Here is a 119,105-nt window from a genome sequence, read left to right as displayed (position 1 = left end):
AGAGGGAGAGATAAATAAAATATGTAATTACAATGTAAGTGATGTACAGTGGAATTGTCACCATCCACCCACTGATGCCCAGCTAGTCCCCAAGTAGCAGCAGCCCCCTCGTCCAACTCCTTTCAGTTTTGTAGTTTTTTCACGTGATGTCTGTCATATGGTATGGAATATCTCTTTGAACTGTTTAGGTCAGCTGCCCTGCTTCTGTCCTCTCCCAGCTCCATGTGCCCCCAGCCCCTTTGCTGGCAGGACAGTACGAGAGGCTGAAAAATTGAAACATTCTTGTCTCTGTACAGAACTGCCCAGCAACAACTGAAGCATCAGTATGTTGTTTTTTTCTCCTAAATCCAAAACACAACATCATATAAAACCTTGAAGAAAATCAAGTCTGTCCCAGCCAGGACAACAACATAGCCTTCAAGACTGGCATATCAACATAAATTTATATTAATAGATGCTTGGAGATGTCCAGCCTCACATTTATAAATTAAAGTTGTTAAGAAAAAGCATTCTGATATGCCTAATTTCTAACTTGATATGGAAATGTTTACCTCTTCATTCTAGATTTGGTATGTTATTTAGATTAGCAATTATCTTAATGCAGCTACATGCGTGGGAAAATTTTCTCTCCACACTGTTGAACAGTGGAGTTAATCCAGGATTATCCCACTAGATGGTGCACTAATGAGAGGGTAATGCACTTCCTTTCTGTATTAAGGCCTTGCCTTGATTTTTACGTCCAAGATGTGATTATAAAATCTTTGACTGAGCATAGCCACTCCTACTTTTAGGAGCCTCAGCTAGGCTCACTGTCAGTTTTCCCTCAGAAAACAATGATTTGAAATAAGTACTTCCAATTTAAAAATAAAAGAAAAAAGAAGTGCCTTGTTATTCTTCCCATTATTGCCCCCCGAATACTTTATCTGCAGATTGCCACTTCTTTTTCAGCTTGCAGATAACACGCTCATTGATCAATGTTCATTCTCACTCTATGGAAATAGGTTAGCTGAATGATTGCCTAGAGACACTGGGTGTTTTATGGACAAAATGCTTGTTCTCACATGCTGTTAGCTCATTTAGCATCTACCTTTCATTTTTGAATAACTAGAAAAGCTTGTGATAATATTCTTTAATGTAACTGGTTCCTACAAATATCTTACAGGCTGGGAAGGAAGCTGGATTATTAAACAAGCTTTTTATTAAAATGTTGCCCTTACTATGAAAATATTTAAATAGCCTCTTTAATATAGTAATCTAAAGTAAGATGCAGTTAAGACAGCAGCCAGAAAGTCCATTTTATTGATTAGGTTCTCCTAAGAGCACAAAATATCCTTAAAACAGCACTAGGAAAATGTGCTTTGTTTTACAGTTAAAACAGCAGTATTATTTTAGTTTTTTCATTATTTCCTTTGCTAATAAATAACAGTGTTTTCAATCATTTGTAATATATGGACAGGAGCTTTAAAGAAGCTACCTCTAAGTGTAATATTTAGAGATGCTGGAAAGGAATGCTGCTGGAGAATTTTATCTATAAACTCATGACATCAGCATATTTCTAGACCTCATTTGTGTTATGTAGGAATTGAGCTCTGAACCATATGTTCATCCAATTGCAGACTACATTTCCTATTGCTTTTGGAGCATGATAATTGATTAGACAAAATGGGGAAAGCTCTGGAAGAAGAAAAGGAGAAATATTGAGACTGTGGTATGTGTAGATTTGGCAGAGAAGGTACTCTGGATATTCAGCAGATATCACTTAAGATATTCTGGATATCCATTGACTCTGAAAATCAGCATTTCATATCTCTGCTATTGTATGTAGAATTGAACTAATGGGGCGTCACTTCAAAAACATTCTGTTTATATTCCATATGGTATCTGATATTTGAAAGAGTTTGAAATTAGACCAAGACCAACACTGTGTGATTTGGAAGTGACATTCCTTCCTGCTCTCCCAGTGCCTGAGCCAATGATCTGTTCCAACTTCCTGACTCCTTCCTGGAGTCCTCTTGCTTCTGCAGGCCCCACCTGCGAGCACATGTAGCCAGCAAGGCGTTGTCACTGAGTGTGGGTGATGAGTACATTGGAGTTGCTGGTGAAACTGGGGCTGGGCACTCACTCCTAACCAGCTCTGCATGCCTGTGTGATGCATAACAGCACAATAATGCAGAAATCCATCCCTATCCTCATACTCCTGACAAGTGTCTTCTCTCTCCCAGGCATGAGCGGTGCATAATTTACCTTATGGGCAAATCTCATTCTTGGCTATTGCATTTCACTTGTGCAGCACTGACATTAGATATGGAGAGCCATGCTGCCCGTATTTGCTACAAATGGCAAATTGTCTAGAAAGGCTTCCCAGCCAGTGTTTGATGCATTCCACAGAATGAAGAATTGGATTTACTGTTGTTATTGCTATTTGCAGATTTAATTCAGCTATCAACTCCAAAACCTGAAATAGGATTAGGTTCCTATTACACCAGATGCTGATCCAAGTTATGGCAGATGACTATTTCAAGCCTTAACAAGCTAGTGGGTGTATTACTTTGCAGAATGGCTAAAAAAATGGTTTAAAAAGCTGTATTGAACATTTGCAGATTAATTAGATTGGTACTCACTCGCCAGCAGCAGTAATTGTCATATAGTATATATTTTAAATAACGAGAAAAATTCTATTCCCAACATGGATGTTTCCTAAAAGAATAAAAGAAAATGAGGCTTTCTAGCAACTTATTTAAATCTTTCTTTGCCTTTCTATTAAATTCTCCAAAATCACAATATGCTTTATCTGCACAAGAGAAGTGAGCTGAAATTATTCTTGCAAATCCTGGTCTTTAATCAAGAGGTTCTTGGAAATAAAAAGTCCTTCTCCCCTCAGGCAGACCACTTTAACATGATGAAGATTTATGCAGGGCATAAAATTAAATATCAGTATTCTGTTCAGATAAAGAAATACAAATCTATGGAAGAACATATGTTAAAAAGAATAAAATCTATGGAATTTGAGACCAGCAACTAGATCTGATAGAATTAATATCTTTTTGTTTTGAAAATGACTTAATTGTTGAGCAACTGATCTCCACCATTTTACAGCTCATCATTGCCATTATCATTTTACAATTCATAATTACTTTCACTGATTTTTGAAACCATGGAGAAAAATGCACAAAGGAGTTATGACAGAATTTGTCTACATAAGCATCAAAGGTAAGGAGTAAGAGGAGGGGTTATAAAGATGATGAAAGCATGAGTTACAATTGCTACAAAATGCAGTGACAGAAGAACAGGAAAGCAATTATGGCTGTTTCCAGACCTGTCTCACCTGTTTGCCCTAGCATTGTATGTGCCTCTCTCCATTGTCCCAACCTGTTTAACCAACAGAAAGAACTAGCAGCAGTTACCTAAGGTGATGTGCTAATCCCTCTACTGTAACCTAGAAAGTGATAATCCATCAGGTGAACAGTTCTCATCCTCTTCCATAGAAGAAAACTATAAAGACAGATTATGCAATGGGACGCCAAAAAAAAGTGGCCAATTGAATATGCTTATGATGTGTACTCTCTTGAATCCATTGAGGATTGGTAGAAAATACCTCAAATAACAACTGGAAACTCAGTGGAAGCTCCCTTTCTCTATTGCTTTGGCTGCAGTGAGTTCAAGAGAAAAAGGAGTCAATGAGAGGTGTTTTTAAGATATCCATATGACACAATTCAGTTTGAGGCTTGCAGTTTTTTACATAACTAAATGTCTAAACTTCTGTAAGATGCCATTGCTTATGCTAAGTTCCCAAACAGGGACATCTAGTGCTGTTTTAGATACCCAGGTATGTCCCACCTGGCTCTATGCCTCCGCTTCCTCTGAGCTGCATGCTAGTCCTTTGTAGTCATATCAGGTTCTCTAAGTATCTTTGGTGCCACCAGGCAACTGATTCATATTCTAGATATTTACTGACTGCAGACAGAGCTTAAACAGCCATTGTGGTTATAACTATAATCAGTTTAGACACTTACTATAATCATAGACACCTATGCACATTAAACTTAAGAGCCTTCATCTTGAAACTCAAGCCACGATCTAAGACTTTAAATATATATATTGACTTCATACATATTTCTGTGGTATTCTGTCACCTGTATTTCCCTAAGAATCTGATTCTGCTTTTCTTTCTTTAGCCTGGTCACTGGCTTTGGTGTACTAACTGTACGAAGTCTACAGATGTAGGCAGTAAAGTGCGAGGCTTTTACCTTTTCCTACAGAATGAGTAGACAGAAGAACAGTAGAAAAGTCTTTGTATTCCATCCTAAGAAACAATGAAGATTAATGCAACAAACGGGGAGAGTATCAGACACTGAGAGGAGGACGCAATATAGAATGACACTCTAACTACAGACATAGGGCTTCATAAATGTCTTAGCTTAGAAACATTGACAGTTTATTGTCACTCTCCAGGACAACCCCGAGAAGAAACCTTAGGTACTCTTCTCCTTCCTCCGTAAAGCTTGAGCTTTGCTTATTTTGAATACCAATATATATATATTTTTTCTGACAGGTGTTATGAGTATAGACAAACAGTAAAAAGCTTTGAAATAATCAGATGTCAGAACAGATTACAAAATCCTAAAGCAATAACTCATTTTTGCCAGTTGAGGAAACTGTTGCCATGCAGAAATCTTAACAGTGTGATAAAAAAAGAGCAAAAAGAGTTTTGCCATTTAGTTTATCACATACGTAGTTAAAATATATAGCTGCTACAACAATCACTTTATTGCCCTGATTTCCTACAGAGTATCAGTTGTGAAATTCCTCTCTTTTGTTCTTACACATGTGCCCATGTGGGATTGATTCAATTGCCTACTGAATTTAGTAAAAAATTAATCACTCTTTTCAGAAAATTGTTGGCTCTCTGCTGGTCTCTTGCTATTAGTTATATCCTTTCTGTAGCTGTCTCTTCTTTTCTACTTTCACTGTTTGTCATATAGAAAATATGCAGCTGAATATAAGATGAAATGACATTCTTTAGAAGACAATAATAATTCAAACAACATTAAAACCTAATAATAGTTTCACATGCCATTAACAGAATAAAATGATGAATTATTACAGTTATTATTTGGATGCCTATTAATTCTTTATAAAATATTTACTATTTCTTGCTACACTTTTTTTCCATGATAAAATGGTCGTAACATTGAGGTAGAAAATAATTCCATACAAAATTTTACCATTCAGCTTGCTGCTTTCTAAACAGAGATCACAGCTGTCTACAGATCTAAAACTGGCCTATGAAATCACATAAACATAAACATAACTGAAGAAAACTAAGAAATTGCACTGACACTTTATGTGCAGCTCAAGTATGTAAGCATATGTTATGTCTGTAAGCAGACCCACTTCTTTGGGGTCAATCAATCAAACACAAAAGCACGAGGAATCTTAGGGAAAAGAACAACAGCAAAGAAGAAAAAAAACACTAAAATTATTAACAGTTTGAATACTCCATGCAACTCCTTTCCTTCCTCTGTCCCCTTCTTCTACTCCCTTTACACATTAGGAATGCAAAAGATACTAAGAAGGACAATAAGGATCAAAGGTATGGAGCAGTCACTTTGCATATTCTGATTAAACAGGCATTTTCATTCCATGGGTTTGAAGAGATTCTACCAAGGAATTTAGGATGCATTTCCCATACGTAACATCTGGCTCAGTAGCAGGCTAGGAAAATTAAGTTAAAAGTATCAGATTGATGTTTCTGTTCCTCTGCTATTGTCCACTACCATAGTTAAGGATTTTGTCTTACCTGTAGTTGCATCCTTATAATTTTTGTACTTAAAAATTAGCATACACTCTTTGTCACTTACTAAATCAACATCACCTACTTCTGTTTATTAAAAAAATGAACAACTGTCTGTTAAAAAGGTATCTTCAGAGACAGGCAGCAATTTTTTCAGTAACAGTATAGGCGGGTCCTATTTTGCAGCTGACTATAGACAAGTTTCAAACACTTGTCACATCACATAGCAAAGACAAGACTAATGAGGCATGTGTGCTGAGAAAAATTTGTGGACAGTTATTCACAGAACAGCGTGCCTATTTAAACCTGAGATTTGCCCAAGCCAGTTGTTTTAGGAAAAATAAAAAACTAGCTAACTGGATGATCCATAATATTCATGAGGAATGCCTAAACATAGCCTAAAATATTTTCTGTGGTGCATGAGAAGGCTCTGGTCATTATTGGTACAAGTCTACTCTTGATGTTCTGGAACAAAAGATCCCCTGAGTTAAGACTAGTTTCACAGCTTTCCTGAACCAATGATAGGAAAATACATAGATCAAGGGATTGCAGGCAGAATTAAAATATGCAAACCAAATGAGGATGTCAAATAGGACTGGAGGAGTGATGAAATTCAGAAGGCTGTCTACCATGGTGTCAATAGTAAAGGGCAGCCAGCACAGGAGATAGATTCCTACAGCTACTCCAAGAGTCTTTGCTGCTCTCCTTTCACTAATGGATGCTCCTCTGTGTAGGTGAGCTCCAAAACTTTTATTCATATTGTTTATCAATCTGGCTTGCTTGTTAGCAACAGTAAATATTTTTACATATAAAGCTATCATTATGAGGCAAGGGAAGAAGAATAGTGGGAAATTCAACCACCCCCAGAGCTTATTGAACAGCAGCTGACAGCTACCAACACAGGGTACATCTTGCAAAAAATGGCCCAGCCCTTCTGCAATCTCTTTAGTGTACAGGAAGACAGAGGTGTAGACCATGGGGACTGTCCACCCCACCCCAATGCACATGCAGGCCACTCTTAGAGTAAACTTGGTGGGGTAGAGCAAAGGGTCACAGATCGCACAGTGCCGATCTATGGAAATGAAACACAGGTGAAATATAGAGGTCAGGCAAAAGAGTGTGTCCAGAAAGGTGTGCAGTTTACAGAAATCATCTCCAAAATACCAGCAACTCTCTACAGACCGGATGGTGCTGAAGGGCAGCACGGTCAATCCCAGGAGCATGTCAGCCAAGGCAAGGGAGAGGAGCAGAAAGTTGGTGGGAGTATGCAGGGCTTGGAAATAGGAAACAACGATGACAATGAGTAGGTTCCCCAGCACTGTAATCAGCATGCCTAAGGCACAGGCCAGGTAAATGGCCAGCTGCACCCCGAAGGGATGCAGGGTTCTGTGACAGGAGCCATTGACCTCATAGCACAAGGCGATGAGCATCCCCTTCTCCGCACTTCGGCCCTGGGCTGAGCCCATGGCAGGTCCTGTACCTGTTCGGGTTAGCCACAAGCCTGGAAAAGAATTCAGCTTCCAGTGGAGCTGCCAAATGACCTGCAAAAAGTGTTTAAAAGGCAGATTAAAGGGAGAGATGCCTTTTAATCAAATACTTTTATTAAAACTATTGAACAGTTTGCATATTTCAAGTGAAAAAGATGAGCCTATAACTTCACTTTTGTATCTCCTGAAGCTTCAGATCAGCATGTTCAATTTTAGTTGCAACAATTTTCCTGCATTTTTGACTTGATTTTCTGTCATCCAATACTGTGAGTAGCATAGGAAATGCAGCAAATCTGTGTAAGTAATAAACAAAGTGAAGGTCTGCCATAGAAGGAAAAATACTGCTGAGTAACAGGCATTGTGAGCCAAAGCTCGTGAAATATTTTAAAGCTGACTCTAATATCATAGCACACTGATTCCTGTGAATTTCCCTGGAAAAGAAGTTCCAATTTAGTTGCGAATCTTTTTATTAAATAGAAACTGAGAAGTGATTTTTATAAAGTAACATCTCACTGCAAAAGTAAAACCTGCATGGCACATTTCTCAGGCTACAGTCTCCTAGCTATGGGCATATACATGGATATCTGATGAGGTGATGGCAAATATTAAGCAAAAAAACACAAATATTGGTATGTGTCCTAAAGATTGCCACTGTTTTGTAACTGTGACATTGCTATTTAAGTTTTACGTTTAAGTTATTTAAGTTTTAAATTGAGCTGTACCAAACATAAGATATTAGTGGATTATAATGGGTTGTTTCAGTAATCTGGAATTACTAAATCAGGTAATTGAATGGCATAGTTTTCAAGAGCTACAGTTAAAAACATGATATTTTTCTCAGTGTATTCTTTTTTCCTTGAAATGACTGCAGTAATAGCTAGATAATATCGTCACCTTTCCCAAACTTCCTAGCATCAACAAAGCTCTTAAATTGGGAATACTTACAGTGAAATAGCTCTTTCCATGTTACGGGAGCCGTACTGTGGTGTATTGAAATCCTTTTTCAGGTACATCCATTGTCTGAGTGGAAAATGTGAGATCAGTCAACGCCTTATATAAACCAGATGGAGTGTCCCTGTAGGTGGCTATTATACCTTAGGGGCATAGAGGGACTGCTGTGTATTTGGCAAAAATTGCCATTTTCTGAAAAGCTGTTCAAACACACAAATGCTCAGCTGCTGTTGAATCTCTGAGGATTTATCTCAAGGTTAGTATCTGTATTTTCTTTCTTAGGATGCTTCTGAAAGAAGATGCAGCTAATGCTAGCTCATCCTGGGGTGTCACTGACCTTCGCCCCATGGAGGCCTCCATGACTTTTATTAGGCATAGTTCAGTGAAGGACTGCACTAACGTCGACATGTTTCAAAGAGATATGTTTCTCCTTTTTCTATGTCCATGTTTTAATAAACAACCATTTATGTTTAGATTGTTAGAAGCTTTTGGATAGCTTTAATATTACCAATAGCTTTTTTGTACTCTGTGCTCTAGTATTCCCATTAATTTTCATTCTTCCTATATTTTATATGTAATAAAATACCATTCTTACTCAATCCCTTTGTCATTCAAATTCTAAGTGAATTTGAATCATGAACTTGTCAAAATACCTGTCAGCTGTCTAACTATCATGGTGCTTTGGAAGTGATTATTACCACCTTAAAAGAGACTGGTGTGTAACAAAACAATCTCAGTTTGCCCTTCCTGCACACACAATTTGCCTGACATCTGCCTGCATGAAAGAGCTCATGATTAAGAAAAGGCTCAGACAGTGGCAATGTATGCCTTTATAGCTTGAAACAGAAAGATATTATTAACATGTATCGACTCTGAAGGTAAGAATGCTATCATAAAATGAAAAATGCCAATCATTCTCAAAATGTTCCTTCCCTTTCCTCTTCCTCTTTCAGACAAAATTGCTGGATATAATCTCAAAATGAGTTTTTGTTGAACGTACTACATAGCCTAGTTGTCAGCAGAAAAAAAGCCCATAAAAAATATAGGAGGAAAAGTGTACTATCTGCGTAGTTCAAACTCCTGCAGTGAAGACATGCATAGACCAAGATCTTTTTTATTGAAACTGCTGTACATGGGCTATAAGTTTTTATAGGTAACGTCTAAGTCTAAACTCCTTAAAATAGAACAAGGCAGTTTCAATAGATTATGGAGTAGGACAGCCATCATCATTGCCTCTGTGCTGTGAATTTTCTCCTTGCAGTTTCAAAAAGAATGAGTTTGGTATCCTTAAATAGAAAATAAAGAATGAGAAGGTGAAAGGCTTGCTAAAATGGCCTACATTGCACTGTTGAACCTAAAACTCCAATCTTCTGTCTATAATGGAACCTATTCTCCTTTGTAACGGTGAGAAGTGGTTGTCTCTGAAGAAGTCTGCATACCATATACGAGTGTTTCATCATTACTGCAGACTTGTTGAAATGTACGTTGTGTAAATTCTCACCCAATGCAGTCTAAAATCATACTAAGGTGCCATTCACTGCAGACAGGAGTCTCCACTGGGTACCACATATATCTCCTCTCTCCTGGACTGAGGACTTCACATTTGGATGCAGTACTCCAGGTGAGTTCTCACCACTGGTGAGAGGGGAAGGATCACCTCCCTCAATCTGCTGGCCATGCTTCTCTTAAAGCAGCCCAGGATGTGGTTGGCTTTCTGGGCTGCAAGGACACATCACTGGCTCATGTCCAGGTTTACATCCACTGTTACCCCCAGGTCTTTTTTCAGCAGGGCTGCTCTCAATCCTTTCATCTCTCAGTTTGTATTGGTACTAGGTGTTGCCTTGACCAAGGTGCAAGACCTTGCACTTGGATTTTTTGAACTTCATGAGATTCACCTGGGCTCACTGAATGGCATCCCATCCCTCTGGTGTGTTGGCCACACCCCACTGCTTGGTGCCATCAGCAAATTTGCTAAGGGTGCACTCAAGCCCACTGTCAGTGTCACTGATGAAGGTATTAAAGAGTATCAGCCCCAGCACCAGCCCCTGTGGGAAACTCATCTCCATCCAGACATTGAGCCCTTGTCCACTACTCTCAAGATCAACCCAGTTCTTCATCCTTCCAACATTCCTCCAAACAAATCCATATCTTTCCAATTTGGAGGGAAGGGTAATGTAGGATACCACATCAAAAGCATTACTGAAGTTGAGATGGAGGACATCAGTGGCTCTTCCCAAGTCCATTGATGCAGTGATACCATCATAAAAGGTGACCAGGTTGGTCAAGCAGGATTTGTCCTTGTGAAGCCATAATGATTCTCCAGTATCATCTCCCTGCTTTCCATGTGCCTTAGCATAGCTTCTAGGAGAATCTGTTCCACCATCTTCCCTGGCACAGAGGTGAGACTGACAGGTCAGTAGTTCCCAGGGTCATCTTTTTTACCCTTTTTCAAAATGGATATGATGTTTCCTTTTTTCCAGTCACCAGGCACTTCTTCACCTGATTGCCAAATTGATGAGCAAAGGCACAAAATCTGGATCCTAGCTCCACTGATGCCAGGTACCTGCAGTTTATGTGAAGGTAAATCTCCACCTGAAGGATTCTCCTTTTGTCTCCAGACTACACACTAGAGCATTTCAAGACTTCAATAACAAAAGTCAAAGATTAGCAGCTTAATGATCTATGTAGCTCTTTTTTACAGTGGTTTTTATTTCAGAGTCCTGGCTTTTGTTTTTTTTTTTTTCTCTTTTCTTTTTTTTCTTGGCTGGAGAAGAGATGGAGAAAAGCAGTTTAGCTTTTGTTTATATGGCAGATGAAATACCTTCAAAGAGGGGCAGGTCTGTGACCCTGCTATTTCTGCTGTCTCAGGTTCAGACATCTGATGCACAGGAACAAGTACATGTGTGGACTGTGAATTTAGCTTAGAAAGGTGAAAACCTATTTGCTCTTTCAAAGGCGATCTAGCCACATAATTTGCACTGATTTTAATTATATGTGGTGATTCAAATATTTTTATGATACAGATGATAATACTCTTCATTAAGAAATTATCCTTAATAATATCCTGTAATATGCTTTGGCAGGCACTTAAGAGGAGTTTTGCTATTTATAACCCAACTAGAGACAAAGTATTTCATCTGTCTGTTTTGTATTCTCAAGAGTATTTCAAGTTGTTTCTTCCCCCTTCATTCCAGTGTAGCATCAGTTAGACAAATACTCTGATTCAGAGCTAGCCAGCAAAATGTGTTTAAATATCTGGTCTGTTATTAGAATGCAAAGCTTTTTTTGGTACTCGTTTTTCCCATTATTGCATTTTGGAGGAAATGTTTAATTGGAATACATCCAAAACCAGTCCTCCTTTTATATAGGAATAACCACAATTTTCTCAGTTTATATGTAGCTAGAGTCTCACAGCTGTCCCTTCAGAAGTTACTCATTCTTTGCCATGTCAGTTTTCTCTCTAATGCCTCAAGGATGCATTAGTGCTGCTGCTGCCTTGAAGACAGACACACACACAACCAATCGACCGGGAAGATTATTTGGTATGGTTATGTGAAAGGAAGAATAAATAAAGTATTTTAAAATATTATGTTCACAGTTGTACACGCCCCTTTTGTCAGGGGTTTCATAGAACTCTTACTTCCATTTACTTAATTTTCATGAATAAAATATCTGAGTTGGGGAGCTCTTTGTCAAAGATATTATAGGTTGGATACTGACTATAGAGCATTAATTTTGGAAATACTATGGCAGTATCTCAAGGAAATTGCCATTTGGATTTTTGTGTTGTTTCTCATCTCCAAAACATACCTTTGTGCCTCTAGATCCCCTGTTATGCCAGCAATCTGGTGCTAAACACCTTCTAAATGCTCTACACAATTAAGGCACAAAATAAAGATCAGCAGAGATCTTGTAAAATTAAATCCATCTGTATATTACAAAATGTTCAGTTGGTATTTTTGAAACCTAAGGATTCAATTTTATTTTATTTTTATCCCTGTATAAATAAAAGCAAAATACAAATGTCAGTCTTTAAAACTGCTTTTGCAGGTGGACTCCACAAGGGGGAAGGAAACCCTCAGTTTATTTAGGATGTAACACAAACGATGGAAAAAAAGAGAGACACACACACACTCCTACTGCCTCCACTCCCTCTGAGGCAATGTTAGCTCCTGCTGGAATCATTCCCAGCTGAAAATAAAAAAATAAGATAAAAAATAGAAGCCCCAGTGCTTCTGGTTGCTGTCCCAAGGAAAGGAACAGCCTCACAGAATTTGCAATAAAACATGAAATAATGTGTAAGGGTCTAATGTGTTTCAGAGGCCAAGGTTACCATGACATTTATAGAGAGGAAATCTTGAAGGGATCTGCATTGCTTGTATCTGAACATAAATGTGTACCTCATAGAATTGCATGTGGTGAGTGTTACAGCAAAAACTGCAGACACTCCAGTTCACCTGCAGACTACCAGGCACGGCCTGCAGAAAACACCTGTTACTCTGCAGCCCTCGGTTTCGTGCAGAGCAGTGCTTGGTTTAGCAACAGGTTTTGCATTTGTGTTGTTTACAAGCAGGTGGAACAGCAAACGGCACTGTATCCTGCAAGCCCTCCCTGTGACAGATCTGCAAGACACCTTGTCCAGAAAAACTACTCCCGTAGTCCAGATCCAGCTGCAGGCAGACTAAGCAGATACTCCTTCAACATCCAAGGGCATCACCAAACACACCCAAGGATGTGGACACTGAAGCCTCACAAATAACTGCAAGTCATTTTCTGAGGATTTGCAGTCTGGAAGAGATGTAGGTGTAATATATTGGGTGTAATATATACTGTAAAGAGTTTACACAGTTTGTTAAAGAAGTCCTGAAATTATTACTTAAAATGTCTTTGACTGCATCATGTGTCACCAGCTAGTATCTAATATGTAGAAAAACTTTCAGAAATGCTTTAATGCAGAACCACAAACTTAATTGGATACCTACCATGAACACATTCCTGTTGAAGTAGCAGGAGGAATTAACACTAACCTGCCCAATAGTTGAGTACAGTGGTGATCACTTAGGACAGCAAACATTGTGAAGACCCTTTTAAAGGACATAAACCCTTCATGGACTTCCACCTGTGCTGTCTGCAGATGCTTATTTTTATTTTCACATAGAAACTGACTGGTCTGATGGGTTCCTCTAAAGCAGCCATATGCAGGCATGGCCTGGGACATCTAGTTGTGACACTGCCTCTGTAGTCTCCCCTATCATCTGTCATGAAACTCTCCTTGTTGACAGCAGCACACAGAGGATGCTACATATCCCTTCAAGCACTGCAAATTTAATGGGATTAATCTCCAAAGGAGTGGCAGAAAGTCCCTGCATCTTTTGATATCATTCTGGAATGGTACCCTGGCAAGTAAGCCATTGTGTAAAATGGCCTTTACCAGTGCTGTTCTAGAGCTGGCTCTCAGGAAAGAACTGCAGGAGCAGAATAAGATTGAGTCTAGACAAACCTGAGTCAATAGCATGAGATCTGGGCATCAGGGTTGGGTTATGTTAAAAAGATCCAGCTTTCCAGAGCCAAGCCATTGGCCATAAGCAACCTGTGTCTCAGCATCCTTGCTCTCCCTGAGCACCACTTCCACTGTCTTGGTGTTTCATTTAGAGGTCTTCATTGTTGTATGGACACATGCTGAGCAGTGAAATGGGGCAATTTCTTATCCAACTTATGGGTGCCTAAGTTTTTTCTAGCACCCAGTCCTGCTCTGTTCTCTGCTCTGACTCTTCAGCTACTGACCATTGTGCACAAAGACAGTGTTTGCATCCACTGCCTCGTGGGTTTTTTTTTTGTTTTTCTTATTAGGAAAGGTGAGTCTTACACACCATCCCAGACAAGCCTGTGATCTTCCATCTCTTTTCTGCCTCAAGTGTTCAGTGGTGGGGGTGAAATTGGGGTTTATCAGATCCAAACGAGAATGTGTTCAGGTTATCAAAAGTTCATTAAAAGATTCCAGCAAAAGAAAATGAACAGTCATTGCTGCTGTGCCATACCAGTACAGCTGTGATAAACCAAAAAGCGAATAAACACAAGGGTTGCTTTTTGGTAGTGCTTAAAGTGGTGAGAGCCAGTAGCAGACTGATGGCTACCCAACATTAGGTTTTAGCGACAATTTGGGGCTTATAAATACTTCTACTATATGTCACAAGGTTAGATTATATGATTCATACTAGCACGTAATCAGCATTTAATCATTAGACAATTTAACGCAATGATTCAGTGAAATTTACTACAATCAAATACACGAACTTAGTTAAAAGTTCAAGTATAGCAAGGCTCACATGAGACTTACAAACAAGGTATTTCCAAGGGGAGATTTCTGAGTTCAGTTTCATGCCCAAGGACCTTCCTATCTGGTAAGCTAATCATTTTCCCTTTCATCAGCTCTTAGTGGACAACAGGGTCCATCTGCAAAAGATTTCTCATTTTCAATGCTGGTCAACAGTGCACCTCAAGAAGTCCACCCTAAGAGGCATCCCAACTCAAGGGAATATTAAGGGCAGTTGGCAGTGGCCAAAAGCTCAAGGGGTTCTTCACTTAGGGCAGTATTTATAAGATCTTGACACAATTAAATTTAATCAGAAATCTTTCAATTTCTGGCTACAATTCAGGTGAGGCAATCTTGGAAGCTTCCCCTGTCTGTACAATTCCAGTACTCTCAGACTGTACATTCCTGGTGCCTTTCAAGTCAGGCTACAAGGAGCTTGAGTTTCAGGTATGGTCAGGGAGTGCCTGATCATCCAAACTCACTGCGCTTGAAAGGCAAAAGAATAATGGTAGCTTACACTGAGATTGTAGAGTGGTATGGTGAGTCTGCACCACCACAGAGCCACAGCTAGAGGCTCCAGTTCCATGTTCAGGTTTGCTGGAGTGAATCTTGGGTGATTTCTTGGCTGGAATATTCTGTAGCACCTGGAGCCTGATGTGGAAGCTAAGAAAGCACAGTGATGTACATAAAGTGTGAGTAGCACTCTCATTCCTGTGTACTATGCAAATGGGGGATAAATGCTGCAAATCTGATTCCGCTGATTTCAAAGGAAGAGAGCAACTTCGAGCCAAAATTACACTGAAATTCTATACATTGGGAATTACAGCAGATAATATACATCAATACATTATTGCCTTAGTCACAAAAGGTTGGAAATACTAACACCATACTGGTTTGGGATGTATTCAGCTTAGGAAATTATTGATGGTGAGCCTCAAGAAAGACTTGCTGCATGCATACAGGATTAGATGAAATATTGTGTTTATAGACTGTATACTTCCTGAAATAGCTCACGCAGAGATTCTAGAAAAATTTAACTTCTCAAACAGAATCAAGGCAGTAAGAGTCAGCACAGGTGGCAACAAAATACCAAAATATAAAGTGTCTGATTTTATTAAGGGAATATTTGATAAGATAATTCTACAGTACTGAATTGTGAGATTCATATTGTATGTTTCAGATTATTTACTGAATTATGAATACCAAGTAATCCATTGTTTAATCTTCACCTTTTGAACTGGTGTCAGTTGTAGAATCTACATTGTACTACTGTGACTAATCTTCAGATGAAAGCTTTGTCGTACGAAGTTGGGGGTTAAATATTTTGCCTGTTACAATATATTTAAAAGCTTTCCGAAACCATGGGTAAAAAAAGCCATATATTAATGGATTACAGGTAGAATTTAAGTAACCAAACCAGTTTAGAGCATCAAACAAAGGGGAAGGAATAGAGAAATTTAAAAATGGATCAAGTAGGATTGCAAAAAAGCAAGGAAACCAGCATATAAAGAAAGCCAACATAACTACACTCAAAGTCTTGGCAGCTTTCTTGTCTTTACTCTTAGAAAGTTCATTTTTCATATCACTTTTTCTATGCTTGTGTGTCTGGCTCAACACACGTATGTGCTTTTGGGAGACTACAAAAATTGTAATGTAGATCCCTAACATAATACAAGCAGGAGCAAATAGACCAACTGTAAATAAAACAATCCCCCAGGCTTTGTTGAACACAATAGGGCACAAGCTTGAGCATTTAACCAAACTTTCATAGCTCTCAATTCCAGAAGCATAAGCTTCCGAGAAAACAACACCAAAAGCAAATGCAGCTGGCACTGACCAACACACTGCTGTTATTTGTTTTATGGCAGCCATGGTCATTGTGCTGGCATAATGCAGAGGGTGGCAGATTGCATAAAAACGATCCACTGCAATGGAACAAAGATGAAAAATGGAAACTAAGCAGAGCATCAGGTCAAAACTGTAATGAATTTTGCAGAACATCATCCCAAAATACCAGCAGTTCTCCACAGATCTTACCATGCTGTAGGGCATAATGGCAAAGCCCAACAGGAAATCTGTGACAGCCATCGATAAGATGAGAAAATTGGTCGGAGAATGAAGCTGTTTGAAATACAAGATGGAAAAAATGATGGCCATATTCCCTGAGACAGTGAGAAGGAAGGCTGCAGTTATGGAGAAATACAATACCCCTCGTACAGTCGGTGACCTAGAGCGGTCAGAACAGGACCTATTTCCAAACTCAAAGCAGTCAGTAAAATCTCTCGAGATGTTCATGGAAAGCATAATAATCCTTTATCAAGTTTTCTACTGGGTATGTAGTTCCATAAGTAGATATAATTTTCACGAATTTCCAAAAGGTTCCATGTCCTAACATGAGAAGAGAAGACAAAGTTAGACAAGAGCATGAATAAATTACAGAGGGGAATGCAATAATTCAGAGACAAACTTTCTCTTGGCTTAATTATTGCAAATAATATATAAAAAAGCAGTTGAAAGCAAGCTTAATCATCTTCTAAATTAACTGAACTATAATACAGCATCAAATGTATTTTATGCATTCTTTTGTATTTAGATTACTTTGTAAAATATTTTGATTGTCTTTCACATAGACGTTAATATCCCTCATTCTAAAACATTAGAAGAAAAAGATGTGTAGACAGAGAAACCCAGGTTCACTTCAGTCTCCAAATACTGTACAGGATTTTTTTGTCTCTTCAATCCTAGAACATTGATGTTTTCTAAAGGAGAAACATTACGTCATCACATCAGCTTTCCTGGAGATTTCAGTTGGTGGGCTATATTCTAATGCTCATTTTATGAGTCAAAAATCAGCTGCCAGCTCCCCCTTTTTAAATTATTAATCATTCTAAACTCACCTTTTGTGGATTATAAAGTACTAACAATGAATACATCTGATTGAAATCAGTTTCAATGCTTGTTTTGAGTTATAGTTCCAGTATCTGGAAGGGTTCAGCCTTGCCTTGTTTCCTGAAGTAGACTGTGGTCCAGCTGTAATAAATACATATGAATACACCAGTGACTATTTTCAAGAGTCAAAAAATTTCCTTTCTTCTGCAGAGAACCACAGCCTTTTCTTCCCCATCTAATTCCTGTCTTAGACTCAGAAGAAATTTAGAAATAGAAGCAAAAAGAGATACTCTTCTCCACATCAATTTAACCCAATCAGAAATAACTTGAGAAGCATTTTAGTCCACTGAATTTTCCAGTGGGTATCACCCTGAAATGAAGAAAATACAGAAAGAGAGCACCAAAATATTTAAATAGTCATCTGTTTTATAGACTAACACTACCTGAATCTATTTTAGTATCATCAGTAGATTCTTTAAGTAGATATTTTCTTGTTTTGTTATTGTTCTGCAGTATTACAATGTCTGTAAAAGGCAGACCATCTTTATACCACGGTTCAGTTTAGTGAAATGTGGGAAATTATTTTCTTTTGTGGTTTAATACTTAATTCCCAGGAGTTTTTAAGTTAAAAATATATGTATAATTCAGGGATTTACATCAACAGGAGATAAACAAAGCCAAGTATCCGAAATCCCAAGACCATTATTTCTCTTTTCGCCATTCATTTACCCTCATGCATTACTGAACTGCTTTGGTGAGTTAAGGTAAATATAAGCCTTATTAAAATTAGCCTTTAAAAAGTGATACTAAAGTTTAAGATAGAGGGAAGATGTAATGGTTTTTCATCTACTGTATTAGAAAATGCTTCTTAACTTTCACTTTTAAATAATTACTATTTCTAATGAAACTTAGAAATAAAATATGTAATAAATTTAAGATTATCATCCTGTAACTTAATGAGTGGGAACAGCACTGTCTCTCATGCTGGTTGTAGCAGCAGCTTTTGTACAAGGTACAGAGGAACTTCCCTATGCTTTAGCAAACAATAAAGATGTATAAAAATAAATGTTATTTTAGAACAATTTATCAGTTAGCAAGTTATTGGACAACTTCCCATTTAAAAAGAAATAAAACCCAACAAACGAAGTATTTATTACAAGAAAAGAAAAAAATAATTCACTACGTACATGAATAAATTGAGTCTTCTGAGGTCAGAGGTGGATATTTAGATATTAATGCTGAGTGAAGCTTGTATGGATGTATGGAAGATTCATTACAAGTCCAAGTGCTAATTGTTGTTATTTAGCATATGGAGGATGGATTCTTATTGACTAATACAGTATGTCATGAAAAGACAGAAAATGAACACTGTTTTTAAAATTAACTAAGGGAAATGTTAGAAACATTTAATGGAGTTTACCTTTTTGACAGTTGTTTTAAAAGACAAATAAATGGGGGAACTTTCTGCTGGTAATAAAATGCAAATACAAAACAGAATCATTTATTAACTCCAAAAATAATAATTTTTTTTTCATTGTGTGCAGTAGAAATATTTTATTTTTGAGATCTGATAGTATTTTTGTGACAAGCATACCTAGAAACCCTTTTTTAAGTAATTGAGAAATAGGCAAGCTTCACACAGTTGATCTTTCATTGAAAGAGTCACTAAAATATAAACCTCCAGAAATCCATGCAGACAAATTATATCAGATTTCCATCAAATTACTGTTAAAAGAGGCTATGCTTCAAAAACCATTACCTTCAGGAAGCAATGTTCCATGCACCTCACTAGTGGTTCTCTTTTCAGCATGGTGCAGCAGACTGCAATGGGGGAACACTTGATATATTTCAGAAATGAGATGTTTAACAACAACTAACAAATTTACAGGAACTGAAACCTTTATGAAAGAATCTGTTTAACTGGGTTGCAGGAAGTTTGCTGAATGGATCTTGGAAGCTGTCTTTGAGAACTAATCACACTGGGTCTTGCAGTACAGCACTGGCAGTGTGGAGAGAAAATTGTGTAGCCATGATTTTCATTGATAGTGCAACCTAATTATTGCCTATGTTTTTCTTCATCTTGCACTTTGTTATTTCCTTGATGTTCTTAAATATTGATTGGTTCCAATAAAGCACTGTGAAGACAAACCTCTCTTATTACCCTGAGATGACTTCAGTGAAGTGGAAATCACAACAAAGAAGTGTAAAATACCATCTCGATTTTTCTCAAATGACTGCTTTCTCCTGTTGGTAACAGAGAAAGTACAGAGTATAAGGTACACTACACTCTGTTTTTCAGTTCTCTCTCCTTAACTGGTGGATATCTTTTAGTCAGTATGCTGTGACTACTTGATGCTTAAGGAGAATAACTTCTTTTATATCTATGAGAAATAAAAAGTCCATATATCTAGAGGGGGTTATGGAGCTCTCATTGCCTGAATTGCTTATAGATCTGATCTCTTAGGAAATTAATTTGTTTTACAAAGGCTAGTGCATACATCACACAAATATTTTCAATTATCTACGCACAACATTGGATTTAAAGTGAAGGTTATGAAGATCATGAAGGACAAAAAATGTTTTAAACAAACTTACACTGAAGGAGATTGAATTTACTTGGAGATAACTAATTATACAAGGCTAAATAACACTATGCAAGACTTAGTAAGTATTATAGGAATTAAATTTCATAAAATAACAGGATCCCAGAATAATTGACATTGGAAGAAACTTCTGAAGGTCACCATGTCCAGCTGTCCTGCTCAAGTAGTACTATCTAGAGATGGCTGAACAAAGCTGTGCTCATATGGCCTTTGTATATCTCCAGACATGAAGATATTTACAGTAAATATTCTCCACAATCTTCTGGACAATCTCTGCCTTTTCTTAGTCAGCCTCACAGTTAAAAAATGCTTCCTGATGTTCAGGTGGAACACATTGTGTTTCACTTTGTTGTCTCATTTTCCAGTCCCTTAATCATCGTGACCCTTCATTGGACTGTATTCACTTCATTCATGCCTTTCTTGTACAGAGGATTACAGAAATGAACCCAGTACTCCGGGTGCTACTCTGGGTTGCAACATTACCCCTCTTCTAACAGCCACTCTTCACAATTTTGTATCATTTGCAAACTTACTGAGAGTAGTCCATAATCCAGATCACTAATGAACATGTGAAACAAACATTGACTCCTGTTTAGACTTTGAGCCACTGATCACCATCCAACCTCTTGGCCATTCTCTCAATATTCAATCTGTTCTTTCAATCAACTCTGCTTATCCAGTACATATCTCATCAGCTTGTCTTTGAAGAACTAATGGGTTACAGTGCCAAGACTGTACTCAAGTCAAGACAGATACTGCTATCTACCAAGTCAGTCCTTTCACATCACAGATGTTTAACAAATTTGGGCCATGCCTAATGGAAAAAACTTTCTCAAAAAGAGATTAGAGCTAGGCACAGACTTTTTCTGTAGTAGGTCATTGGTTGATGCAGTTACACTGAAGACTGTAGATAACTAAGATGATCAGAAAATATGTTCAAGCAAAAGCCTTTTGTGGAACACTAAATATCTTGTGTTTGACTGTATCTAGCATTTCTGTTCTTCTCATCTGTATTGAATGAGTATGTAATGTACAAGAGAGTACAGTGCGCACAGCCTGGATGAGTTAATGATCTAGGAAAAGCCATACACTTTGCAGAATTTACACAGTTTGAGAGCTTATTTTTTTCTGTTTGAGAACTGCACTAACACACTTTTTCATCTAGCTGTTAAGAATGTTCCATTTTGGAGTGATACTTTCACTGTGAGGTTTCTGGAAGGGTTCTGCTTGGATAGTCAGTGCTCATCTTTTTCCCTGTGCCACTTCTGGTGACCAAGGAGCAGGCCATGAGGCTCAGCTGGAAGTGGGACCACTGTACATTGGGCCAAATCAGGTTGCAATTCACAGGCTGCAATAATGTGTCAAAACAACCAAAACACAAGCTACAGCTACCAAGACAGAGGCAACAGGTGACTCTGTGTCCTAGACTTACTGCACTTTCTGTCACTTCTGTTTAAAGCATGAGAGGAGGTGGCATTGCAAACTATTTTCACTGGTGGCAAAACCAGTTGGGTTTTGTTGGCTTTACCAACAAAACAGATCCTTTCATAATGTTGAAATAATTGCTTTGCAGAAGTTTTCAGGGAAGTTAAAACATATGAAATCACCCACTGGAGATTCATTTGCTTCGGAAAAAGTAGACATCTGGGAAGTGTTTAATAAGGTCACTAATTAAATGTGTTGATAAGTAGTTTAACAATACCCTTTGCACTTCATTTACATGATGTCACTTTGTAGTCAGGTACATTCTACATCACTAAAGCTAACTGATAATCTGATTGGTCAACAGCAAGAGGTATTTTTTTCTGCTCTTCTAATTTATCAAAAACTCAGGTTTGAATAGAGACCCCATGGTCTCATTAACACCTCTCACTTGTATGTCCCTTTCACACTGAGAAATAACTTTGTGCTACCTGTGATTAGAGCTAATGAGAGAAAGTAACGTGGGACTTCATTAAAGTTGTTCTGTCAGAGAAGACACTCTGTAAACAGAAGGCAAGGAGACACTTTGGGAAAGTGACACCTTTGGGTAACAGGATACCAGAGGAAAAAAAAGTTATTTCTGAAACTTTCTGAGCTGGCTTGTGCACAGAATTGACTTATAGGTCAAGTATGAAGAGAAGTGACTTCTAGATATGGATGAAGGTCACCAGAGAGTGGAAATCCCTTGTTACTTTTGCAAGATTTATTAGTGTTGGTGACATCTTGGCTAGACTAGCTTTTAGGTGATCTGTTAGTTTACACAGTGAAAAATTCTTCTACCATTTCCATAACTTATGGTGGTTCTGTGTAGCCATGATGTTTTATGATCTTCTGCACAGTTCATGGGATGGCTAAGGTGGTCCTAAGTGAAGATCTCTCTTTCTGCACTCCCTGGTAAATCAAGATTACCTACTAGCTGCTCGCAGTTTGTGACCTGCTTCACTTTCAGCGTGCTCCAGGGCAAGATCTCAGGGAACTTCATGTGTGCCTCTGGGACTCAACAATCCACCTGTCCCACCACCTTCTCCCACCTGCAGCTATTCGGGCAAACCTCCAATAGTAGCTCTACGGACCACTACCTAGATCCAAAGACTCATTTCAGGGCTCCTGGTAGTCCAGAGTTGGTCCTTAGAATTTGTCTAAAAGCTAGTTTCAGAAAACTGGCCTCGATGCAATTTTTTTGGTGTCCCAAGAACTTACCCACTTTTCCATAGTGTGAGATCCATCTATGTCAAGTAATCTTCATCTAAGCTACCTAAAAATTGTATCTAAAATTGCCTAAAACTTTATGCTAGAGACTAGAAGATCCTTCTTGGTAGTAAGAAAAGGAGCATCTACAGTGGCAATTCATCTCACCTAAAAATGGATAAGGTGGTGAGATAAAACACCCTTGAAGGTAATGGTTTTTCTACAGTGAGCATAAAAAGAGCTGCAAATGACTAAAGTAGATAAAAGTACTGCTTTCGAGATGTCTAAATTTAGGTTAGATTACCATCAGCCTTCATGAGTGTTGGACAGTCATGTAGAAGCCAATGATTACCAGGGAAAAGCAAGATAAACAGATGGGATCATACTTTTGTCAGTCACAGACTCAGAGGGGTAACATTTCAGTTGTCTTAGGCAGAGGAGGTTATTTATAAACCTATTACAAAATTGCAATTTATAACAACCCCCTACATAAAAATAAGAGGAAAGAACAAATTAGAATATGGCATAAAAGGAAAAGATGAAGAAAGGCTCAAACTGTAGTCTGTGTTCACATTTTTAAGAGTTGCAAATGGAAGGCTGTCTCTGGTGTTGTCACACATTCTTGAGGTTTTTATACAGCGGGTGAAGGGGAAAAGGCAATGTCCCCTTTTGCTTCTTGAAGGGACTACAGTAACATATGCTGAATTTATTAAACATACCTAGAAACTCTCAGATGGTTAACATTCCTCATATGGAAATACCACTTACCTGCAGAGCCCTATAGAGAAGGACCTGAGGGTCCTGGTGGATGAAAAACTGAACACTAGCCAGCAGTGTGCTCTTGCAGCTCAGAAAGCAAATGGTATCTTGGGCTCTATCAGAAGAAGAGTGGCCAGCAGGGACAGGGAGGTGATTGTCCCTCTCTACTCTGCCCTTGTGAGGCCCCATCTGGAGGATTGCATCCAGGTCTGGGACTCCCTGTACAGTAAAGATGTGGAGCTGTTGAGAGGGCCCAGAGGAGGGCCACTAAGATGATCAGAGGGCTGGAACACCTTCCCTAAGAAGACAGGCTGAAGAAGCTGGGCTAGTTCAGCCTGGAGAAGTCTGTGAAGAGATCTCATTGCAACCTTCCAATATTTAAAAGGGGATTATAAAAAGGAGAGGAATCAACTTTTTACTCAGGTAGATAGTGATAGAACAAGGGGGGATCAAGGAGGGAAGATCAAGGAGGGAAGGTTTAGATTGGGTATCAGGGGGAAGCTCTTCACAGAGAGAGTGGTGAGGTGCTGGAACAGACTGTCCAGAGAGGCTGTGGATGTTCCATCCTTGGAGGTGTTCAAGACTAGGTTGGATGGGGCCCTGGGCAACCTGATCTAGTACCAGATCTGGAGGTTGGTGACCCTGCCTGTGGCAGGGGGTTTAGAAATTGATGATCCTTGGGTGTCCCTTCCAACCATTCTATGATTTAATCTATAGTACTACCGCAAGAAAGAAGATATCACCTGGCAGCAGTTGTGAATCTGCCATTTCAAGAAAGATCAATATATCTGAATGATCACACAGTTCACTTCAGAAAGCAACATGAAACATAAGAAAATGAACTGCATCAGTCTGACCTCAATGGGATGAAGAGTAAGAGAATTATGCATTCATTGATTGGAAAGATAGATTTTTTAAATCTCAAATTACTTTATTTCTCCAAGATAAAGTATTGAAGTAGTCATGTTGTCATAATTATCTTCTGCAGTACAAAGCTGATGTGTTGCATATTTCAGTCATTGTTCCTTTTTTTTGTCATTTTGGAGTGTGCTAACTTACACAATGACATTGTTAAGGAACGTCAGATCCTGTTTTTTTGTGTTTTTTTTTTTTTTGCTCAGCTGAAATGTAGTATCACACAACTCTTATGCTCTACAGTGCAGAGTGCATCACTGCTCTAAGAGCACAAAAAAAGAAGGTACACATAGAGTGTGTGCTTACCCCAGCAACGAATAGAGGACAACATTTACAGTTGAGCATAGCTCTTACTTCAACATCAAAGTATCAGTTTCACCATAGCACATCTCAGATACTAATCTTTTACTGTCCATTTCCAGAATTAGTCCATGCTCCAACAAGATGTCGCAGGATCAGGCCAGAAGTGTTATTTCCTTCTGTTTGGTGATACGTTAATTCTAGCAAAGCCAGGTAGGAGGCAAAAAAAAAAAAAATTAGAGAAAATTACAGTCTGTGGGCCTTCTTCAGCTGGTGACCATGTTTTAGTTTTTGACTTATTTGCCTGTCCTTTGAGTCTTGATGTGGCTGGTGGACGTCCAGAGAAGCCACACATAGACTTAATCTTGAGCCTGCCAACCCAGGCATCATCACCCCTTCTGCCATGCCTCACAGTGCTCCCACATCCACCCTGTCCCACTCACCCTATATTTGATCCAGATGTAACATTTCTGTAACAGTTCTGTATACAGATTCCTCTCTGGCTGTCACAGCATTGCTATCAGACAACATAACAATATGCTCAAGCCAAAAAAAAAAAACAAACATAGCATTGAAAGAGGCAAATGTGAGCATATTTTACATTGAATTTTCATTATGAAAGTATCATTTTCAGGCAATGTCAGATTCAGAATTGCTTTTCACAATTGCTTTTCATTTCTTATGACATGTTTTCCATATCTTAGATTTCATTAAAAATGCTTTTGTCTTCATTAAGCGGCAGAGCCTGTAAGTGACAAACACAAAAGTGAGAAGCACTAATTGAAATGTAAAGAGAAGGACCAGCATGGCTTCTCCTTGTCCCATCCTTCCTCTTTGGAGTGTATTGACATGGCTGTGTATTAGGATATTCTGACTTCTGCACACATACTTAAGGGGAGGGGAAAAACATAAAAACTTTGGGATTTTACTCAAAGGAATCTAAAAATTCAAGAGAAAGGGTTTTTGTGTTAGTTCTAGAGGATGGCAAATATACAGATTTTTTTTTTTTTTTTTAAATCTGTTGTTTAGGAATCACTTCCTAATGAAGAAAAACAGTTAATAAATTGCTCCATATATGTCATATGAATAGCTATAATCAAAACATTACATACTACAATTCCCAGTCTAGAATGAAAAGAGACAAAACCAAATAGTCACTTATCTGTTTAAACCAAATTTGATAAGTGAGCAAACAAATAAGTGTTTTTTCTGTCATTTTCAGCTCTTGCCTCTGGAGTTGCAGGGAAATCTGAATGCCGTGAAGCCAGCCAAGCCATGCAAAGGATGTTACTCTAAAAATAACTGAGTCCTTGACAAGTCCTGTTGAAAAATATTTCCAAACAGAATAGTCTTTAACGCCCTGCGAAACCAGATGTAAAAAAATGCATAAACAATGGGATTAAATGCAGAATTTAAATAACCAAACCAAACCAAAGCGTCAATGAGAACAGGAGGTGCTGCATAATTCATAAATGGGTCAGTTGCTGTAAAAAAGAAGAATGGGCTCCAGCATATGAGAAATACTCCCATTATTATGCATAATGTCTTTGCAGCTTTTCTTTCTCTGCAGAATGAAATGTGCTTCGTTTCATATCTTTTCTTCCCTTTGCTAACTGCATCAATGGATCTTGCTTGTCTTTTGGCTATAGAGTATATTTTCCTGTAGATGAACAGCATAACTAATCCAGGGATGTAAAAAGACACTATGGATGTGATGACACCTGAAGTTTCACTAAAGAAGACCAAGCATCCTCCTGCACAATGGATGTGATTATAAATCTCTTTTGCCCCTAGCAAATTTAGCTCTAGAAAGATCATCCCAAAAGCAAAAGCAGCAGGGACAGTCCAACTTACTAATATCATGACCAGGATAACAAAAGCATTTATCTTTGATTTGTACCTGAGCGGGTCACACACAGCATAGTAACGATCAATGGATATGAAGGAAAGATGGAAGATGGAAGTTGTGCTCAGCATAATGTCCGTGCTTGTGTGGATCTTGCAGAAGAAGTCCCCAAAATACCAGCAGTGCTCAACAGAGCGCACCATGCTGCAAGGCATGATGAAGAATCCCAGCAAGAAGTCAGCTGTAGCCATGGAAATTATCAGGAAGTTGGTAGGCGTGTGGAGCTGCTTAAAATGTGATATTGAGATGATAACCATTAGATTTCCTATCACTGTGGTCAGGATAATGCAAGCCATGAAGATATACATGGAAATACGGATACTGTTTGACCAATTACTCTTTACACAAGAACCATTTACAGATTCACAGCACAGCTGCATCCTTACTGAGGGATCAAATCCACACTGCTATGTGGTACGGACTTGTCCTAATGTTGAAGTGCACTTACAGCTGTTTCCTCTTTTTGTTGTGAAGGAAGCTGCAAGAAGAAAAAAAGAGACAATCATAAACACCTTCAACTAGTTTGAATGTGTATGAAAATCACATTTCTTACTTTACGAGGGATGAAACTGTTTTGTAATTGAACTTTTCACAGAATTAGTTTTTTTTTTTTTTTTTTCTCTCATTAGACTTCCCTCAAAGCATGTATCTCATTTGATAAAATAAACTATATAACTGGGGGTCCCCACACCAGAATAGCACTCCAGCCCTGTCCTCACAGAGGCAGCTGAACCTGCTGTTCACCTGGTGAGCAAAAATGTTTCCTTGAGCCCCTGCTTTTCAGACACATGGCAGTGCTTGGCCAGATCAAGTCATTCTGTAAAATCTTGTAGGATCTAGCTGTAAGTAGGCATGTAAGGAAAGAAATCTGAGTAGAGAAATGAAGTTTTCTGACCTTGTACTGCTAAAATGTAATTGAATAGCCTGACTAATCTGAAGCATTAGCTGCTATTTAAGCAAACATCTTTACTGTCAGGCTCTGGTTTATTTCAGTGGTAATAGTTTAGAAACATAGAATCACCAAGGTAGGAAAAGACCTCCAACATGATCCAGTTCAATCATCCACTTACCACCAATATTTCCCCACATCTAAATATCTAAAGATTTCTTGACCATTTTATCATCACTATGTGTAATTGCTGTGTTAATACTGTGTTAGCAAAGAACAGACACAGAGAATTGTTTTCTGAACATTTATCTGCTTCTTTATTAGCATCTTTAGGGTGCAAATATTACTGTCCTCTTTTGTGTGTAATAACTCATCTGTTTTACAAGGCTATTTTTTTGCAAAAGCATTTCATGAAAGAACTCTAACACTTGGCAAGCAATGTTCATTGTGGTTTTCCTTTAACTAAGAGAAAAAAAAACTATTATTATGAAAAATAAAGAATATTATCCTATTACATTCAGTAGCATTAACATTATGATATAACATAATCTTTTAAGTCTGAAAAGTAGAGCAGTTCAGACACCACTAATATAACTCATTTGCTCTGGGGCTTTGCTGCCTCTGTTTATTTTGGATAAACATACATTTTGATCTTCATTTGTTTTACGGGTAAGGAAATTAAGTATAGTAAAAAAGAATAGAAGGCCGATCAGGAAGAATTAAGGTGTTCTCTTGTTTTCTTTTATGTTTGAAAGATGAATAATTTTATTTCTACTCTCTGACAATGTTACTATCTGCATATGTTCTCTGACAATGCTACTACATAGTATATATATACTACATGTATAGTATATACATAAGGCTATGTGATTTCTCCTGGAAACCATTTATCTTATAAAAAAACCTTATTTTCAGGGAATTTTTCTGTTACTGTTGAACAGGAAGAATAAATTCCAACAAAAAAAAAATTAAATAAAAGGGTAAGCTGAGATCGAGTGTTTGACTTTGCATGGAAAAAAAACAAAATAAATCAAAACTCCTATGACAAACTGTCCAATTGAGCTGAATATTGAAGAAGTTTTCAACAAGAAATTAGAACACTATCCTTAATTACAAATATTAGTTTAAAATTCAATAAAATGAAAATATGAAGAAGCATACTTTTAAAAACCTGCCCTCCTACCTTTATCTCCTGATACTGAGTAGAAGTCTGCTCCTGATGCTCATTTGTTCTCTGCTCAGTCAGTGGCACCCTTTCCTTTTAAAGATGATCTCAAAACACAGCTGAGCCTCTTCGTCATCATAATACTCTGGATAGCATGAATTTAAGAGGACTGGCACTCAATCCAGAGCAGCCTCCAGGGTCCCCAGCATATTGCTTGATAACTATTGAGTGCAATGAATCGAGTTCTTGGCCCTCTATTTCAATATGAACAGAAGCTTTAACTATTTATTTTGTCATCTACTCGTCTTTATTTAACAGGCCTTATTTATAGATATATTGAATTCATCTGGAATATGTTTACTTGCTTAATTAAGCACTGTGACCATTTTGTGAGCAGCTCAAGATAAACCAGGAGGCAAACAAAAATCATCATGTAATCTCTCTTCTGTAAGTTCCTAAAATATACCAAATATATACAGGTGGTTTAAAGCAGCATGTAACATTACACTGAAAAGGTATACCACACACAGATTGCCATGACGTGCATTTGTCAGCCTAGTTCTGCTTACACTACTGAGCAAACAGGTTTAATCTGACAGCCTAATCATTTAACAGCTATTTGCAAAATACAGCTAGTAAAAAGGTGTCTAAAGTAAACTCCTAATATTGATTGCACTGGAGTCACTGATGAGGGTCATTAATTTCATGCTCCACAAAGGACCACACAGTCCTTTGAAACAAGGGTGTTACTGGGCATCAAAAACTGGTAATGTGGTGAGCATTAGCTAAAGCCCACACATGCTGGGTGCCCTCAGGGAGATAAAAAACAACATAGGTTAAGATGCCAACTTGCTAACTGTACTCCATGAAGTTGTTTAGCTGCTTCATTATGTTACGTCCACAAAAATCTAAACAAATGCAAACAACTCAGTTCCTTTATTTTCCTTGAGGACTAGGGTGCTATAGTGTAGGAGTTTGCTTGCTATAGAAAGAGTTCACTAACTAAAAAAAAAAAAAATGCACAGTGTGATCTGGAAAAGCAACTCGGATCTCAGAAGCAGCTACCTTGCATCAATCAGCCAAACTCCTACGTCCTCCAGCATCCCAGTGCCATCACAATCAGAGCAGACAGGCTGGAAGGCCTATCTGTGCTCTGAGCAACTCTGCTCCTTTTGTTTTTGACTTACTACCTAGACAGAAAAAAGTGTCTTGTTTCCATATGGCCCATTTTAAAAACTGGATCTCTCTAAGGATAGCCGTGCTAGGAAAACCAACTGCTTGAGGCTGTAAGATATCCTCGTGGCTGAAGAGAATTTTTAAAGTATTCAACTCCAATTATCATTTATGAAGTTCTAAGGGGAAAAAAAAAAAAAAGGTTTTTTTTTAAGTTTCCATTTTTATGTTTGAAATATGCACAAATTCCCAGTGAGTCATCAATTCAAAACAAGTATTTCACAAGTTGGTTAAATGAAAAGATGTATCAACTACTAAGCTGAATGCTATTGCTGCAAGCAATTCCACTGAGAACAATCTGAAGTTAGATCAGATTTATAGCAAAGGAATTTAAAGAAGAATGGATGAGTTGATTAACCTCTAGATATATTTCCACAATGTATAACCAAAGCATCATTAATCCTTGCCAATAGCTGTTTATACAGGGAAATGTGACATTCATGCACTTTCCTAAAGTGCAGTTTTTAGGATCAACCCCCAAAACAATATAAAAGCAAGTCTCTGAGATACACACAGGAGAAAGAGTCCAGCAAGACAAAAGTCTTTCTGCAACAAAGCAAAACACATTCAACTAAAACAAAGAAACCCTCTGCACAGGGAGGGTTGTAAGTACTCCATAGCCCTGCTATTAGCAGACACCGCTCCCACTGACTGCAGCAGCAGGAGGCTCCCCAGGGTGCCCTTCAGCTCAGGACACTCTCCCCTGAGGGGCCAGTGAATTCCCTGAGGCACGGTGTGGAAGTGGAGCAGGCCCTCTGTGCCTCTCTGCCATCCCTGCGCACCCGGCAGTCCCACAACAGTGAACTCATAACCATGGCCAATTTGTAAATGGCCTCCAAACACCACATCCAGTGCAAAGGCAAATGGAGGAGGGAGGTAGGAAGCACGCAGGATCCAGACACTCTATGTCATCATGGCCTTGGAACAGCTCCACAGCTTTGCTCTGAATACATAGCTGTGACTGAAGAGAATTTTGTCCCCTAGCTGTTATTTGTTCTGGTGTTGAGAATGAGCAGCTTTTTAAATGATCCTCTGAGCCAACACCAACATCTGATTGCTGTTGATGCTGTTGCTGTTACAGAATGAACACAGGATAACTGCTATCTTAAATGCTCACCATGGAAAATTCATCTTTGAAACAAATCGAATTCCTAATCTAGCAAGTTAGCCGCTTCCTGTAAATGAGAAGGTGAGATGCAGAGACTGTACCTGCTCAGGAGCTACTTCCTCATGACAAACTGGTGCAGCCTGCAGACACAGCACAATAGTGACTCATCTCATGCAGAGCCCACAGCTTGGCAGCTGTCTTTTTATCTGCCTCTGGATTGCAGCCTGATGGGGAAATCTCATCTAGATAATGACGTAGATACTTGCTATTCAGAAAAGATAAGCAGACAATACATTTTGTCTGTCACAAGCCAGTTGCATATGCAAAGATGAACACATCTGAATTAAGTTAAAGTCAGGCTCATGTAAAGATGCATTAAAAAAAATCAACCAACCAACCAACCAAACAAAAAAAACCCGTGTTTATTATGTTCAAAGTCTAGATTAACAGCACTAAACTGTCACTATGGTAATCCGATGTTTTCCATTTCAGGGCCCTACTTTCAATTTTGTTAAACTTTGTTAAACTTTAGGAATTGCAGTTGTCTCGGGAAATGTGACCTGTGTATCCCAGACTGGGTATTTTCAAAAAAGTTCAGTCTTGATACTTCAGCAGTATCTGAGAACAAGACAAGCAAAAAAAAAAAAAAAGATGCTGTGTCTTCCTGATTGAAATCTTCTGCTTATCCTGTATTTACAATGATCTGGTTTCAATATGCTTTGTAGCAGAGATTTAATAGATGTTGATTGCCCATTTGTATCTTTTTTGCCATCCCACAGGAACCATGTCTAAGTATGGACAAATTATAAATCATCAGTGATCAAATCACAACCTGCTCATTTTTAAAGCTCGTTTACAAGCATCTGCATCTTCTAATAGCAAGAATTTCAGTATTGCTGTGGAGCCCAAAGAAGAGAGTCCTTTCTGTAAGAAGTAATTCCAAGAGAGAGGACACATTTTGTGTTAGTTTCCATGTGTCAGCTAATGAGTTGCACCGATGGAAAGTCAGCTCCTGCTCCTCTGAGGTTTTTCTGAGTCCCAAGCAGGACATGCATGGCTCAGGTCACAACATCTTTGTGCTCGCTGGGGTTAGGAGGTAGGAGAGTGTGGGACTGGCAAAGTGGCAGAGAGGACATGAGGCTGAACAGAGGGGAAAACTCACAGTAAAATTCTGGTCTGAAGCTGGCTGCTCTACTGAAAGCCACTAAAAAATAAAATTGCCCATAAAGGCATACACATCAATAATCAAATCATGTGGAGCCTCTGTTCTCACACAGTCGTCCCTGTTCCCTTTCACAAATGCTGGATTTGACTATGATTGGTGCATGCTGTTTGCCTAGAAACAGTAAGTAAATTTGAATATTTCTAATTGCCCATGTGCAAGCCCAAATGTCTGCATTGTACTGTAGGCTATTTTTACTGGTGGATGGGAAGTTGGACATGAGCTAGCAAAGTGCTCTTGTAGCCCAGTAAGCCAATCATATCCTGGGCTGTATCAAAAGAAGCATGGACAGCAGGGTGAGAGAGGTGATCCTGCTCCTCTATTCTGTGCTGATGAGGCCTCACCTGGAGTACTGCATCCAGATATGGAGTCCTCCACTCAGGAGAGACACAGACCTGTCAAGGTGCATCCAGAGGAGGGCTGCAAAGATGATCTGAGGGATGGAAACCTCTCCTATGAGGACAGGCTGAGAGAGCTGGGGCTGTTCAATCTGGAGAAGGCTCCAGGGAGACCAAATAGTGGCTTCTCAGGATATAAAGGGGGGCTCTAAGAAAGAAGGGGACAGACTCTTTAGCAAGGTCTGTTGTGAAAGGACAAGAGGAAATGGCTTCAAACTAAAGGAACGGAGATATATGTTAGAGAAAGTTTTTTATGGTGAGGGTGGTGAGGCAGTGGAACAGGTTACTCAGAGAGGTGGTGGATGCCTCATCCCTGGAGACACTCAAGGTCAGCATGGAGGGGCTCTGAGCACCCTGATCTAGCTGTAGGCGTCTCTGTTCATTGCAGGGGTGTTGGACCAGATGATCTTTAAAGGTTGCTTCCAACTAAAATTATTCTATTCTGCTTCAACAGTTGCTTGCTGCTGCAGGAAGTAGCTGCACTGTGCATGAGTGAAGTGACACTGCAGGTGCAGCAGTTCAGCCTGTACAGAAACTACCAGCCAAAGCCTGCACCCTTTCACCTACACCATTTGCTGCTTCATCTCAGGAAGACACGCCCAGGCAGTGTGACTTTTCACCAGAAGAGCTTTATTTACCTCCTCAGCAGCTGCTATATATCATTTAAATATGCTTTTTGAATGTTCAAATGGGAGATAAGGGCCCAGTGGATTCAGTATGTATTATCTGTTAGCAAGTTCCTGCTTGCTAAACATCTACTGCACAATACCAGTGAGACAGGATGTTAGGAAAAGGAGTTTTAGCTACTTAGACATGTCTTTACCAACTTGCGTAACATTTTGTAGGTGACGGCTGGTGAAAAGAAAGCAATATCTTTTTTTCTTTTTCTTCCTTTCTTTAGTATTTTCTTTCTTCCATTCTTCCTTTCTTCCTTTCTTTCTTCCTTTCTTCTTTTCTTTTTTTTTTTTTCCCTGTAGGCCATTTTGTTCTGAACTGCAGTCTTTATTGTTTCATATTTCTGAACCTTGTAAGTCTTGCTGTCCTGGGTGTCTACATGAACCAATGCCCAAATTGGAGCTTTGTGAAGGTCCCTTTTCTCCTGTCCGTTCTTTCTAATGTTCTCTATCCATGTGGTTCCTCTATTGCCATATGTTTTTAGGTAGGTTATTCCGTACCAGTTTTTCTGAAGCTTTCACTAAACATCTTTCTCATTTTTTAGTGCATGACAGGAGCTGATTTTTATAAGTAGCCAGCAATTACAGCTGCAGCCAGTGATAATGATGCTTGGAATATATAAAGTATTTTTGTAATATGAAATATTCTGGCATCTTAAGTTAGCCATCTTAATTAGTGTCTACTGTACACATAATTTTATTTGCACTTCATCTCCTATTCTACGTGAGAGGTTAGACTTTACTCCCTTGTTTATGGAAGTGCTACTATAGCAAATGTTCATAACATATCAAGATACCATATAATGCTAAGCACTAGAAAATCAAATAGAGTTATGGTGTGCAGCCCTAGTGAAAGAAGAGCAGTGATGTATTAGAAAATACTCAGCAGAAAACAAATGGCACTGTAAAAATCCCTTGGTAAAACCCAACTGTAATCATAACCAGTAAATGTTGTAGGAAACCCGATTGAGAGAGTTTGCATGTCTACTTTTCATTTAGTCTAATGCTGAACTTGGAAGAATCCCTTCAAGCAGAGGCTAATGTTAATGTGAATAAAGAATTTAAAATGTTTAGTGTAACATTAAAGAAAAGCTCAGGAAGTTTTCAGCAAAATGAATTTTTAAGCCTGTTGCTTACCAATATGAATGATAAGACTTAAGCTTTTTATTTGTTTTATAACTGTAGCTCTTCTAAATAAAGCCATCCGATACTCTCTAGGTACAGTTAAGTGACATCTGTTATGAAAGGCACCACACATGTACTTTCACCTACATCTGCCAAAGCTTTCTATCTTTCAGGCTAGCTACCAGGAAGTACATCATCATCCATTAATGGCTATACTTCAACAGCTTGCTATTCCATTTTATATCACACTGTCAAACATGTTTGATTTCTGCTCGGACACACATAATTATTTTTTCAAACAGTAAGTTTCAATGAATGAATTATAAAGAGCTTTCACAAATTGAAATCACAGAATATTCTGAGTAGGAAGAAACACACAATGATCATTGAGCCCAACCCCTGGCTCTGGATATAACCACCCGAAATTCAAACCTTATGTCTGAGAAAGGTGCCCAAATGCTTCTTGAACTATATGGAGCTTTATGAACCAGAACTGCCCTGGTTAGAAACCAGAACCTCCACCCCTGGCCAGACCCAGTCAGGTGATGTGAGGGTTATCTTGAAGTATGAACTGAAAAGAAAAGAGAGCTCAACTATCTGAAATCAAAATTAAATGCAGGAAGTCTCTGACTCTGCAGGTGCATGATCAGCAGATGTAAACTGATGTACTGACATTGATTTTAGTAGTAATATAGTAAATTCACTGTCCCCATTTGTCCTTACCAGACCTCAGTGAAAAGTGCATTAGTTTAAGATATCTGGCTCTTAGTGCAGATAAACTGAAAGTAGGAGAGACAGGTGTTAGATAACAGCAATTAGATAAATCAGAACTAAATGCTATATGGAGAACTTAGGATGGTCTCCAACAAGGGCTAGGGAGTATATCCTAAAAAAAAAAAAAATAAGTAAAATAGCAAGGATGTAGGCCTAAAGTTCATTCTATTATTTTTGTCCAGCAAATAATGCCTGCTGAAGTAACAGCAGGCACTTTACTTTCCTCAGGGTCTAGACAAACCTGCCGTGAGAAAGATAAGCCTGGTAATAAATAATAAGCTGAATGTCTACAGTTCTGTTCAATCAAAACATCCTGTCTGTATTCCTCTCCAGTTTTAGAAAGATTTTTATAAATTCCGTGTCCATTTGGAGTGCACGAAATACTCAGGATTTAGAGAACCAGCAACCAGTAAAGTGAATTCTCTTTCGAGAATGACACTGATAATCTCTAAAACGACCCCCGATTCTTCTTTTTTTGTGTGTGTGTGGGGGAAGGATGGGACAAGAATTAAAAAGTAATCCTATTGATGCCAACCACTGAAAAAAAAAAAAAAAGCTTTAATCAAGAGATTTGACTGTGGCAAAAAAAACAAAATTCACATTACGCTCATATGCTGCTCTCAGCTGCTCTTCCTTTCACTATATAGGTCTGACAGTTGACTCCACTGAAAACCAACAGACCTATGTGGTCAACAGAACGATGCCACAAACCTTCAAAACCAGCACGTTTGTACTTGTTCGCCCTTCCAAAACTGCTGCCCAATACAAACCCAGGTAAGAGGCCCCTAGTGCGTACTAGTCTGGCTTGGGGAGCAGGGATGAGCTCCCACTCATCAGCATGGGCTTCTGTGTCTTGAAATTCAGGACCTGTTGCACAACCAATAGCCATGTAGGATTAGTACTGCCACTGGGAAGTCATACTCCTTCTTGACCAAGATTTGTTTGATGACTGTTCTGGGTTACAACCACGGGTCAGGCAAGAAAAGAGTGAGGTGCTGGACAAGCCACTGGGAAGCACAACCTTAAGGCCCTGCATGTTTGTATAACTGCTCCCAAGTTGCATGGTCCCTCCTCTGGTTATAAGCTCATCTGTTTTCTTTTCAGGATGAAACAAAGCCTCAAAGAATTCTCCAAAGCTGGGTACTGAGAAGCAACAGCACAAGGAAAACAGAACTCTTAGGTTTACAAAAAAATTTTGGATAATGACTGTTGGTGAGCTTGAGGTGGGAAGCCATGAAGTGTTTATGTGCCATATTTAGGGCAGATGGATGCTAAACATGGTGCATGCCACATGCCAGGGATGTGAAGAACAGTACATGTAAAAGACTGTGGGATTAACATTAAAGCAGGTATCACCCTAAGGCATATGTGGTCAAACAAGGCCTGTTTGCTACAAAATGTGATAGATACAAGCCAGCCCAGGGCTACTAAGTTTCATGTGCCATCACTAGAAGTCCCAGATAATGCACATTTCTTAAACTACTTGCATGGTTAAAACTGTCTCAGATATTAAAACATTGCCTATTTCCTACATTTTCACAGTTTTGAAGAAATTTTCCAAATATCCAGGGGAATGTTTTGATGTACTACATTTATAAGGTAAGTCTGATCTGAAATGCATTGGACCTAGCATGTGTATGTCACACATGGAAAGCAGTGCAGGACTGTAGAAATGAAGGTTCTTTACGGAGCAGACCCACTGTCTGTGTGGATCATGAAAAACTGCATGGAGATTGCACCTAAAACTATTTCAAATCTATTTTTTGTTTCATTGTATAGTAGCTTGGTCAGAATGTGGCCAAGTCCCACTGAGTATTAGGAAGGCCTTGGTGAATAGCATGTAAGGCTGAGGGACACAGACACTTAGTGCTCCTCCAGTCTGAAAAACAGGAAGCAGCAGAAGGGACAGAGAAACTTCTCTGGGGAAGATTTGCTCGGCAGAAAAGTGGCCAACTTCACATTCCACACATCTCAGCATCAGTCTTATGACTAGGATTATTCTGACAACCTATGTTATATTTTTTAAAAACTATAATAATTTCTAATCAGAGATTTCATATGACAGAGTATAACAAATGTACTGGCTCAAGAGCTAGTACAGTGATGTACTGTTGATCTAGATCCACAACAGAGCGACCACTGCTTTCTTCTAAATAAACTCATCTGCTCCGGCTGCTAAGCAGAAGAATAAGATTGCAGGATATGAATGACACAGGATAACTGCTACAAATCATAAGAAGCTTATGAATCACTGTGGGAAATTCTCATCCTGTCTGTGCTGACTGATTAACATTTAGGGAGTTACATTACAGGAAGCTTCGCAGGGGATGAGGCAGGTCCTTTTCATAACACCTCCCAAAAAGCGTCACTGTTAAGAGTGGTTTTGATGTGCCATTCTTACTTTGCAGACGTCCATCAGACAGTACCTAGTTGAAGAGAGAAAGGATGATACTAATATCCAATAACAGAGTAGCACTACTGCATGGTACAGAGAGGATAGGTCTCTGAGGTCAAATAACTTGATGCAGTACTTTTTAAAGACAATCAAAGAATTAAAAAAATGTGAATCCTCTATCTTGCACATGGAAATACTCTTGCACTTCAGGCACTGGAACAGAGCTCAGACGATTGAAGTCTCATGCTGCAATTGCCCTCCCACATTTCCAGAAAGCCTTTAGAACTCCCTCCAGCTCCATTTTTGTAAGAAAGATCATTTCTCTATCTCTGAAGAAAGTGAGAGGGGCAGTAAGTGGCATGCTATGTTCTCATTAGTTATTAATACATAGTGATGCAGGTTATATAACTGACCAGGGCAGCAATTTTTTTGTTTGCTTGTTTTAAATTGTAGCCCACTAAATCACTTTCAGATTAAAGTAAAGAGAAGTGAAGTCTAATGGCCATGTGCTGCTTTTCTTAGTTACTTTCTACAGGTCAGATTCTCATCACTGTTCTATGTAGACTATGAATATCTACAAACAGCTCCAGAGTGTGCCATTACCTCAAATTCCCCAGGGGCCAGCTGCACACCGCTGTACAAGACTTCTGGAAAGACGTAGTTAGTGCCAAACGTGCCACTGAGGGAGAACATGGCAAACTTGGTCTGTGCTGTCTCTGACGGTTGCCCACAAGTGCTCAGGTCTGTGCTCTTACACTTGAGCAGTGTGCATATCTGTGGGGAAGAGGACACAGAAAAGTAAAATACAGTAAGCTTTCATACTCAAGAGCTGTGTTTAATAGCAAGAAAACTTCTTGTGATGCAGAAACAAATGAATGTTTTGGAATGATTCATTAATTTTGGCATATAGCTACACTAATCCCTATTGAACAAATTACCTGCCAATGGTATTTTATGACAGAGCCATGAAGCCCATCAAATGCGCCCAGTACATAAACTTCATCTTTACTTTTATTTGACATCTGGTAGGTCAAATGACAGCAGAGGTCTTTTTGACAGACCGTATGATTTCCAGCTTTGTGCTTGAGTTCACTGAAAGTGAATATATCCCGCCGGACAGCTCCTGGAAAAGTCTTATTTTCTCCTGAATAATTTTTGACACTTGTAGCATATGAGCTCCAGTTGACTGCAGCAGGGTAGTTAGGAGAAAGACGGGGTCGTGCACTCAATTCAGCTACCAGAAGACGTCCCTCCTTTGTCTTGCTGTTGTAGTAGTACATGGCTGGCCCGTGGGGCGTGAACAGCCCGCTGCCTGCAAACAACATGCATGGAACCCACTGTCACCATCAGCTGATGGGCGAGCCACCGCGGGTGCCTCATGGGTGTGCTGTGTGTAAACATGAAGCAGTCTTCAGTCAATATGTTAACCAGAAGTGTGGAGGAACTTTAAAGGAGTGAGCTGCTAAAATACACTTCACAGTGTAAAAAAATGACCTAAAATTCAGAGGTTTTTTGTGCTTCACTGGATCTTGAATATGAGCCTCCAAAGGCAATTTCACACAAGGTCATCCTTTTTAAAAAGAAAAAAAAATTATATTAATTTCTATATAAATTAATGCTCTGCAAGAAACATATTTGCCAAAGAAGGTGCCCCTGGGCATAATTACTGTTCAAAGAAGGAAACCTAAAGCTGTGGACAAAACTCAGTGCACTTAGGACAGACAAAAATGTTCCTTTGTGGCTTTCATTTCTGCTTTGGGGAATAGTTACAGATAACAACTATGGCAATGTTTTCTCAGTTTACAGAAAAAAAATTGCAGTAACTATTTGTTCAGGTCAAGCCAAAACATACAATTTCTAATTCTTAAGCAGCAACAAAAACCTGAATGTTTTATTCAACACAGAACAGAAATCCTACTTTTTCATTTTTAGCTCTGTTTAAAATACTTTTTTCTTCATTTGATTCTTGAGTAAGTTTTAAACAAAAAAATTCTGCTTCTATGAAAGAGGGTGAATATTTAGCTGAACATTTGTGCAATTTTTAAAGGAAAAATTTCACTTTTGAAATATCAAAATTTCATTTTGTGGATTTTCTGATTTTAGCTGTCCCTGAACTTACAACATTGTATTGCCTGAAGCAGTTTACTCCATCCAATACAACACATAGAATATTTTTACTCTTCTTGACATACTATTTTCCAGAGACTTCATGATTTTTAAATTTTTCCCAGTTCTGAATCCTGTAATACGAAGACAATTCCTCCTTACAGAAAGCAACTCACCTGTCATAGACATGATGGTGTTGTGAGTATTTGCTGACAGTAAATTGACTCCCATGCCCATAGCCCATGCAGAGTGAAACTCCACAGCAGTCAGAAAGGGCAAGACGTTCATCCAGGCTGTTGGGAAAAGCACCGTGTCTACCTGTAGCTCCGTCGCCAGCACCACGGCGGGCTCCCGGAAAAGGATGTCAAAGCAAGTGAAAATGCCAAACTTCCCAAAGGGAGTCTCAAAGGTGATGAATTCTGGCTCTTTTGGGTAATTAAACTGAGTTTCTTGTCTAAACAGGTTGTACTGCAGGCAAAGAAAAAGACATATTAGGAAATAAAAATAAGGCAAGATTACAAAATGCCACTTTAGTGTCTGAGATTAAAGCAAAACTGAGAGTTGAGATTCCTTCAAGTCAAGGTGGGCATCTGTGTCTCAAAACTCCCTTCATAGTCATTAGAGATCTCCTGAAAAGGCTCAGTGAAGATATGGAGCAAAAGTAAGTAAAATCCTTATCCCAGAGGTCTACTGAGCAGGGATGGACGTGTTCCTCCTGCCTGGCTGCAGTGTCAAGCCCGGGTTTTCTGCTAGATGCTGCCAAGACATCACTTGGGAAAAGTCTGGCCTGGCCAAAACTACGCCAAAGACTATCTAACATTACTGAATACATCACTGCTTCCTTCTAGTGTGCTATTGTTAATGTAGCCTTGAGGTGTTTGATAGTCAGCATGCCTTCTGCAGCCACAGTGCTCGTGGGTATAGCTCTTAAATATTGTCAAGTGCTTTTCTGCTCTTTCCTCTAGCTGCAAGAGCCTTGCATTGGAGTGTCCTGGGCTGACCGTCATTCTACAATAATCTAAAATTATTCTATAAACCTTCTGAAATTGCTTGTCTTAGAGATTAGAAGTATTTTGACAGTTACAATGTGATGACAAAGCTTTTCTTTACCTTGTGGTAACGAGCCACCAGTTTACCTTCTGTGTCAAAGACAACATCAGTGTTGTACTGATAGCGACCATCACTCGGGCACTTGGGATCGCTGGAATTACATGGCTTCTTGTCCCCGATATTTGCAACTACATAGATAGAGTTGTTCCTGGCCATGCAGCTGAGTCGTTCCTGCACTGGTGCTCGACCAAATCTAAGAGATTTTTGATAAAAAAGAAAAAAAAATATAGAATCAGAGAATGGCTTGGATTGGAAGGGATCATAAAGACACCTAGCTATGGACATACAAAGCTACGGACAAATTTAGAAACCAAGGGAGAGAATCAGTCAATATACAGATATAAACTTAAAACAAACATTAATTTTTAGGGAAATCTAATTCTCAACTTCAAAAGACTTTTTTTTTAAGACTCTTCACTCTGTTTAAGGCTGTAAGTCATTGGTAAAGAGTGGTCACAACTTTTACAGACCTGAGGACTATTGAAATCCCTCTTAATAAAATCCCAGTACAGAAGAACACAAAAGCTTTGCTTAGAGATGACCCTGGTCCCTTCTATGTCCCCTCCAGCTCCACCTTTGTAAGACAGACATTCACAGTAGCCCAGTGTGCCACAGCAAACTGTGCAAGCAGTTAGATCTCTAAAAGTCAGTTATTTCAGATCCAGAGAAATATTTTGTGCAATTTGATTTAGAAATCACCCCAGACACGTGAGCTGAGTTCTGGATCATCCTGTTTCATCTACGCTGAAGCCAGGATAATTTACTAGCTTACAGTAACAGAAATAACAGAAGATTTTCTCAAGTAGTCTGAAGTGATGAGCTTTTTGCATGTTCTCAAAATAATAATGCTATCAAAATTTCCTCATTTTCCTCCTTTTTTAATTTTCAAAATTAAGGCAGTCTCAAATGCTTTTTACCTTGTATGTTCCAATTACCATTTACGTAAGGGTTCTTTCTGATGCATTACATTAATGCAGTACCTCGATTTTTGAGAGAGATTAAAAATCAGGAGTTCTCAGGCATTTATTAGGAGCAGCTCATGACTCCATGAGGCACCAGTTTGAAACCACACAAACACCACAAAAAGAATCACCTTGTGGGATCAGTGCAGGGAATCCAGTTCACCTCTGGATCAGGAATATCCTCCAGGTAGGGGTAAATGGTTTCCCTTGTGAAAACCCAGCCATAAATGCCATCCTCAGGAGTCACAATGATGCGGGCACCCTGGAACAACAGGCTCCATTAAGAAGGCACCCCCGGGATGGTCAGTGGGAACAGAAAACACCAATTAACAACACTCACAATCCATCTCATACCTGCTGGGCTGCTTCCTTAATAGCTCCTTCCAGAACATCCATGTTCCTGTTCATCAGGGCCAAAGCATCGTCGGGAGAAACCTTGTGAATGGTGCATGGCAGGATGACAGCGTGCTCATACACGGCTGCAATGAAGGTGTCCGAGGCCAGGGCCTGCAGGACTGCCAGGGCAAGCACTGCAGCACACACCAGGGTCTGGGAAGGGGCCATGGCTGCTGCCTTGTTGCTACTGGTGCAGGCATGGGAATATAAAGCAGATAGGAAGAGGAGGAGTAAAGATTGTAACAAGCTTGTTTTGGAAGTAAGCTCCTATTGCATAAGATGGGGAAGTACAATCTGTACACACTGCAATACAAACTAACCCTTAAATTGTTCTGACCTTTCTGCCTAGAGCTAAAATATTCACTTGTTTTGTGAAAATAAATTAACATAGAATTGTTTATTTTTGCTATTTTATTAAAAGCATGTTTTTGCACAATAAGCAATTTTAAATTGATCATACAAAACAATTTTTATTCCTCACAAAGAACAATGCTTTGCAGAATATTTTGGAAAGGCACATTTCTACTATAGCTCCAAATGCTTCATAAAAATTCTAATGTTCCAACTTGAGGTATGTCTCTGAGGACAGAACATAATCCTGCTATTCATACTGACTGCTCAGCAAGACATCAAGGAATAGCCTCATCACCCTGACAGTATCTTCCTTTTCACCGTGCAGTTCCACTCAGAACTCATTTTTTCCAGCACTAAGGTCTCATCAGGAGAAGCAGGCATTTCTCTGACCTCTGACAAGTGCACATTGTGCTTGTAGGCAGCTGTAACATAGCTGTCCAGGGCCCAGGCATTAGGAGCAGACAGCACCAAAACCACAGCAGAGACATGAGCCCTCAAAAGCCCCACACCTGAAGACTGAAGTCACCCAAGAGGACAGGAGCAAGCAAAGACAGGGAACTTCAGTAAGGAAGGTCTTGCAGAAACCTGTGAATTCCCCGAGTTCTAGGAAGCTGACACCATATCCTGAAACTCAGAACATCAAAAGCTAGAGAGCTGTGAGCATTGAGCAATCCTGCTTGCTGTGCTGCAGCTGAAGAAACACATCGCCTGCCAGGTTAATGAACTATTCAGACATGGCATTCAAAGCAAACCAGATTGCAGGAGTTTGGGAAATGACAGCAGAGACTGGAACTGACACATTCCTGGAGAACTGCTGGGTGCGGGCAAGGCTGCAGGCCATCAGTGCTGCCATGTGGGCACAGCCCAGCTGCTCCCAGCTCAGGGCCCACTTTGCAGCAGGAATGCCAGCCTGGGCAGGCCTGCACGCTGCTCACCAACTGAGCTGTGAGGATCTCTCATCCCTAGAAAAAAGATCTCTGCTAGAGAAGAGTCACACCTGGGAGCCGTAACTTCTACATTTTGCCTGTTGCACCCTGTTATGGTGAGATCTACAGACCACCCCGTTGGAAATCTTGAAGATTAAGTTACACATGCGCATAAGTCCCTTGTATCTGGGTGCTGTGGTTTCTTACCTTCTTTGTTTCTGAATTAGCTGTCAGGTATAGGAATATGATTTTTTTGCTATACTGACCTGGAAGAGTGGTTTATTGTAGATGTCTTTATGCATAGTGAGTTGGTATGCATATGAATGGGTAGATTTGCAGAGGATTTCATTCTGTATGCCTGTTTCATTTCACACAGCAACATATTTTGTGATTATAATTGCTATGCAATCTTTGTAACAAAAAGAATTTAATGGTTTGTCCTGTCTGTAGTCAAGCAACCACTGACTCTTAAGAGTGAACAAGATTTTCATAGAGAGTGGCTCCAGCAGCACTGATGCTGAGATTCCATCAGTCAGAGGACGTGGGGCAGGGGTGGGAAGATGGTTTCTGATAAGCAGATCCACACTATTATGTTATATCACATGTGAATATTTATTTGCATTTAAAAGCATAAGGGCTCACGCAGCACTCAATAATAATCAGCGTTGGAGTTTGGATAGTATTTGCATTTCTGACTTCTTACCAGCTCCATAACCAAAGAAAGGAAAAAAGAAAGAGGAATTGGGACTAGCAGGGGTGTCTGACTCCTTTTAAAACACATAGCCACAGGGAGAGATGCACAGAGAGAGACATATTGATACACTGAAGGAAAGTTACTAGGGTCCTGCAGCAGCAGCAAAGCACGGGTCACTCAGGAAGAAGCAAAGACATAAACAGACCCTTCTCATGGAATAGCTGATCTCCCAGTCCCAACAGTAAACGAATTTGCAGGGCAGCACCACCCAGCATTGTCATGAAGCAGCAAAGATAAGGCTTATTTCACATACTCCAGCATTACATGACCAGAAAGAAACCGAGAGGAGGGGAGGAAGAAGCTGTTACATGAAACTAGGCACTTGCTGACCTCATTCTGGCTACAGACAGCTCCAGCACTGCATATGGTACAATCAGAAGCCCTTAAACTCTTGTTCAGAACCGGCAAGCAGAATATACTGAGATTTCAGTCTAAAGTTGTTCAACAGAGATTTCAGAGAAGTGATCATTCAAAGTCAGCTGTGTACAAAAAGAGGTATCAGGCTTTGGTTCAGAGTTGACATGTTGAATGGAATTCCTGCTCTGTCTTCACAATGCACTGTTCTGTGCTGCAGCGTGCCACACAATGTGTGCTGACAACATAAAGACAACAAAACCAAAACAGCACAAATAGGAGAAAAAAAAATCACGTGTAACTGTGGTTAGAAAAAAAAGACCTGCATAAGTCAGCATTAGTAATTGCATACCAGAAAAAAAGAATTATTGAGCTTTTTTGTATAAAGCTGCCATTTATCATATTTTTCACTGCTTTATCTACTGGTCTCAAAATAATTTGCAATTATAAAATTTGCAGAGTTATTTTAAGAAGAATTTATCCTCTAGCCAAAAATACAGGTTTTCTGAGGGCTAGAAAATTCAAAATACAGAAAACAGAGATAAATACAGCTGCTAATTTGTAATAATAAAAGACTACTAATATTATAATATAGAAATAGTTGTCAGTAAATGATATCAGTAACGTTACTGCATTTTAGTTAATCAGAACGCATTAAGAAGTTTGTGCAACAGGAAGAAACATAATCCTGATTATTTTGGTAGAGAATAATGCATCTCATTTGGACATGGGATTGTTAGTGTACACCTTCAGTTACAGTAACATCATAGGAAGGCTGTCGGTTGTGGATCTTGTTTCAGAGAATCCTTTTCATACCACCGTCCAAAAAGTGTCACTGTGACAACTGGCTTTGTTGGTGCTGTCTTACTTATCAAACGCCCATCCTTCAATACCTGATTGGCAAAAGGAACAGAAGGATATAGTTAGAGGAATACTAATATGAACAGGTGAAGAGTTCAAAAAGATGTCATAAAACAAGAAGGTACATCAGACCATACCATTTACATCAACTACTAACTTCATTAAATGGTATTAAATATGTCTGATTATCACTACAAGAGAGTTCACTTTGTTGTGACATAGTTTATGCCGTTACTAGTCCACAGAGAATCTAGCATGAATCAGCTCCGGAGTGTGCCATTACCTCAAATTCCCCAGGGGCCAGCTGCACACCGCTGTACAAGACTTCTGGAAAGACGTAGTTAGTGCCAAATGTGCCACTGAGGGAGAACATGGCAAACTTGGTCTGCGCAGTCTCCACTGGCTGCCCACATGTGCTCAGGTCCGTGCTCTTACACTTGAGCAGTGTGCATATCTGTCAGGAAGGCAAAAAGGAAACATACTGAGCAAAAGGAAAACACTCAGTTATGAAAGCTTTGTGTCATTAAACCTAATACGCATTGGAGCAGATGACTGTCACAGAATCTCTTCCATAGCTTATTCATTCACCCTTTGACCTAATTATAAGGTATACCAGACTTGCACTTTAATAGTTAGAAATAACCTCAGTTTCTGATATAAGCACTGCCAGAGCACCTTACTTTGTCCCTGCAGGCCAGTGGGACTTCCACTGATTCTTCCAACTCCCAATATTCTTGTTTAAAGATTCCTTTCTCACAAGTCTTAATAAGACTTAACAGGTTTGTGAATGGAAATTTTGCGCAAATGAAACAAAGCCCTCCTCCTCAAAGGTATATTGTGTAACCGTACACATTAATGGCATGTGTACTTGTTGGTAATGATACTTCAATAGGAGGTCTGGTAGTCCATTGGAATTCTGAATTAGATATTCTCCATCCAACTTCTGTTGAATACTGGAGAATCACACTGAATCACACATCTACTTGTGGGCCCATCAGTGCAGGAGACCTGGACATGCTGGGAAGAATTCAATATAGGACCACAGAGATGATGAAAGGACTGAAGCACCTTTCCTATGAGGAAAGGCTGAGAGAATTGGAACCAGTCATCCCGGAGAAGAGGAAGCTCAAGGGAGATCTCATCAATGTCTATAAATAAAAGAAGGTGCAAAGAGTATGGATCAAGCCTCTTCAGTGGTGTCCAATACCAGGAAAAGAGGCAATGGGTACAAACTAGAACATAAGAGGTCACATCAGAACATCAAGAACTTCTTTACTGCACAGGTGATGGAGTACTGGAACAGGATGCCCAGAGAGTTTGTGGAGTCTACCTCTTTAGAGGTCTTCAAAACCAGCTGGACATCTTCAAATTAGAGAAGAGGAGAATGAGAACTTGTGGTGTGCTAGCCTACAGCTTCCTCAACAAAGGGAGTGGAGAGACAGGCACTGATCTCTGCTGTCTGATGACAGTGATAGGACTCAAGGGGATATTATGAAGCTGTGTCAGGGGAGGGTCAGGCTGGAGACTGGGAAAAAGTTCTTCACTCAGAGAGTGGTTGGGTACTGGCACAGGCTCCCCAGAGCACTGGTGACAGCCCCAAGCTGCCAGAGTTCAAGCGGTGTTTGGACAATGCACTCAGCCACAGAGTTTGAATTTTGGTTGGTCCTGTCTGGAGCCAGGAGTTGGACTCAATGATTCCTGTGGGCTCCTTCCAGCTTGAGATTCTATGATCCTGTGTTCCTATGATATGCTCCTGGGCAATCTCCTCTAAGTGGCCCTGCTTGAGCAGGGGGTTAAGACCAGGTGACCTTCAGAGGTGCCTTTCAGTGTCAACCATTCCATGATTCTGTAATATATGACCATGTAGTGAAGTCAGCATCCTTTGTCACAGTTTTGTATTAGCAGCTGCAGCACAGAAAGGAAAATCATAAAGGTAATGCTTTCCTTTTGTTCTCACAGTTAGTTTTCCAGCTTAAAGCTAATCAATGTTTATGGACACTATGAAGAAATGTGAAATAGGACTAATTCTCCTGTGAAGATTCAAAGGACATTGGATGGCTATGCTGGCAGGTGATGGAAGCATTTGTAGATTCGTATCAGATACTGGGGAACAGAAAAAGGATATGTGCAAACAACAGAAGTACCATTTTTCAGCAAACATAGTTTCCTACTGAAACACAAATATGCAAACATAAATAATCTAATTCTCTCAATATGTTCTATAGAAATAAAAAAATGCCAATGGAAAAATAAAGTAGAAATTTCTGTCTTCTCTAGAAAATTCACTACTTGTGGAGATTACCTGGCAGCCTCAGCAGTCACTGAAATACATTTTCCAAGTGAGCTCACCAAGAAGTAATTTTATTCAATCTATCTTCTTAAATTTATTAGACAAGCTGTTTGCTGGCTAAGACCTCCCTGCATATTCTGGAGTCAATAGCAGCTGGTTTGTGAAGGTCTTGCTGGAAGAGAGAACTAGCTAACTAAAAGATTAATCTGCTGGTACAATAACTTAATTATGAAGGCAGGGAAGGTTTTCCAATATGGCTTTAGGCAAACTCAGTCAGGATGCAACTCACTGTCTTCCCAAACGGTTGACAAAGAGGAACAGTGGAATTTCCAGTAAAAGTTGTATGCAATTTCAGTAAAATCTGCTACGATTTGAGAGTTAACAACCTTGTGAATCTAAATTATCTGAGTGTTCCAGAAAGATAGAAGATCTATCGATTTTTTAACAGGAGGCATTTGATGAAGATACAAAGGAGATTCAGAAAACTTACTGCAGATACTCAGAACAGAGGACCTAAATTTAGCTCCCTAAGTAGCCAACATTGTATGCTTAAAAAAAAAAAAAAGAGTGGTCTCTGGGAATTAAAAGAAATTTACAGACTTCTCTTCTAAATACCTTTAATGGCAAATGGACTTAGACATTTTAGCTACTGCCTGTTGCTAACAAATAGGACACTGAAGAAAATCATCGTCCTTCCACCACCCCATGGAACTGAAGGTTTTTCTCTGTAAATAAGCTTCCTAAAATAAATAACATACCTCAAAGAGTTATTACCTGCAGATAATATTGTCCTTCAACAACATGAAGTCCATCAAAAGCACCTAGCACGTAAACTTCATTTTCTCGTTTCTCTGCCATCTTGTAGCTCAAGTGGCAGCGGAGGTCTTTCTGGCAAACGGTGACACTCCCCTCAGGCTTAGAGAGCTCAGTGAAAGTGAACTGATCATGAAAGATGAGTCCGCTGAAATCATTTTCATCTGGTAAGCAACTTTCTACATTTGAAGCATATGAGCTCCAGCTGACAGCAGGAGGGAAGGCAGGAGAAAGGCGAGGGTGTGAATCTAGTTCAGCAATGAGGAGATGCCCATCCTCAGTCTTCATATTGTAGTAATATGCTCTGGCTCCATCTGGTGCGTAAATACCGCTCCCTGCAGAGAGTGGAATTTTTACTCTAAAATAGTTCAAACATTTCATATTGCCCTTTCAATTATTGTCATTGCTAGCTTGTCCAGTATTGTATAAATATTAAGAATTTTTATTCTCACTAAATGTAATCATTAGCCACTCAGTAGTCAGAGATCAGGCTTTGGAAAAAGGTAGCATTTGTTTCACTGCATGAGGTCTGTTTGGTGTAGCTGAAAGGCAGAGTGTCATCGTATGGTTCTGCATCTAGCACCCCTCAGTTCTCTTCTACATGCAGTAGAGTTGCTTGAACATTCCTTCGTTCTTGGCAAGTTGATGTAAAAGGATTAACCACTGAGTAAAACATCATATAGACAAGTATCACAAGCCCATTCTGATGGGCACCAAAAGGGATAGCATCTGTCCAGCCCAGTTTATAACAGATGAAGACTCCTCCATACATGGGAAATTCACATCTGACCAGTCCTAAGTGATGGAGAAAAATCAAAGAAAATCTGTAATGCTAATCACCAAGGAACTCAGGTAGAAGTGGTAGTATTTCACAATTTGTTTGGAAACAAAGAAAGAAAGGGAATTCCCAGGAAGCTAAGGAAAAGGAAAGAAATTATCACAAGTTTGGTTGGGTCTTTTATGGTGCGGTAGAGAAAGAGTTTACCAAGTTTAAAATTAGAAGACTAATTCCTTCCAAATAAACACATAATATTCCTTTGCATTATGTTCTTTGCAGAACAGGGAATTAAGATTCATAGTTAAAAAGATTGTTCAAAGGAATTAAAATTAATTACCTGTCATAGACATGATGGTGTTATGAGTATTGGAAGCTAGGAAGTTGACTCCCATGCCCATAGCCCACGCAGAGTGAAACTCCACAGCAGTCAGAAAGGGCAAGACGTTCATCCAGGCTGTTGGGAAAAGCACCGTGTCCACCTGTAGCTCACTCACCAGCACTACTGCAGGCTCCCAGAAAAGGATGTCAAAGCAAGTGAAAATGCCAAACTTCCCAAAGGGAGTCTCAAAGGTGATGACTTCTGGCTCTTTTGGGTAATTAAAATGATTTGCTTCTGACATAAACAGATTATACTGCAAAGGAAAGAATAGTAAGAGAAACCAGTTAAAGGTACCTGATACAGAAACTTGGAGTCATTTTGCAAAACTGCTCAGAATGACCAGAGAAAGTTTTTAATCAATGATAGAATGCTTCATATATAGGAAATCAAGCTGGAATACTATGATCACCATAGTGCCCCAAACGTGGATATGGGGAAATATATGTTGCCTTGGCACCTAACTAGAAAAACCACCTGGCTATCTGCTACTCTGTAGCTGTCAGCCACCCGCAGCTCCCGTAAAAATAATCTCTCCACTTTCTTCACCTAAATTTAAAATACTGCTGAATCCAAAGACACATTTCAGATCAATAATAATGGAAAAGAATCTCAGAGCAACTGGTGGGTTGGTGACCTTGATGTGCAGATGCATGTATGAACACGAAGCACAGCAGTATCAAGAGGAAGCACAAGACAGCACAGCACCAAAAAACAGAGAAGGTAGAGGCTGTGGAGACAAGGAAGAGGTATATGATCTCAACTGACAGAAGAATCCAGGTGTGTGACCCTTTCAGCTCTGCAACATTTTCATTTGTCCTTTGGGCTCCCTTAACTAAAGGAGCCCTTTAATACACAGGCAGCTTAGACAATAAACACAGGTAAACGAGCCAGAAAGTGAGTTCAAGTTTACTGAACTTAGCACTTAGCTCCTGCACCATGCCTAACTGGCACACAGGGTTCAGCTTCAATACTGACAGTGTCTCCCTGACCCAGTATGCTCACAAACAAATATCTTGGCATCGCCTGTGAAGAATCAGGTGAAGTACTGGGTTCAAAACACATTAAGTAAACAACTGACTTCAGTCTAGCCACAGCAGCATGGTATCTGGCACCCAGCCCCCAAACAACTTAGAAGAACCTCATAAGAAAGTACATAGAACTGAAAATATATGCTTTCATAAAGTGCAAATGTTTCAGTGTACTCATCTCATTTTACACTCAGCATAGGTTTATAATTCCAGTCATACAAAAACTGTGCTAAAAATGTGCTTAAACATCATAACAAAAAAACAATAGGAAAGGACTTTTTCTCTTTAAATCAGAGTGTGCACATAAGGTGGTATGCAGATGAACATTTTAAAGTGCTGGAACATGCAGGAAGTCTGGTGAAAAGCTGGCATTGAAAACTAGAGTTGTTCAAGCAGCAGCGTTTCCACTAAATGGGAGTTAACAAACTGAGGCAGTGAATCAACTAACATGGGAACTGTGCAATCACTCAGTTTTCATTCTAGTCTGTTTTTAGAAACAGGACATCAATACAAACTTAGTGTCAATGTTTCACAGCAGCAGAAAGATTCTGCTAAATTAAAAGAAAAAATCCGCAAGAGATAAGTATGCATCATGGGACAATTACTGGCATTAAACTGTCTTGCCAAATAGAGACATTTTGGAAGGTTTGAAAGGCCACTTCTTACCTTGTGGTAACGAGCCACCAGTTTCCCTTCTGAGTCAAAGACAACATTAGTGTTGTACTGGTAGCGACCATCACTTGGGCACTTGGGATCACTGGAATTACATGGCTTCTTGTCCCCGATATTTGCAACTACATAGATGGAGTTGTTCCTGGCCATGCAGCTGAGTCGCTCCTGCACTGGTGCTCGACCAAATCTAACGTGTTTCAGACCAGAAAAAAAAAGAAAAAAGTACTTAAGAAAATACATACTGCTGGTGATGTCCATTGCAGGAGCACTGAGGGCATACAGGCAGCACCTCTGCCCCAGCTGTCATGGCAGGGCAGGCAAACATATAGGGTGGTCGTACAGGAGAACTGTCATGCCAGATACATAGGTAGTACAGAGGAATAGGGCACTGAAAGACTGTGATGGCAGGCACTATAGTCCAGCAAGGCTGCTAATGAAAAACCTGACTTAAGACAATGAAGAGATACACAAATCACCTTCACAAAACTTAATTGTGTAAAGAATTGGAATAAAGATGTGCTTAGACTTGTTGCCACCACCCAACACCACAGTCATTGAAAAAGACTCCTTATATTTCAGTTGCTTATGTCCCAACAAGAAGCTGCACATCCTGCACTTCTCTCAGCACATATCACCCACTGCGAATATTCCTCTTTTGACCACTGAGGAACGTCCTCACAGAGGTCATATCATGGTCTTAGCACCTCCTCTTTGGGTAGGTGCAGAACGCTGTGGTGCAAGAGTCAGACCATGTCTGTAGTTCTATGGCTGAGCACTTAGCTCATACTGTATGGGTCTGAAGTCCGGTGCTCACCTACACGTAATCACGTTCCTGGTGGAACATGGGAAGATCACATTCTACAGCACAGAAGATCTATCGATTAGGACTTTATCTTATCGCAGTTGTGGAAAAAAGAGACTAAAACATTCTGGGTTTGTATCACTCTCAGATTTACACTTGGACTAATGATCTCATCACCTCTGTCACTAGTTTTTCAGAAAGCTTTTGGCTTTTCACAAAAACTATACACGAGCTCTTATGCGGTCATAACATTTGTAAAAACCAAAACCAACAATAAACAAATGGACAAAGCAAATAAAAATCTAGTACTACAGATTTCTAAGTAGTTCAACTCAAGAGAGCATGAAAATAATAAAACCAGAATGAGAATCAGCCTATTGTAGCATCAAATCTTTTTCCAAATGCAACAGAACCCGTATGTTTTTGCCACATTCAGCAACCTAAATTCTGTATGTAGTCTGAATTTCTCTTTAAGGTATCTATTTCAAAAAGTATCTTTTTAAAAGTATCTTTTTTTCTCTTGTCAATTTTATGATGCAATCAACCTTCACATCATACTGAAATAGAAATGTGCCCTGATGTAAAATGCATTAGCTGTGCTCAGACATTTGTTAGGAGCTCAAGACTCCATGAGGCACCAGTTTGAAACCACACAAACACCACAAAAAGAATCACCTTGTGGGATCAGTGCAGGGAATCCAGTTCACCTCTGGATCAGGAATATCCTCCAGGTAGGGGTAAATGGTTTCCCTCGTGAAAACCCAGCCATAAATGCCATCCTCGGGAGTCACAATGATGCGGGCACCCTGGAACAACAGGCTTCATTAAGAAGGCACCATCAAGTCACCCCTGGGACGGTCAGTGGGAACAGAAAACACCAATTAACACACTCACAATCCATCTCATACCTGCTGGGCTGCTTCCTTGATAGCTCCTTCCAGAACATCCATGTTCCTGTTCATCAGGGCCAAGGCATCGTCGGGAGAAACCTTGTGAATGGTGCGTGGCAGGATGACGGTGTGCTCATACACGGCTGCAATGAAGGTGTCCAAGGCCAGGGCCTGCAGGACTGCCAGGGCAAGCACTGCAGCACACACCAGGGTCTGGGAAGGGGCCATGGCTGCTGCCTTGCAGTTTCCTGAATGCTCTGAGTCACAGAGAAATGGTGAAAAGGGAACATACACAGAAATTAAAAGAGGGTCAAAGTTTAACTTTAATATGGGAGGGAAGTAGTGCTGACCTGTTAAAGCAGTACCTTGGAATCAAGTGTCTCTGGTGACATACAGGAAAGTCCAACTTCATAAGGTGAGGATGTTGCAACTCAGAATAAAAGCTGGCAGAGGACACAAGCAGTCACAAAACAGTGGGTAGTGCCAAGTGTAATAATGCCAATATTTAAGTAAGTTATTAAGCATACTACTAGAAAAAGCCATCCAAATTTTCTCTTACATTGTTTCTGTCACCGATTACAACACACTTCTGCCATCTATGTTGGCTTAAGCCTTATGCACAGAGGCTTGCACAGATCACCAGGCCTTGCAGTACACGTGTTCCACAGTTTACCCTTCCTACCTCCAACAACATTCTGTTTATTGATCAAAGACTGCTTCCTTTTTAATTTTTAACTTCAGTTCAAATGCCTTTCTGCATAACATTTTTTTTTTTTTTATGTTCTAGTAGTTGGAGCATTCTCATTTGGAAATGATTTCTTAACAGAAAGTTTTGCTGAGTGGAAAGCAGAGCTACCAATGGTAGCACGTCTCCTACCATTGCAGAGGCATCTCAGGAAAGACAGAAATGTTCTGGGTGAATGCAAGCACAACAGAGTGACTAGCAAGAGCAAGTGCTTTCAAGCATTAGGAACATTAATGCACATCTGCTGATATTCATCACTAGGTTCTTCTCTAGGTACAATGTCAGATACAACGTGCTCATTCAGGAACCTTGAACATAAGCCCTTGAAGGGTTGCAATAGAGATTTTAGAGATAAGCAAAGTAATGTAATTTGGAAGACTTCTTCATTGTTGGTTATAAAAGGAAATACAGATTGTGTCACAATAGCCACATTGAGCCCTAATTCTGAAGGAGGAAGTGGTAAATGGTCCCCTGTTTAGCAAGAGCCAAGAAAACATTCAGCCCACACAGATGACCACCCTGTCAGAGTTGGTCATCTGTGCACTGGCCTACAAGGCTGAAGTCACCCTACAAGGATGGGGTTTCTGCAGTAAGGCTGGGTGTCTGATGCTGTGCCAGCTGGCACCACCACCAGCTACCTGCAGAACTGGGTGCTCACCCAGGAAGAAGGAAATAACCCAGGTTAAGAAAATAAACAACATAAATCTACCGAGTCAAATCCTGTAAAACTACAGCAGTCCAGGCTATAGATGGCCACAGCCAATGTAAGAAGATGGTTATCCCAGAGTTCCTTCTATTTTTCACACCTCTGTTCTCCCAACTTTCCCCAGTTCCTGCTACTACGTGAGGACAGAATTTACATGATTACTTACTTTTGTGAGAGAGGACACAATTTGGTGCCAAATCAGCTCAGCTGTAGGAACAGTCTGCCTTCACACCATGCTCCTGCTCCTTTTCTTGAACTAAGAGAAACTGCTTGGAAAATGACTCTTCATTTGAAAGGTTAATCGTTCTGAGGAAAAACTTGTGAGAACAAACATTCCTTCAACCAGGCAATCACTGCAGAGTAGCAAGAACAGGCTGAGTGAGCTCAGTAGCCCCTCCTATTTTAACCACTGCACATAGTTGTGGTGCTGCTCTGAAACAGAATACGTGTCCTGTGGTATAGATACACAGACAGAGATACTGTACCTCTTCACAACAAGTGGTGTGTTTTCCACCTCCACTATATCAGTTGCACACAGTTCCTATTTAATACAGCTGCAATGTAAAATCTTATTTTTACCATATCATTTTGTTCAAATGCAAAGCATTTTACACCCTGTCTTTTATTATTATTATTATTATTATTATTTTGAAAAGATTAAATGTGAACAATGTTGTTTTCTTGCTTTTTTTTTTTTCCCCCTCCCAAAACAAACCTGAAAAATAAGCTGTAGAGTTTACTTCATATAAAAATCTTAGCCAGTACACACAAAGTAATCCAGTGCACCCTCTTGGCCTACACATGGATAAGTGCATCTGTTCATGCTGTTAGCTTGTGCCAACACCTGCATGCAGACTTGACACATCAGTCTCAGCAACCATTTCATCTGGGAGACTGATATATCCTGTGAAATTGCTCCTTTTCAGGATTTTTATTATAGCTCCACCTAACTGCTTAGAAAAGGTGACAATTATCAATAGTTTTGTGGAACAGAAATTTTCCACATTGTAAAACTGCATCCAGGAAGATCAAGTAGCCTCCCTCAACTGCAATTTAGGGCATGGCATGCCAAAATATTACACAGTACTGAGCTGATTATCTGATTTTGAAGCAACATTCTTAAGAGGCTTGTTTTCTTTTTACAAGTAGATGATAACTTAAAAGTTCAGCCATCTGCCTTCAAAGTTTTCATTCCTCTTATCTGTTTTAGAAAGGGGCTTGCTCAGATATGTGGCTGAACAGTGTTGTGGAACTGACTTCAATACATCTCCCTAAAAAAATTCAGATGATTAAAAATCTTTTGTTATTGGGCCAGTATCCTCTATTCTGGGTCTGGATTTCATGCTACTGAAGTCAACGGGATTTACTTCCTGCTGTCCCCAGTGGGATCAAGGACAAGTCTATGACAATCCTAAACTATCATACAAAAACAGACACAGAACTGTCCAGCAAAGAAATTCATTTTGTTGCAAGATTAAGTACACAAATCAATGTGCAATGACTATCTTGTTAGGGCAATTTAAGAAATAATTTCCATTATAATTATGTGTATTTGCACTAATTAACATCAATTCATATTATAGTTAGTGCTACAGAAACAAGCAGACAAAATCTTAAGCAGTGATATCGTAGTGAAGCTTGATGCATGCACAGGGTCCTTTTCATACCATCTCCCAAAGAGCACTACGCTCAAAACTGGCTTGGATGTACCAGAGCAGTTTATGAGAGGTCCATCAGTTAGCACCTAGTTATGGAAAAGTAAAGAAAAAAGGAACATCAACTAAGCAATATTATTGTATGACAAACACAAAATAATATACTCATTAATGTTGACCTGGTTGAAAGATGTCTCAGAAAAGCAATATGTATGAATGCAATATGTATGAATCTCTTATATGGAGCTACCATGTCTAAATAGAAACTATACAATACTTCTGTCTTGGGAAAGATTTTATTCTAAGAGACTAGGTGGACATATGGGTTGTTCTGTGAATTTCCTATCAGTTCATAAGAGTTCCAGTTATTTGGTCAGGGGTTGAGGGAATTGGATTGATCAAGATGCTGTACAAATTCAACTTGTAAAACCAGACAAACAAAGCTGCCTTGTACTTGAGCTACTTACTGAAATTGAGGGCACTAAATTCCATGTCTTGCAGTGCCTTTTTAATCATTCATACTACATGACTGGCAACTCCAAAGGGCATCTTATTACCTCAAATTCCCCAGGGGCCAGCTGCACACCGCTGTACAAGACTTCTGGAAAGACGCAGTTAGTGCCAAACATGCTACTGAGGGAGAACATGGCAAACTTGGCCTGTGTGGTCACTGCTGCCTGCCAACACATGCTCAGTTCTATGCTCCTACACTCCAGCATGCCTATCTGTGCAGAAGAGGATACGGAAAAGCAAAAATATCAGTCAGCTTTCACCAAACAAGAGCTAGACTTGACGGTAAGAAAAGATACAGTAAGATAGTAAGAAAGATACAAAAATTTAAATTTAAAATTAAAAAGAAAAGCCTAGCAGAAAAATTTTAAATAACCAATATGCTAAGAATTTAAAATAACCAATATGCTAAGCCATTTGGATATAAACATTATATCCATATTTAGTTTCTTCATTTTGAAAGATAATTACACATTAGAAAATAACATTTGCACAGTGGCAAAATCCACAGCAGAAAGTATCTCTCTCCTTTGAGAAGAGCATCCATATGAAGTCAGTGAGAACTCTAATATCTTCTCTTCCTTTTGTAAACATACAAGAGAAACCTGTTAGAGCAAAGATCAATTCAGGGTCTTGACTTTCATGATTACGATATTATCATAATATAAACAGAAAAATGAGATCAACATCATTAATGTTAACATGTCTCATAAAGTAGTTTTGAAAGAGGCCTAAAAATGAGTCTTCTTGAACCACCTCAATCAAAAATGGGACAAATACAAAGGGTCTGTAAATAGAATATTCCAACTTCCCGCTGTCCAAATAGAAAACTACTACCTGCCAATAATACTCTCCTTCAATAGCATGTAGTCTATCAAAGGCATCTAGAACATAAATTTCATCTTCCTGCTTCTCTGACATCTTGCAACTCAGGTGGCAACAAAGGTCCTTCTGGCAAATGGAATGATTTCCTTCAGGTTGAGTTCAGTGAAAAATAAGAGAATGTGGTAAACAACTACACTGAAATAATTCTCATTTGGTGGAAACTGCCTGATATTGCTTTTATACAACTTCCAGTGAACAGCAGAAAGACAGTCAGGAGACAGACAAAGGCACAAACTCAGTTCTGTCACCAGAAGGTGATTGTTTTCTGTTTCTGTATAATAATAATATGCTCTCAGATCATTTGGGGCATAAGTACCACTCCCTACACACATACACAAAACCAGTAAGCTTTTGATTTGAAAGAAAGCACAAGTAAGCAGACTAGCTAAACATATCTACTGGACTGTTCTGAAACTAAACCAAGTCTTCACAGACTACAGTCCTGATCTAAAGCTTTTTTGCTATCAATGGGAAGTAAAAGAAACTCTGATGTTTCTTGTACTGTAAGTCACAAGATTAGTACACTATGCTGTAAGATAGGCTTTAAGTGGTTGAAGATGTACATTTCTTCTTAAGTTCAGGTCCACTAGAAATCCACTAGCTCCACTAGAAAAAGGAGTGCTTCTGATTAAAGTGAACACTAATGTTGTTGAGTAAAAAACATTACCTGTAAAGAAATTAAATTACCAAAAGTCACATTCCTACGCAAGTTCTTCATGTAAATGTATCTTTAAAGCCAAGAGTAAAAACTATCTATAAACAATGTTAGTTGTCTGGCTTACAGTCATCAAACACTGAGAATAGATAATGCTTGTGTTTGCTTTCATTTCAAAGGCAAATTTTAAGGATACTTTTTTAGCAGCACCAGTAAGTTTCTCTCATTCCGAAAACATTAAATCTGTGCTTTACTTCTACCACCCTCTCAGGAAATCTGTACAGCAAAGAGCTTGCAAAGAGAACTTCTGTAGTTTACGAGACTCTAAGGAGCATTGCTCAGCACTATGTTTCCACCTAGTGGAGAAAAAAAGTTTGGGCTTTAACATGAACAAATCATTGATGAGCACTAGTACAGTGCAAGTCAGAGATGAAGAACCAATCACACACATGAAATCTCAGGAATGATCACTTTAAAAGGCACTAAAGGTACTGCAGCTATCTTAAACATTTCTGAGTTGTTATATATCACATTCTGATTTCCTCTTTATCTGTAGAAGTCCTAATCCTGTTTACGTGTGTATGCATGCCCGAAAGCTATGGGTATTTCAGCTCAGGACAACTGAGTTACAAATATATCTAAATGTTTTCCTTCTGAATGAGATAAATATCATATTACCTGTTGTATCCAAAGCAGAGTGTGTATTTGCTGAAAGAAAATTGACATGCATTCCCATAGTTGAGTGCAACTGGATCACCAACAAAAGTGGGAGAGTTATTAACAGAAGCAGTTGAAAATAGAATGTTGACAATCTGAAATGTGCTCACCAAAACCATGGCTGGATTATGAAAGATTGCACAAGTGAAAATGCCAAAGTATCCAAAGGATGTATTGAAAGTCAAAAATTCTGGATCCTTTAGGCAATTCAACTGTTTCTTGGACACAAAAAAGGCTGTACTGTTTGTTGACAGAAAAGTACAAAAAAAAAAATAGAAAAGGAATCAAATGGTTGGAATCAATAATATTAATTATAGTATTCATTCACTTAAATACAAGTAATTGAGAATATGTTTTGTGAACATGTTACTTAATATTGAAAAGGAAAATTCAAACCATTGCAAGAGGAATTAAGCACAAATATCTGTGATTCTGATTTACAGAAGTGAAAGAGATTTCTACTTAGCAGGAGTTCAGGACATTAAAGTTTTAATGCTTCATGCTACTTCCTACTGATAAACACTAAAAATAGATGGTCCTAAGAGTTTTAATTAAATTTCATTTCATTATTTGCTATTAATTAAAGAATAGCAGGAGTGAAGGCATCTTAAGGGAGTGACTTGCTGCTGTCTCCTAAATAATGATTCTATGTACCAGTACACTTAAGCCTAAGAAGTAGCCTTTATTCCACATTTCTCATTACCCGTGGATCATCCAGTTCCTGAACTTCATAGAATTGCTGTACCTTGTGATAACAAGCCACCAGTTTCCTTTCTGAATCAAAGATAATGTTCGTATTGTACTGGTAGTAACCATCACACTTGGTCACCTTGAATGACTGAACTTACATGGCTTCTTGTTCCCCATATTCACAACGATGTAGATGGAGTAATTCCTTGCCAAGCAGCTCAGTCTTTTCTGTACTCGTCAGGGGGCAAATCTAATCAGCATGCAAGGAAGGAAATAAGATATCAAAAACAGTTAATGAGTATAAATACCAAAACTAAAACTAAAGACCACTAAAACAATCAGTTTAAGTTAATTGCTCTTCATACAATTGTTTTCCATTGTTCAACAGGAGGCAGTGGTTTTGTGTTTCTAAGCTTAGAATGCTGAAACTCTGGCTTTATCTTAAATCAAATAACTGAGGAACGCAGCGGTTTCCTCATAGTGAAAGTTAATGTTTGCATCTTCTAGTTCTCCTTTTTGCTGCTGTCCTGTAGAACAATGATGTGACCGTGATATCTGAGATATCTGATCTTAGCATTCTGCTTCAGCTCTTGATTCAGCTGCTATTATGATGTAGCTCAGAATTTGTTTCTTCTACATTGTGTTCCATTATCTTTCATAAATTCACAGAATCTTAGTGTTATCTGGCTGGAAAAGACTTTGAGGATCATCATGTCCAACCATCAACCTGGTCTACCAAGTCTCATCAATAAACTCAGTGCACCAATCACACATCTCTTCAACACCTGAGCAGCTCATTCCTATGCTTGACCACCCTTTTCCATGAAGGAATACTTCCTCATGTCCAGCCTAAACATCCTCTAGCACAACCTGAGACCGTTTCCTCTTGTTCTATCGCTTGTTACCTGAGGAAAGGAGAGAGACACCATTCTCACTGCAACCTCCTTTCAGGCTGCTGGAGGGACCAAAGAGGTCTTCCCTCAGCCTCCTTGTAAACCACTAAAAATGGTACAATTTATCAAGGAAAAATAAAACTTGAGCTTCCTTCCTTTTATAATGCAGTAATGTAAAAACGAACTAGGTCAAAACAATATCACACTTTAATTTGAAGGAAGTAAAATATATTAACATTATAAAATGGCCATTATTTCTTTTATATAAATCTTGACCTTCATGAGTGTAACTAATACGCACACAGAAAAAGAATGAAAGTGACAAAGATTTACGGAAAAAAAATTATCAAGGAAGTTGTCTGAAGCTATCTATGGCAACTAACAATGTCTAACTTTTCTTCCTCTAACAGTTGCCCCAAGACATTTTAAATGATATGCATAAGCAATCCTCAATGTAGTTGTTTTTCCCAACTGTACTGTTCCCCTTCTATAGCAAAGACTATACCTTTCAGAATCAGTACATGGAATGCAGTCCACCTGGGGGTCTGGAATATTTTCAAGATAAGCATCTACTGTTCTCCTCATGAAGACCCAGCTGCAAATACCATCTTCAGGAGTCACAACGATACAGACACCCTAGTAGTGACACAGAAAAACAAAAGACAACATCTCCCCCCTCCTGTAGCTGACGAGCATTTACCAAAATGAACGGCTCTAATTAAGTCACAATACCTGTCTGGCAGCTTTGTTGATGGCCACTTCCAAAATATCCATATTTCTGCCATCAGCAACAAGTCCTCCTCAGGAGAAGCAGGCATTTCTCTGCCCTCTGACAATCGCACACTGCTTGTAGGCAGCTGTGACACAGCTATCCAAGGCCCAGGCATCGGGAGGAGACAGCAAAGACATGAGACCTCAAAAGCCCCATACCTGAAACCTGAAGTCACCCAAGAGGAGGACAGGGGCAAGCAAAGATAGGGAACTTTAATAAGGGAGATCTTGCAGAAACCTGTGAATTCCCTAGGAAGTCAACACCATGCAACACAATCCCCGTGTCCCAAAAACCTCACAACGCCGAAGGTCAGAGAGTTGTGAGCACTGAGCAATCTGCATTACACCACTGATACAGAAGTCATTGCTCAGCTGCAATTGAAGAAACACACTGCCAGCCAGATTAGCAAACTATTCAAGCACATCATTGCTGTGGGAAGGTAGGTTAATGTAAGCCCAGGTCACAGCAGAAGAAAGCCAGTTTGGGAAACCTGAGCAAAAAACCAGCACACACACACCTAGTAGGGTGTGGGCAGGGGATTGGCCCTGAGATCAGCACTGCTGTTTGGATGCTAATGGTGCCACCACCAGCTCAGCACTGCTCCAAATGAGTTTACTTGTGCCTCGTATTTATTCACAACTTCAGACCATACAACTGCACTAATAAAGCAAACTGGGTTTAGATCTGCCATTGGATGAGAGAAGAACTGCACCAGACATGGGAGAACTCAGTTCCCCATAGGAGATTCCACTGCTCTTTAACCATAGTTCCTGGACTCCTAGATAATCATGGCAGGAGGTTTGAGTGTTAGTCTGAAGAACAGATCTGGAAACCAGATCTCAATTTAGATTGTGTTTTTGGTTTTTTTTTTTTTTGTTTTTTGTTTTTTTTTTTAACCTCTACTGCAAAAACAAAAAAAGGAAGAGGGGAGAAGATGTAGTGCCAAAGCTGTTAATTTTCTACTGTTTCTACTGGACAACTAGAGAAGCTCATGGGCTGCAGGATAGCTCATTATTTTCAGTGACATCTATGTTCTGGTAATCCCTACCACTTCAAGTCCTAACAACACAAATCAGGTAGAAAAGCGGGTAATTCCTCAGAATGAATGAAATCTCATTTCTATGGATTTGTACCTTGTATCCTTTACCCCTGGTTCTCTCAGTTCCTTCTCAACTGCCTCACCTACAGCAAGGGCAGGACTGGCATTTTAAAACAAGGCTGAGTGGTACACTCTAGATTTCAGAAAGATCTAATACCTGACACAAACAAAAATCTATTGCTTTTCTGCTTTTTGGCATCCTATTCAGCTCTCTCACAGCAGTTTTCCTCATTAGTACCCAAAAAAGGGCTCTGACAGAAAATTTTTCATGTAAATCCCACTGGCTACTCACAACAAAAAAAGTTGACTGCAAACCACTCGGAGTAAACCATTTTCTTTACTTGTGGGACAAACGGATACCACAGAGTACCTCTTCTAGGGCCCAGTTCTGGGTTCAAAGACAAGACTCATGCCACAAATGAAGACTAAAAATCTAGCGTCAGTTTGCAAGGCGTGTCCATATCTCAGTTCACCTCGCCTTTTGTGCTTAGTATCTAGGAGGAGATTTTTCTCCTCTCTGTTGAAAAATGGTAACCCTAGACTTCTGATAGACACACTTATTGAAAAGACAACTAGGACAAACATCGCTGCTGGCATTTACTAGCAAAACAGTTATCTCACAGACTAACCTAAGCTTCTGCATGTTAGAGGAATGTACATGTACACACACACACACACACTTGGAGTACCCCATCTCCTCCAAGACTGGAAATCAGTTCCGCATGGACATGTTCACTTCTCATTTTCAGGCACTTTCATGAATTATAAATGCTTGTTGACACAAAGACTCTTCCTCTTCAAGAAAATTCACAGAACTTAGGAAAAAAAAAGTTGCTTTATTGAAAACAGCATTGTGCTTAAATGCTTTGCCACTTCAAATTCTGTTTCAAAATTTTACAGTGTCAGTTAAGATATTAATAGATAGTCTTTCTTCTAAAAAAATAGAGAAAAATCGTAGTAGCAAAATAGTAGCTTTATCTGAGAGTAATGCACAGCAGGCTCAAGTACAGAAGCCAGACACTTGAAAATGCACCTCTTCACATACAGTGGTACACTGTATACGGAATACAATTAAACAGGCTGACATTGAGGGCTACTCATCAGTGCAGCCAATCCACGTGAGGACTTCCAAAAGAAAGGCAGTCAGTGTTTAGTGTTTCAAAACAGTGATGCAGCTCCAACTTAAACCACAACTGGTTGTTCACTTGGGAGATCATGTATCCCAAGTCCAGAACAACAAAACACTGTTAAGCCCGCTCACTTCAACACTAAGTTAAACTACAATAATAAACAGAGGATCAAAATAATTTCTGGTTATGTTTCACTACCCAATAGATGAGTTCTTTCTTCATTATCACTAGGAGGGTTTTGCAGGCTGGAACTGGAGCTGTTTGCAGAAGGAAAGGAATGGGAGAGGAGAAACAGGTTTAACATTCTGTAGATATTTCTATGTAATACTAATATTATAACATAAAACTCACACAAAATATGGAAAGAGCTAAGTGGATCATTGAATTTGTTTCCTTAGCATTGTGCAGAACTATGTACTACTGCTGTGAAAGTTGTTTCTACTGACATAGTTCACAGATATCCTTCTGGAGGAGCCATCAGTAGGATTTACTCCTTACTATCACAGTAAAGTTCCAGTAATGTCACAATAAAGTCCAATTGCACGTAGAGAAAAGGCAAGACATAGTTCAGGTCTCTGTTTAGGTCAGTGAGGATTTAGTAAAAAATAGAGATGTATGTAAGCAGTATTTTTACTGCTCATTCTGTCATTCGATATCAGATTGGTAGTGAAGAAGAAATGGAAGTATGGCTCCCAAACATCTGCTTTATACAGCTTTAAGTAAAACAAAGAATAACTCCACATACCTTTTCCTTGTGGCTTCAGCAATATAAAATATTCCAGTTGCAAGTCCCTTTGAGAAAATGGGCAATTACAATCATAATAACAACAACCTTATACAACAGCTCTTAAGTGCAACATATATAAAAAGCAAAACATTTATCACTTACGCTTAACACTGCCCATCCTCCTTGGATGGCTGACGCCCATTCAAAACCCAGTTTTTCATTTAGAAATCCTCCTAAAGTGGGACCTATAAATGCCCTGAAACAAAGCAAAAAGAGGTGCAGATATCCCAAGTAAATAAAAGGTACAGATTGTATTATTTGCACAGGTTTTATTGCACTTTGTGGCCTTCACTTCCTCCACTGATTCTCTCCTCATCAACAAAGAAGCTGACTTCTGCAGCAAGTATTAACTCTTTGTTTGTCATGGCCCCAATAAATCTGCTGAGTTGTCACCTCAGCTATAGACAGGATATACATCAGAATGCTAAATGCACTCTTCTTTGTATCCTGCATGGCTTGAGGGCTCCATTAACTACAATGTTCTAACAGCACCTACATAGATACCTTCTACCATAAAAGAAATTTAAACCCTCATCTCTCAAACCATCCAAATCTGGAAATAGATGGATATATGCAGGTGGAAAGGCACAGTGTGATGGTTATGGTTCTCATTACTGTGCTCACAAAGTTGAGCTGCATGTAACATCCTGGCTCCTCTGTGTCAGTCTAAGAATGCCATGAAAGGTTATGCAAAAGTCCTACATGATTTTGTCATTTGCTACAGCAAAGGATGAAACTCTGTACAAGAAGAGATTTCCTGGAAGCCAGCCATAATAACAGCATGCTCAGCAGCAGCACAAAACTGAGTTTTATTAACTTCATACTGCATCTATCTGTACTGAACCCTACAACAAATAACTTAAGTGCTAGATGTCCTGTTTATCTTATAAAAATGGTGCAACTGAAACCCATCTGCAGCCACAGAGGACTACACAGACTGACAGAATATTGTGAAAGTGGCTGCCAACAGAGGGTTGCCAACTCATTTCTCACTGAGTAACAACTTTGGAAAGTTGTTCAAGTCAGTAGCATCTTCCACTCATTTCTATGACAACCACTGGGTAAGAAATTCAGGAACACTGTGCTAAGCTCTGCAAAAACAGACCCTGAATAATGGCTGTAGTCAAAAGAGAACAGAGTGTTCCATGCAGAACATAAAAAAGAGGTAAATGCAGGAGGAGAAAAAAATTTAAAAAAAATCAGAGTCTACTTATGTCTATAATAAAATCAAAGGTTTCAATGGCAACAAAAATAACCATTAAAGAGGGCAAACTAACACCCATTTAATCGGTGCAGGCTTTTTTTTTTTTTTATATGAAGGCAATGCACTTTAAAGGTAGACAGGTCCATTCCCTTGCAGGATAAAAGCCTTATTTCAACACATCACTACACATTTGGCAAGAATCTCTTGAATGGAAGTCAACACAGTGACCACAATTGGAATTCAGAATGTTTTCACATGGCAATAGTGAAGAACAACCAAACACTGTAGCCTACTAAAAGGTGACTGCATACATACCCAAGGGACCACACAGCATTAAAGAGCCCAGATACCAGCCCCAGTAGACTCAACCCTTCTTCAAATCCATTTTCACTGCAGGAAGACAGCACAATTAGAGATGCACAACACTTTACTGTGTCTCAATCTATAGCCTTCCCCTAAAATGGGTTTGGTGGAATCACATTTGTTTATCCAGTACTTTCTTTGCTGTTTTTCTAGAAGGCTGCAATGCTACTTATCATCTCTCATGTCTTCTTGGGGACACTTCTCACACCATCACTCAGTCTTCATATTTCATACGGCAAGTGTAAAACACTGATAGGTGGCTTTTAAGAAGGAAAGACCTTGCTTCAAGGGGATCATACTTACAAAAGTAAATTAAGACCCTTCTAGGACATTGCTGTCAAGCCACATGACAGACTTTGTACTTCAAGCAAGTGCAACTTGCCAGTTGGCACAATGCCAACGCAGACTGAAAATCCAGTGCACATTGCAGGCTAATCTTCCTAAGAAGGTGAAATAAGTCCTGTGTATATGAAACCACACACAAGTCACCCCATACTATGAGATTATAAGTCTATTAACTGTGCCTGTAGCGCAGAAGTACACATCTACAAGAATTTACTTGTAATATGACTGTGTCTTAATGGGATACTCAGTCAGAAAAATCTAGGACAAAAAATGAAGTGGAAGAAGCATGTGATTACTACTCACTGCTTTGGTCTCAACATGAGAAAACAGCCACACCAAAAACCCACTTTGCATTCACCTCTGAAAATAAGTTACATCTTGAGCTTCCTACAATTAGTAACATGGAAGATGCACTGGACAACTACTTACTATGCACACTGCAGTATCTCTGGAAATACTGGGATAGCACTCATTCCAAGGGAAAAGCCAAGGAAAACCAGCACTAGGACGAACATCCACAACTGACTGCAAAAGAGGATTTAATAACAGCTGAAGATTCTTTTCAGACCAAGACATCATTTGACTGAATGCTGTTACGTCAAATCACACTGATTGAACACAAAACTAAGTTTCCAGAAGTCAAAAAGAATTGTCCTAGCACTTAGACTTGAAAATAAATCTCTATGCTTTAAAAAAAAAAAAAAGATTTCATCAAAGCATTTCAATGTTGCATGCTCAGTTTAAATATTTCTCCATCAAAAAGCAGCTAATTTTAAGAGGAACACACAAGAGAAGCGGTGGACAGACAAGCTTAATTTAGTAACACAACCACACATGTAAAACCCATAGTTAATGAACACTGATGAAATTGAGAAGATTGAAAAATAAGACAGAAAGAGGACTTTGTTTTGCTGAAGTGCCATGGAACCAGGAGGCAAGAAAAATAAATAAGCAGCACTCTTCTCAACACACACATTAACATGAGCAAACATTAACAAAATACATAGAAAAAGGATCTATTTAAAAATGCTATCATTTCTACCTTAGCTACACCTCGATTTTCAGGTACTTTCACTGATTTACATTTATAGTCTTGAGTCAGAAGCAAAAACATTCTGTTTCAAGGTCAGAGGTGCTAAACATAGACTTGTGGACAAACATGATAATGGCCATGCTAGCAAAGACTAAAACATTGCTTCAGGAGACAGGTTCAAGAAGAGGCAATTCACAACCTTTCAATGTGCAGTACAGGAGCAGGTCCTAACAAGAAAAAGCACAGGGCTGTTATTAGGCCTCCTGACACCAGCAGCCATTTCCTGAGGTGCTGTGAAAGAAAGGAAGAAGCATGCAATTTAAAAATGTGAATATGTATTGCAGCTATTTTGTCTTTTCTAATATTCCTCTTCTAAATCTTCATCTTTTAAAAAGTACTGCTGGTCTATTTAACCATCACTACAAATAAACTAGCAATTCACAATTTCTAAACAACATTAAGAAACACTGAATTCATGTTTTCTTGTCACCAGTGCAATCACTGTCAGCAGTGCTTAGTACAGAGATTTCAGAATACCGAATAAAGGTGCTGCTCTGTTGGAAAAATATTCTAGGTCTCATTCGGCCTTAGCATAAGAAATACAGCACAGCACTACAACCAGTTCTCATATACAAAGTCATTATTAGTTTCAGTCAGGGAAAAAAAAAAAAAAACAAAACACCAGAGAATTGTCATCGCTCTTCATACAAATTATTCAAAGCCCAGTTTTCCTTGATCAATTAATAGTGGTTGTCAACAAGGCAGTTTTACATAATTCTTACTCTTCTCAAAAGTAGATAAAAATCAGATGTGAATAACTGCATGAATAACTGTAACACATTTTAACAGTCTGTTCCGTATGGGCTGGAAACATTGTGCTTAGTTCACCAAAAGAAAACTCAGTACATTTCAACTGTAAGATACTTAGTCAGTGTCCTTTACAGTTTCATATGTTCTTGTACAATCCAGACCTTGCAAATGAGACCTTAAGTTGGCATTATTCAGTGCACCTGCAAGGTCCCTAAACACAGATCTCTTCACAACAGCAGATCAATGTACATTACTTCAATATGGGAAGTCCTCCACTTTTAGCTAAACGTACAGAGGACATCACCACTAAACAAGCAATCAGGACAGTACTCACTGGCATTTTGTCACTTAGGAGTCCAAGGAGGGGAGAAGACAGGGAGTATGAGAGTGCCAAACCCAGGAACACTAAGCCCACATATCCAGCTGGGAGTTTGAACTATGTGAAGGAAAAAACACAACAAAACAACACAAGCCGTACAAGTTACATTAATTAAAGGACAATCCAAGAATTATATTTTAGGTCAAATAAATTAAATCTATGCAGAGTTTTACATATTTTATTTATCTCATACAGATGTTTGTCAAGTATTTGAAGTCAGCGAAGCTAGTTTCCTTTCCAATCCAATTTTAAGCACATAGTAACAAAGCCTGACATGACTGTAATCAGATAAGACTTCACTTAAAAAAAAAAAAGGCACAAACACTATGCTATCTCTTCACACCAGCACACAGGACCTTTACACTGATATCTGGCGTATTTGAAACAGGTATTTCATACACTGAAATTTAAGCGGATTTAATCTTTACCACTCCAATCTTCAATTATAGTTTCATTTAGAAAAGCATAAAAACCATAGGCATCCACTGCTAACCAGGGCATCTTAAAAGAAAGTAGTACTGTAAAACACAACAATGGCTTTTGAACCAAAGAAAGATTTTTAACTGAATGAGTAAGAGGCTTCTTTCAAACACCCCAAGGCCTACATTTTCATAATGCAGTGACATCTCTATGTTGAAACAAAATACATAATGAACCAAATGCATACTAATCTCTCAAATGAATGCTTTAACAGCTAGAAGGTATTCCAGGGTGTTTCATGTGGCATGAACTACATAAACATTCAGTATTTCCTCTCCATATGCAAGAACATGATAACAACTCTAATTTTGTGGTAAGAACACTTGCCAAGAATGCTACAGCCCTTTCACAGCAACTATCTGCTAGCAGAGAGGAGGGAAAATGCAGCAGTCACACCACTGCACACTATTCGACAGTGGAATAATTACAGATCCTGTCTGGGTGGTAGAAGATGTGTTCACATTTCTAAAGATGTTAGCACCAAGCCTTCTCAATCCTGGATAAGTACACTTAATGCTGAACTAGACAGGAAAAAAGTAGCAGTGGTACAACATCTTATAAAATGCTATACCCTAGAAAAACAAATAAATAAGCAACTCAAAAAGCACTGCTTAATTTCGTGCAGGAACCATTCCCTCTTAATTATTTTAGACACTATTGGAAAAACAAATAAATAAAATTAGATAGAAATATTAAAATAAATCAAAAGGAAAACATTTGCCTTTTAACAAGTGCTGAAGAACCCAGCTAGCCAACTGCCTAGGTGTAACCAATTTCTCTCTGGCAATGTTGTAAGTGAAAGCAGGGCTGTGACACCATGTCCCCATCAAGAGACATGATGCTGAAAAATGACTGTTGCAACTTTACAGAATTTGCTTTCAGCAAGGAGGAAAAAGTGCCTTGCTTATAAAACCCTCCTGTTAAAAGAATGGCTTCTGCAGCTGAAAGCCAATTCAGTGGAAAAAGCAAATATTTTAAAAGCCCTGAACTTCCTTGTTCTCAAAGTTCCTGATGTCAGCTGATGGTGTAAATTATTTGGAAATCAAGCTAATTAAACCAACTCAAATGAATAAGGTGTAATATTGTTTAGGATAATTTAAAGTACAATTTTTACCAGTTGTTCACCGCAAGTTAGGACTTTTCTGCACATCAACAGAACTTACCTTCTTTAAGATAAATAGAGACATTGTGGGATCCAAGAAGCCTAAGCATGCACTTAAAGAAAATATAGTAAAACAGAGAAATAAGACTTTCGGCAGAAGAGCGAGCTTCCAAAATGACTCCTTGGTAGGGATCGAATCTGATTTGAGAGAAAAGAAAGGGAAAGAAGAAATAAAAATATTGTGAAAATGCAGTTACTTCTTCTCTAGTCCTTATACTATGAAAATTTCATGTGTACGTTTTGATTTAAAACAAGCAAAAAAGGAGGGAAAATGAAGTCTCTTAGTGTATCATCTGTACACTAACACTAATTCAGATCCTCTACATGTTCAATTCATATTCCAGACAGGAAGCTTCTCTTAAGGTACCTCTGTTGGATATCATTTCTAAGTCAGGCTCCCTTCTTGACGCTGTTTGTGCTCTAATTGCTGAATGCCATCTTAAAGCATACATAAAATTAAAGTTCATTCATCTGCATCCACCAACTCAGAGCTACATTTATTAGTGTAGTTTCAAGTGGCCATGTGGTTAACCACAGCAAATTTCTTCTAAAAGCCAGTATAAGTGAAGATAATCTTCAAGGCTTTTGAATTTAAGAAGAAAAATGAGGAAAAAAAAATTATTTTATAGTTATTCTGTTTCTCTTAGAATTAGAACATAAGAAAATCAGAACCTTTCAATCGCCGTCCTGTGGGAAGACTTATCTTCAAGCTATCTTTCTGCCTAAACAGGATAATCTAAAATTTAACCAAACGTGTATGATCTCCAGCACTTCTGTTAACCCTTGCATTTATTAATTTTAACATTCTTTCATGATAATCAGATTAGATATCAGTCAGTACAAATAATCCCCCATTTTGTTCTCATTGTAATTCTTCCCCCACTACCAAATCCTCAAATACACCACACTCTCTTGTCCTAAACAAAGCCTACCTCCTGCCTTTCTTCAGCTGGCTATAACAAATTGATATTAAGCAGATACCACTGACCCTCTACAGGCTCTGAAGCTAAGGAGACACACAAACAAAAATATATCTCAGCTTACTTCCAGAGTCCTAAGTGTTTGCAGAAATACACATGACATGCTGGATTCATTCCAGGCCATCTACATGCATCAATTGTTAAAAGATGGGCTTGATGAAGACTGAAAATTAATTCAGCCCTCTGAGTTGAATCAGATTCCAGAAGCCAACAATGTTCTAAAGGACAGTTATATAGACAAGAAATTAAGGTAAACAAAGAAGGTAAGGAGGAAGGTGCTTACCATATTTTGGTAATAAGCACATATTCACAGGCACTAGGAGCAATACCACACATCCCAGCGTAATGAAAGGGATCTCATAACCAAAGGATTGATACAAAAAGCCACCTAAAGGTGGGCCCAGCACCAGTCCAAGCCCTGTAAAAATTTCAAGGCTGCCCTAAACAATGGAAAAGAAAGCAGATTTAAAAAAAAAAAGTCAGTATATTGAGAAATTTCAATGTTATGATAACCTTTACAAAGTGGGATAGCAAAAGGAATGTTATTCAAACCACCTGTACCCAAACCCACTGCAGGGTTAGCCACTCAGCTATCAACCAGGCATCCAAGTCCTGAGGCAGGGCAAATGCTTTACTGATGGAAAGCACCTGTAGGCCAACCCAGGCTGAAGTGATCCCCTCTCCCACATGCAGAGTTACGCTATGGCCTCTATGGTGGGGTGGGAATGTTCACTCCTGCGTGGAGGTGAGCATGTCTAGCTAAAGCTTTCTTTCCACAAATAGCCAACTAGGTTCACTCACTAGGGGCAGGAAACACTGAAACTGCAGTGGGAAAAACTCAGATAATTAAATCACAGCCAATCTGGCATCTTATATAAAGACTATGCGATAACTTTGAGAATACATTTGCAAGTGAGACAGCAGATTTTATCCTCCCAGTTTTAGAACTGCCTACAGCTAATTCATTGTATTGCGGGTACTCAGCTGTAACACTGTTTTTTTGTACTTACCAGGACAGTAGCTATATTATTGGGAAATGCCTTTGCAAGGATTGAAAATGATGCTGTCATTGCTGCTGCAAAACTTATTGCATCCATTGCTCTTACTAAAAAGCACAAACCAATGAACATTGGTCCACTTGGCACCTTGTCCAACATTCTGGGGAAAAAAAAAAAGAAGTAAACGTGGACCTTTCTGGATGCAACAAGTCATCCAAAAATGGCTCAGGAATATCATTGTTACTAGTTAAAGGACACAACTGTAAGACACACAGTACTTTCTATTGCTGCATTTTTTTTAATCATATCAATATAGTCATTCAAACCCTATCCCTCTATCTTTGACACTGCAAAAGGGAAGAAAAAAAGTCACAGTCTCCTAACTCCCCTCCAAAAAAACCAAAACCACACAACAAAGCCATCCTCTGTTGTATTTCATAGCTCTTCCAAGCAATGATTCAAGGAGTCTGATGCAATGAATTACAACTACCTAATAAAAAATTACTTGCTTAATTTTTAATAATACTTTTATTCTCCTATAATGAGTGGCTTAGCCTCACTGGATGCCAGGCAAGTCGTCTTATTTGCACCCACAATTGTGGGTGGTTTTTTTTGTTGTTGTTCTTTTAAGAAAGCAACAATTAAAATATTATGCATATGTAGTTCCCTTACTGCTGCACCTTGGCAGACTTCTTGCAGTTCATTAACTCTGGAAGATTTTTGTTTATAGAAACTTTCTTCTTAATTTTCAAAGTACTATACAAACCTTGAAAAGGAGAAGTATTTATTGGGCTTTACAAGTGATAAATAAAAGTAAAGATGCAAAAAAATGACTTAAGCAACACCTAAAAGATGTCCAAGAGTTTCCAGGTTTTTTGTGAATGTCTTTTCATTTGGATGAAAATAACTAGAAGACAAACACAACAAAGCAACCAAACAAAAATTACTCACCCAAATAGAATTGTTACACATCCTGAAACAAACATCCCTGACACAAACATGAATTTTGCTCCAATCTTTGTAAGCTGTAGATTAAATAAAATTTCCAAGTTATTACTTCAATCAGAAAGTTACTGTTAAGAAATCAAAGCATTCTTGATTGAAAAAAATCTCTATTTTACAGTCTACACAACCAAAAGATCTGGAGACACTTCTCCTGACTGTGTGTCTTCACACAACACTGAACCTAAAAATATTCTAAATGGTTAAGTGACTTAACCCAGTTTTCAGCACGGTAAGACAATGGTGCAGTTAACTATTTCACACCTGCACATTGCACCTTCCGCAGGGTAGCAGATTGCTGCAGGACTCCTCATGACCAACTAAAATTAATACATTCCCCCTCCGTAAAGTCAGTGGTGCCAAGTCAGCAATACCTGTTTCATACATGGCTTAGAAGAGTCAGCAGAAGCTGATTTTAAAGACCCTTAAAAATATAGTTTTGGAATAGGAGGCGTCGTATCTTCAGGCCTTCTATTTATTACCAGATAAATCACCCAGTTTTCAGACCTCATCACTAATGTGAAGGTTGAGAACAGGCCCTGACAGAAAACTTAATCCAGTAACAAAGTACATTGGAGCTTCTAATTCCAAGCTGTTACACAGTAACATCCCCTAAGGACAGTAGGTATTTCAGACTGTTTGTCTTGCTCAGGCCTGGACAGCATCCTCGTGTTCCAGTCATTAATACTGAAACCTGCATTACACCAAGTTTCGTTGAAACCTTCAAGTCTTCAGACTCCTGGACTGCCCACCTCTATTGGCAAAGACATGCTCACTTCACCTGTCCTCAAGTGAGGGTGGCTCTCTCTGCTGTGAAGTACTTGGTGAGGTTGTGTCACAGCTGAATGCCATGACAAGCACCAAGAGCAGACTTACCAAAGGCACTGTGTGACACTGATGAGCCACCTCATCCCCAAGAACAAAACATCACCATTGGCTAAGAGGAGAAACTGCCCAGCCAAAGAAGAAAGTGAAACTGCAGCAGCCCCAACTCAGGCAGGGTATGATGCTAAGTTCTGGCCAAAGATTAAGAAAAAACAGTGCTCTAGCATACAAACAAACAAATTGTGATGTAACTTATCTGTAACTGATCCAACCAGAGGAAAAACACTGATTCTGCAAGAAAACTGAAGCTGGAAAAACTGGAGACATTGCACTTGGATGAAGTGGAAGGGGAAACTGAGTTAAGCAACAGCATCATAATGGAAGGACAGGCTAAGAAAAAGGCAATATATCAGAAAAAAAGGCAGACTACAGGGAAAAAAAATAAAAAACCCACCTTGTTAACACAGACAAATAAAACTGAATATATATATATATATATATAAGTGAAATAAATAAAATACAGGCTAGTGGAAGATATAAAATAAAGGAGGAGTGATGGACAGATAGATTGTTCTGAAGCAAACAGAAAAGTTAACCAGAGGAGAAAAAAAAAAAACAAACACAACAGTTGCAGTTCAGAAACCCTATGCTGCTTTCAGGAACTGTAGAAGAGTAATTTTTTAAACTGTGCTGACAAGACCTAGATCAGATTCAGACTGGCTGGCCAGGCTCCAGTTACCGCAGACATAATTTCAAGAGCACTCCTGAAGAAACATTTCTTTTCTCACCCTCACAGAATTGTCCTTGTGTAGCAACCTGTGTCATCAAAGAAGTAAATCACAGTTTCAATGATACTTACATAATTTCCCATGATTAAAGAAGTCAAGAAATTGACCAAAGCAAAACATCCAAAAATCAGGCCAACAACTGTGTTACTGGCACCTTTTTTTTCTGCCTGCAAAAAAAGATCACAACTAAGTAAAGATGGAGGCAAACCCCTCAGGTGAGTAACATTCACGCTTTGTAAATTCTTTTTAATTCTGTCTGTGCAGTTACAAAACAATTTCTTTTCTCAAAGGCAACAGGTGCTCATGAGGTAACCCTACAACAACTTAAAGACATCTTGCACTTCTACTCAAGCTACACATAATCAAGAGAAAAGCAACATTAAATCCTCAAAGAACAGAAATGCTGCACTGTGTGCTATGCTACTGATAAGGTGAACAGACTTTATACCCACTGCTCCAGCTGGTGAGCCATATCTTCAGTTATTTGATCTCATTCACAGCGAGAAGGCAGCAAACAGGGCAGCCTGATAACTTCACTATCACTTCTCCCCTTCACCATCTTTGTAGCCCACCTTTGCACACAAGAAAGGATACAAAGGTGGTGAAGGGTCCGGAGACAAGGTGTATGAGGAGCAACTGAGGCCCCTTGGTTTGCTCAGCCCAGACCAGAGAAGCTGGAAGAGAGGCTTCATGATGGCCTACAGTTCCTCACAAGGGGAGCAGAGGGGCAGCACTGAGTTCTGCCCTCTGGGGACAACGACAGGACCCAAGGAAATAGCACAAAGTTGAGCTGGTCTGGGGGTCAGACTAAGAGTTAGAGAAAAGTTCTTCACCAGAGGGAGGTGGGCACAGAACAGGCTCCCCAAGGCAGTCAGTGGTCATGGGCCCAACTACCAGAGTTCAAGGAGTATTAGGACAGCGCTCTACGGTATAGGGTTTGGATTTTTGATGGTCCTATGTGAACTCTGTGATCCTTGTAGGTCCCTTCCAACTCAGAATATTGTATGATAACAAGTGTCACGAAATTTTTTACTTATGCCAGTGTAAGTGTGCTGTACCAGCTGGATATTAAGGGCAAAAATTTCAACGTTTCCTTTTAACAATTGGGAACAACCTGGTCATGAGAGAAGTGGATTTCTGCTGCAAAAGTACTGCAACAATGTTTTTTATCCCTTACTTAAGCACTGCAGTCACTCAGCATGAATAGAGAGTATATTTTTTCCTGCAGTTCAGCATGTTTAACACAGTGAATGATAGTCAAGCATGAGTTAACAAAGAGGAAAAAATAAATAAATAGGCATTGAGATGTTAAAGTATTGAAATGCAAGTCAGGACATGGCTTGAGTTTTAATCTCAGCTCTATCACCAAACTGTTAAACAACACTCCGCAAAAAAACTACTTCATTTCTATTTTTAATCCATCTTGTCCCTATAACTCACTATCTAATCTATTACCTCCTACGCTGAGAGCTGGATGCCAGCTGGGAGACCTGTTTCTTAGACTTGAGAGAGCAGGGTAGCTCCAGCAGGAAATGGATGTGGAGCTTTAGCACAAAGCGACCACATGTGAAACCAAGCAAGCGAATGCTGCTCTGCCATTTGCTTGCTGTCTCCTCTGCAGCCACGGGGACAATGAAATAAGTCCGTGAGCAGGAGCCAGGTCACTGTTACTTACACTCTGAGCTATTTTAGCCAGCACCGGGATGCCGTTACCAATTCCCATAACCAAAGAGTAAACCACAGCTCATACACAGCTATAAAGGTCCTATGGTGCTCAAGATCCTTATAAAAGCTTCAAGGTGAAAAACACAAAGGAAAGAACAGACAGGTAGTTTACCTCTCCAGGGAAAAAGGGGCCCAGGATGGAATAGCATATCATTGAGCTGAAGTTTATGGAAGCTGCTGCAAGCATGGTAAATAGCTGCTGCCTGGTGAGCCTTCTCGATTCCTCACCAGGTGCTTCTGGTGTGCCATCCTCTTAAATGAAAACGAAAAGAAAAACGGATAGAGAAAAGCACGATTTACAAATCAGGTTTGGAAATCAAATTCCGTGCAAAACGCCTATCCTCCTCACCACGCAGTATTTGTTCCGTACCGCAGGAGCGCATACAGGCACCACCTGCCCGGCACACGACGCAAACACTCCCAGCCGCGTTTCGGTACGCCCGTGCCCATCCCTCGGCGTCAACCGCTTCGCCCGGCGGCAGCGGAGCCTTTCCAGCCTCCGTCCCGCAAGCTCGGCCTCACGGGGCACCCACTCCGCGGGCGGGCTGCACGAAGCGCGGCACCGGCACCCACCGCAGCCCCCCGTCCCGCACCCGGCGCCGCCCCGCGCGCTGAGGCAGCCCCTTCCAGGAGCCGTCCCGCGGGGCGCCGGCCCCACTCCCACCTGGCGGCCGCTCGGGCCCCGCGCCGTCCGCCGCGCGGCTGCCCATGGGGAAGAGCGGCGGGCCCGCAATGGCCGGCACCGCCTCCTCTGGCAGCGGCCGCGTGCTGGCAACGCAGCGGGGCAGGAACAGACGCCGGCCACTGAGCATGCTCGGGATGCGGCTCGTCCTGACTACGGACCGAGGGGTTCGTGGGACGTGCTGGGGTCGGAGCGGTGGGCGCGGAGAGCTGAGCACTGTTGGCCGCGTTGAGATGTTAGGGTTTCGATTCCGAGCGTTTCGATAAATCTTTATTTATCTCGGAAGTTCTAAAAGGATCCCGAGCAGCACGGTGTCACGGGGGTTTACGTGAGCTCTGTCACTCGTGTCTTCCCACTGAACCCTGCAAAAGGTGTGTCGTGCAGGACAGGAGCCGTGCAATCTGCTAGCAAGCAGCCGGCCTCCATACACATCGCACACCTGTCCCAGCAACAGCCTGTGAAGATCGCGCTGCTGTGATCGCTGGGGGCTGCGGGGCCCAGGAGCTCCTCTGCAGCGCGGCCAGCTGAGCAACGGTTTGGTGGTAAAGGAGGACCAGGCGCTGGCGGTTCCACTTTGCTCGGTGTGACCGACCTGGCGGCAGTCCCTGGAAATTTTACCACCGTGGTCAGACTGCTCAGGTGTGAATGCTGATTTGCCTGCTAAGCAATCATCCACGCAACCTTCATCAAGTTGCAGAACAGTATACAGTGTAACAAAAGGGCTGAATGGCAAAGTTGTTAGAGAATGAACGGCTCTAAAGTAGCCGGGAGGAAATCCAGGCTGGAGTTGGGAAGAAGGCAACGGGGTCAGCACAGGTTCCTACTGAGAGGGGAGGAAAATGAGGAAGGAGATGAAGAGTGAGCTGAGGACCTCTTCAAACCCCAGTGAAAGACAGAGCACCTATTGCTATAGAGATAAACCAGTAACTACTTCCTAAAAGCACTATTTTAGCTGTGCCATCAGTACTCCATCTAGTCACCAGTTATAACATCAAGATGCATAATGGGGATGTTTCAGAGCAAGTGTTCCCATTTATGTTAGTTCAGAATGCCAGTGACAGTGACGAGAAAAAATACAATCCTTTCTTGACACAAGACTGGGAAGCCTTAAAGTTATTTAGCAGTTTCAAAGAACAAGGGTTCTTTTGTTGGATCATATTTTGACAGCATATTTTGTGTGGCATATGTTTACGGCTATTAATTTAAAAACTTCCCCAAGAACTATCTTGACCTTTTCCCATCTGCCTCCAGACAAAGCTATAAACAGAAATCTTTTTCACAGATGCTGCCCATTGAATGGCCTAGAAGGGAAAAATGCTTGTAAATGATAAAGGATAACAAGAAAATGTTGGTATACAAAAGCATTAGGCACAAATAAAGGTAATAAACTGATAGAGAGAGACTGTTGGGAAAAAGAAAGCTTTCTTTTTTTTTTTTTTTTTTTTTTTTTTTGGCTAGAGATAAACAGCCAACTCTGTTCAGGAGAGATGAAATACTACTCCAATAGTTTCTATTCCAAATTACTTTTCAGTGCAGACTCACATCCAAAAAATTCCAGCTTCATTCAAGACCTCATCCTCCTCTCATTAATAATTATATGCAAGTAATGAGTAGTCCAATAAAGCCTATGGAATCACATTTCCACAAAGTCCATGTGTGCAGTAGAAGGAAGAAGTATGGGAAGAAGCAGTGATGTACTGTGATCAGCATGAGCTACAGCTCAGAAAATGAGATGGGACTACAAGCTCCCTGTGTGTGCATAGAGTTTAAGAATGCAGTGCTCGCTGTCATGAGAAAGAGCTGGTTGACAGAACATGTTTGTTAATTCTTCCTATTTTTTAAAAAGGGAAACTATAAAACCAGCTATAAATATTTATTAGCCTTTGAATAGGTACTTGCTACCAGCCTGTCACAGTAGCTTTTTAAGCCTTACTATTCATTTTCTTAAAAGCATACTTCAAATCTTTCTTGCTTATGTCATGTGTCCAGCAACTTTAAAAAAATCTGTATTTCAAATCCAAAGTCATTGGTAGAATTCAAGCTTTGCAGTAATGAGCTCTCTATAAACGCTCACTACAAAGAGTTTACATCCATTGTTTAGTCTGCAAAAACAAACAAGCAACAGAAACATGCTATGAAAAATGCTTTATGAATAGCTTTCTGTGTAAACATTCAGGGTATTCTGAATTGATTAGCACATGTGAGGATGTGTTTCCTATATTAGTGTACTGTATATTTGTATAGCTCTTAAAAACACTTTTGCCTTACAATCTAGAAATCAGTGCTTATTTGTATCACATGACATTTTTTCCCCAAAAATTTATAATGGCGCGCACAGGTAGTCAGAAAGTTCACTATTGCTGTAATGTAATCAAATGGTAACCACATGCTTTGAGAGTCTTGCACAGATTTTTTTTTTTTTTTTTAATATTTATGACATCAAAGATTTTTCTTCCATTGGTGCTGAAATGCCATAGCTTCCCTCTTTGTGAAACCCTAGAATGATCACACCATACTTTCCATAGGTGCTTGAAACTTGGTGTAGATATCTTCTGTTCTCCTGAGTAGTGGCACATGGATGGCTATTCTGAACTATTGCCTGGAAGTGCTTGGAAATACTCCTCTCATCTGTCTGGGCTGATGAGCAGGATTTCTGTGGATATAGAACAAGAAAATGGGTAAAAGTAACTTAACCACTACTAAAAGTATTAATGATGCAAAACACTTTTTTTTTTTTGAACTGTATGACCAGGAAATGAAATAATTGTTTAACTAGCAGAGTCAAATATGCACTAATGTTATTTGCAAGAAAGCTTCCAGCCTGATGTTCCATGAAATGGATAAATGATATTTTGGAATTAAAATTAGATAATTCTGTCTCACTGCATCAGAAATATACCATAGCACTGCTTGTGCTTTGCATTTCTGGAAACAGACTTCACAGGGAAATAAGTTCTACAAATATTGTTCAGAACCAAAATTCAGAACTGTCTGTTCAGAGTTTAGCAGTACTGTGGACCTTTCTTGGGAGTTTGTAACAGCTGACACTTTCACCCACCCATCTGACTGCCTTACTCTCCTGTGCTCTGTCTGAACTCCTCATTGCTCAGTTCCTGAATCTCCACAGTTCAGAACACGACAGTTAAGTTAAATTTTCACAAGTGTTTGGTATTCTCAAGAAAATATGGGTTGTGGATTCTAGGGAAAGTACAAGGTGAAAGTAGAGTCTACCACAGGCAGAGACCAGGAGAGAAATAGAGAAAGGAGCATGAGAAAGACAACTGAGATACAGCAAACTGTTATATTCTCATTGCAGTACTGCTCTTTTAAAAAAGCCCCCCAGGTTCTGTTGCTGTTTAGATCACACATGATAAAAAGAGGAAAACTGCCACAATAATAAGGGAGAACAGCAGGAGGTGTCAAGGAATTTAACAGAGAGGATGGAAAATTTTTAAATATATGCAGCGAGATTGTGAGTCCAAATGGATTGTCCAGAACAGTTTGCTGGAGAGAACCAAATTCTGTCACAACATCTTGTACATATTCTTCCTCTCCACACATGCAGGTTTATAGGCAGTGTGTTATATGGTTTATAATACAAGCAGATCTCAAGAGGACTAAGTTCCTCTGATGGGCTAGCTGTTCAGTGACACATCAGGCCACTGCTGGCACGGACACCACCTCAACCCAATAGAGCACACAGGCTCTTCCACTGTATCTTTGTTTTCTAGCACTCCACTTGTTACCTCAGACATTCACCCTTATGTGGACTAGAAATACTCTCTTTGCACTGCTGTAATTCCTGAATTTTCTGCTTTGCCATGCATTCTTTCTGCAATTGATCCCCAGTTGAACAGAAGAACCTTTGCCTCTGGAGAACTCCATAAAGAACTGTGGTGCGCTTAAGTAGTTAGCATGGTGCTGAGGAGTACAGAACTGTAGTCTGTGGTTCAAATGTATAATTCCTCCTGGTCGTATGCCAGCACTTAAGCAGCAGGGTGTTAAATGGTCATCATAACTCCAAATCAAGAGTAAATACAGAGGTTAGTAAACTCAATACTCCTTTTAGGAAACTGGGCAGGATGGTACAACAGGTGGGGCAGTGCTAACAGTGTGCAGAGGGCACTCACGTGAGCACTAAGTTCACATTAGCACATTGTGCAGTGGAGTGGACTTTCAAACTGGATTATACACTTTCATTAATTATTATATACAAATACAAATAGCTACTGTGCTATACCAACATTTCAACACAGAGTCCAGTGCCAATGAAAATATCCTATCTACATACAGATAACTCTTAGCACAAGTTTATTGTCTTGCAACTGTTCTAGGAAAACTATCCTTGCATATTCTGCTCTCAGAATACTAGTCTATAATTTCACTGTGATTATGACAGATCTTTCAGATGTGCATACTTTCACCCCCCAGAGAGAAAATATATTGCACTTATGCACTTATGGCTGGCTAAGGACTTTGTGTTATCCTCAGATGACCTTGGGAGTGAGAATGGTTTATTGTTCCAATCAACACAGAAATTTCTCTATAGATTTGCTGTCGTTGGGGCTTTTCAAGAACAGGAAGATTAAGCAATATAGATGGATATAGGAAATTCTGCCTGGAGAGAGAAACAAGGTGGGCACTATAGTCTGCGTTTGTTTGCTTTCTGGGGTCTGAGCAGTATAAAGTAAATCACCGAATCACTACGGTCGGAAAAGCCCACTAAGATCACCTAGTCCAACTGCCAACCCCTCCCCGCCATGCCCACTGACCACGTCCCTCCGTGCCACATCCACACGGCTCCTGAACACCTCCAGGGACGGTGATTCCACCACCCACCTGGGCAGCCTGTGCCAATGCCTCACCACTCCATCAGAGACAAAATTGTTCCTAATACCTAAATTATACATTCCAATTTCTAAAACCACTCATTGCCTCTCCGGCACTCGCATCATTGTGCATCTCCTCGCTGCCTGCATTTGGCCCACACCAGGCTGCACGAATGGAGGAGATCAAAGGGCTTTGCACAAAAGGTGGCTGACAACACTGGTGACAAATGCCCACAGTTACATCAGCCGCAGACTATGGCGACCAGCATCTGTTGCCTATTTTCATTACTGTGTGGCACTCAGCTCTGGCACAGGTGAGATTGAGGATCCCACCTCAGTGACCAGGAAGGAGCACGCAAGGAGCGCCTGAGAGGAATTCAGGCTTCTGAGTCGCAGCTTAGTGCGGTGACCACCGCTCAAAGACAGCAGAGCCCGAACGACGGTTCGTTTGTTCGCAGGCTTTATTTTCCCCCATTCTTCCCCTCCGTGCCGCCAACCCAGGCGGGGCGGCAGAGGCGCGTCAGGCATCTCGGCGGGCAGCCTCCGCTCACGGCTGGCGGCGGGGTCCTCGCGCTGTATAAGAGCGTGAGGCGGAAGGCCCGCCCCCTCTTTCGCTTGCGGCTCGCGGCGGCAGCGGGGTGAGCGGCCATGGTGGCGGTGGGGCCTGCCGGGCAGAATCCCTTGGGCCGGCGGGCCATCGCGGCGGGGGGGCGCTGGGCGGGAACTCCGGGGCGACTGCCGGCACTCACCGGGGCGGTGTGTCTCTGTATTTGCAGCAGGAAGCCGGGCGGGAGCGGCACCCACCGAGAGGGCCATGGCCGAGGAAGGGTGAGCGGGGCGGGGGCTGGCGGGGCGGCGGGCGGAGCTGGCGGGCAGTTTTTAGCAGTTGGATGCTTGCAGGTGAATGGGAAGTTTCTGTTTGTGATTGTGAAGGTGCTGGCATGAGCAAAGCAATGATGTCTGCTTTCTGTTCAGCATTAGTGCTGGAGGTGTAATGGATGTTAACACCGCCCTCCAAGAAGTGCTGAAGACCGCACTTATCCATGATGGCCTTGCTCGTGGTATTCGTGAAGCAGCCAAAGCCTTGGACAAGTGAGTGCTGTGTTTCTTTTATCTGTGAATAGTAAAATGGAGTGAGGAGTATTGTGAAGAAGTATATTAAGCACATTAAGGTAGAATGGCATTGGTTGCATGTTGCTTTAGAAACCTCAAGCTCACAAACTTTTGTAGACTCATAGAATGACCTGGGTTGAAAAGGACCTGAAAGATCATCTAGTTTCAACCCCCCTGCCACAGGTAGGATCACTAGCTGCTAGGCCAGGCTGCCCAGAGCCACATCTAGTCTGGGTTCTTTTAACCTTGCATTTTAAGAAAAGGTGGAACTCCCAAAGCTTGTTAAGAATTAGAATTGAGAAGTCTGATATGTATGTCAGACTTGAACTGGAAAACTTGATTTAATTTTTTTATAAAAAGAGCTTGCCTTTTTTTGGTTAGCTTCACTTTTTTGATGTGGCTGTAAATAACTGACTTGATACTATGTCAAAATAGTATTGAATTTGTCATACATGTGCTAGATGTAATATGTAGCTACTATTTCTGGTATATGTGCACAGATACAAGCTTCTAGTATCAGCCTTTAAATAACATTTAAGTGTAAAGCTACAGTGTTTGAGTGATGATTTCACAAATTGTCGGATACCCCTTCACTCCTCTTGAGTGAGAACTGTGGTCTGACAAACCTGTATGCATAAAGCTCTAAAACAAGGTACTAAATAAGAAAAGGGAGAAGTGTAACTGACTGAAAACTAGATGGCAAAAAGTCTTTAGAGTTAAGATACAAATTCATGTAATGTGCATTAAAAGAATAATATGTATATAAGGCTTGGGTGCATTTGTGTCAAATGTTTCTTGCTTGGAAACTTCTGAAATGTTCTAGTGGTGCTCATAATGGAGAAGTCTATAGAGAACATAGGATTTGTTTGCAGTGGTCACATTAAGTTAAGCATAGAAGACCTATATGGCTCTCTTTGTTGTCAGGTATCCCTTTGATATTCTTAACATTGTACTGCAGTGTACAAAGATCGTAATTAGAATTGGGGCCCTGTCAATAACAGCTTCTTTGGACGTAAGTAGAAAAGATTGTTCTGAAGAGCTTTTAAAAACCTGGCATAGAAATTCAAGCTTTTTTAATTGCAATCCTAATGTTGAATGACTGTAATCTGAGGTAGAGGGCAAAAAGCAACTTGTAATTTTGTTGCTTTCTACTAAAGACACTAGTTGTTTATGGAACTTGTGTTTATTCATTTCAACTTTTTCTAGTGTCTGAGAATTAATATGATGGTGTTTCTAGAAGCTTCTGAAGTTGTATAGAATCACATCGTAAAACTAACAATGCATAAGAACTGTGTTGTGTATGAGAAGCAGGAGGTAGTAGTAGATCATATGAGAAGTATGTTTTATAATTTAAAAGTGGTTTAAAAGGACCAGAAATGAAGTGGCTGTCTACACATGCATGTGCTGAATCTTGCTTGTCATGGTTTTGATTATTAAGAAGACTTGGTCAGCATTTGAGGTTAACATTTGCCATTTCTTCTTTTAAGGCGCCAAGCCCATCTTTGTGTCCTGGCTTCAAACTGTGATGAGCCCATGTATGTAAAGCTAGTTGAAGCACTTTGTGCAGAACACCAGATCAACCTGATAAAGGTGAGTGTCAGAACTTCATACACAAATCTGGAAGTAACCAAATTTGTGAGCTGATCTACTTGTTTCAGAATATAAAAAGGCGAACCTTTGAGATCACTGTAATTTTGCAAATGGTTTGTGAAAGCAAATTTTCTGACAGCAGCAGTGACTTTTCAGGTTAATGTGATTTTTTGGTGAACAGTATAAAAGCCGTGGACATAATAATGGTTAAAGATGTATTAAGTTTAAAGTTAGTCTATTTTTGTGCTGTATTGAAGAAACAGAACTCATTAGAGGAACTCACTGAATAGTGGTTATAGAGTGTGTGTAAGGTCTTAATGTGAGTTTTCTTCAAATTAGAAACATAAGAGCTGTACAATGATGAGACTTTGGCTCCCTCTACTGATACTTGTGAGGAAAACAGCCATACGTTACCCAATACCTCTGAGAGTACAGCAGTTTTTTTATTGAACATGGTTGCATTAGAAATTAACAGTTCTAATGTGATGTAATGTTTTATGCAGGTCGATGACAACAAAAAGCTGGGTGAATGGGTAGGACTCTGCAAGATCGACAGAGAAGGGAAACCTCGCAAAGTAGTGGGCTGCAGTTGTGTGGTTGTCAAAGTAAGATGATACTCCTTTAATTCTGGAAATGAGCAATATGAGATCTATTTGTCCTCTTGCTAGTCAGCATTAAAGACAAGTTTTTAACTAGAAAATAAAGTTAAGAGAAAAAACACCAGTTAATAGTCTCTGCTCAACTTGAAAATGTTTTGCAGAGCATGTTTTAAAACTACTGGTAAAGTAAAGCCACAGTACGAGCCTTGAAGAAAATGTATTGTCTTTGAGGTCCCAAAAGATGGCTACATCTTCACCATAAGCAGTAATGACTTCTGCATGTGTTGTAGTACTTGTTACTGTTTTGCATATTGATATATTTGGTTTCCTTTAAGCAGAAATTAAATCTGCTTGGATCTTCACCAGTGGGTTATATGCTTAAATGAAATAGTCCAATATTAAAACAGTCAGCCATTTATTAGCAAACCAAGGGAAAGCAACTGGTAGATATGGTTTCTCTTGAGGTTGCATCATGTCAGAATACTAGTTGTTCTTTTAGAAGTAGGATGTAAACTTCAGAATGGGTTGTCTTGTTTATAATGGGTTATTCTGTGTTACAGGATTATGGCAAGGAATCTCAGGCCAAAGATGTCATCGAAGAGTACTTCAAGTGCAAGAAATGAAAAATAAATTTTGAGCCTGATGAGCGTGTGTGTGTGATTAATGGGTGGGTGCTGGTGGGATTATTCTCATTATTGCAGAGGATAACAGCAGAGGGTCTTGGAGTAGTTTCTTAATATTTGAATTGTCTGTTTATTAAAAAGGTAATGGGAATCCTTGCAATTCTTATTCCGTGGTGCTCCTTTTCCTGTTTATACCATGGTTTGCAAATTAGGGAACTTCATACAGCTTCTGAATTGCAGAAATGCTGATAGTTGATTATGGTCTTTGCTAGCACCTAGTTGGCAGCATGTAGGCCTGCACTTACACTTCCAGAGTAACTTGTCTGGGAAAGTCTGAAGTAACTGCTACATCTGTGATGAAAATTTGGCTCCCTCTACTGAAGCAAATGAGGAGAACTGCCTTAAATGTTACCCAAATCTTCTGAGATGTTGCAGAAATTCTTTAAATAAATCTTAATTTATTCAGGAGACTAACTTGAGACTAGTTCTGTTTTCCTTCACTCAGTTCTGAAACAAACTGCATGGAATTACCTATGTAAGAGAAGTACTGTCATATAGTTAACGATTGTGCATGTGTACATCAGGATAGCCAAATGGTTGAGATTTCATTGCCGAGACAAGGCAGTTTTTTAATAGTGACTTGCTCTTTGTCTTGGTTTCATTAATAGTGGTTAGGTACAAACTTTTTGTTAAGCAAAACCTTTTTGGAAATCTGAACAGGTTTAATATCTCCTCTCTTGTGTGTTGCATCTTCTGCAAAGTGGAGTATCTTTTAGAGGACTCCTAAAGATTTGCTTAAGTAGGACATGAATGTGACTGGGATTGGGCACATGTACAGTGGAAGGACTGGAATGTGTATCTGTTAATTGTGAACAAATTACAACTAATATTAAATTCATATTACTAATTATATTCCCAATTATCATTGAAATCTACAGAAATTCTTTTGTTGATAAGATCCTCAGTTGTATATCTCATTGGATTACTGGAGGTTTCTAAGCAATTTGTAAGAATACTCCTTTCAAAATGGAATTGAAAGACTACTGCAAAACTTAGATTGATTGGGCTAATAAGCTCAAGTATTTATTGTAAATTGTTGTTAGAGTATGGTTTATATTTTGTCCTGTGTTTAGGAGCTGTATCTTTCAAGAGGTTTGGTTCCTTTTTTGAAAATGCATGGAATACCATGCTTATGTGGCTGTAATATTTCTAAAATGTTTCCAGGTACATGTTAGGGGTCTAGAATAATGGTGGTAGTGGTGATCTTAATTGTATTTAAGGCTTGCTTTTCCTTGGCCCTCTGTTCCATTATAGTTTAATTCATAGGGAACTGGGGTCTGAAACTGGGGTTAATGCCCAGGTTAATTTGCTGTTGTGCTGCAGGACTTGGAAATTTTCTTAATTAAATGTCTCTAAATGTTTTTACCTACAAGGAATAGTGAGGTCCTTAAAATTCTCTGGGCTGAGAGCAACAAATGTGCAATGCAGTAAGCTCCTCTGGGGTAGTGGATGAAGATTCATCAAAACAGTCTATACTTTCATGCTCAGATCTAAGTAAGCCCTGGCTGAACATGTGACCAAAACCAGCTTTTCCAGGTGTTTTTGTCTGGTTAAAACATTTTCATTTTTTTAAACTCAAAATGTCATGGACAGCAGAGAATTGCTAATTCAGGTAAATTTCACTTGATTACAAAGGTAGTTTAAACAACATACAGATATTTGCCTTCTGGTATGTAGGAGCAGCAGTATGTATTCTCTGGAAATAAGTTACAGCTCTTTTGCCTGAACTGGTGGTCCCTCTCAGGTCAAAATTCTTAGTTTCTGTGTGTGTGAAGGAGAAAGCTAGGAAAGTGCTTTGAAGAAATGTTATTTGATTGTGAAATATGCAGACTTTAGGTAGTATTAACAGAAATATCCTGTGTGAGATTTAAACCCAGTATTTTGAGACCAGTGAAGCTCATTTTCTTTTAGGGGCACCTGTACTACTAGTCTTACATATTTTTTGTCTTAAGTCAGAACTGCTTGGGTATCTAAATGAATACATACCCCTTCTCTCCTACTTTAATGGAAATAACTTGAGTGGTTCTTGTCGGGGACCTAATAATACCTTCCATCCATGCTTTCTAATAAAAGCGTGCATCCCTGCTTTACTGTTTGAGACCCCTGGAGTCTGGGATAATGGCAGTGATCTCGTACTGCATGCATCTTGTTTTGAAGGAGGAAGTAGTTGTGCTTACAATGTGCAGTCGAAGCCAAGTTTTCACTGAAAAGATAATTAAGAACAGCTCATTCACTAAAGGATCTCCCAGTGTAGAGGAGTTCTTCAGTAGCATAAATGCCAGGGGTCAGAGCTTGTCAGCATTAAGTTGCTGTGCTGTGTGCACGTATCTGTAGGCTCTACTCCTTTGGAGACTGTTTTCTCTGCTTTACCAAGAGAGAAGTGAATATGCTAGTGCTACTTAATGCTAAGACTGTTATGGCTGGTGAGCATCAATTCTGCACGAAGAATGTTTGATATTAAACCATACGCTGTCCTTAAGTATATGAGAAATAAGCAGAAAAATATTAGTGTGCCCTTTTCCTTCTGTGCTAAGATTGGTGCAGACAACACGTTCTGCTTTCTGAAGGCCTCACATCCATTGGTGTGAAGGAACTCAGAACAGACCTATGTTAGTCTTGCCGTCTACACTGGAGATTGTGTGTTTGAGATTGAAGTCTCAGAAGGATTTTTAACTGTTTGGGCAAGCACAGAAGTGTGGTGTGATGCATGTAACCTGAAAAAGAACAGAAGAAATGGCAAATTTTCTCAGTAGTTACATGCAATGCACTTTTGATTGTCAAGTATATACAAATTCTTCCAGTCACTGGTCAGCAAGCAGATGTTTAATTTTATGATCTTAAAAAATGTTGGGCCAATGATGTGATAGATATGCTGTCTTATGTAATGATGCACATATTTATAATCATGAGTTAGCATTTTTTGAATGAAGGTTCCACTGATGGAATAATCTAAATTCACATTAATTGCTTCATGTAGCTATTGTAATTGATGGTACAGTATTATGGGAGTGAAACACTGCATATGAATCTCCAAGCACTGTAACTGTGCTTCCTCCTCTCAGTCCCATAAGTTTCTGGGTCATGTAATATATGAATTGATGAGAACCGATTTGAGGGTAATCATGATTTGCAGGAGCTTTTCCCCTATTCTCCAATTCTAAAGGAATTAGGCAGACTTCTCATCATTATTTGTTTATTTATTTTCACTGACAGACTTTATTTTCAAATTATTTATTTTCACTGACGTGTGAGAAATACAGTATTACATAAAATGGGATACTTTCAGTAAGAAAAAGTAACTACACTTTTCTAATAATTAGTTTATTTGTTTTTTAGGTTTTGTTTGTACCCATTTGGTTTATTTAAAACCAAAATCTGATATTTTGTACTGCTGGAAGATTACTAGGTAATGTAGGTAGAATTCTGCAAAAATATTCACATGGGGAAAATGTACAAATCAGTGTAGGGTGTCTTGCTTATCTGATTGGACAATTTCTGTTTTCCCTCTAGCTCAGTAAACAGCAGCAATATGTTTGTCTTCACTCTAGCTTGATTGAGATTAGTGTCAGTAAGAGAAGTTTGACTGTTTGAAGCACAACAGTAGGTTTTGTGCCTTAATACTCTGCAGAAATACCAATGCAAAGTGATCAGATGCTCTTTTCTAAAAGCAATGAAATAATCTGCATTCAGGCCAGTATCTGGCATGTGAAGTTACTGCCCTGTAAAATTTTACAATCAAGTTATGAAACAAATATATTTTATGCTGATGTGCAGACAAATGTTTATTAAAGCAAATGTCCTGTTTTGTTGCTCCAAAAAGTTACAATTCCAATATGCTTCATTCCCTGCCTCCCACCCTCCTTTTTTTTTTTCCTTATTGAAGTGATTCTAAGACACTTTCCAAAGTGAAAGACTTTAAATCTTTGTTAAAATAAGCTTTGTATTTTGAGGACTGAGTTGGGGGGGAGGAGGAGAGGAAGAAAAAAAAAAGTGCCCCCTAAGTAACCTTTTATTCTGATTGTCTTGTTAGCAGCCAGTGTGTTGGATAACATAATGCAGATGCTTAGGACAGGTTTACGAAGGCAGATGTGGGGGGGTGGGAGGGGGGGTGGAAAACTAGAAATGATTCTAGTTTTAAGAGTATGTGTTTAAGAGAATGGAGGTCATGCTTTGTAGAACCCCCTCCACAGTAAAAAATGAAACACCCTCAGATATCCATATATATACATAAAGGTATATGTCAATACAAGCTATAGTACCTTTTTCATCTATATATTTGAGTGGATTAAATATTACAATATTAAAGTATCGCCCTTCAGCTTTACTTCTTTCAAGGTAGCAAAATACAATGTCAGCACACATTTGAGAAATGCCTTTATGTGAATGGAACTTAACAAGCTGTTTTTTAATATATATAAATTAATTCCTTCTTTCTGCAGTCACTGACTTTCACTGTTCTGTTCCATGGATGTGTTTTAGATCCAAATCAAAATCTCAGCTGACCATCTATTTCAAACTCAGCAAGACAGTTCATAGTACTGCCTCTTAAGACCCATGTGTCTTGATCATTTTCTTTCACTGCAAGATGCCTTTTTTTTCTTTCAGTTTTCTGTATTCATATTGACTCCTATTTGGTTTGCAGTTCAACATCATCTCTTCAGAGTGATGCTTCAAGTACAATTTCTCCCACTGTTCTGGAGCAATCTCTTCTGTACAATTCCAGGTTGATGTTCTTGGCATCAACCGTGGCATGAATTCATTTCTGATGCATAAAGTGCTTGTCTAGTAGTTGTTAGGGCCTTTTTTGATATATCCTTATATCACTTATTTGTTGCTCAGAATGGGCAGTTCTTGGGTGCCTGTTGCATAATCTGTCCAAAGAAAAACCACCCAGCAAACAAAAACCAGCGTAAATTTTTCATACGCTGAGCCTCACGTGGGACAAGCTCCTAAACATCTGCAAGGTTACCTTGCTCTTCCTCCAAATTTCTTTAACAGGCTTCTGTTCTTAAGATGTTACAAAAAGGCACGGTTAGTGCTAAATCTTTTCAGAAATGGAGAGTGCTACCTAAGGTGCACCAATGACTTTGTGTTCATTGGTTAATTGGTCTGTCTCAATCTGTTCTCCCAGACTATCAAAAGATAGCAATATGTTTAATAACCACTTGTATAGAGATTCCAAAAGGATTTGTATACAATTGTGGAGGAGTATTTCACCGGGGAGTGTATTGTGAGCATATGGGTTCCTGTTGGGAACATCCAGGCCCGGCTGTTCCCATTCTCTTCATTCTCTTAGTGTGTGCTCCCTGCCTTCACAAAGGGAGGTGCACCTTCCCACTTCACGTTCAGGATCCTGCATTCCCTTGGAACTGCATCTGCAGGCAGGCAGTTTGCAACCTGTAGGCTCTTCACGAGACACCTCCTTTCGGTAAGCAATGCCCCAGGAATGGCTGTTCTTTCAGGGTAGCGCCTACCTGTATTTGCAAAAAAATAAAAATAAAAAAATCCTGGGTGGTGATGCATAATACAAGAATTGAAAATGATTTCTGATAGCAAATGCATATGAAGACTGAACGTTTTGTTCTTCCGTGAGCTGGAAAATGTTTCAGCTTGTGGTTACTCACATGTTAATTGCACAATCCCGATGTTACCATATGTTTAGTTCGTGTTAAGTCATCACATCAGTTTCATTTGCACTAGCTAATGTGTTCTGGGAACTTCGGATGTCTTTTGAACTAATAACATTTGGGCAAGAGAGTGTAGAGAACCTCACGTTAGTCTGATTGTGCTTTAATCTTGGTTAGGAAAAGTCATCATCAAATATGAGTGTAGAGAAAAAATAGAAAAAAAACCCTATTGTTATTTTTTTCAGGCTGCAAAGAATGTGCAAATTTGTTTTCAAATGGAGCATTTAGATGAGAACTGGATTTAGATCAGCAATCTGTACAGCCATCACCTCTTATTTTCCCACTTTGAACTGGTAACAAAAGGGATAAAAGATTCTGCTCAACTAGTAAGCAAAGTAGTAAACAAAAAGTCCTCTCCTTTTTGTGTTTTAAATCACTGGTGCTTTTAGGAAAACGTCATGCTGATGTGCTGTCTGCAACCTACACCCAGACTTTCTGGTGCTCCACAAGAGTAACTTACGAGAAGGGCAATTTCTTCACAAGTGATTAACCACCTGTGGTGATCACTTTCAACTGCAGTGTGTTTATTCCTCCCTCTCCAAAAAAGGAAAATACACAGAAAACCACAAGACATAAAGCAGCTCGTTACAAAAAATGCTCTGAGAGAATGGACAGCGTAGTTGCAATACTAAATGCTTTATGTATTTAGACTAGCGTTTCTTTTTTTTCTTTTGACCTTACTACAAACTAATAAGCATTGGTCAAAACCATAAAAGTTGTGAGCAGGGAAGAAAATTGCACACATAATTTAGTCACAAGCTTCCTAGTCTACTAAAGGTTTTCTTGACTGTTGTGGAAAGCACCTATGCTTTTGTCCCAGTAAATTATATACCTTAAGGGTAGCAAAAAAAATGCCCCTAAAAATACTGTTAGGAGCCGATGAGAGAAGTGTCTTTGCATGTATTCAGAAGAGAAGAAAGCCTGTAGCCAGGATGTCCTGCAGCGAAGAAATAATGATGGAATTGAGCCTTTTGTGTGGCTGTCAATCATATGATAAAATCCAAAATATGGTCATTGGCTGAGCTAATAGTGTTGTGAATATAAAACTCTTTAACTATGTTTTCCCATAAGATTCCACTTATATGTGTGAGTTTTGTTAAGTTTATTTCCCGTGGCCTGAAATTTTTCAGATATTTTTTAACTGATATTTTTATTTTTCAATTAAAGTAGCAAAGATGTTTCTGAGACTTCTTGGGAATAAGGTGATGGGGATTTTTTTCAACTCCATTAACTTAGACTTCCCAGTCTAAGTTAAAAAGAAGAGAAGATTTTTAAGTGTGTTTTTTTTTTTTTTTTTTTTTTCCCCCCACAGACTTGATGTGTAATTGAAAAGCGGGGAGAGAGAAGGAGCAGTTTCAGAAGATGTGTGAAGGGAGAGGGCTGGATCTGTGGGAAACAGAAAGTGATGGGTAATTACTAAGGCTGATGAACATAGTTAGCAGGTAAGGTCAGTGCAGGAATAGCAAGAGGCTGAGTCAGTGAGACATGCATCCAAGCATTTAGATTTTCCCTACCCGACATCTGGAGTTGAACCTGAAGAGGCCACTGTTTCACCATCCCTTTCCAGACAGTAATCATCCACAAAATTAATAGCAAAATGCTTTTCTCTGTCTTCTAGCACTGGCCCATAGAGAGGCAAACTGTCAAGGAACAGAAGAGTTGGTGGAGGGATAAAAATTGTCATAGGCAGATTACCAAGCTCAAAGCAAGCAAAAGGTTGACTCTCTTGGGGCATGTACATAGCGACTGAAGGAACTGGGGCTGTTTAGTCTGGGGCAAAAGGAGGCTGAGGGGAGACTTTATTGCTTTATTCCAATATTTGAAAGGTGCTTACAGTGAGAGCGGGGTTGGTCTTGTCTCACTGGTGACAGGTGACAGGATGAGGGGAAATAGCCTTAACTAGCACCAGGGTAAATTTAGGTTGGATATCAGGAAAAACTTCTTTACAGAAAGGGTTGTTGAGCACTGGAATAGGCTCCCCAGGGAGGTGGTTAAGTCACCATCCCTACATGTGTTTAAAAGCCATTTGAATGTGGTGCTCGGGGACATGACTTAGTGGAGGGTTGTTAAGGTAGTATGGTTAGGTCCTGGTTGGACTCGATTATCTTTAAGGTCTTTTCCAACCTGAGCAATTCTGTGATTCTATGATTTCTTGTGACAATAGGCATGTGCTCTTGTTTCTACAGTTCTTTTAATTCAAAGAGAAAGCAGACCCTAAGAGTGATCCAGAGCTATGCTGTGAAGAAAGAAAAAATAAAACCACGTGTATTTTTGTGTTAAAAACAGCGATGTGGATTCCACTTCTGCTGTTGGGCTTCTAATCAGAGGCAGGTGAGTCACTCAGAAATGCTCACAATGTGTGTTCTTATTTCCTGGGTGCACCAGTTTGCCTGTGCCTCGTTCCGACAGAAAAAGGTGTTCACAGATAGCAAAACTTCACTTTAAGCACGGGAAGCTACAGCAGATACTCGATTTCGGAAGAATAAAGTTTTCAGGATGGCTATTTGTTTATTTTGGTCTCTGTATAACCTGTATGCACAGGGCTGTATAACTTCTCTGTGCTGGAGCTACTTGAGTGCCCTGCCCGCAGGGTGCTACTGGTGGGCTCCAGTCGGGACAGGCCCCGCCGGGCCGCGCTCACCCTCAGGCGACCGCCATGCGGACACAAGGGGGCGCTGTTGTCGCGGCTACGCGGCGGCCGCCGACGCGGGCGGCACGGTCCGCTGCTGGCTCCCGCAGAGTTACGGCAGCAGGTGCTGCGGTGATCCCGAGAGCCGGCTGCGGGGGAAACAAACGTGGCGTGGAACTCCTCAGCGCCTTTGAATGCTGTCGATTTTTATGCATATTTTCCAGCGTGATAGCCTTGTAAAATCCGAATGAGTCAGATGTTTAGGTTTTTACAGCGTGTAGAAACGTGAGTGCATAAAGCAAAGGGCTTTGTTGTCCAGCTGTGGCTGCTTTAATGTGTTTTTCTCAGAGCTGTAACGCACAGAGCGAGCAGCATTGTCTGCTTTCTTTCTTTCACAGAGATATCTTAATTAATGAATAAGATACAGATTTGCTGAGGTTTGGGGGACGTGTTTAAGGAGTGGATTGTTTAGAAAATAGGTTGGTTTTGTGGGCAGCGCCGTGTGAGGCATGGACACACCTGTGTCAGATGGAGCGCTTAAGGACTGCAGGCTTCAGATAAGAGCCAGGATAGGTGAAAGCATTTTTTTCTTCTCCCTGAAGTGTCTGATGTATTACAACGTTCAAAGCATTTCAGTATGCTTATATTGTATTCACACATATGCAATGTATTTGAAACATTCCTACCGAGGAGATTGTGGTAAAAGCTGTAACGTGCAGCTTGCTGGGTTTCATTGTGAAGTAATATAATCTCCACATGTGCGAAGGCCAATGCAATATTTTATTTTTTGCTTACCCCAGGGATTGTGATATTAAATTTATCAGCTGAAATACTTGAATGAGAACTCGTAAATATTTTTTGAGGTGCATCAGTGGCGTACATGGGGAGGGAGAAGACGTGCAGCGCTGGGGGAAAAGGAAGCTGTTCTCGTTCTGTTCTGTCAAATAACAGCTCTGCATTGGCCTTCAGATGGAGTACTGGTAAATTTTCTCAGTGATTGAAAACAAGTTTTAAATTGGAAAGAATTTGTTACTGGCTGATCTTTATTGATAATTCAGATATTCACCTGTATACAGTGGTCTGGATAGGTAGAGGAGAAGATAATGGCCTTAGGTTGCACTGGGGAGGTTCAGGTTGGCTATTAGGAAAAACTTCTCTGGAGGAGTGGTGAGACAGTGGCACAGGCTGCCCGGGGAGGTGGTAGGGTCACCATCCCTGAAGGTGTTCAAGAAACATGTGAATGTGGCACTGAGGTGCATGGTGGGGATGGCTTGGTGGTTGGATTAGGTGATCTTTTCCAGCCTTAGTGATTCTGTGAGGGTTATCTAAAAGAGAGGTATTGATGTGAAAAGGTATCATATGCGTGGGAGAGACTATTGGACTTTTTTTATGCAATGCACTGTAATTGTAAACAAACTAGCTGAGAGAATCTAGGAGTCTGTACACTGCATTAGGAGAATTATATTCTAGAGCTTAAGCAAGTATCTCTGCACAGCATTATCCCATGTTATGTTTTAGTCACTTGCCTGAATGTAATTTTGGCATTTCAAAACAACTTTGTGGTGATCTGGAATAATCCAAACCATGTTGAGTTACCATTCTTTGCTACAATTGGCTCAGTGTTCTGCTGCAGCCAAAACTGCCCCAATTGGGATAGGTACTGAGAACAATTTTCTCACTGTAGAAAGTCTTTTATGCCCCCACATCTTGATTACTGCATGTATTCTTGATGGTCTCCTCATCTCATGAAAAGCATAGTTTGAAGAGGAAAAAAAGATTTTAAACAACAAGGTAGGAGTAAGTACACTGAAAATTATTAAGGGTGTGTAACAGCAGGCTCACTTCAGTTTGGAGAGGAGGCTGAATAGAGATGGGCTTGATTTACCATATCAAGAGCAGTGCAAAAGATGAGTGCCAAACTTATTTGCCAGATCCTGTAATAGCAGTCTGGGGATGTGGATTGAAACTGATAGGAGATAATTTAAAGTGGATTTTAAAAACTGTATGCCTTCAAAGCATGTGATAAACCTTTGCAACTTGCTGTTGCAAGACTGTGAAGTCTTAAGACACTTGCAGCATATCAAGAACTTCAAAGCGAATTAGATGGATAAAAGGTGCAAATCAGATACTTTTGGCAATAGGTAAGAGTGTTCCTGATGACATCCATAATCTAAAAGCATGATGCAGGATGAGTATGAAGATTGGACCTCAGTATCTTGTTCCATGTGCTCTCCTTGAGCAAATTCTGCAGTAGCCACTGTGTGAGATAAAACTGGGCAAGTGGATCACTGATGTCATCCTGTGGGCATTCTTGATTGGAAAGGGTATGGTGGATGTGCTTCCATAAATGATAAAAGAACCCAGATGGCTACCTAAAGCCTTCTTTCATTTTCACAGCCATAAAAGGGTACAAAAAGAATCAGCAGCACTTGCAGAGAGAGCAAGTGAAGAGGAGGTGGCTACTTTGGCCCTCAGATGGTCAAAAAACTGGGGTGGCTAGAATGTTTTTTCTAGACTTTTTTTAGGAATCTCCTTGATTAGCATCTGGCTCAAGAATGACGGTTAATGGGAGCTGTAGGAGGGCCGATGTACTGAGTTATCAGAGTGATGGAAACAATAAGCCTTGGTCATCATGAGAAATACATTACTGTGATGAACTTCTCTTGGAACCACTTGTCAAGCCAGCTCAGAAACTGATGTCTGAAGGGTTGAATTTGGCACATGTTCTCTATTGCCCAGTGAGCATATTGCCTTTGTGCACCAGAATGAGGTGTTTCCAAAAGGAACTGAAAGTCATTTATTCTTTTGCTCCGTAATATATCTAATGACCCAGACCTGCCTGTGTTAGAGAGCAGCTCATCTCCTTCCACAGTATTTCACCCAGCAGGAAAGGTGAGCTGGCACTTTTTTGGTATAGTAATGAAGGAGCTCTTGGCACTTTAGTAGGCATTTTTCCCTTTGATCTAAACTAGCCCATGCACATAGATTTCTCTGGCACACTGCAAAGCTCACCAGTTCTCTCAAGTTTTTCTGAGAGGAACAGAATAGTGAAGGTGGTGAAAGGGTGAGAGGGGGCAAGGATTTATTTGTTTTTTCTTTCTCTTAGCTGTTACTGGCTTGAGATCTGAGGAGCAAAGCTACATTTGTAATTTGTAAGGACTGTATTTTGAAATTGCCAGTTGCTCCAGATAATGAAGCAGGGATTTTTGCCCAGAGGAGAAGAAATGAAAATAAATAAATATGGATTATTTTCACCTAATTTACGATCTGCAAATGTGGTTCCTCCTCAACCTACATGATTAATTCTCTTCAAATCAAGAGTGACCATCTTGATTACATCTTCTAACAATAAAAAGCCATGAAAACTTTCATAAGAGAAAATAAATCCAACAATATTAGATGACTGCAGTGTAGATCTTTTTGCCATTTGTACTGTTTTTAACCGTATCACAGCCAATATATAAATTATGGTACTTCACCTTTAACATCACTGTCAAACTGAGTATAGACAGTTTAATGGAAATTGCCCTTACTTGTACCAACTGTAAATACAGTAGAGCTGGTAAACTGTTTTGTATGGGCAGCCTAAGAGCTAATACTACCTGTTGTAACAGATACTCATTACGATATAGTTGTTTTGTTTTTTCACTGTGTGGATGTAACAAGGTGAATTAGAAAGATTTGGTTGTGTTTTTTTTTTTTTTTATTTTTATTTTTAAAGTTGAATTCTATTAACGTTTTTTGAGGCCCAGTGTTCTTTTATTGAAATATTTTACAGTTTAAGTGCTTATAGAAGATGGTTGATTCCCAAAGGGAAAAGTGCAGCAGTTGTGTGTTAAGGTCTCTGTTCAGACTTACCATCCCAGCCTCAGAAATGTGTTTCCACTAACCGAAGAGCATGATAAGCTGAAGGAGAGGGTGTGCAAGTTAAGCATTTGGCAATGCTTCCACTGGAGCTGCTGTGCTAGGGTAGTAGTAGAGGTTCATGAAGTGAGGTGTTCTTTCGAGTCTATCATGTCTCAGCTACTTTACAATCTCTGGAGGGTCCCAGGCAGAGTTTCTATGAGCTGTGCCTTGGTGTTCACCAGATAGTACATGTGCTGCAGATGTTTTAGCTTGCTCACCTGAAGTTTATGATAACTACAGCACGTGGTATGTTTTGGATGATCTCAATGGTAAGTCTAGTATCTTATTTCTGAGGCATTTTTGTTGCATGAAGCAATAAATTCAATTCTGTCATCATTAGGCAGGTGTTTATATGTACTGCAAGACTTTAATCTTTCCCCTGGGAACAAAATACTTTAGGGGGCCATTCTACTACTTGGTGTTTGCTTTCCATCTCTGGCATGTTTCTGTTTCTCTCTATGCCAGGAGAACATGGTTTTATGGTTAGGATGCTGGCTTTGGATTGTTTCCCGGCTCTGCCAGTGATTACTATGAAAGCTGGAACATGTCTGTCTTTCAGCTCACCAACCTCAGTGTGAGGGTAGCAGCTTCTTTTTCTGCCATGCATTTCATCTGCTTAACCTGGAAGATCTTCAGGATGTAGACTGTGCTGTGATAAGTGTGTGTGTCATGGATCCTACTCCTGGACAGACCTTTACACAAAATCACCATCTATCGGCAATAGTGGAACAGAAGTTTAATTTATGGAATACTTGTTGAAGAGCTCCCCAAAATACAAATGACTTCCCAGCATTCTGTATTTTGATGGTCATGTGATATGCCAGCTAACGTTTTTGTTACATGACTGCTGTAATGTTTGGGCTTGGGAGAATGTCGTTGTGTATCACATTTATTTCCATTTAAAAAGTTTACATAGGTGTTGAGCTGATTTATAATTGGATCACGAGTAACTTTTATTCATACCTCCCCAAGTCTCATCCATGGAATGTCTCCTTGGTTCCTGTAGGAAGTCTCAGTGGTTCCTCCCATCTTGTTTCTGACTGCCATGATTCCTTGGTCTTAAGACACTTGCAGCATCTGAGCAGCCTGGAAAACCTGGAATCCACTGATTGCTAGTTGCTGAGCAACTGAAATTTTGTGCTGAACTTTAGTGAAAATTAAGTAGCCATCAGAAAATTAATAAAACAAAGAACAGAGGTGGAGGAAAACACATTGAAGCTGCTTTAGGTTGAGAATTTAGAAGGCCATTGGCTCTTATCATCAGACAACCACAGTGGAAAAGAACAGCATTTTTAAATATCTCAGTCTTGGGAGAAAACTGACAAAAAATTCAGCAGGCAATGTTAAAACAATTATCTCAAGGAATTCTGGTCAACTGAAAAAAAAAACCAAAAAATGTTTCCAAGTAGACTTCCCATACCTAAAAAGCAGCATGGTAGGATAACGGTAAGGCAAACAGTCAGTGAGAAGCTCAAACAAAACAGTTTTAAACATGAGGTAATTTGTTGTACACAAAATTAAGACATCAACTATCACATGCATCATGCAGTTAGACTGATGCTTCCTCTTAATCATAGCTCTATTAAAAAAAAAAGAAAAAGAAAAAGAAGAGTCCATTAGGTTAGGATAATATGTGTTTTACTCTTGAAAACATTTACAAATGCATCATATTATAAAATACATTATAGTCTAATACTTCAGAAATTTGTGCTGATACAAAGGAGAATTTTCCACATTGTTATTTTGCAACTTGTAGTTTGTTTATTTAAGGAAAAATACACCATAATCTGATTCTTTTTTTTTCCTGGAGACACTAGGAAAATTTAATTGTTTCTTTTCCTGCCACCACTGCATATGTTCACACACATACAAATATGTGCATGAACAAACACGCTCTCCAAGAGGAGGCACGTTTCCCCTGAATAGGGAAAAGAGGCATTGTGCTTGCAGATATTCATATTATCATATATATATATATTTCACTTTAATAATGCTGTTAGAGTTCCATACACATTTTTACTTAAAAATCTGAAGTATTTACTTACCTTCTAAATGTGTAATATTTAATGAGAATATTTTTATTTGAGCAAACAAGTATCCATGTTAATAGCCATTTCCCATGTTAGGAAGTTTCTATAATAGTGATGTTTACTGATTTCTCTTCTGAAGTAATCCAGTCCTTTTATTTTTCTAGGTGGAGACGGTACCTGCTCTGCGGCAAGACTTTGCAGCCAAGAATGGTGACATCTCAGGGCCAGATGGAGAAGTGGCGAACAGAGCCTGATTTGTAGTTCAGAAGATGCAATCTTGAACTGGAAACGGGGAGAGAGAAGTTTGCTCCTTGATGCTCAAGCAATTTTTTGAAACTTTTGGTTTTCTTTCTTCAGTGACTAAGATGCTGAAGCAATCCATGGGACAAAATACCAGAACTGATTGTTACTTTCTTCTGGTAAGTGATCTGATCTCTCTCCTCTATTGTCTCTGTTTATGGCTTCATGACTGATTTAGCAAACCTATCTATCTACAAGTTAGTTATAATTTGTGACTCCTTATTGTTGATGTGCAAAAAAAAATTGAGATCACTTCGTTTCATCTTAAGGTAGATATTTAAAATGGTCAATGAATGAGGAGACTGATTCTCAGGAACAGTTAAGTGAGCCTGTGATGACCAACTCAAACATCTGCCACGTACCCCTGGTGCAGTCTGTTGCTATTCTGTGAACAAAAGTAGCTCAGGCCAGATATGGGTCCACTGTTTATGTATCCCTCCTTTCGTTTGTTACAGAAAAAGCTGGAATTAGATGGGGTTCAGTTTTTTTTTCTTCATGTGCTTCCATCTAGTGTCTAAGTAGTTGCCGCTAATATTAAAACGTTTCTCAGATTTGTAAAGAATGGAGAGAATCTCTCTCCTAAAAGCAAACAAACAAAAATCTAAACCAGACCAACCAAGCAAACAAACAAAACCCCAGAAATTCCCACAGAGAGTGAAACGCATTGTGCTCTGTTAGTGAACTGTATGTGGGGGAAGGCACTGGAAGGAGATCAAAGGCAGGGTCAGTGCTTAAAAACAGTGTGCACACAGCTCCAAATGGCCACTTTACCCTGACCACAACCACCTAAAAACTGTTCAGAGTTGCAGTTTTACTCTCAGCATGCAATCTGGATATACCCCAAAGCTCAAATTGCAGCCCAGGAGACGCAAACCCACATGGACAGTAGGGCATGCTTAAAGTCAGTTAAATAAATCCCAGCAAATGTAAGCACAGTCAGTTGCCCCTGCTCTTAAAGCAAGAAGTACTAGCAAGTAGGAGTAGACAGTTGGGCCGTTCAACCACATGTAAACTCTAAAATCTGGATTGAAGTCCTTGAAATAAAATTCTTAGCAATGAAGAGTCCCAGTGTGAAAGAAGATACTTGCCACCTCTTCCTCAGCACCTATACTCAGGATGGTTGAAAAGCAATGGATACGATATATTGATTGCTCTGAAATCTTAGAAATTCTGACGCGGAGCACACATCACTTCATGTCCCTTTGTTATAGGGAATCAGAACTGTGTGCCCATCTTCTGTACAAAACAGCTGATAGGATTTGTAGTTCTATTGAGCTCTAGCAATATAGAACGTGAGCAAAAAAAGCATATACCCATGTTGGGTGTCAAAATCATTGAGCAAACATGTTGCTCCAGGTTGGGTCTGAGATCTGTGTTGTATGCGGAATGCATACATCAGTGGTGAGCCCTATGAAGGCAAGGAGGGAGAACAGAGCTAAAGTGGTGTTGCTGTAAGACTGCATCTCTTCCAGCTGACAGCCACTTCTAGCTGTGCTTGTCGCAATGCCAGTCACAAATCTCCCAAAAAATCTGGAAGTGCCCATGGAACAGTTCTGCCCTCATGTCTGAGTTACACAGTCTTAATGTGTTGTTTCCTGATTAGTACCTTCTGGAGTATCTCATTTGTCATTCTTGAGGTAAACAAATTATTAGGAGGTGTATTACAGCAGTAATGCATTTCGTAAAGCTTGGAGCATTACTGATTTAACTGTGGCAGAGACATTCAGTGAAAACCACTGTGAGGCTGTGCCTTTTCTTAGAGCAAGAAATCACTCAGCTGATGCTATTATAAAACATTTGATAGTTATTAAGTGGTTTTCCAGTAATTTTTCAGTGCTTAGCAGAAAACATTATCATAAGTGATATACACTAATTTTCTGTTGTTTATATGTGTATGTAGTGTAACCTCCATTAAAGTGCCATTACATTTGTGGAAAAGATTCTGTAGAAATTACCTGGTGGTCTTCCAAATTTATTCTTTCAATGACTCTGGATCAAATTTGCCTACTTTAAACAATATATTTTAAAATTGACAGTGTTGTGGATTCCACCTGGGATCAAGTTGTGTTCTTTCTGTGTCTCACTAATGATGAAGATGATTTAATTACTTAGCTGACAATGTTATTAATGATGAGCATGAGAGAAGAGAGTTGGGCCTTGGTGCCATTCTCCCATTTCAGGGCTTGTCGTAACTGTAGGATTTTAACAGGGGGAAAATCTATGCTGGTTAGTCAGGTAAGAAGATACATCTGGATGAAAAAGACCACGTTCAGTTGGAAGGTGCCATAATTAAGTTTTTCTAATCATTGTGATATTTTAAGGCTAATGAGTGTTGAGCATCTTAAATTACTAAAAAGCTCACTTCATTGGTGATTGTCTTCTGTTTTCTTCAACTTTGACTCTGGAGAACTTCTGTGAGAGTAACCTGAAACCATAAAACCCATCCCAGATTTTTTTTGTGTGTGTTACTGTTGGACATTGCCCAGGATCCATCAGAATGTGCTTCACTCATCACTGCTCTATCAGCCCTCTCCTCGTTTCCATCAGTCCAGAATTCATTTACTGTCCATTCTGTGGCTTCCCCAGAAGTAATAGGTCTGTCTGCATTCAAACATTTTGCATATACAGCTTTGTCAGCTAAGAGCACAGGAAGAGAAGAAAAATACCACTAATTAAACCAGCAGTTCTGGAGAATGTTCTTATACCGGGAAAAGCTCTATTGAGAGATACAACTTAAGTCACTTGGATAGCTGGTATAAACATTGCTAGCAAAAAAACTTCTTGCCAATAGACACCACATCTCCTCTAGGGGAGTTTGTGGTGCAAGCTACGTCAGTGAATACTTTGTCCTACAGAGAAGTCCCTGTTCAGAGGGTGAAAGTACTGTGATGCTAAAAGCTTGGGTTCATCTGAGCACCTGAGGCTGGTGTGCTGCTGTGGGATGAGTGGCGGCTCTGTAAAATCACTGTGGGGATGGAGATGAAGTATGGTTATATCTGGTCTGCTTTGTCCTGTCTGCGGGGTCCACCATAAACCCATCTTGGTAACCTTCCTGCTGGTGTTGCTACATGTTTGTTTGATGCAAAACTTGAAATCTGGCAATCAAATGCATGGTGGGCGAGAGGTAATAGTCTTTCCACAGAGCACAGAGCAGAGCCAGGTAAGGTGGCACTGGGCTTCATGTCCCCACTCTTCAGTCAGGCAGCAATGAGTGTCATCACTGGTTTGTACAAACAGAAAAATTCTCATCAGAAATAATTACCTTCTTTCTGTCCTGGGACAATCTGGACTTTTTCATTATTACTGTTATTATACTGTGAACTAGATGGCAATAAGTGGAGTGAGGCCACACTAGAAAGAAGAATGCATGACCTTCATTTTTAAAAATGCTAGTGATCCAAACATAGTGGGAATAAGGTGCAGAAGAATGAAAGCTCCCATTCATTGGAGCTTTTGTAGCTTCACAAGGGAAATGTGTCTTAACACGAGTTTCATTCGAGGGGAATGCACACATGGATTAATCTATTAATTATAATCAAATTAAAGGAAAATGTTATCATATATTTTAAACAATCCCTGGCAGGGCTACTGCTATCACAATTAATGTTTTGAATTGAAAAAAGAAGTGAAACCATAGTTTTCACTCTTTGTCTGCTTTTGTGCATATGTGTTTAACTCGGATTAGAGTATGAATTTACTAGACTTGTCTGGTTCACTTTCCTTTACGGGCAGTGCAATGTTCTGGTTTTCATATACTATAAAAGTAGTGATGCCACAAAATTACAAGGGAAATGCTTCAGTCCCTCAGTATAGATATAATTAAATCCAACTAAACTATTTTCATTGCCTGAGATGAGGAATCTTAAATAAAATAAACAAGCCACTCAGCTAATAACATAAAGATCATTTTTAGCGCCATATTATCAGACCATTGATGAGAATTTTCAGTTATGTATTTAAATTCAAACCTTTTCTTTAACAAAGCATACAGTCATTTTCGTGTGGTATAATGTCTACAACCAACTGTACCTAACAGGACTGTAATCCTGTTGAGCTGCTGTAATGGCACGAACCGCAAAAGCAAAACCTGAGTGGTTTATCAATGTCAGCAAACTCCCAGATGGAATTACAGTCTTATGCACACTGTTCAGTTGTATGCTATTCATTATAACATATGACAAAAATTATGCTTCTATTAAAAATACACAGATGAGGATATGTGTTGCTGAAGGGGGCTTGTTTAAACAACAAAAATAATCTGCTGGTGCAAAGCAAAATCATTTTCAATGCGGGATGTGGCCTGCTGCACAGTATCTTTTCAGGCACATTTACAGGATGATGGGGATTGATTCAAACTCTGAAAGAAATATAGTACTTCAGGCTCGGTAGCATGTTTCTGGTTATGATTCCTCAGCTGCAGTTTTCTTCTGTTATCTGCCTCAGGGAAATCTGTCCATCTCTGAAGGAAGTATGAGCTGGAGCACAGCACTGGGATTCTCTGTGGAGTAAACCGTGTGAATCACCAGCCAGGGAAGTCCTTTGGGATCTGTCGGGACTTCCTAACAGTGTGGCAACACTTGTAGGATGTATTAAGGGTCATTATTTTGTAAAAATTAAAAAGTTCTATTTGCTATCCATGCAGTCACGTTTGTCATCTTTTAATAAAAGCCCCAGTGTGAAGTTCCTGGCCTGAAATTAGAACTGGAAAATGGAGTGATGAGAGAAGCATGGATTTTAGCTGTAGAGAGTAAAGTTTTTTTCTGAGCTCAGGAACCCCCACAGTATTTCAAGGTACCTTCAGTGCTTCTAACGCCAGAGGGTTCGTTCATCTGTAACTGAAGTAAATTGACTTGTCAGTATTTCTGATATTTCTTTGCTCAGCGGCTTCCCAAGGAAGCTGCTGACCCCATGGTAGGAGTCAGCCATGCCTCAGGACATGGGGAGAGCTGTTGGCTGTGGGGGTGCCTGTGAGGGTCTCGTAATTTACTCTAGGGATGCTATGAGATGGGCTCTTCAGTGCCCGGTTTAAATTTCCCTGAGCGATAAGTGATGGCAGCTGGGCAGAGTCAGGTCAATGTGGAGGACAAATTTCAGCTGCTGCCAAAAGGACAGCATGGAAACAAGGTTCGTTTGCAATACAGCAAGAGATTTTATGGGCAAAAACTAGGAAATTAGCTTCAGCTGGGTGGAAATACTGTCATTTGGTGAATCTTGGGTTTTCTTTGTTTTAGTAAAGCAGATTTTGCAGATTTCGTTCCAGTGATTCCTGAGAGCTTGTCTTTCATGCATTTTCCTCATGTAAATGCCCAAATTGAAAGCTTTATTTCAGGTAGGAAAAATCAGAATGTGAATGAGAATGTATATATTTAGTATTTTTATTTGTATTTGCATTCTGTAATTCCATGATTTATCAGTAGAAACACGTTTCAGGGAAGCACAAACACCACCATGATATGTAACAGTTGCAATATCTCACATTCCACTTTTTAAATCAAATGTCCTGCTTTGTACTGAATGAAGTATCTACTCCTCTTTTCCATAGCAAAATGTCTTATTATTCTAATGAGCCCTCTTGATACATTTCCATAACAGGCACACTTATGGCTGTGGGACCAAGCACAAAAACATAAAACTACAAATGAAATTTAAAATGAAATCTGAATTTGCAGAACGTTACCTATTTTCCAAGACAAGTACCAGATAAACAAAGCATCTTAGAGAATTGTAATTCAGAATTCAAGGGGGAAAAAAAAAAAAAAAGAAAACTTTAAAATTTTAAAAGCTTTCTGCAAGTGTGACTTTGTTAAACTTGGTCATTTTCATGAGGGGCCTAAAGCGTGAATAAAATGAGATGTGACACAGCCCCTGCCCTGCTCCTTTCCAGAGCCACTCCATTCTGCTCCTATCTGCCTGCAGTGGGGTGTGTAACTCTGGAGAGAGCTAGAAGTAGCAGGTGAGAGGGTTAAATAAGCTTCTTAAACAGTTTCCATCCTGCCACTGCCCTGTGTTAAAATCCCTGAATTACTCACCAGCAAAGCTGTTTATTTCATTATTAAAATGAGGCTGCGGGGCTCTCCCTTCTCCCACCCACGCATGTGTTCACGGAAGGAGAACTACTCCCACATGATTACAAGGTTTGCTATTAAGTGTGAACTTCATATTTAATTGTAATTGCTAGCAAAATATAATTTAACAGCAAAGTATGCTGAATTTGTAACAAAGTACCCCTTTTATTTTGAGCAGGAATATGGATGCTGCCCAAATGTATCCGCATGGTTCCAATTAAGGGGAGGAATGTTTAATGTAAAACTCAACTTGATGAAAATAACTGAAGTTTCTGACAAACCAATAAATTGGAGTCTAGAAAGCTCTGCGTATACAGTACAGTCAGGGAGGGGCAACACCCGCTGGGTCATCAATTTTGGTGAAGACTTCCTGTTCGTTTATACTAAAATAATACTATGTAGGTAATTCAATTTCTCCCCAGCTGTAAACATAGGCTGGAATGCTGTACGCAGATCTGGCTGAGGGTGGAGGGGGGCCGGCACTCCTTACTGCAATTTCCAGGCTGAAATTGTGAGAAACTGAACCTTGGGTTCCTTTTATTTTTTTTTTCCTTTTATTTTGTTTTTAATTTTTATTCATTCACTTTTCTCCTTAGGCACTTGTGCATCAACAGTTGTTACAAGTTCCCACTCAGAAGACTTAGATGTTTACTGATGGAGATGTGCTCATGCAGACAGATTTCTGTAGGACCTCGTGAGGATGTGGGATAGGCTGCAGGGAGACTCCCACCCAGCCAGGTCTGCTCCTTTCGGTCTGTTGCTACTGGCAGTTCCAACCTTGAGGTTGTGTTTAAGTTCAAGGTAGTGCAGAAATGAAACTGTAATCTTAGATACAGCAATATAAAAATGGATGTGCCTCACTGTAAGAGATTATTCTTTTACATCATTGTCTCAAAGCTTGCTGAGGACACAGATGAACAAGTCCAAGCAAGTCCTGGGCAAGGGTTGAGAAATCCTTTGTCTGGAGAACACGGATGGACAAGTCTTGGGCAAGGGTTGTGAAATCCTCTGTCTGAGGGACACAGGTGGACAAGGCAAGGCCAGGGGAATCAAGAGAGAGATAAGCCACAGCTTAATGGCCATGAAGTGTGGACTTATCTCAAGGAAGATGGCCATCTCAGGAGGTACTGCACATGACTCTTACCCAAGCGCCCAGGAATGCTATGCTGCCAGAAGGATAAAAAGGGGACCTACAACCATACGGTTGAGGTTTTTCTGGCAACAGATTCCTTGTGAAGAATAAGAGGTTTCTGACATGAATCACGCTGATCAGGATATATAATAAACTGGTCAGACCAACATTTGAACCGTTGTTTCTTAATCTCAAGCTGAGTATATTATATTAAAAGAACCTTCTCTCCCTCCTATAAATTGGAGCGAGACACCCACCAACTTCAGAGTGTAGTTATTTATTTGATATGTGCGGGGCCACATTCTCCCACAGGGAGCTGCTGCACATGGCGTATGAAATAATTGGCCAGCTCATCTTCCTCCAGAAGCAGGGAAGATTGGCTAGAAGTGAGTTCCCAGGGAGTTTATACAAAGGTGATAGATTATTAAGTGTCAGTCTTTTCACTGCTGCTGTTACCAGCCTTGTTTTCTTGCAAAATTTGCCTAACACTGTAAAAGATTCACTTGTGCTTTAAATGTAGCAGGCTGAGTTATTCCCTCCCTCCCCCACCCCTCCGTGTCAATATCATAAGATTAGACTTCAAAACAGAACTTTGTAAGATCCATGCTTGCTAGAGATATTTAGTTCTCAGTGCTGCCAGAGCAAATTGTTCACTTGAGAAGAACGCCATGGACTTTTATGTTGAATTTCAGGAAATACAATCTGTACAAGATTGAGGACGTTGTTGAGAAGCTGACCTTGAAGGATCAGCTCTAGGTTTTTGCCAGTTACCTTACTCTCTTTCGATTTTCTGTCTGCTCTCTTAATGTAACTCCATTACAGTCAACATTTAAGTATCTTTTTAAGACTATAAGTGGGGTTTTTTTTTGTTTGTTTGTTTGTTTTTTGCTATTTTTCTTGTAACTTTACAAATTCTAAATGCTTTCTCTCAGGTGATTTTGAAATATGGTGACAGAAATATCGGCTGAATAATCAGCAGCAACTCAGAGGATCTAATATATACTTATAACTATCGGGGTATATTGTTCTATTTTCCCAGAAGCTTAATAATGAATAACAATAAACCTGGAGTGCTTATATTAATCTCTGTAGGATATTGCAGTTTGCACTTCAGTCCTGAAGCACTTTTTCAATGACAGCACCAGTTGGTTTTGTGCCTTTTTCATTTCTTCTCTCCCATACAGGTCAGTCCATAAACCAGATGGTATTTCCTACTGCATGGGGACAGCAGCTAGAAGATAAAGCAGAAAGAAAACAGATCATGTTGTATTTTCTGTTGTTGAAATAATATCAACCAGGTTTGTGTATATAAACTATTTCTATGCTTTGGGAGACATTTTCTGTTGGTATTCCATAACTTTAAAATGATATTTAATGGATAGTTTGACATCTGCGTGTGATATCTTTATCTTGTGAGTATAGACTTTACATGGTGCTTGATAAGCTCATCTAGGCTCCCTTTTTCTATGAATTATTAGATCTGATGACCTTAAAAAGTCCCTTCCAATCTGGGCTGTTCTGTAATTCACTGAGTCTAAACTTATTCATGCAATTGGACAAACCATAGCCTGATAGCCAGAAGTTAAAAAAAAATAGTATTTGGGCTGATAGCACACATCAGCAGAGATAGTGAAGAAGAATGGTAATGTTTGAGACTTGTATTTATTCCCTACAGGTAGGGCCTGCTGGCTACAGGAAGTGCAAGGACAGAAGGTCCAGTGACACTGAATGGTACAAAGCCGACATGAAAAATCATCAACCGTATCCTTTCCTCCAATGATGAGCTGGAAATAAGTTTCTGTGCTGTGAATATTTACTTGCTTTAGAGGAGCTTCCTAGCAGCTACAGCTGCATCGCTTCTCTGGCTGCCAGCCCAGCTAATACCATGGTAATGCAGTCATGCAGTTTGTTCTGCAGCTAAGTTCCTATTTGAACATCTTTACTTCCTGAAATTGAAGATTAAACATCTCTCTTGTGCTTTTCTAAAGGCTTTACATAAATCATTTGTGTCAGTACACACAAGAGCAAATCCCACTCTGCTGTCGGCGTGGCTGCTCCCCAGTACAGCTCTGCTCCTAAAGATATGTGTGGCATTTGTGGACCTGGCACTGCTACAATCAGGCTGAGGACTGATGTTAGCTGAAGTGAATCTAGTACTTAAAATGTCAGTAGATTTTGTGCTCTTAAAAGTGATGGACTAATACTCTTTGGCTTTCAACTAGAGAAACTAATATAAGTTTCTCCAGGTGTTTTTGCCAAGCTTGCTCAATCTTGGCCTATATTCTTTCTGCTATAGAGGCTTTAGTCTGAACTAGACCAAGTACTGATGAACATCCAGTTGGGAATAATCTTGCACTAGGGTGGTGATGACCAAAATGACCTAATAAATCTTCCTCACCTTTACGTTCTATCTTTCCTTTTTCTCTTCTATTTCTCCCTGCTAGTTGGAGAGAATTTTGTGGCCTGTAGACCAAGAAGACAATGACAGACCTGTGGTCTTGGTTTTTCAGTGGTGAAAAGCCAGAATAGCTCAAAGATAGACTCACAGAAGAAGGTTTAACATTGATGTTTACATGGTCCTCAGGATATAGATGTTCTGCTGGGTATTCCTATCACTCTGACAAGCAGGCAGCATTTTGTTCTCTTCGGGATTTCCAAATGTTTGGGGTATTGGAGCAGAAGAAACTGTATCTTTCTAGAGATTATTTTTATGGAATGTATTATGAAAAGAGGTCCTTAGGAAATAGCAAGTCACCAGAATGCTTATTAAAATGACCTTAAGGTCAGATTCTGCCACTGTTAATCACAATAGTTGTTCCTTACTCTGTGAGCTTTCCCATTGGATTCAGTGGGATTACTCAAGGAATTTGGATACTACCTGGTGGGACCAAAGTGGCAGCAAGACTAGCCTTAATAATTGTAGCAGCTGTAACACAACATGCCTTTGTTTTTACCTTACCTTTTAGCTAGTTAAAAATATGTTGCATGACACTTGTTTTCTTTTGAGGATTCCTTTTTCAAAAAGATGAAATTTTATCTTGGAAATGTATTCTGTCATTTTTCGTCATCAATACCTCAATATATTTATTGTCATAGTGTGAAGTTGTGAAGACTTCTTTGCTGAGATATGCTTCAGATTTTGTCTCTCTCTCTTTTTTGTTTTAAAAAACTGTGTTATAGGAAAAATAAAATAATTTTATTCTGAACTCTCCTTGAAATCCTTCAGGCTTCACAAATGTATTTTCCAGGGTTTGTTTGTATTTCTGTTTTATTTTAAGCCACTTCTACTAAGTAGCTAATTTAGAACTGGGTAATACTTCCTACTCTTTCTGACATTGTAAGACTTGACTCAGAATTCCAAGAGCTGCATGAAACAGAGTGAGAATGCCACAGAATTCTGAATATAATTGGGAAACTTACCTATGAAGAGTCATTTACTTCCACAAATTGAAGTGATGAGAACTAATTCACACAATTTTGTGCACTGAGAGAAAAAGATGCAGGAATCTTTTTTTTTTTTTTTTTTTTTTTTTTTTTTCTCACAGAAAAAGAAAGCAGATTTGGCCAAGCTTTCACTTTAATAAGTAGGTTCTTTTCAGGCAGTCACACCAACCACTTCATAGAGTGTTTGTGAGAACATTCTTAGCTTTGAGCATTAGTTCAGGTTGTTGAACTTGAACTCAAAGACTTGAGAAATGCAATAAGATATTTTACTAAAAAGAGCTTCAGTTTTTCAAAATAATATAGGGTTGTTCTTTTTTCTTTTTTTTCTTTTCTTTTTTTTTTTTTTTAAGCCAGTAAATTTACAATTGCTCAAATACAATGTAATTTTGTGATAAACCTAGTAACGTGGACTGCATTGTAGAAATATAGGTCTTCACATCAGAAGAGTTAGGCTCTCTGCTAGCCCCATTCTCAAGGATGAAAATAATCCTGTCAAGTCTAACTGTGAAATAATTCACATCAGTCATTGAAACTAAACCTTTTGAAAAGACTTTAATAATGATTTGACTGTAATCAGGAGGGTAATGCAAACTTAATCCAGAAGAATCAAATCTCAGTATGCAAATAAGAAAATACATGGTTTTGTGCTGTTTTCCCATGTCCTCCTGCTGTGACTGCAGTTGCTGAGATGGGGAAACAACCATGATTACAGAAAATAAAAAAAACAATTGTCTAAAGTAAATTTAAGTTTGAACAATGTCACATGAAAAGGCAGGATTGTTTAGTGTTCTTCCTTGAGCTAAACTGTACTTTAAATGTGTATGTAAGTGTGAGTTACTCTTGCAAGTTTTGTGGATATAAGGGTGAAAAATCTGGTATAATGTTCAACTAAGCAAGAATAATTATTTCTTATTTGTTATTTTTCTCAGTGTAAAATGTTTTCCTCAAATAGAAGGAGAGCTGAAGAGATTTCTTGTTATTTTTGAACATAGATTAGTCAATGTGATCCATTAACAGGCAACTTCTATGCTGAAAATACTGCTGAACTATTTGGACAATATTTCTGAAGAATTACAGAATTCAGAGGAGTATAGAATTTGTATCACATTAGACTTAAAAGGAAAATGGAGATAACTACATTTATCATTTCTGGAGGGGAAAAATATCATCCATTCTGCTTTTGACAGTGCAAGGTTAGTTGTTTTTACTGTTGTTTTTACTGTTAGCTATAAATGTTTTTGTCCAATGCAATACTTAACAGCTCCAAAGTTGAAGGCTACATTACTCTCCTAAAGAGTTCTTTTGTACACCAGCATCTCAGTATCTGAGGAGTACTTCTTTGCCTTACTGTTAACTGTATGGTTTCTCTTGGTTATCCTATAGTGTTTCTTATCTTATAGTATTATGTATTTTTATGTATAATTTTTCACTCTAAGAGATATTTCAGATCTTTAAAATACTTACAAGTTACTTTTACTCTTGAAATAGCCAGTAGCCAAGTTATACTCATGCTGCTCTGCACATTTCATAGAAATACGGAATCACTGAATATCCTGAATTGGAAGAGACCCACAAAGGATCATTGAGTTCTACTCCTAGCTCCACACAGGACCACCCAAAATTTAAACCTTATGTCTGAGTGTCCAAATGCTCCTTGAACTCCGTCAGCTTGGGACTGTGACCCCAGGCAGCCTATTCCGTGCCCACTGCCCTCTGGTGAAGATCCTTTCCCTAACTTTCTACCTGACCCTTCCCTGACACAGCTCCATGCCATTCCCTCTGGTCCCATTGCTGTCACCAGAGAGCAGAGTTCAGCGCCGTCCCTCTGCTCCCCTCCAGAGGAGTTGCAGGCTACCATGAGGCCTCCCCTCAGCCTTCTCTGCTCTGGGCTGAGCAAAGCAAGGGACCTCAGCCAGCCGTTCGTCATAGTCCTTGCCCTCTAGGCCCCTCACCATCTGTATAGCAGTGTTGTCTGCATGTGGTGCTAGCAATGCTACCCCTGCTGGATCTTTAAACTGGTACAAAGAGACTCTGCAAGCAGGACATTCATAACTTAAAATATGAAGTAAATACTTATTGGCTAATATAGTCACAAAAGATAACTTTCCAGTCTTTTGATGGAGTCTGGGATGATGCTTAGTGCTGTCCCAGCATAAACCAATGTGGGAAGCATGGGAAGAACAGAGAAATGCTGGTCAGCCATCAGCGCCTAGAAAAAGTGCTTAGGAAAAGCCACTCTTTGGTCAAGTGTGGCTCTGATTGCTGCTATGTCTGAGGATGTGTTCCTTCCCTCAGATCGTCTGTGCTGGACACTGGAATAAGGGTCTTAAGGAAGATTAAAAGAAACCAATAGCAAAGAACTTTTCTTGGCATGTAGGGTTAAGTTTTGAGACATTTCCCAGGACGGAGAAGTCTTTTGGCTTCCATATGTGTAAGAGTATTTAGTCTCTTTTTCCTCAGACAGACAATCCCTGAGTTTCTCATTTCACAGTTTGCATTGGCTGGAAGCAAGAGGAGTTTATTATATTTAAATTTATTTATGTTATACTTGTGACTATTATATTTCTTAATATTTTAAAATGTCATAAACATTTCAAGTGCTGAAAGCTGAATCACTGCAAATCATAATAAATTCCAGTGTCCAAAAAGTAAATCAAAGTGGCATGTCCCCTCAGCCAGAAAGGCACTGTATCAGAGGAGTCTCCTTCAGGGGACTGGAGGAAACTTGTGAGTGGAGAGCAGTGCTCGGGTGCATAGGCATCCCACTTGAACTGCAAGTTGATTTGTGGACTCTAGAAATGCAATAAAACGATGGGACAGCACTTGGATTTTAAACTTTACAGGAGAGAGGACCTGTCTTTGCTACAAACTGATGCGGTGCCTAGCAGGGGATTCCCCAGTTCCAATGGCCTCCATCCCAACATGGTCCCAGCACAAAGTAGGAGATGGGAGCCTCACCTCAGCCAACTGTCCTGGAGGGGCATGGATGCCTTTGGAGGGAGTTTGGCACTTTCTCCTTCTACTCCCCATCCCCTTTGCACATCCTGCTTTGGTGGCTTCACAATCTCCTTGGAGTTTTTTTTTTTTATCTACCCTGTTATATTGCACACTTACATTCATCTTTTTTTTCTGTAAAATGAAGTTGAGGCCTTGTGCTGAGCTGTGTGGCCCTATCAACCCCACAGTTCCTGTGAGTATCTGTTCCTTCCAGGATGACACAAGAGTATGCTACTGCCACTTTGATGTCTGCAACCCACACTTTTGCTCCAAAATGTATGTATTTGCATATAGCCATTTAAAATATCTCCTTTTACAGAAGGAAAGCAGTCCATCTAGGGGCATAGTGTTCCTCTATAGATGTTATGAGTTATGAGTGCTCTGGAAAGTATTAGACTCTTCTGGATCTTTAAAATACAGAAGAGAATGATTTATTTCAGCACTTTTAATATATACTTTAACCCCTTCCATCTCATTTTACATTATGCTTAGTTTTGCTCTTATGTTGACCTTTATTGCCATCCTGGTCAGGTGAACCTGTTTGTCTTTCTCTATCAATTTTCCACACTTTGTAGTGTGTATTGCTTTTTCTTGATCTTGTTATTTATTACTCTATTTCTATTTTTTTTCCTGCCTCTTTGCCACTGTTTGTGAAACATAATTTTGTTCTGAGACAAGTCATTTTTAGCTAACTTAACTTTATTCACTAGAATGCAACTCAAAATGGAGGCTAACCCCAGTACCGAAGTTTCAGCTTGTAGAAAATCTTTAAAATAAACCTGCACTATCACCGAAAATTTTCCTCAGACAGGGAAGAAAGAAAACATTTTCACTTTGAAATTGGGGATTTCAGAACAATTCAGGTAGACAGTAATTTTCCTTTAACCTTGCCTACTTAGATAGCATTAGCTGCTGGCAGGTGTAATGCTAATTTCTCCTTATGAATCAAGGCAGTGATGCTTCTGAAGAGGAACTCAACTGCTAATGCAATGCTTGTTGACATCAAACTGATCTCAGCGAGATTCGGATGATATTTCAAAGGGTATGTCCAAAGTCTGGCTTGCACATCATAAATCTATCCTTGACATCTGTTTTTCTTCTTGAATTTCTTTTACCCATGACTAGAAATATGAAAGCAAGCATGATGTTATGCTCAATTGGCATCTCAAATGCAGTTATCCTACCCTTGGCTTTTACTCACCTGATGTTTGATATGAACATAATTATGTGATTTTTTTTTCAGGATATGATTAGTCATAGAGTATTAGAAAATACAGCACTATGGTAATTATAACTGTGATATATTAGAAACAAAAAAGATTGTGAAAATGTTTATCTGTACAGTAACTTGTTGCTTAAACATAATTTCAGGAAAGTGTTTCTATGGAAAAGTGAGCTTACAGCTTAACACCAGTCACAGGTCTGCACCATGCTAAGAAAGGCACATTTCAGATAGAAAGTTAGGCGAGTGCATAGGTGTTTTTTGAAATGGAGACTTCAAGCATTAATGTGAGAACGGGATGTCGTAAGAAATCAGGATGAGGACTGTATGCTGTTTAAGGCTGTACCCAGCGATGTGTCTCTGGGCAGTGTAGTTCCACTATGTTCCTACACACTCCTATAGGTTCCACTCTGACAACACCATCACAAAAAACTCAGTTAGCAAAAAGGAGGAAAAATAAAGCAGAAGTTTTTCTTACCATTCAACCAGGGCACATTTGGCAGAATGTAATACGGCAGTTCAGATAACTGGGAAGTCAAGCTAGAGATGCTGTATGTAATAACATATTTTCCAGCAAATGTTTCCATATTTTTAAAGTTGGTTTGCCATTGAGAAGATTTTGATTAGTTATTAATCAAACTTATTTACAAAATTCAATGTCTGTAGTTAATTTATGAGTAGCTTTTGGAACACTTTGAACAACTGTAACGGCTGTACGGTGTATATGGTGAATTTCTATTTCCTGACTGGATGAGGGGAATGAGATTTCCACTGCAAATATTTTTTGTAGGACATCAAAATTTGCTTTTCCCAAGTATTTAAAAATATTTTGAATACTGTTTCCATGAGCATTTTGTTTTTGTGAACACAAAGTCAACATAGTTGAAATGAAGAGTTTAAAATTTTAAAGGAAAAATAAAGCATTTCTTTTTTAGTGCAAGCATCCTGCTTGACCTGAAAGTCACTTTAATCCTAGTTCTAAGGTTTCACAGGGAAGTACACAGCCACAGGCACGTTCGCACATTACTTGTGTTCGTGGAAGCATTAATTGAATTTCCAAAGTCCTATCTCGGCACTTGCTCCGTGCAGTAGGAAGGATTCTTTGAAAGTGTCTCTTGCTGTTCATTCCAAATGATTTTGTATAGGAGCAGGAGAAGCTTTCAGGCTGATAATCAGCTGTAGGAATGAGAATGACTCTGTAGCATAAGAGGCTTTGAACTGAACAAAAAGAAATAAAATATTGCTGGGGCTAGATTGGTGTTCAAAAGTATTTTTACTTTGGATTCCTGAAAGAGGACGTAGTTTTCCTATACCATAAGTAATACTACCATACTACCAGCAAGAGATAGCCCTTGAGCATTTTTGATTTTTTTTTTTTTTAAATAATTGGCTGACATTCAAACAGTCAACCTTTGGCACAGAACTCTCACAAAAAAATGCACAGGAAAATGCCACCCTAAAGCTTTCATTAAAGGTAGCTTTTCTAGAATGCCTGTGATGCAGATATTTAAACCTCACTAAATACAGGCTGCACCTACATTTTCTTCTGTGACAGGATAGGATGGGTTTGCTCCCCATAGGTCAGATTAGATCTCTCTGTCATGCTTCTTTCAGTCACTGTCCATATAAACATGAGGGAAGCCTAGCATTGCAGCATTTAATTGAACTAAACCATAATTTCTTGCTATTTACTAGTAGTGGTCAAGACAGGCTTTCCACTCAGTTTATTTGGGTCTTGGCATCTGTCCGACCATAACCCCTGCATGGGACTGAAAGGATCTAAAGCTCAGACTCGGCTTGGCTAGGTTTCTAGGGGTTTTACAATTGAATTTTTCTTTTGTTTGTGCAACATTTCCAAGAAATACTTTACCATACATATATATGTTTTAGCATAGCTGTCTGTCAATTTTCATGGCAAAAAAAAGTATTTGGAAACTGGAGAATAGTAATAGTAGAGTTGTTTTTAAAGGAATCACCCTACACCATTCTGGGCCAAAAGCTTTTATTAAAGTTTTATGAAAATCCTCCCTGTTTTTTACATTCCAATGGAGTCTATTAGCTTTGCAAGTTTTGATGATCTAGCAGGTATAAGCACTTCTCACATTAAATGCAGTGTTGACAAAGGAAATTCACTAGCAAAGGTTTCATTAACTGGGGATTATCCTGAAACCTTTTCCCAGAATTGCCAATAAATGGAGCCCTAATCCAAAATTTGGCCTTAAATTCAAGTGCAACTAATATAATTTTGTGTTTGGTTTAAAATTACCTGTGGTTATTTTCTCGTTTTTGCAATATACAGCATTATGTAATCTGGACTCTCAAACAGCATTGTTCCTATGATGAAAAAGCAAACTTAAATCCCGTGTATGAAAGAAACTTCAGTTTAACTTGAATTTTGAAGGAGTTCTGTGAAAAGAGAGCTCTGTTCTGCAAAGACAGAATTAACTACATCCACCAAGTTAGCAATGGCCATTCTGGGCAAGCAGGGCCTGGTCCTGAGGTGAGGGGTCCCGAAGTAACACACTGACAATGTCCTAGCATTGTTTGGACATGAGATTGTGCCCTCTCCATGCTGATCAGAACTTATCTTAGGAAGAGGCAGAGGTGGACTGGAGGCAGGAGGGTTGATTTGAAATCCTTTGGGCTAGGGGAAATCTGGCGCCATTGTGAGCAATAGGAGCTTTGACACTGACATAAGTAGCCTGAGGATCTTGCCAAACTTGGTACAAAATGATGTAATACTTCTAATCTCCCTTGTGACACTGAAGATATCTAACAGAGTCTCCTGGTTTACTCTCCCCAGGCATGCAGAGAGGCCACAGCAGCTCCTTGAACCAAGAAAGTCCTGTCTATAAAAAACAGGAATTTGAACTTTACGCACTGTGTGTGTGTGAAGGAATCGTGTGAGGTTTTTCTGTTTGTGCAGCACTCTGGCCTTTTTTCACTCTGTATCTAGGGAAAAAAATGTGACAGCAGGTTAGGGGGTTTATGGTCAGGGAGGCATTTGGGGCCTGGCCATGGCACTATGGTCCCCATTGCCTGAGGAGGAGATCCCTGGCCTGGAAAGGCAACAAGAGCCACATCCAAATCTCCTAAACTCAGTAGGAATCTCTCCAAGGATCTAATAGGTTCAGGGTTTATAACATAGCCTGTTAAGATTAAGTTTTTGAAACTACCTAGGGGAACTGAGTATGGCTTTCTATTAAAATTAATGGGAATTGGATATTTAAATTCCTTAGACATCTTTGAAAGTCTTACCTCTAAGTGGCATATAAAGATCTAATGTAACTTCCATTACACCTAATTTACAGTTTATAGGTAAGATGATGTAAACTCTGGGTTTGTTTCAGAATTAAGTTCCTTTATTTACAGCTCCCAGAGCTAAGCCACTGTTTAGTGTTCTATGAAAAGTAACCAAGTATTTTGTAGTAGCAGGTACCGTGGTCACAGTTGTTGTTTAGACTTGCATTTTATCTGAGTCAAGAAGATTGCTGTATCTCATGAAGAGAACTTGGGTGGACTCATAAATCTGAAGACCCTGGTTATCTTTTTAAAAGGGATTTGGAACTCATATCTCCCTATGCTTTCTTAATGGTTTTACATAAACAATGAAGTGCTTCAGAAAAATCACAAATGGCTCTTCTGTCAACAGACGGCTTCATTTTCTCTGCCAGATTAGGGTGGTCTGAAGCTATCAGCAGCTGATCTGACAAAGTAAATCTGAAACAAATTGCTGTTGCTATAATCCTTCCTTGGCATGAGGTGCTACACAGGAGAGAAAGCAAATATTGTTGCATAACTAACTTGATTGGCT

At 39.5% G+C, this 119,105-nt stretch overlaps 8 protein-coding genes, 1 long non-coding RNA gene and 4 other non-coding genes across 14 annotated transcripts; 6 read left to right on the top strand and 7 right to left on the bottom strand.

Annotated features, from left to right (window-relative positions):
• Positions 1–6,231: 6,231 nt before the first annotated feature.
• LOC116243181 (trace amine-associated receptor 5) lies at positions 6,232–7,260 on the bottom strand. Its single transcript, XM_031614302.2, has one exon. It carries the CDS (start codon positions 7,258–7,260, stop codon positions 6,232–6,234), a length of 1,029 nt encoding a protein of 342 aa, XP_031470162.2.
• Positions 7,261–15,752: 8,492 nt separating this feature from the next.
• Positions 15,753–17,508, bottom strand: TAAR2 (trace amine associated receptor 2). The gene is made up of 2 exons (XM_031613904.2): positions 17,443–17,508; positions 15,753–16,933 (listed from the first exon to the last, which is right to left on the bottom strand). Exon 2 carries the CDS (start codon positions 16,847–16,849, stop codon positions 15,821–15,823), a length of 1,029 nt encoding a protein of 342 aa, XP_031469764.2. The 5' UTR covers positions 16,850–16,933; positions 17,443–17,508; the 3' UTR covers positions 15,753–15,820.
• Positions 17,509–24,409: 6,901 nt separating this feature from the next.
• On the bottom strand, positions 24,410–28,870 carry TAAR1 (trace amine associated receptor 1). Its single transcript, XM_031613917.2, has 2 exons — positions 28,660–28,870; positions 24,410–27,065 (listed from the first exon to the last, which is right to left on the bottom strand). Exon 2 carries the CDS (start codon positions 26,965–26,967, stop codon positions 25,969–25,971), a length of 999 nt encoding a protein of 332 aa, XP_031469777.1. The 5' UTR covers positions 26,968–27,065; positions 28,660–28,870; the 3' UTR covers positions 24,410–25,968.
• A 4,676-nt stretch (positions 28,871–33,546) lies between these two features.
• LOC116240286 (pantetheinase-like) lies at positions 33,547–42,402 on the bottom strand. The gene is made up of 7 exons (XM_031610620.2): positions 42,103–42,402; positions 41,880–42,010; positions 40,787–40,979; positions 39,853–40,144; positions 38,509–38,882; positions 38,174–38,344; positions 33,547–37,601 (listed from the first exon to the last, which is right to left on the bottom strand). Exons 1-7 carry the CDS (start codon positions 42,310–42,312, stop codon positions 37,482–37,484), a joined length of 1,491 nt encoding a protein of 496 aa, XP_031466480.1. The 5' UTR covers positions 42,313–42,402; the 3' UTR covers positions 33,547–37,481.
• Positions 42,403–45,135: 2,733 nt separating this feature from the next.
• Positions 45,136–55,016, bottom strand: LOC116240276 (pantetheinase-like). Of its 2 annotated transcripts, none has more exons than XM_090135777.1 (9): positions 54,663–55,016; positions 53,396–53,488; positions 53,064–53,302; positions 52,831–52,961; positions 51,348–51,540; positions 49,612–49,906; positions 48,458–48,831; positions 45,677–45,847; positions 45,136–45,425 (listed from the first exon to the last, which is right to left on the bottom strand). In XM_090135777.1, exons 3-9 carry the CDS (start codon positions 53,271–53,273, stop codon positions 45,297–45,299), a joined length of 1,503 nt encoding a protein of 500 aa, XP_089991903.1. In that variant the 5' UTR covers positions 53,274–53,302; positions 53,396–53,488; positions 54,663–55,016; the 3' UTR covers positions 45,136–45,296. The 2 variants fall into 2 exon arrangements, with proteins under 2 accessions (XP_089991903.1, XP_031466469.2); XM_031610609.2 differs by having other exon boundaries at positions 53,411–53,488; positions 54,663–55,015.
• A 1,238-nt stretch (positions 55,017–56,254) lies between these two features.
• Positions 56,255–63,046, bottom strand: LOC149919043 (uncharacterized). Its single transcript, XM_090135778.1, has 4 exons — positions 61,234–63,046; positions 59,767–59,858; positions 59,029–59,158; positions 56,255–56,876 (listed from the first exon to the last, which is right to left on the bottom strand). The coding sequence occupies exons 1-4, from the start codon at positions 61,273–61,275 to the stop codon at positions 56,673–56,675; spliced, it is 468 nt and encodes a 155-aa protein (XP_089991904.1). The 5' UTR covers positions 61,276–63,046; the 3' UTR covers positions 56,255–56,672.
• Positions 63,047–63,196: 150 nt separating this feature from the next.
• SLC18B1 (solute carrier family 18 member B1) lies at positions 63,197–77,286 on the bottom strand. The gene is made up of 14 exons (XM_031610628.2): positions 77,048–77,286; positions 76,496–76,635; positions 74,730–74,825; positions 72,995–73,068; positions 72,056–72,203; positions 71,329–71,485; positions 70,067–70,203; positions 68,379–68,480; positions 67,434–67,525; positions 66,631–66,726; positions 65,809–65,883; positions 64,392–64,485; positions 64,248–64,294; positions 63,197–63,759 (listed from the first exon to the last, which is right to left on the bottom strand). Exons 1-14 carry the CDS (start codon positions 77,193–77,195, stop codon positions 63,687–63,689), a joined length of 1,479 nt encoding a protein of 492 aa, XP_031466488.1. The 5' UTR covers positions 77,196–77,286; the 3' UTR covers positions 63,197–63,686.
• Positions 77,287–82,466: 5,180 nt separating this feature from the next.
• RPS12 (ribosomal protein S12) lies at positions 82,467–85,839 on the top strand. Its single transcript, XM_031610641.2, has 6 exons — positions 82,467–82,532; positions 82,671–82,722; positions 82,870–82,986; positions 84,495–84,597; positions 85,101–85,202; positions 85,757–85,839. The coding sequence occupies exons 2-6, from the start codon at positions 82,709–82,711 to the stop codon at positions 85,817–85,819; spliced, it is 399 nt and encodes a 132-aa protein (XP_031466501.1). The 5' UTR covers positions 82,467–82,532; positions 82,671–82,708; the 3' UTR covers positions 85,820–85,839.
• Positions 83,561–83,633, top strand: LOC116243283 (small nucleolar RNA SNORD101). Its single transcript, XR_004169927.2, has one exon. It is a non-coding gene; the product is annotated as a small nucleolar RNA SNORD101 (small nucleolar RNA).
• On the top strand, positions 84,947–85,033 carry LOC116243303 (small nucleolar RNA SNORD100). Its single transcript, XR_004169937.1, has one exon. It is a non-coding gene; the product is annotated as a small nucleolar RNA SNORD100 (small nucleolar RNA).
• LOC116243297 (small nucleolar RNA SNORA33) lies at positions 85,315–85,449 on the top strand. Its single transcript, XR_004169934.1, has one exon. It is a non-coding gene; the product is annotated as a small nucleolar RNA SNORA33 (small nucleolar RNA).
• Positions 85,840–86,165: 326 nt separating the features above from the next.
• Positions 86,166–86,250, top strand: LOC116243307 (small nucleolar RNA SNORD100). Its single transcript, XR_004169939.1, has one exon. It is a non-coding gene; the product is annotated as a small nucleolar RNA SNORD100 (small nucleolar RNA).
• An 8,075-nt stretch (positions 86,251–94,325) lies between these two features.
• Positions 94,326–110,829, top strand: LOC116240326 (uncharacterized). Its single transcript, XR_016464354.1, has 5 exons — positions 94,326–94,480; positions 100,296–100,550; positions 107,093–107,234; positions 108,813–108,926; positions 109,304–110,829. It is a non-coding gene; the product is annotated as an uncharacterized LOC116240326 (long non-coding RNA).
• The last annotated feature ends 8,276 nt before the right edge of the window (positions 110,830–119,105 follow it).

Source organism: Phasianus colchicus, chromosome 2 (genome assembly GCF_987193195.1).
Source record: "Phasianus colchicus chromosome 2, bPhaCol1.hap1.1, whole genome shotgun sequence".
NCBI classification, from domain to species: domain Eukaryota; kingdom Metazoa; phylum Chordata; class Aves; order Galliformes; family Phasianidae; genus Phasianus; species Phasianus colchicus.
The sequence above is the reverse complement of the archived record's forward strand: the minus strand, read 5'-3'. Positions and strand labels throughout refer to the sequence as shown.

Excerpts from the sequence above, each read along its gene's own strand:
- LOC116243181 (XM_031614302.2), bottom strand. The coding sequence starts at position 7,260 with ATGGGCTCAGCCCAGGGCCGAAGTGCGGAGAAGGGGATGCTCATCGCC.
- TAAR2 (XM_031613904.2), bottom strand. The coding sequence starts at position 16,849 with ATGCTTTCCATGAACATCTCGAGAGATTTTACTGACTGCTTTGAGTTT.
- TAAR1 (XM_031613917.2), bottom strand. The coding sequence starts at position 26,967 with ATGCAGCTGTGCTGTGAATCTGTAAATGGTTCTTGTGTAAAGAGTAAT.
- LOC116240286 (XM_031610620.2), bottom strand. The coding sequence starts at position 42,312 with ATGGCCCCTTCCCAGACCCTGGTGTGTGCTGCAGTGCTTGCCCTGGCA. Across the intron at positions 40,145-40,786 it reads TGGTGGCTCGTTACCACAAG|TACAACCTGTTTAGACAAGA; the intron begins GTAAAGAAAAGC and ends CTTTGCCTGCAG. Across the intron at positions 38,345-38,508 it reads TCATAAAATACCATTGGCAG|ATATGCACACTGCTCAAGTG; the intron begins GTAATTTGTTCA and ends TCTTCCCCACAG.
- LOC116240276 (XM_090135777.1), bottom strand. The coding sequence starts at position 53,273 with ATGGCCCCTTCCCAGACCCTGGTGTGTGCTGCAGTGCTTGCCCTGGCA. Across the intron at positions 52,962-53,063 it reads TCAAGGAAGCAGCCCAGCAG|GGTGCCCGCATCATTGTGAC; the intron begins GTATGAGATGGA and ends CTGTTGTTCCAG. Across the intron at positions 49,907-51,347 it reads TGGTGGCTCGTTACCACAAG|TATAATCTGTTTATGTCAGA; the intron begins GTAAGAAGTGGC and ends TTTCCTTTGCAG.
- LOC149919043 (XM_090135778.1), bottom strand. The coding sequence starts at position 61,275 with ATGGATATTTTGGAAGTGGCCATCAACAAAGCTGCCAGACAG. Across the intron at positions 59,859-61,233 it reads TCAACAAAGCTGCCAGACAG|ATTTGCCCCCTGACGAGTAC; the intron begins GTATTGTGACTT and ends CATGCTGATTAG. Across the intron at positions 56,877-59,028 it reads ATAATCCAGCCATGGTTTTG|ATAGGCATGCTGGAGTGTAG; the intron begins GTGAGCACATTT and ends TCTTCTGCACAG.
- SLC18B1 (XM_031610628.2), bottom strand. The coding sequence starts at position 77,195 with ATGCTCAGTGGCCGGCGTCTGTTCCTGCCCCGCTGCGTTGCCAGCACG. Across the intron at positions 72,204-72,994 it reads TGTGTAACAATTCTATTTGG|AATGTTGGACAAGGTGCCAA; the intron begins GTGAGTAATTTT and ends TTTTTTCCCCAG. Across the intron at positions 66,727-67,433 it reads CCTGTACTGCACATTGAAAG|TCAGTTGTGGATGTTCGTCC; the intron begins GTTGTGAATTGC and ends CCTCTTTTGCAG.
- RPS12 (XM_031610641.2), top strand. Across the intron at positions 82,987-84,494 it reads GCAGCCAAAGCCTTGGACAA|GCGCCAAGCCCATCTTTGTG; the intron begins GTGAGTGCTGTG and ends TCTTCTTTTAAG. Across the intron at positions 85,203-85,756 it reads GCAGTTGTGTGGTTGTCAAA|GATTATGGCAAGGAATCTCA; the intron begins GTAAGATGATAC and ends TCTGTGTTACAG.